The sequence below is a fragment of the Lynx canadensis genome, chromosome A2, assembly GCF_007474595.2.
Source record: "Lynx canadensis isolate LIC74 chromosome A2, mLynCan4.pri.v2, whole genome shotgun sequence".
Lineage (NCBI taxonomy): Eukaryota > Metazoa > Chordata > Mammalia > Carnivora > Felidae > Lynx > Lynx canadensis.
The window spans coordinates 151,447,723-151,591,901 of record NC_044304.2 but is presented as its reverse complement, the minus strand read 5'-3'; the positions used below and the strand labels follow the sequence as shown (position 1 = coordinate 151,591,901).

The 144,179-nt window shown below is 39.9% G+C and overlaps 1 pseudogene; it reads left to right on the top strand.

Annotated features, from left to right (window-relative positions):
* Positions 1 to 27,380: 27,380 nt before the first annotated feature.
* LOC115501949 lies at positions 27,381 to 128,993 on the top strand (annotated as a pseudogene).
* The last annotated feature ends 15,186 nt before the right edge of the window (positions 128,994 to 144,179 follow it).

Genomic DNA, 144,179 nt, shown 5'->3' with positions numbered 1-144,179 from the left:
TCTCAAAATAAATAAATAAACTTAAAAAATTTCTTTAAAAAAGGAAAAAGATAAATATATGCAGGTACATATTGAAGGATATTAACTGTCACTCTTCTCCGATGAACATTTAATTTATATTTTGTGTAATTGTATTATGCATAACTCGCTGGTAACAAACATCCTTGTCTTATCTGTAACTCTCCTGAGAATGCTTCTAATGATGGAGATTTAAGTAGTATGTCACATCTGGTAACTTAATAAAATGTTAATTAATTATCACTATGGCATTTTATCAAATAAGAGTTGGGTGTCTGGTAAGTATCTTTAAATGCATGGTAGTGTATATAAATGGGTCTCCTAACATTAAACTATCCTTGCACTCCCAGAATAAACCCTACTTGTACATGTTATATTTTTGTTGCATAGAACATTTGAATAGCCTTATTTTTACTGGGTATTTGTATCTCTCTTCGAAAGTGGCAATTTCATCATTTTAGGAGCTAAGTTTCCTGGATATTATTACTAAAATGTATGTAACATAATAAAATACATAAGAATATTACTTATTCCTTCCATAGAAGACTCTAAAAGAGAATTATTTTTTCACTGACAGTTTTAAACAATCATCTAGCAACTATCCCAGAGCATTTCTAAGTTATAATTTTATAGAATGTTCCTACTATAGTTCCTGTCCTTTTCAAACATTTCTATTTAATCTAGTATTGATAACATCTGATATCTGAGCTATCTATTTATCAGAGTTTTAACTTCTGCTTAGGGTTTTATAACTTTAAAAAATCATCTGAATCATTTGGGATCCCTAAATCCCAACATTTATATATTTTTGTACTTAGACTTTTTTGGGTCACAGTTGCAGAATTTTTTATTTTATTAACTTTGTCAGAGCACTAACGTTGGTTTAAATTTTAGTGCTTTTTTTCCACTGTTCTAATTCATTCATTTTCACTTATATTACAATAAAATGAAAACATGGGGCATATTTGGAAAAATATTTGAAAAATATGTATCTGATAAAAGATGTATGTCTAGATTACAGATAACTTCTATAATTTAAAAATAAGAAAAAACCAACCCACTCATTTAAAAAATAAAGCAAAAGATTTACCCAGAAAACTTTAGCCAGAAACTTCACCCAAAAAAAAAAAAAAAAAAAAAGAAATAGCATATAAGTACATGGGAAAACTTTCAATATCAATACCCACTAGGGAAATACAAATTAAAACTACAATGAAACACCACTGGAAACCAGTAGAATATTTCAAATCCCAAAGACTGGCAATACCAAATACTGGAGAAGGTCCAAGGTGTGAATAAACTGGAACTCGAATACAATGCTGGTAGGGATACAAAGTGGGACGAACACTTTGTATTCTGGCCTCTGAGTCATTCTAACTTTTCCATAATAGATGGTGCACACCTGCAACTGAATAACTTTTTCAGTCTTCCTCCTGCCTTTGACATTCTTAAAAAAAAAAACTTTTATACAGTTCAAAGTGTCTACCAGGCATGTCCGTAAGATTCCTAGAAGCAATCTGATCCTGCAGAAAGGTCTAAGTGATGAATTCATTAATATTAGTTTTATACCATTCATAATATGATCTATCTTGGTGAGTGTTTCATGTGCACCTGAAAAGAATATGTATACTGTGGTTCACTGGGTTGTTCTGTAAACATCAATTCGATTGACAGCTGGTAGTATTATTCAGGCCATCTATATGCGTACTTATTTTCTGCTTCCTTGTTCTGTCCGTCACTGAGGAGTCTGGAGTCTAAAACTGTCATTGCGGATTTGTCCATTTCTACTTCCAGAACCATCTGGTTTTGCTTCATGTATTTGAAGCCCTGTTGATGAACAAACGCTTAGGATTGTTTTATGCTCTTGGAGAACTGACACTTTATCATTATGTGGTGTCCCTTTGTATCATAACTTGACAACATTCCTGGTGCTTAAGTCTACTTTGAAATCAATATAGCTACTTCAGCTTTCTTTTGGTTGGTGTTTGTGTGATACCTTTCTCAATATTTTTTAAAACATATTTGTTGTATTTAAAGTGTGTTCTTGTAGATAGCACATTGAGGTGTCTTGCTTTTTTTTATCCAAATGAACATATGACATGAGATACCCAGTTGTGTTTGATGTAAATATCTATATAATACTAAAAAGAGTAAGGACTGGTAAAGAGTACAGCCTCTTTACCCATTTTGTAAAATTAACTTGCAGATTTCATGGGTCTTTCAAGACTGAATTTATTTCCAGGAAATGAACTACCAAGGAAGCGATTACCTCAACCTGTACCCCTCCTGCTACATCCAAAAGGCCTAGAGAGTCCGTGTTTCCTTTTCCATTTTCTCGATCTGGCATCCATCCTCCATGTTCTTCCACCACTTTCTGTCTGCCCTTAACCACCTTAACCAAAAACCAACAGTTCTCATTTCTTACTAATCTCCTGACAGGATTCCTAAAAGTAGCCCGCATTAGCTGCTGCCTCCCAAAACTATGTTTTTGCTCATACCAGTCCTTCTGGCCGGAACATACTTCTTTCTCTATTGACAACTGACTCCTCCATCTTTCATGTCATATTTCTTGTACGTCATCTTTTAAAAAGTGGGTTTTTTTTTCTTAGTAAACATGATATTTCCTTCCTTTAAAACATTAATGATCTGTTTACACCCTCTCATTTGCTCTCCTGTGTCTGATAATACATTCCCTATTTCCTTTCTTTTATAAACCCTTTGCTAAATAACACATTACAGAAAAGCTGCCCATTGGATGACCCCTCCTTCTTCTGTTTTGTCTCTTTAGGCACTAACGAACTGCTTGCTCAATACTTAGTGATGTTCATTGGCTCTGTTATCCTTTTAGGCCTCTACTGTCCGACAATTATTATTGAAAAGAAAATCTAAACGACATGAACTTGGGGCGCCTGGGTGGCTCAGGTGGTTAACCATCCAACTTCAGCCAGGTCAGGAGCTCACGATTTGTGAGTTCGAGTCCTGTGTCAGGCTCTGTGCTGACACCTGACAGCCTGGAGCCTGCTTCAGCTTCTGTGTCTCCCTCTCTCTCTGCCCCTCCCACACTCATGCTGTCTCTCTCTGTCTCTCTGTCTCTCTCTCTGTCTCTCTCAAAAAAGGAATAAACATTGAAAAAAATTAAAGAAATAAATAAAATAAATAAATTAAATAGATAAATAAACGACATGAACTCAACTCAGGACTATGGCCTGTCATGATGTCCCATTGTATTAAGAGTTAAAATATTCCAAACTTGTAATTTTACATGGTGGTGGGACTACCCCTACATTTTATGGAAAAGTAGAACACAATATATCATAAGAAACAATATATCTAAGAGTTTACATTTTATAATCAAGATAATGCAGGTTTGTTTCTCACTTGTATTTGAGAAAATTTCATTTGCTATCGTTCATTTACATGATATGCCGTATGTCATATGTTCACTTGTTGTCATGCATACTGCAAATGCTTTCTTATTTCAGTACCTTTCTGTAGATCTGCATCTTTTCTCACTTGAAGATACATCTGAGATCTATCAGTTTCATATCCATATAAACATATTTTATTCATTTAATGGCTACATAGCTGTGCCTCATATGGCTTTACCGCAATTTACTTATCCATAGATATTTATGTTTTGTCCATTATTACCCAGTTAAAAACAGTTCTTCAGCTTAGAATGTATAAGAGATATATATATATATATATATATATGATAAAATATTGAAGCCATTTCCCTCTTAATGTTTCTGTTTAATGTTGAAAGTATGAAACAGGAGACAGTTTCAAATCCTTTCCCTCACACCCACACTTCCCAGACCGGCAGTTCAGGCTATTGTCCAAGCTATGCTGTAAATTCAAGCTGACTTGGGAGCCTTTGGACCATTGCAATGCTCTTGCTATCCAATTTGCAGAAACATTCATGCCTAAGGCCCTTAGCCTGCAAAAGCTAATTTGGGATTGATGTGACAGGAATTCTAAGCTTTTGCTGGAAATGTAAGATATAAAACATGCAATGGAAGCAAAGAATGGAAAAGATGAAAGCAGTATTTACTGACTTTCTCTATACCACCTCCATACAAAATCTAGCTTCCATTTTTCTTATATTCTGCTTTAGGTTTAGTTTAATCACATAAATTTTGATTTTATACATAAATTTTCTTTAAATATTTATTCTTAACAGTGGCAATCAACTGAAAAAAATATAAATATTGGAATGACAACATATCACAGTACTTAACATTGGCTATTGAGTAAGAAACATAAATTCAAGGCAGTATAGTCTGAGTTCCACTGACTGTGCGACCATGAGCAAATTATCTAAATGATCCTAGGCTCAAATTCTCCATCTGGGAAATGGGAACTAAAGTAATACCTAAGTCATAACGTTGTATAAATGTACGCTTAGAATTCTCTGCCTTATTTCCCCTTCCTTACTCACAGAACAACTTTCTTGGTTCTGCTCTGTACCCCCAGAGGATTGATCCCTAGGGATTCAATTACATGGGATTCCCTTGTCTTCTATCCTTTAATTGGATTCAGTTAAGGAGAGACACAGCAGGACATCTAAGAATGGGGAAAAAAAAAAAGAAAAAGAAAAAGAAAAAACAAATCAGGGTACTTCCCCTTGTACTATAGACTGAATGTTTCTGTCCCTGGCAAATTTATATGCTGAAATTCTAATCCCCTACTGTGATAGTATTTGAAAGTGGGGCTTTGGGGAAGTGATTAGGTCATGAGGGTGGAAGCTTCATGAATGGATTAGTGACCTCGTAAAAGAGACTTCTGATAGCTCGCTTGCCTCTTCCATTACATGACAGCACAGTAAGAAGGTGGCTTTCTATGAACCAGGAGGTAGGGTCTCACCAGAGACCGACTCTACCAGCCACTTGATCTTAGATTTCTCAGGCTCAAAAACTATCATAAATAAATTTCTGTTATTTTATTTTTTATGTTTATTTATTTCTGAGAGACAGCAAGAGACAGAGTGTGGGCAGGGGAGGGACAGAGAGAGAGGGAGACACAGAATCTGAAGCAGGCTCCAGGCTCTGAGCTGTCAGCACAGAGTCCAACGTGGGGCTCGAACCCACGAACTGCGAGATGACCTGAGCTGAAGTCGGACGCTTAACCGCCCGAGCCACTCAGGCGCCCCTAAATTTCTGTTATTTATAAGCCACTCATTCTCTGGTATTCTGCTACAGAAGCCCACACTGACCAAAATAGCCTCTCCAGCTCTAATTTAACACTGTGGTTCCAGCAGGGATTGTGTCCCACGACTTCTCCAGCTCTTGTTAGAAGCTCTCGCCTCAGTAATAGATCTTCTTGGATTCCAGTACCATCACTTTCTTTCCTGGTTCCTTTAGGTTTGGGGGTAGTAATGGTGTCCTCCTATTGCTAGACTCCACATCATTCTGTGTTCCCTAACCCTGCCCATATTTCTGGAAATAATTTTTTCATCCCCCAAAGAGCACTTGTAAAAGCAAGACCCAACTAATTTTGGTATTTGGGGTTTTAATTGATATGAAGTTCATAATTTTATGAATAACAAGCACATTTCCCCTAAACCTTAATCTATCTATTCAATATTTAATTTTTACTCAAGATTCTTCTATCACTCAGATTAACTATATTCCCTCTTTATGAATATTTGTTTTAATTTTTTCTACTGAGAAGGAGTAAACAGAACTGCCAATAGACCTCTAGGTACAGAAATAACAGGGGGTTGAAGAAGAAAGGGTTAATGTATTTTTATTATTATTTTTAGCACCTTATCTAACTCAAAGATTTAATTATTCTTTTTGAGTCTGGAAAATGCTTTGAGAAACACTTTTCAGGGGACAGACTATGATCACATAGACACATAGTCACACATGCCTTGGGTCACGATTTATAAAAATAGTCCTAATGATTTTTCCTAAGTGATCTCAACATTGAAGATCATTCTCACTTCACAATAAGGCCAATTTATCCTATCAATGTTTTTCACAGTCTTTTTCGCTTTCCATTTCGAGACACAGGGTAGACAGCTGTAGCGGCTACAGGTGCCCTTGGCTCCTGTGAGACCATCCAACGTCTCCTCCAATTCTCTTGGTTCTACAGAGGCAGAATAAATTATTTTCCTAGAACTTTCAGAACTGTGAACTTTTCCTCCTCCTATATTCTCATGACTAAAAATAAAGGCAAGAGAAAAGAAGATTTGGAACTGTCATTTGAACTACAGGCTTTCAGAGCAACATTGTAGTTTTAACAGATGCCAATGCCTTGTATTAACTGTGACAGAAGTTGCATGTCCTGAGCCAAATGAGAAAATAAATGTTTACTATCCAGCTGGAAAGCTGAAAACCAAAGGCAGGGGTGGGAGGCAAGTAGACAGAAAATCATGGATGAAGGCAATGCCATGGAGATCAGTTCAGTAAATCTGTGCACACGTACATTCGTATAAATCAAAGTAACTCAACCCGGCAGACGTTCTGGATTTGTTCCTATTGGCTGTCAGCATTTTTTTTTTTTTTGAGGAAGCAGACAGAAACTAACCTAAGATTTATCAAAGTTACTAATTCTCCAAATGTACACCCTGTGGTCCCTCAATACTTCCTGTCTGAAATTCTTCTCTCTCTCAGAAGAGACTAGAATCACTCTGGAAACACTGATATGGTAAACAAATATGGTAAATAAAGGAATCCTCAAACTACTAAGCACACATCATATAGGGTGCACATTGAAAAAAACTGGTAAGTCTCTTCCATGCTTCTAGATCCTTCTGGAACAGTATAAGAAGGGGTCACTGTAGTCCTAAATTGACAACTAAGTCAGATCCAAGGTGTTCCTAGAATTATGCAAAGAAAAGCACAGTGTTGGAACTCCTTCAATGGAATCAACAGAATTGCTCTAGAGAATATCTAAAACAACCAGACTTCCTCTGGTTTTAAACAGCTCTTAAGAAACTTGAAGCTCCCAGAAACTTCAAGCCAACTCACCTTCTAGGCTGAATGTGAACATGTACCCAAATATGTGTCACCCATGGGCAGACAGAATCTCTAAAAATAACTTTTGAAACTATGAAGAAGCATGGAGCACACACCCATTAAATAACTATATAAATTAAGGTGCCCGGGGCACCTGGGTGGCTTAGTCAATTAAGCGGCCGACTCTTGATTTCAGCTCAGGTCATGATCTCACAGTTCATGAGATCTCCCTCTCTCGAAATAAATAAATCAACTTAAAAAAAATTAAGGTAACTACACGCTTGATTGAACCAATACACTTATAAAAGTGAAAAGTGGAGTTACTAATAATTATTTCACAACAATAGGTATAAACCATGTCCATTCTGAGCCAATCAGGAAGTATGATCATCCAAGCATAATTCAAAATGGCTTAAAATGGAATACAGAGGAGGAAGTCATAGAATTGACACTAGTGATGTAGGCAATGACAAATTATCAAGGATCTTGAGTGCCAAATATATTTGGACTTTCTCTCTAGGTGCTGGGAAACCATTCTACAGTTCTATTAATTTGACATATTAAGCGTCTTATCATTGTTTTCCTTTTTATAAATCTAAAAACCAAGGGAAAATATATTCTTTAGTTCTAATATTTAGTCTCCTAAGTGTCTTATGTTCCAGGAATGTATTGAACCTCCTGCACACAAGGCATGGTACTTGGGTGAGGAGAGAAATGGAAACAATCATGACATAGTCCTTTGCCTCCAGGGAAAAAAAATAATAATCTACTTAAACGAGCTATGTTTACTACAATGCAGAATAGAAGTTAGGTAAGACAGTACAAGCAGGGTCTGTTTTCTATCTTTGTTTTCTACACAGTAGAAACTACACAGAGTCCACAGTAGAGGACTCTCTAAGGACTCACTAAAACGTTTAGTTGAACTATTTGAACTCTCCTTCTTGTCATAAGCACAGGTATTCCTAATAAGATGGATATAGAGTCAAATGCCAAGTTTATTTGTAATCCAATTGTTCACAATGTATGGCACCCAGCAAAAACCAGCATGCAGGCAGCTGATTGAGGAACTGTATCAGCCCAGTCAGCTTTATCAAAATGTATTTTCTTTTTGGTTTTTATTTTCCCATGAAATCCAGCCTACAGGATCAACTGTTTCCTAGTGCACAGCCATAATCCATTTCCTAGCACACAGCAATTTAATGTGGGGGAGTTCCTTACCCAAGCAGTTTTCTGAAAAATATAATAGGCTACAAAGAAAGTGGAGTTGATTGTTCCCAAGCAGTATGAACAAGGCATGAGATTGTTGTACCTTTGGGAACAACAAGATAAACATAGCTGTCGTCTGAAATTATACCTGTCAAAATACAATGAAACAGTACACATGGATTTTTTCCCCCAGACTACGATACTTAGCTTTTTTACTTCTTCATAAATACTACTCTAATCTATTGATTTAAAATATGAACTTCCAAACTTCAGAGCTTAGTCATGTTCCTACTTGCTGAAAAACAATACAAATGGAAGGAAAGTCATCATTACAAATTATGTAAATACGGAATGTCCCAAATACAATCCAGTTATTTACAGAAATTTGGATACATAAGAGCTTGAAGTATTAACTAAGAAATAATACAGTTTCAACCTATCTATTCAAGGTAGGTGTTACTCTTGTCCTTCCAAGATATGGATATTCACAAAGCATTTTACGATGCTTATAATATAATATATTGAATTTGGTATCTTCTTCAATTCAGCTGAACATAGCACAGATACGTACCAAATGAATAAGAATTTTCAAGTTCTCAGCTGGAAGTGGGCATCCTTTAAAACTTCATGAATTTATTCATCCTGATTTAATGCAATAAGTGATAACACAGTAGAAGGAAAGGTTAACAAAGTTGTAAAGTTCACACCTTTAAAAATTTGTAGGACCTAGAACAATTTGGTTATTTTTAATTTGATAAGTGAGATTTTCAAGAGTCATACATATTCCTCAGAAGATTCATACATTTAATATAACAATATTATTATATATGGACTTTTCCCACTACTGCATTCCATAGAAAGTAACATAAACTAAGAAACTGAGATTAAGAGAGACTGCCCAGCAAATTAATCTCTGACAAAAATCAAGATTAATCTAGAGGTCTTCTGAATCCTGATTCAGGATGGCAACAATTAAGGATGCGAGTGGGGTGTGTGTGTGAGAGAGAGACAAAGACAGAGAGAAAGATGTCATACTGAATATTAAAGATCAAATGCTACTTAAAGTCTCAAGAACATAATAATAAATTATTATTTATGGATTACAATTTTACTTCCATTATTACATCTAATTAGCTATGTTTGGTTTTTTTAAGTTGTCAAGAATGAGCTAATAAAACTATTATAAGTGCATGACACCTATAATATGACCCCAATATGAAATCCTGTAACAGTTTCCACTTACTTAACACTAATGGCTATAACCAAGGTGATGTTTATCATTTAAAATCATCTCCAAAAATCAATATACAGAAATCCATTTCATTTCTATACAATAATAATGATGTAACAGAAAGAGAAATTAATAAGATAGTCCCATTTACAATTGTACCAAAAATAATAAGACACCTAGGAATAAATTTAATCGAGCATGTGAAAGGCTTGTACTATGAAAACTATAAGACAGTGAAAAAAGAAATTGAAGATGACACAAACAAATGGAAAGATTCTCCATGCTCATGGATTAGGAGAATATTATCAAAATGCCTATAGTACCCTAACAATCTATAAATTTAATACAATCCCTATCAAAATACTAACAGCATTTTTCATGGAACTGGAACGAATAATCCTAAAATTTGTATGGAATCACAAAAGACCCTGAATGGCCAAAGCAATCTTGAAAAAGAAGAACAAAACTGGACGTATCCCAATCCCAGATTTCGAGATATAATATAAAGGTGTAGTAACCAAAACAGTATGGTACTGGTACAAAAATAGACACAAAGATCAATGGAACAGAATAGAGAACCCAGAAATAAACCCACAATTATATGGTCAATTATCTTCAACAGAGGAGACAAAAACATGCAATGGAAAAATGACAGCCTCTTCAACAAATGCTTTTGGAAAAAGTGGACAGCTACATGCAAAAGAATAAAACTGGACCGCTTTCTTATACCACACACAAAAACAAACCCAAAATGGATTAAAGACCTAAATGTGAGACCTGAAATCATTAATATCCCAGAAGAGAGCACAGGCAGTGACTTCTCTGACATCAGCCAAAACAACATTTTTCTAGATATGCCTCCTGAGGCAAGAAAAACAACAAAAAAAATAAACTATTGGGAGTGCATCAAAATAAAAATCTTCTACACAATAAAGGAAACAGACAAAACTAAAAGACAACTTACTGAATGCAAGAAGATTATTTGCAAATGACATACCTGATAAAGGGTTACTATTCAAAATATAGAGAGAATTTATACAACTCAACACTAAGAAAGCAAGTAATCCAATTAAAAAAATGGCAGAACACATGAACTGACATTTCTCCAAACAAGACATGCAGAGGGCCAACAGACACATGAAAAGATCCTCAGTGTCACTTATCATCAGGGAAATGGAAATCAAAACCACAATGAGAGATCACCTCTCACCTGTCAGAATGACTAAAATAAAAAACACAAGTGTTGGTGAGGATGTAAACAAAAAGGACCCCTCATGCACTGTTTGTGGGAATGAAAACTGGTCAAGTATTTATTTACTGTTACATTTTAATCAAGCTGATAGAAATGAGTTAATGGTTTAATACAGGTAATGTCAAAACTTCATGAATCCCCCCTACATACTAGCAAGAACAAGGCAACTCAACACCAACTGTCTAAATAGTAGATTAATGAATTAATTAAACAATATATTAACTAACGATCTCAGTGGACTTCTTCCCCCAAACTCATAAGCCAAGCCAGTATTTGCCCAATAGTTAGGATTTTAGTACACTCCTGCACCAGCTGAATCTACCCTGGTGAGCTTGGCCTGAATTCCTCACCTCCTTCAGGGGGGCAGGTGTCTACCACAGATGGCCTTCTACTAGTTCTGGTGAAGAAAAGGCCAATTCTGTATAAGATTTATAAAGCCGTTTAAACATAGTTTATTAAACCCTTTGGGGTGAAAGGTACTATATCAATGTAAGACATGAAAGTGCTTAATCCAAAGCACCTTTTTATATCCTCCGTCAAGCTGAATAAACAAAAATGCAAAAGAACATAATATGTCACTGCTGGAATATCCATCAAAAATAGCCACAACTCTTCCATTTTTGGTTGATTCTATTTGTACAGCCTCAAGTTCCAAAGATTTCCAAACGTTTGTTGAAATGTAATGCCACCCTTTCCCTTCCCCCCAACCTTTGCCACTGACTTCATCACTTTCTACATGCTAACACAAAAAAGCTACATCCTTGCTCAATAAGGTTAATACCAAAATCTTCAGCTGATAATACCACAAATACCCTCTCTGGATATCAACCTTACAAATGTAAAAATTAAATTTTTAAAGATCTCAGAAAAGTGGGGTGGGCTGTGTATATATTACTCAAAAGGAATTAACTTTGTAGTTTGCTCAGGGCGGGCTAGAACGTGGTAATGTTCCCGTCTCTCATATAGAATTGATGGTCCAACCTGAATGGATTAAGAGCCAACCTAAGACCACTGTTAAGAGCTCTTCTCTCCTGTAGAACAAGTAACATACCTTTAGTTAGTTCAGAAATGCCTTGGCACTCCCTGGGCATAAGATAGGGTTATTTTAGTTTGAGGAATATGAAACATAGTCCAGTATACTATCGAGAGGGACATGAGACAGATTTAGTGTGACTGGAGGTTACTGGTAATACCTGGCTGAAAACAAATAGGTCAATGGTATCGTAACGGTCATCATTATCACAGCCTACACACATTCAGTATTTAGTATGGGCTAGCCACTGTGCTAAGCATTTTACACTCATTCTTTAATTATCACAATACCCATACAAAGGAGATAGTAATATTATAGATCCCATTTTAGAGATTAAGTGATTAGAGGTTATATTTCTAAGACAAAGATGAATCTGAAGGTTTTGAAAGACCACAGAACTAATCTAGGGTTGATTCCTATAATACACTGCTTGGGAGACCCTATCAATGTCCAGACTCAGGCCAGAGGTGATACCGACAAATGCATGCACAGCTTTTTGGTTGAATTTCTGAGGCCAGTGGTGGGGTTAGCATTTCTACTGGGGGTAATATTAGGGTAAGGAATCTTACTGAGATAGGAAGAGGCTTCGGCTAGAGAGATTTGCATAGCAAATAACATAGGATGCAGAAAATGTCAGTTGTCTGTATGTGAGGAGGACGGAGAGAGAGAGAAGAAATGTTCATGGATATCACAGAGGAGAAGCAAAAGCTTCCACAGCCACCTACTGGTACCACCAATGTCTGAGGCACTATCAAAGCTGTATAGGAAAGGCCTAACCCTCAACCACACCTTGGCCTGTGAACGAACTATGCTGATGTTACAGTATACTGAACCCTTATGCATTTCCCCTAGCTCTAATAAATGTGTTGATCTCCAACTTTCTTAGGTCCCTCCCATTTTTCCATCCTGTGACTCTGCTGGAGTTGGGGGATCAAATCCAAAAATCCCACCCATCAGCCAACTTCAGAATGAATCCCAGCTTGACACCTGACAACTGTGTTGAGTGCACAGAGAACTCGGTCCTGTGGTTTACCAAGATTGGTCCTGAAGGCTGGGCTGGTTTTAGCTTTTTTTCTAGAAAGGAAAGGGCAATGTGGTATGGATTGGCAGAGAGAAATACCTTCAGAGGGCTGTTCTGCTCATGGGATTTTTAATTAATTTTATTACATTCTCAAAAGCATCAAATTGAGAATAGCATACAAGGCTCCTGGTTGTCTCAGTCCATTAAGTGTCCAACTTTGGTTCAGGGCATGATCTCGCAGTTCATGAGTTCGAGCCCCACGTTGGGCTCTCTGCTGTCAGCACAGAGCCTGTTTCAGATCCTCTGTTCCCCCTCCCCCACCTCTGCCCCTCTCACCTTCCCCTCTCTCAATAATAAGCAAAGATTTAAAAAAGGAATAGCACACAAACAACTATTTTACAATTTTGAATAAGAAAATTTGCCATGAAAGGGGAACAAAGTGCTATGTGAGTTTCCAAGGGGAAGAATTAATATGGACAACAGGAAAGGCTCCTTGGTGGCTACGACAGTAAAGAAGATCCTTCAAAATTGGACACCCCTTTGTTTGAAGGCTATTACTGGGGAAGGCTTGAAAATAGATTAAACAGCAAAACTATACAATGTTGGGCTGAAAGTTAAACATATCTAGGATCTCAGAACTTAGGAATAGCCCTATGGAAAAATAAATAAACAAAAGGATTGTATAGAAGCGTTCTATACTGTGGAACAGATGCGGAGGGAACTTAATCTCCCAGGCAAACATGGCTCCTCACATATTTTCCCTCGGCTGTTCCACACCATTGGCCACAGAGGACATAGTTCCTCAACATCTGCCTGTAAGCCCCTTCCCTGTAGAGCGGGACTAAGTATTTATTCTTCTCACTATGTTGAACATTCTTCAAGGTTATGGGTATGCTTCTCACTACTGCAGTCCTGGCACAAAAATAGAGCTGGGTACAGAACTGGCATTCAAAACACTTTGGATGAATAAATGAAGCACTGTGCAGAAAACAAGTGGTGGATTGGCTAGAGGAATCAGGAATCACTGGGAAAAAAGTAGAGCAGTGAATTAAGGATCTACGGTTACTCTGAATTTAAGACTTGCTCTTCTCTGGCCCTAGACTTGGTACTGTTGGACCTCCAGGATCAAGCTCATCCTCCGTGTCAGGGCAAACTCCAGTGTCTCCAGGACTGGGAATGACAAGGGGGCAAGAAGTGGGCAAGTGGCCTTTGGCTGGAGGCATAAATAGCTCACAATCTCAGTATGATGGTCTCAACCCTCTTCAGACTCTTTTCAGGTCTTCCCTGAAAAGCCTGGTTGGAGAACACCAAAGCTAAGTTACAAGTTACAGGAGGCCACTGGAGAGAATAATTCAAGCACAAAATGCGCTGTAGACTTGAAAGAAAAAAATAAGTCAAGGGACAAGGTGTTCATACCAGTGAGAGAAAACAGATCTTAATGATTCCGATTTATGTTCTTCATCTTCAGGATCAGGAAGAGTAACTGTTTGCCCGAGAGGGTACACATAGTGACATAACTGAGGTAGAGGACAACTATTTGTCTCAGGTGGTAGCTTTGCACATTAGACCAAGAGCTTTCGTAGGTTTAAAACCTTTTTTTAATCAGTGTTTCTGGTAGATGTTTGTTTTCATCATTTCCAGGTATGTGGACAAAAAAACATTTGGATGACATATTTCTGAAAATCTACCCTTAGTCATACCCATTTACAGACACTTGGTATTCTTGAGGTCCTGACAAAGCCATCTCTCTCACATGCTTTGTAAAGTTAGGTCAGATTGAGTTTAAGGTCTACTTCTTAGTACTGCAGACATTTGTTATCTCTTTGTCATGCAGAATGTTAACTTGGACCAATCCTCCTCCTGGGCAAGTAGTTGGGATATTTTTTTTTCTGTATTCCATTGGTCTATTATTAGGATTATTCATACTTTTAGAAAAATTGTACTAACAGTTATTTTTAAAAGCCAGAAAAGATAGATGTGAAGTATAAATTGAAACGTAAGAAAACAAGTACTTTAGTTCATTGGACAAAGTCAGACGAAACGATTAGCAGGCCCACAGCAACAAATATATTTCCAGAACACTGTATATGGTGTGGCCTCTCTGACCCAGCCATCAGGAGGGAATTCTATTTTGAGTTGGTTTTCTAAGAGGAAAATGTTTAGTTCTGAACCATTCCTCTTTATTCACCCTTCTCCTCATATCCAATGGCATGATTTGCAAACAGGTAGCCACGGTTAGAAATTAAAAGGACCCATGTCCATGGAAAAGTTCCTACTATAAATATACTGTATCAGCCACCATTTGATAAGACTTAAAGTGACTAGTCACCCCTTTTGAACTGAGATTGTTCTTACTTTTACTCATTAACACTGAGTGGATGCTTTCTATACAACCGGCACTCCTCAGTTGGATTTCTGCCACAAAAAAAAAAAAAGAAAAGAAAAGAAAAGAAAAGAAAAGAAAAGAAAAGAAAAGAAAAGAAAAAAAAAGAAAAAGGACAAAGGCACAGAGCAGGTGGGAAGGATATCTCTTCCATGGGAAGCAAGGAAAAGAATTCCCAGGCTCTGACTACAACACACATATTTTTATTAAAATAGCAGCATACATACAAAAAAAGAAGATCTTATTAGAGGCGAAGATTACATAAACCAGACACACTGAATTCCTGTATCTAATTAATATAACTTACCTAGAGTTGCACACATCAACTCAGTTTCTGAATTGTGTCTATTTTCAACTTTCTCAGGGCTATTGCCTTCCATACTCTTTCACCATTCCTAAAACTGCATCAGACAACCCCTATCCAACACTGGCCCTCTGGAGCCTCTTCACACTGATCTAGCCATTTTTTTCCATTATCTTCCAAGATAGTATTTATTGTGTTATTTATCTTCTGCCTCCCTCTTCTAAAATCAAGCTTCACAGGTAAAGAGATTCCTGTTTTATTCATTGATGTATTCTAAATGCCTAAAGCAATGCCTGAAAAACAGTGAGATTTGATAAATGTTTGTTAAATCAGTGAGTAAACAAGTAAGTGAGAAAATAAAAATAGGGTCCATGAAGTTTTCCTCTTGATATTTCTATACCTAGCACAGTGCCTGGCACATACACAGTGGCTACACAATTACTGTTGATAGGATAAATATATGAATGAATGAATGAATGAATGAGCGAATGAATAAATATGCCCATGATGAACTGGCTATAGATGGGAGGTTCCAACAACCCCTTCCTTGGACTTCAGATGGCAGTCACAAGTCCAGGGTGACCTGTATTTCTGACCTACTGGCTGTAAGTCAGAGTTTCCCAGGACTCCCATCTTGGGTACAATTAGTTTGTTAAAGCAGCTCACAGATCTCAGAGAAATGTTTTACTTACTAGATCACTGGTTTACTATAAAGTATATAACTCAGGAACGGCCAGATAGAAAAGATGCATAAGACAAGGTATGGGGAAAGGTCTTGGAGCATCTGTGCCCTCCCTGCTTCTCCACAGTGTCACAATATGAAAGCTCTCCAAACCCTATCTTTCGGAGTTTTTATGGGGACTTCCTTTCATAGGCATGACTGATCATTGGTCATTGGCGACCGATTCCACCTCCAACTCCTCTGCTCTCCCTACACACCCCTAGAAGCTGGGGTAGGGGGTAGTGTAAGCTCCAAGTTTCAATCATCTAATTATGTGGCTGATTCCCTGAAAACCAGTTCCCATCCCTAGGTTACCACTGAGCTTTCCAAAAGTTACCTCATTAACATAAGAAAAGACACCTTATCATTCTTACTGCAGAAAATTCCAAGTGTTTGAGGAGCACTGGCCAGGAATGTGGTCCAAGACCAAATATATATTTCTTATTACAAATCACAATATCACACCCCCAAACAAAGAAGATACAGCTATAGCCTTAGAGGAGATAGTTATTCTTCCTTCAGAAAAGAGCCATTTGAATATTTTGCTTTTGATCAACGTTCATTCACAGTTCATGTTTGGGTTGTTGGAGATGATTTTGTTAGTTTCAGAATACTATTTTCAGCATGCACATTTCGGAGTAAGGGTAGAAAAGATAATCTACACATGACTTTTTTTTTACTTCTGTTAATTTAAAAATTTATTTAACTTATGTAAGATGCTCAGGAGGGGAAGAATTCGCATAAATATGAGAGAAAAGGATACGGGAAGATCAGCAAGGAGACACTGAGATTAACAAAGGAACTCTATCCAAATAGAATACAGGTTTTAAAATGTGTAAAACTTCTGAATTCTTTCACATACGAAAACAGAAACTTTTTGCATCTTGCTCCGAGCGGTTACTCTTCCATTCTAAGCATGAAAAGAGGGAAATGCTAAAGCCAGTTTCTAAAGCAGATACTCATTCTTGTCCAAGACAGCGGAGTTTGTTATTTACTAAGCTGTGATGAGAAATAGTTTTTATTGGTGTCAGATGCTGTACTTTCTACAGCACTGGTCCCTTGGATAATCAAATTCAACTAACATATTAAATGAACCCAGCATTAATCACCAGAAAAAGTCCAGAGGTGAATTTCTGAAGAGGGCATTTAAATGAAGGGGGAGACTTGAAGACTAGAGTGGGCAGGGCATATAAATAAAGGAAGGATAATTACATTCTATTTTAAGCAAAGATCATGGAAATCTCTATTTGTTTGAGTTCTGGCAAAAATCAATTAGTCTATAATTGGATTTTTTTTTTCTGTCAGACAATACCAAGCCAAGGGGAAATCATTACATTTGACATCACTAATAAAACAGATAGGTTTTCAATTAATATTTAGTTTTCTCTAAAGAAAATAACCTCAGAAAATCATCCATCAATAGATAAGCTTGCACTTCTCCCATATACAGATTTCTGTGTGGTGTCACAGAAGAGAAAATTTCAAGTGAGATAATTAAAAAGTGAGACAATAGGTATGTGTATTAATGGAGAAATGGTTAGTATTACTGGGAAAAGAGTGATTTGAGAGCTACGTGGCCCAGGTTTGAACTCTAGCACGTACTGTGAGACCTCGGACAAATTATTTAAACTCTTTGGATCTCAGCTGTCTCAAGTTTAAAATCTGACAAATTGATTTCACAGTGTCCACTTCCTAGGACATTTGTGATTAGTTCATAATAAAAAGTTTTTGTAAATTCCAGTTATAATCCATGGCAGGGAATAAGTCCTCGATATTTCATAGTTGAGTATGGCGATGAGGGTGGCAAAGAGTTGTGTTTAATATAGTACCATAAGAGTAATTTTTATTCACTAGATTGCCATTTAATATACCCACACATATGCACCTGCACTCCCCACTTACCCTCCACTCCCCCACACCACTCTGGCAGGAGCAAAATGCAGTCCCAATCTCGGTGTGGCTTCTGACAAGATGTCTACCCCTCTCTTCCCAGCAACCCAGTCTTGACTGCCTTGAGACTAACACCACCAAGATCACCGTGCCTTTTGTACCTGTTTGTACTCAGTCACCAAAGGGAACCCACAGCTTCCAGGTTACCCCTCTACTTCCATCTCTAATTCCCTAGGCATTCTTTATGCCTCATCTCTCATTTCCACCCAGCTCCAAAACCCAGCCACACCTCCCTCTGAAATTCATAGCCAGCCATCGGCAAAATTCCCTATATCCTCTATCTTTTTTCTGTATTTCTCTTCCAACATCCTTCTCTACTGAAACCTGACTTTCCTGACAGCCCTACCAGGATCTGTTTTGTCTTTCACTCCCTTCCTATCACTGGGACTGTGCACTCCTTGCTGCTTCTAGAACATAATCTTTCTTTCCTCTCTAAAAACGAAAGCAAAACAAAACAAACTTTGACTCTCCTGTCGTCAAACTATACCACCACCATTTCTCCTTGTTATAACCATTTATCATCACCCAACTGTCACTCATGCTTACTCCTTGAAGATTTTAGCTCCCGGCTGACTGTCACTTTCTGCAACAACATACCTGGGACGATTCTTAGTGGTTTAAATTTTCACGTAGATGATTATTCTAAAACCCACACTCTTAATTCCTTAATTCTCTAAAAGGAGTTTATTTCCCACCCTACCAGAGCCATAATTCATGCTCATATCCCAGACTTGGTCACCACCCACACCTACAACCTCCTCAGACCTCATTTTCAAGTGTCTCACTCTTCATCCACTACCTATCTTTCTAGCTCCTTCCATCTAGTGCCACAACTCCCACAATTTTTCGACCCCAATAAATCCATTCATCCTGCCTATTTTTCACTGCCCTTTATTTTCTTCAGTGTTTTACTTCCTTCTCTAATTAGTTGAAATATCATAATCCAAATTATAGCAATCCCTTGCATCTGCTTCGAATATTTTGTCCCTCTCTTGCCTCAACCTACTTTGTTAAATCCAGTGCTCTTGCCTTTCTGCAGGTGAAAAATGGCTAGATAAAAATATAGACATGCTGGCTTGTCTCACTTCCAACTGGCATCCACTAATCTTATACGGACCACTCACTGATGGCAACCCTTCGACATTTCTCACACATAACTGTTTTGTAAGTTAACTTCTTCTAAAACCCCGAACCCCTTCTCCCCAGTATTTAGGTTCAGCTGATGACCTTGCTTTTCTTTCAGAAAGAGAACAGAATAAACCAAGGGGGATTTTTCCAATTTCCACAACACATCTATTCACTCACCTTTATCTTTGCCTTGCTTTCCTCCATGTTCAATGGCTACAGTGTCTCAAGCCCCAGCTAAGGCCACATTCCACCTGTCCCTTGGCTCCCATCCTCTCTTACCTACTCAAGGATATCATTCTAGCAATTCTCCTCTTTCTCTCCTGTATCATCAGTTTCCCTTCGCTACAGCAACATTCCAGTAAGCACACAAACCTATTGCAATCTCTACTATCTAAAACAAATAATTAAAAAAAAAAAAACCTTTCTTTACTACAAACCATCTTTCGTTTACCATATCGTTTCTAGGCTACTTTTAAAAGAAGAAATTTCCCAAGAGTTGTCTCTATTCACTATCTCCATTCTGTAGGTCTCTGGTCTCTTTCAAAAAAGAAAAAAAAAAGGCTGACTGAATGAGGGGTTTGTCCTCCCCCTCAAAACACCACTAAAACTTTCAAAGTCAGCAATAATCTCTTCCTGATAAACTCAAAGGTCACTTTTCAATATTCCTCACACTTGACTGATCACCGGATGCCCTATTTCAGCAAAGAGTAACTCCCTCTTCTAACTACTCAGAGAAAAAAAAAAAAAATAGAACTATCCAGGTCTTTGTATCCCTCATACGCACATCCAATCCATCATTAAATCCTGCCATCAGTTCTTTCAAAAGCTAAGTAGAACCAAACTCACCACATCCACAGCAATCATGGAATCTGTGCTGTCACCATCATCCATGGCTGGAGAGCTGGCACGACTTGCTGACCGCCTCCCTGCTTCGGTCTTTGTCTTCTACGGTCTTTTCTAGAAAGCCAAGAAATTGACCGTCATAAAATGTAACCGATCTCCACGTGCCCCCCCTTAAATTCATGTCTACCAGCAGTGGTCAAACTCCTGTTTGCAGGTTAAATCCAGACAGAAGACTCCAACACGCAAGTCAAATGTGATGTTCCCACTTTTAAGGGGGAAGCAGAAGGAGAAGCAGGAGCTTAAGTGGAGGAAGAGGATGAAGAAAAGGGAGAAGGAGGAGGAAGAGGAGGAGAATTGGGGAAAAGCAGAAGGAACAGAAGGGGGAGCGTATGTGACAGAGATTTCATGCATCCTGCAAAGCCTAAAATACTTACTGTCTGGTTCTTTAACTGCTATCCCCTGACCTGCACAAGCTGTCTCTCTCTAATCTCTAACTCTTCAACTTCCTCTACTTTAATCACATTAATATTCTTGTTCTTTTTTTTAATCAATATTCCAAACATGCTTCTGCTTCAAGGCTTCTGCACTATTCCCAATTCTATGCCTTCCCTGACTCTCCATACATGGGCATGCCCACCTACTTCTGGTCTTTGTTCAAACGCCATGTTCTCAATGAGACGTTTATTGACTGCACCCCCCTTTTAAAATATCTATTTATTTTGAGAGGGGTGGAGGGGTCAGAGAGAGAAGGAGAGAGAATCCCAGGGGGACTCCATGTTGAGATCATGACCTGACACTTAACCAACTGAGCCACCCATGCTTTTAAAACAGCAACGCTTCGCCTCTATGGCACTTCCTATATTCCTTCCTTGCTTCATTTTTCTCTAGAGCCCTTACTGTTGGAGGGCATGGAGAGACTCAGGAAACAGGCCAACCACCCCAGACCTGTAGGTCGCAGGTTTAACAAGAAAGATAACTCATGTACAGAGTGTGCCTTGGGAGGCCACAAGACAGGAAGATCTCAGCACCCCCTTGCCAGATTCTTAAAAGTTTAGACAGAAGCCTTAACAACGTCCAGTCAGGTATTCAGTTGGTCTCAACTGATGGTCTCAACGACACCTTGCTGTCTGAAGGCTACACCTGTCCTTGAAAACAGTCCCCACAGTGGGCAGAACACACATCTGAGCACATGGTAAGGGGATGAGGAGATTCTGATGGCCCAGGTCCTGCTCTCAGGTCGACTGGTGGTCACGTCTTCTTGAAGACCTCCTCCACTGATCACTATTTATCCTATCATATATTTAACTCAAGTTTTATTGACTGTCTACCCCAACTTTAAGGTGAGACCCATGAGAATAGGAATGTGTGCTCACCTTATTCACAGCAACGTAGCCAGCATACATGACTGTGCCTGGTACACAGTAAGCACTCAAAAAATATTTGTTGACCCAAAGAAATAACCTCATGTGAACTCTGCTAGGTTTTGGTCATATAAATATGCATCTTCTCTGCAGTCTTGTGGCTGCTTTTAAAATGTTAAAATGCCAAAGTTTTCTTTTGACTTGCAATATATTTTGGTTGCTTATTGTTACCATCACAAACCTTATTCTACTATTTACCTAAGCTGAACCCAGTGTAAGAGGCAAGCATTCTCAGCAGGGATATACAAGAGTAGAATATTTTATTACGTCTTTCAGCAACTGCTTCACTTTGCTAATCTTCTCACAGGAAAGTGCCCCTCTTCTAGTCACACACGTCTGCCCTTCTCTCCCCTGTCCACTTCCCCTATTTTTCTTCATATCAAAAATATTTATGAGACACACAGAGAGAGAGACAGAGAGATAGAATGAAAGGTTCAAGTAGAAAAAAAGGATAAGGCACGTTATATTCTGAATTAAAGATCCATTCAATCAATCAATAAGATTTATTTATGAATTAGGAAATAAGAGTAAATTAATGAAAGAATGGGTAAAAGATCAGAAAAGTGAGTCAGAAGGCCACTCCCATTTAAAGATGGAATGGCCATTACTAATCACCCCGTGCAAGGGGCTGGCATGGATCTTAATGCTGGGATATGGATGGGGCTTGAAAAGGATGTTAGTGAGGCCATCATGGAAAGCTTGATTCTCATATTTACCAAAGAAAAACTGTCATTTTCATTCATGACTGTCAATTCTATAACTATAGATATAAACAAAAAATAGACTATAACTCAACCTTAATTTATCCTTACTTCTGTAAGCACATCAAAGCACATACTCTACTAGCAATGAATTTATAGAAACATCCTTGCCCATGAATTTCAGGACAATGAGCCCATCAACTGATCTCAGACATCTGAGACTCCTTTCCATTGAAATTCTCACCAATTAATTCTACTACTTTCCATTCCTGGGAAGCAACAGTCCCCTGGAATTCTCGGGCTACATTCTCTTCTTTTTTCTCTGGATGATTCTGACTTTTGTCCAGTCACGTCAGAAGCTGTAACTGTCGGTAACAGTCATCAGGAAACAGATGAAAAGCCAACATTAGACAATTTGAGGTGAATTTAATAAAGGCCATTTTCAATGACATGGGCAGGGTGCAGGGGGAAAATGCAATGATGTAGTACCCCAGGGTTGTTGAGATCAGGAAGCTACTCCTAGGCATGAAAAAGACAAGAGACAGGAGCGATAATAGAACTTAGAGTCCTCTACAGAGAGGGCCACCTAGGAGGAACTGTAGCCTTCAACAGAGGGCAGAGTTTACCCACAGATAACCTGCAGGAACTTCCTCTCCATCTCCTAATCTCTTATTGGTGTCTCCTATTGACAAAATCCAACTAGAAGTCACAGGACAAGGAAGACTGCCGACAGAGTCTATACGGGTCACTTTGCCAGGACAGAGAACAGGAAAGAGAAGCGTGGAGATGAATCTAGAACATTAAATGGCATCACTGGTTAACTGTAATCTCTATGCCAATTAAGTACTTTTCACAGACAGTTCCCAGATCAGTTAAATGCTGCGGGTCACAGAGAAAGAACAAGTATGTTCAAGAGACAGCATACAACTTTCAGCACATATTGGGAAAGACATTGAATAAATGGAACCAGATTCTCGTTCCAGGTAAATTCCTAGGAGGATTCCTGTAATTTTTTCAGGTTAAAAGTTAATCAGGACTACGTTCGTAAATGTGTCAGACAGCATGACTAACCGGGTAGAAGAGTCTTTATGAAATAGACCTCATTCTTTGCATCTAAAACACAAACTCAGTGGGTTTCTGAACTGGAATGACAACTCCCTCTGTTCCTTTGCTCCTTTCAACCTTGCTCTGTCCCTGTTCCCATTCCAGGTCACTGTTCAGCGTACTAATGCCAAGCCTGCTTTTACCCAAAGTGCCTGTTTCGTATGCTGTCATATATACGCTGCCGGTTGGATCTCAGCCAGTGGAATTAAATGAAATGGTTTTCTGTCAGACTGAATACTAATTATGTCTTCATGCCAAAGCTAGGTCTGCATAATGACATCATTCGCAAGTAGGCTGGAGATCGAGGCTCAGAGAAAGTTTGCTCTGATATTTATGGATTCAAGCAAAGCGGTGCTATGCTGTTTGGTCTACCTGTTTTGCATTGGTTTCTTTGCTTGATAGACTTGGCTTTGAAAATGCAAGGGCTTCTCTGGGCAGCACCATGGATTAAGTGAAAGCTTCGTCGCCTAAGTCAGCTGTTCTCCCATTTAAAGGCTACAAACCCACAATTCCATTCCCCAGGGATGCCTTAGGGACACTAATTTTTTTGGAGCCTCACATCCTCTCCACGTCACTGACACGTGCCTAGCATGATTAAGTCTCTGATTTGCTGAGGCAGGGTGGTTTACATCTGTTGGTGATTCTCAAATTTCCCCATCTTGTGCATGTCTGAACCTTGATCTCACCAGCCTATCAAAAGTAATATCCTTCATCCTTCAAAAGTACATATCTTGTTGCATTCGCTGTGTTCAATTAGCTAAATTACTGATAATTCCATGCTACGATTACAATGAGAAGAACCTTTCCAAAGCCCTCGGTTTTCTCTCAGTTGGCATTTTAACAGATTTTCTAGAGCAGTAACTTTACCAATGGGAGCAAAAAGACAAGGAGCGAACTAACGTTAAGGGAGGCCCACTGGGAACAGAAGTTTAGGTCAAGGGAAAACATATGTTATCTATTCAATTCAACATACCTATAACACTGTCTTTGAGTTTAAAGTATCTTGCTAGGTACATAAAGCATAGACGAACATATGAGAGTCCTATATCCCAACATCTCATAATTATACGGAGCTGTGGAAAGAGAATCAGGCAGGTTATCAAAAGATGCCACTTTGAGGTCAATCTGTAGGTGGGTAGCCTTGGAAAACCATTTAATTCTTCTGGCCACTGAGTGTTGAGAATTTAATAAATGATCACAGGTTTATACAGGCTTTAAAATTACCCTCTCCTCTCAGGCTATAATATATTGGAATTGAAATAATTCTTTTAAATTCTAAAAAATTTACTGTTATACAAACCTAATTGCTTTCTATTGCTGTCAGACAGTAGCCATTATCTCTGAACATTATAACAAGTTCCACTGATTTTTAGAGTGCCAGGCACAAGTTAGAAACTCAAGACACTGGTGATTTTTTTAACTTAAATATTTGGCCTACAATTAGGAAATTCTTTTTTCCAAATGAGGGATCCATACTGCTTATCCTCCCACAAAAGTCCCTTATGTAGCTTATATCTGTATGTAACTGAAAGGACACTTATATTCCCCATTTCCTTTATTATGTTGAAGCAGGCAAAAAGCATAGTAAACAAGCAAATGTCAACAAAGTTCAAGGCTGTGAAATATAAAGTCTGAAAACACTGAGGTCAAATCTCCAGACCAGTGCCCAGGGCAACTCAGTGGCAATCCACCACTGAGTCTTTTGTCAAAAAATTTCTTTCTTTCATTTGCTTGTACCACTAGAGCTACAAGGCATGACTCCAGCTGACTGTCCTGGAGTTGAAAAGTCTCAAACTGTTTAAAATTCATGTTCTGATCCACGCAGGGGGGAAAGATCATCATCATCTGTCCAAGACTTTTGTAGATGTGTTGGATAATAATCCATCATGAGAGTGATCATTAGAAGATTTTTTGTTATACCAGTCAGTATATAATGTATACTTGATTTGGTATAAGCAAAGTTTTCTTGTACTTCAGAGTTTTAACCCCTTAATTCAAGATTTTTTGAAAGAGGGGCCAAGATGTTGACCAGAGCTAATAAGCTTCTTAGACTTTGTGTGACGATGGTATATACAATTATGTTTTACTTTGGTGTCTGTGCCACTAAAGGAATTTTTTAAAAACTAAAATATTTTAAAGAGAGAAGTTGGCCAATGAATAAGTGAGGTCAAATGAGCAATGGTTCATTATCAAAGGCAACCTGAAGACATGACCACCACCTTCAAATACTTCAAGATCCAACGAATAGAAATATAAAGGTCAATGTAAGAAAAGTCCTCCTGATCCTTTGTGCTTATGATGGCATGAACTTTTTGAGGAAACATATTTCCCCGCCACCTTGCTCCAAAAAGAATGTAAGGTGGTATTCAAGGATAAATAAAACTTTGGAAACTTCTATGAATTAATTGCAGGCAAGAATATGTAAGAGATAGTAGGCTCCTACTGGCTTTAAGATCACATCCCAGGGCATTCTAGAAGGGACCTCCATGTAGGAGGTTGAACTAAATAATTCAGAAGAGTCACTGAATCTCAGAGCTAAAACTGTGTTAACCTCTGGACCAGCTACCTTATTCAAATGCAGAAAATCTTTCTTCAATAACTTTGATCGAGATAATCACTAGATTTTATGTTTGCTGTTACCTTTCTGAGCAATACCTCCTGCGGTGGTCTGTTCTCCTGAGGGATAATCAATTGTGATAGAGTTCTTTGAGGCAAAATCCACCATTTAACTTCTCTTCACTATTCCAAGCTTTAGAGCCTCTGGAATGGCCCAGGTGAAACGTATCCGTTTTGAAAATCAGTCCTTCAGGGACTGCAGACAGCTATCATGCCCCAGTTAATCTTCTCCTGCGCAGTGGTTAAGAGTTTAGGCTTTGAACTCAAATGGAATTGGGTCTGAATCCAGTATTCATAACAAGATAGCTTTTCCACCCAGACAAGTTACTTAAATGCTCTGAGCTTCCTCAGTTGTAAATGGGAAAAGAATATCTACCTAAACATTTTATTGTAAACATTTTTTTTAAATGATATATAAAAAAGGACAATGGGGGCACCTAGGTGCCTCAGTCGGTTAAGCATCCAACTCTTGATCTTGGCTCAGGTGGTGATCTCATGGTTCAGTCCTGGAGTTCATCCCCACTGGGTCTCTGCGTTAACAGCAGGGGTCCTGCTTGGGATTCTCTCTTTCACTCTCTCTGCTCCTTACCCCCTCAAAATAAATAAATAAACAAGCATAATACTTGGTGCATATTATGTGTTCAATAAAGTTCCTCTCACATCGTCTCTATCCCCAGATATCTGACATTTTCCTTAAATGGCCTATATTCTAAATTCTTTATTAGCATGTCACAAACTGTCACTCTAATTCTAAATTATAAAGGACATCAAAATTTTTTATAGATGAGATATAGACATTTATAGCAGTGGCTTTCAAACCTATGTGATTCAACACCTCTTTGTATTAATAAATATTTTGTAAAACTCTCTTCACAATCCTTGAAATGTATTAGTAGAAAATTAATCTACCTGTAAAAAAAAATTTTTAAATAATTAATATTTGAATACATCTGGATTCAGCGCCCTCAAGCCCTGAACCACAGACCTGACCATTGTAGCTGCTACAGCCGCAACATGGCCAAGTGGCCCATGGCTGAGTGTGGCTAAGTGCCGAGCGGCAGCAAGGTTTGAACTTGGAGTTGGCCTGAAACCTGTGAAGCCCTGAGGATGGCTGTGGCCACACCAGAGGCGATGAGATGGGTGTGCACATCTGAACCCTGTAGACACTGTCACCTCTGACTCCTTTAGCCCAAAGCACCTCATCTCTGACCCCCAGCACAGGAAAGTAGCGTAGACAGGAGGAACAAAGCTTTGCTGAGGCCAAGGTGCAGTGAACCTGCAGGCTGACCTCGCTCTTGGCATTCACACCAAATCTGGGGAGAACCAACCCAATGCCAGCATGATGCTAAACATCTCAAGGCACAACTGGCAATCCTTGACCCCAAAGCCACCATTTCAGCTCTTCTACAACTAAGACCGTGCTTCTGTGAGGCAGGGCCCTGACGGTGCTACTCCCAGAAGAGCATGGAGAGCCTGGAACCCAATGGGGGGGTACCCCCCCCATCCTTCTCTTTCCCCTGGCAAGTCCAGCAGCAGCACTGACCAACTCAGACACCTCTGTAACAACAGGGGCTTGGCTTATAGCTCCTCCTTCTCCCAGTTCTACAGTTCTGCAGGTGGCCTAAAAACTCCCTTCATAGAGGAATATTTGCTTACTGCGCTAGAGAAGAGTCCAGAAAATAGCCCTCTGGTATAGCCCAAGCAGAATTACACCCAGAAGGCCCAACCTTTCCAACCTCTGCCGCTGACTCGCATCCACCTGGTACCCTCCCTGGAGGCACACTTTGCCCAGGTGCCCCAGCCTCCCACGAGTAGTAACAGCAGCACACTCCACCTTGCACTGGCCAAGCAAAGTGGACATCCAGTTCCTCGGGAAGCTTGTGACAAGATGGCCGCCCTTGATGAGAACGGAAACCAAAATGCATCTAGAAGGCCTGAGTTTGCCTTCGATGAGCCCCTAGAATACGACTCAATGTCCTCAGTAGAGAGGAAACCTGAAACTTTAGCCAAATGTATCTCCCACAAAGTCTATTTCTCTTCCCTACCTGAAAACGAAGACAATACCTCTCTAACGAGACATCCCACACCTCTCCAAGGCAACAGCTCAGATTTCAGTGAGAGAAAGGGCACCCAGGGCAAGACATCATATAGCAATTCCCACAGCCTCAAACCCCCTCAAGCAAGTGGGTGAAGAGAAGGGATCTTCCAGGATCTCAGGGCCTTGGGAGGACGATCTCCACAAAGGCCACAATGAAGGCTAGAGAGAGAAGGCCTAGTCCAGAGCCTGTCGAGCAACTGTGGCGGGACCAAGGCAGCCTTTTCCTCTCTCCACAACATTCCTGGAAGTCTAAGGAGCAAAACAGACTGGGGCTAGGAGGGGGAGCCCAGGAGGGCTACCCTGGAGGGCCTGCCCACCTGTCCAGCCAACGCCCAGGCAGAGGACGCTGGAAGGAAAGCTGTGACTGATCACAGGAGCCCGGTGGACAGACCAGTTTCCTATCCAAGGTTTGAGGGGAGAACCCACACCTTGGTCACTTTCCTACCATCCAGACCCCAGGTAGAGGAGCCACCCTGCCTGCCACACCAGCACACATCCACTCTGGGCGGGAGCAGCCTCTGCGGGGCTATCCGTGCAGGAGACACCATGCTGGGGGCTGGAGGTTTCCAAGATGGAGCAGCAGAAGCAAGGAAGCCCGGACCCCCGAGTGTCGGCAGCTTCCGTTACGGCCACAACCACAGGCCCAGCAGGGCCCTCCCAACTCCCAATACCTTGGGAGGTGACTTCGAGGACACAAATACCAATATCTGGTGTTCTGAATTCCCTGAAGCCCTAGACAGTGGGGAGCAGCAATTTAAAAGGCGGGAGCCAAGGGGCACCCGGGTGGCTCAGTCGGGTCCTGAGCTCGTGGTTCCTGAGCTCGAGCCCCGCAGCGGGGTCGGTGAAAACAGCTGGGAGCCTGAAGCTTGCTTCGGATTCTGTGACTCCCTCTCTCTCTCTCTGCCCCTTCCCCTGCTCACGCTCTGTCTCTCAAAAATAAATAAACATTGAAAAATAAACTTTTAATAAAAAAAAAACAAAGAGGGCGGGAGCCAAAGCTGGAAGAGGGTTCCTGACAGCCACAGGATGAACAGCTGAGGAGGGGTGAGGACAGGGGCCTGGCCTGCCACCCGCCACCCCCCACCCGGGGCCCGAGGACACTCACCAGCTCCGCAGCCTGGGCACCTTCGGGCTCTGAAGCCAGGACGAGGAGGCCCCGTGGCAGGACGACAGGCCCTCCACCCAAGTCGCCCACGCTGACGAGAACAGCCCAGGGGTGGGGGTGGGGGTGGGGTGGCACACAATCCTGTGTTCTCAAGGCCACCTACTTTGGAAAGGCGACCTCGAGCAGGGGAGCTGGTGTCTGTCTCCCTGCAGACCCTGCGGGAGCCGCACCACGTGACCCCAGGGGAGGGTGACCCCGCCCCTCCTCACCACCCCCCCCCCCCCCCCCCCCCCCCCTAGGGTCCTCGCTGAGCCTGTCCTCGGTCCCCCTGCCTGACCCCCAGCAGCTCCTACTGGAAGCCTGAGAACGTGACGGGGGGGGGGGGGGGGGGGGCTCAGGGAAGGCTGAGCCGGAGCCCCTGGGCGCGCAGAGGAAGGGGCTGTGTTTCCCAGGGAGCGCCACGACCCTCCAGGACCCGTGGGAATGCCTGGTGTTCCACATCCTGGCCAAGTACCTTCCTTTCTCTTTCTTTCTTTCTTTTTCTTTTTTTTTTCCTTTTAACGTTTATTCATTTTTGAGAGACAGAGTGTGAGTAGGCGAGGGGCAGAGAGAGCGGGAGACGCAGAATCCGAAGCAGGCTCCAGGCTCTGAGCTGTCAGCACAGAGCCCAGGGTGCTCGAACTCACAAACCGTGAGATCATGACCTGAGCTTAACCGACTGAGCCACGCACCCAGGCGCCCCTGACCAACTGCCTTTCTGAAGAGCAACTCTGATGACCAGCGTTTTGTGAAAACAAGTCAACCCTCCTCCCTAAGCAGCAAAAGCTGGACAGCAAGATCACAGGAGGCCCGGAGCAAGGCACGGGTCCGCTGGAGGTTCTTGCCTTGGATTTTCATTCCTCAGGCCTGGACTCTGGCTCTGTCCCCCAACTTTGCCAGTGAAATGACTCCTGGTGTGTGTTGGGGGGGGGGGTGTACTTTCAGTGACACTTTCCCAACATTAACTTCCTCTCCACTTTAACCTCTTCTGAAATACCCAACCAAAAGATTGCCCTTGATTTCAATACAATTTTAGCCGAAAAAGGATTCAATGTAAACCGCAGTTTAAACTGTATTAGTGGGGTTCCTCTGGATAAAAGGAAACAACTGTATCCTGTAAAAAGCCAATGTTTTCCTTCTCACTCTTCATGACTGATCTTTGAGAGCTTGAATGCTGTCGGGAAAGTACCCCTTCCTATTATTACTTTGTACTAGAAAGGGAATTCATGAAATCGTGAGAACTGATTGGAGGGTGTTTGATGTGTTTCAGTTTTTGTTTAATTAATTAATTAATTTATTTTTCATTTTTAAAAAGCTGAAGCAACATAAATCAGTGTGTGTCACCTTCAGGAATGTAGGCATAATGGTGTTCCTTACTTGTGGGCAGTGCCCCCTGAGGACAAGTACAAATAGTCCTCATGAAGGGTCTGCAAAGCCTTAAAGACTTAAAAAGTAACATACATATAAAAGAAAACTGTAAAGCTTTGAACATTGTTGTTATTTAAATTTTTAAAAATGAAAAAGATCATTATGTCTGTATGCTAACCACGTATCTTACTCTCTTTTGTGATGGACATAGACAATGATCTCTGAGTTTTGTATTTTGGGAAAACATTAATGAGATGAAGCACGCTAAAGATAGTAAAAAAAAAATAATGTAATATCCTAAGTGTAATATAAAGGAGACATTTTTAAAGAGTCGCATATAACAAAATAATGTGTATTTCAATATGCAAAAGGCTAACAAAAAATGGGAGACATAACGAAGAAAAGAGATGATTGCACCTGTACATAAATAAAATCTGCATTGATGCACCAACCTCAAATGCTAGCTGATACAGGAGTGAATAGTATGGCTACTAGGGACATAATTTTGTGAACTTGTAAATAGCTCCTAGTAAAGTTCCGATCAAAAACCAAAGTATAAGCTTCCCTTTTTACACCTAGTAATTATACACCTGGAAAATTAATACTCTGTAGTAATATATTAAGATTTTATGTTACATGTAGTTAGGTTTTAAGCTTAGGTGATTATAAGCAATGTTTGCCTATAATAATACCCTGTAGGACGTTTGAAGGTCAAAAATGACAAAGGAAAATTCTTTGAACATGACCTGGTTCATGTACTGTAGGATGTGTAGCATTGCTGGATAGTAATGCTCACTATTGCCAAAAGGTCTGGAATGATTAAAAACAATTACATCTGCAAATTTCCAAAACACCTCTACTGCAAATTCCTGTTTTAAGGGTTCTAGATCTATCTGTGCTCCTAATCTTTATCTGAGCCATTTTTTAGGGGCAACTATAGTATCATTTTGGTGACATATCTGGCAGGTTGTGGATTCTCAACTACTTCTTTGAGAACTGTCCTCAATTTTTTACCCTTTAAACTAAGCCCTATCTGTCATATTGAGGTAAGTGACACTAAAACTAAATTCTGTATCTTACATTTGTTTTTGCTGAATTTCATTTTCTTTATTTCAGTCCATCTTTTCAGTCTATCATTTTGAATCTTGGTTCTGACATATCGTATTATCTCATCTTGGTTTTCATCACCTGCAAATTAGATAAGCATTTCTCATCTGCCTCCATCCAAGCTGCTACTAAAAATGAAGAAAGAGAAACAATGACAGAGCTGTTAGAACTTGGCTAGAAACTTTCACATCTTGACATAGCTCCTTATACATTACCTTTGTATTCGTAAGGATACAGCCAAAAGGGACCCATGAGAAATGTGGTCAATAGCCTTACTACAACTAGGATAAACTACATCCATGGTATTTCTCTTATGTGTGAAGTTAATATTACCATCCACATCTAATTTTAGGGCAAAATGCTCAATAGACTTATTTTGGTCTTTAGTGGCCCCAATTTCCTTTTCTAAATTATTTCACAGGCTTAATTTTAATAACTTTAAGAACTCTGACATAAATATACACAGTCTTAAAATATTACTGTATGAGTTTGGCTACTATAGACTCTGTTATCTCCGTGGTCTAATGCAGTAGAAGCCTATATCTTTCTCAAGATTTAACCTGCAGGGCAGGTAGAGGGCTCTGTTTCACTAAATGATTCATATAACCAAGACCAATTAGGTCATCTTTGGTCCATAGTTCCCAAGCTTACCCTGAATTTTTACCTATATCCAATAAAACAAAGGAAAAGCGAGCAGAATGTCATGTAGGAAGAGTATATAATAAGTTAAGTCAGAGAGTGGAATACACCATTTCTTTCCATACATTTACACACAACTCACTAGCTAGAACTCACATGGTCATACCTAACTCTAAGGAAATCTAGAAAATATCATCTTGCTGCCTGCCTAGAAGAAAAGCAAATGGATTTTTGGTAAACTAATAGTAGTCTGTGCCAATACCATTCTGAGACCTGTGCGAGAGGTGCTCCTGCTCTGTGCCCCCACGCTTCAGGCATCCCCGTGTTTCAGAATGCCTTCCCACAATGTTCTAAGTCATCACCAGCCTATGCCTGGAACTCATCAGGGCCAGCACTGTTCTCTGGGCAGTGTACCTAGAGTCTAGACCTGGTCCCATATGAGTTTCTATCACTGGAAGCATCAAACTCAAAATTTTCTAACTCCCAGTAGCTCAAACCTGCCATGGCTAGTAATACTCTCCAGCTGGGGTGCCCTGAGTCAATACCAGGGGCTATGTGGGCCACAGTCTCTGCTTTTCCACTTCAGATATTTGACCCTCTAAACAGACAGTGGGGTTGGCTAGACACTCCAATGAGACGGGGCCACTATGCACAATGTGCATAGTGCTGGCACATTGGTTTGGGATGACTTTTATCCAAGACTGAACATAGGACAAGCTTAGAACTCTGAGTTAGCAATGGTCCGCTGTCAGCCGTTGGGAATGAGTCTCATGGGTAGGACCCTGCATGGACCCCTTACCCTTCTGTATTGGACCATGGTTGTGCCTCAGGTGTGTAGCACCCAAGGGTAACGGGGATCGCAGCAGCCAATATTTATTCTTAGGATTCCCACCATCAGTCCCCAGGGAGGTCACCCACTTTCTTCACAAGTTCTGCATCATGTTCCAGGCAGTCCCTCAGGAATGGCTGCACCTAATTCCTCTGAAGGTGCTGAGACGGTACCTCCATAATGCCCAAGGGACCTTCTGATTAATGTCCTCTGGACTCCAACCAATGTGGCATGGTTGTGCTTTCCTCGGCCAAGCTTATACCATCCTCAATGAGGGATGGATCTTCCTTACATGAATGGATCCATGCTTGTTCTGAACACTGGGTCCTTGCCTCTCTTCTCTACCGGTGGCAGTATGTAGAAGGTATGGACAACATGACACGAGATCACATTCTAAGAATGTAGTGATTGCGGCCTAAAGAGTTCAAGAGATGGAGTTGGAAATGTGTTGTTTTATGTTCTCAAATCATAACGTTAGTATGACCAGATAAAGAATTACTGTTTATACTTTCCTTTGTTCTCTAGATAATGTTGGCCTTTGTGGTTATCATCAGTGAAGCAAAGTAACAACTTTTGAGTCATTGGGAACCAGTATTCATGGAGCGCACAATGAAGATGCTGTATCGTGGATAATAATGTGACCAGCATTAAACAAATGGTTATGAGGAAACTGCAGAAGCAAAAAGATCCATACTGTTTTTCATATGAATAGAATTCTAAGAGCCATGGTATTTGAGTATTAACAGCATTACAGCCTTTTACTCGGTAGGAGACAGGAAATAGCCAGGAATGTTGCATTTGACCCATCGATCAATTTGGGGAGTATTTTCATTTGAACAGTTTTAATTCTTCAGATCCAGGACTATGGGATGTTTTTCTTTCTGTGTCAATCTTCTATAATTTCTTTCAATGACATTTTGTAGTTTCCCGTGCATGCCTTGTGTTTAAGTAGTTTCCGAAGTATTTTATTTTTGGATGCCCTTTAAAGTAATTGCTTTCCCAATTTCATTTTCCTATTGTTCAGTGCTCGTGTACAGAAATGCCACTGATACTTGTGTATTGATTTTGTGTTCTGTGCCCTTGCTGAACTTGATTATTGCATGTTTAATACATGTTGAGATTTGTTTTCAGTGCTCCAAGAGGCAGTTTATAACTCTGCATTAGCCTTTACTTCCTGCTTGTACAGAGTCTCAAGGTCAGCCAGAGGTGAGAGCTTGGGGCCTTCTCAGGTCTTTCCTGGACATGTGCATAGCTTTGCACATGCTCTCAGTTCTGCATATGTGTGTGGCCTTTTAGATTCCCAGGAATATATTAGAGCTTCTCAAAGCTGCTGAGGGATGTCTGATTCCCCAGGTTGCTTTTCCTTTTAAGGTTTTCTGTCTGGTCAGGCTTTTCTTAACCCCAACTGGCAATGCCACCTCAAGCAGCTGCAAGTTAAACATTTGCTAATGATTTGTTTGTTTTTTGTTTGTTTGTTTTTGTAAAAGGCCCTGTAGGTAGTTCACTTTGAGTGAGCTCCAAGTCAGGTGAAATAAAACATACTCTGAGAATGAAGCTTTTCCAGAAGGGTCAAATGTGGCAAATCAGTGGGAATGGGCTTTTGGGGTGCTCCAAACTCATTCTTCCCTATCCTGTGGGTGCCAGTCTGTCTGCTTTCCCAGATGATTTTTTTAAAGCTACTATGGAGCTGGGGAGAAGGGATGGGATTAGAACAAATTAAAAAGCCACAAGACTGTCTGTTCTTACCAAGATTCCACTGTTTGTCTTGAGTAAAAACATTACTCATTTTGTTGCACGTTGTTCGAGAATTCTGAAACTGCTGATTTTAACAGATTTTGCCAATGTTCTTGTTCTTATAGGGAGGAGCAGATTTTCAGAATACCATACTCCACCATTCTGGAAGTGAGATATCCACACCTACAATGCTTAGAAAAAAGTGAGATGCGCACAAAAATGCAGACAGTGTGAATTCACTTATATAATGTTCAAAATCAGGCACAACTAATTATGATATTAGAAGTCAGAATAATGATTATCCTTTGGGGAGAAGCACGAGGAAAAGAACCCAAGGAGGACTTCTAATGTTCAGTTTGATGATCTGGGTGCTGGTTATGTCCGTTTATAACATCCATTACCTGTATATGTGTGATTTGGGCATTTTTCTGTATGTATGTCACCCTTCAATAATTCTATAAACACAATCAAGAAATTAGGGATATGTTTTTGTATACTAGTTGTATAAGTAAGAGTCCTGTTGATAGCTCCAGTGATATTTGAGAATGTTCTAGTGCTTAGCTTGTTAGGTGGTTCGTGCATGTTCTTTCAATCATGCCTCAGATTGTACATGCATATTATGAATATTCTTTCATGTGGATCTAATATTCCATAATAAAATGTATTTAAAATATTTTCAGTGTTGTCCAAATCCTTCAATAGACTTTGACGTTTAGGGACGTAACTGCTTTCTATCCTTATTTGAATATTTAGAGTACTTCCGATATTTCCTTTCATGATGTTGTAATTAGAATGCACACAAATAAATCCTTGAGTATACATCTGATTTCCTTAGGATATATGCCAAAAATGGATTCAAGGGGTCAGAGTATGTGAACATTATACACACGTTTAGTATATGAAACTCTTTACTCTCCTCAGAAACAGAAGAGAAATTTCATTTTCCTGCCTCTTTTCAAACACGGAGATGAATACATACACACATATATATCAATATACTTATACACTAATATTTAGATATTTATTAGGTAGAATTTAATTGCAAGTTTGCCGTATGTTAAGGGAAGGGTGTTATCTCATTTTATCGTATATTTTCTTGAATAACAGCTATATTGAATATTTTTCCCTAAGCTTTTTTGTTTTATTTTTTTATTGGCTGTTTTGGTTTCTGACCCTTATTTATTATTTTATGTACATTTGGGCGTTTCCTATTTTTCTTATTGGTTTCTAAGATCACTGAGCATTTTTAATTGTTTTCTAAAGTCTATGAACCATATTTGATTAAGCCTGATCTTTAATTTTCTTTGGTACATTAACCTCAAATATTGCTTGAGCATATTTGCTAAGGTTTCAACCACTTCCATTTCACCAAGGATCTTTTCACCGATGTTCGGAATGCTGTACAGAAGAGTTTTCTCATTTTCTTTCCTTTCTCAAAATAAAATTTTCAGCTTCGATGCCGTCAGAGGTAATGGAGCTCTCACAGTGTTCTGTATGTTGTGGCCCCTTTTAGGTTCTCAGAATGCCTTGCAAGAAGGTGCCAAGGAATGAAAACATCACTTCATGTGTTCCTGCAGCTCCCCCCACCCTACCCCCCACCTTTCTCCAACAGTTGTAGTCTCAACATCTAAATCTGTCTTGGAGACCATCAGAGACAATCCCGTCAAGCCTTCTGTCTCTGTTTGTATCAGTCACCACGGAAAATATGGGCCCCCCGGATTCTCTCACCTAAACATCGTCCTGCCTATATGGCTTACTAAATCTTGAATTGACCCAATCTCATATGCCACCCGAAACCTCAAAGTGAGACACTGTGTCTTCTAGACCACACGATCAGTCACCCGAAAAATCCACTGTGTCCCTATCTTCATCTGTGAAAATTTCCCAAAGCATGACTTCTCCTGGGGATAATTCTTTTCACGTAGTTCTTTCAAGAGTTGTACATAGATCACTGTCCCTCATTTCTCCCTAAAACCCATGGGTGTAGGGATTAGCTTCCTAATTCATTTTATTAAAGGGATACCCGTTTGCCCTGTCAATCGGTTATGTTTTCTCTCAGTTTCTTCTCACATGTAATCAGTGACCAAATGCTATAGACTCTGCATCCTTAAGACTTTGATTTTTCTTTTCTTAATTATCCAGTTCAGTAACTTTTCACTTCTTTCCTGGGACATTGTAATATAGATCAACATGGTTCCAATTTTTTCACTTGAAAAATGTGATCCACTTCTTGTCAGTTATTGTTTTAAAACATAGATTCTATCAAGCCACTGACATAAAACTCAAATATAATAATTGTGTACCTAAGTACACTTAATATGTACTTGATGCCTTATGCTCTTTTTTTATGTTTTATTTATTTATTCTCATAGGGAGACAGAGTGTGAATGGAGGAGGGACAGAGAAAGAGAGAGAAAGAGAGAGAGAGAGAGAGAGAGAGAGAGAGAGACAGAATCTGATGCAGGCTCCAGGCTCTGAGCCATCAGCATAGAGCCTGATGCAGGGCTCAAACCCAAAGACTGTGAGATCATGACCTGAGCCGAAGTCGGACGCTCAACCAACTGAGCCACCCAGGTGCCCCTCGATGCCATATACTCTTATATATACTCTATGCCAGTATTAGATAAACACCTCAGACGTGATATCTAAGGTATCCTTGAACAAATCTTTGAGGAAATAGTATTATCATCAAGAGAGACATTAATGAACTTGCCTCCAATATAGTTTGTGAATGACAGAAGTGACAGGTGCAATTTAAACTCTGATCTGCATCCAGAGATCAACAAAGATTACTGGACATACTTTTCAAAAAAATGTTTTAATGTTTATCTATTTTTGAGAGAGAGAGACAGGGCATGAACAGGGGAGGGGCAGAGAGAGAGAGGAAGGCACAGAATCCAAAGCAAACTCCGGGCTCTGAGCTGTCAGCACAGATCATAACCTGAGTCAAGGTTGGACACTCAACCAACTGAGCCACCTAGGCGCCCCTACTGAACACACTTAAAAAAAAAAAAAAAAAAAAAAAAGCCTTTCATTGACTCTCTGCCGAAATCTAAATTCCTAAATCGGGCATTCAATTTCAATCGTCAGATGAATACCACTTATCCTTTTCAAGCTCATGTTTCTCTTTGCAACCTTCATCCTTTCTGTAATAAGAGCTCATATAAGTACAACAGGTGCATAATATTTCTTTAGGGTTTCGCTTCTCTATCAGTGGCGTTTATGTAGAGCAAATAATCTCTGTGAACACAATCAAATCTAACATTATGCGATTCTATAGTACTTTCCATCTCAAACTAGAAACAGCAAACAAGCCTGGCCATTCTTTCCTTTGGTTCATATTTTACCCTCCACCCAGAAATTGTATCTTGCTAACCCTACTTGTCCACATCTTTCACATGCTGTAAGGGCATGCCCAAGTGCCACTTTCTCCATAAAGTGCTGTCTTACCCCACAAAAATAATTATAATAAACCTATCTCTCTGCTCCTGTTATTCAGTTTGTGCTTGCATTGTAGGGCAATACGCACCACCTCACATTTTAGTTAGCTTTGTGCTTTCCCATCTCATTCACTTGACAAAAAGCTCCCCTAATTAAGCAGTCTGATTTTATCTAGCTTACTCTCCAGTCTACAATGCTACGGTTATTATGTTGCAAACAGTAGTCACTCAGTAAATTTTTAATAAATGATGTGATTATCAACTCACTAGCTGAGTTCACTTTCATACGCGCTTGGCTAAATGGAAAAATAGTTTAGCACGGTGGTTAAGGGCTCGGATGGTGTGTATTTAAATCCTGACTCTGGGGCGCCTGGGTGGCGCAGTCGGTTAAGCGTCCGACTTCAGCCAGGTCACGATCTCGCGGTCCGGGAGTTCCAGCCCCGCGTCAGGCTCTGGGCTGATGGCTCGGAGCCTGGAGCCTGTTTCCGATTCTGTGTCTCCCTCTCTCTCTCTGCCCCTCCCCCGTTCATGCTCTGTCTCTCTCTGTCCCAAAAATAAATAAACGTTGAAAAAAAAAATAAAAAAAAAAAATAAAAAAAAATAAATAAATCCTGACTCTGCTATCTACTTAACTTTCTGAGCCTTCTTTTTTTCATCCATAAAATGGTGATACGAACAGTATATAACTCCTAGGGTTTTTGTGAGAACTATTTGAATCAATTCATATAAAGAACTGGGAGAGTATCTATCATGCTTTAAGCAGTCAATGACTATATTATTACATATTATAAAACAAAAATAAGGATTTTAAAAAGAGATCTAAAATAATTTTCAACAAATGCATTTCTATATGCTTTGTATGGGACTTCCTGGCAGGTGAAAAATAACAATAAACTTAATTAAGGGGTGACTTTTCTGGTCAGGATAAAGGACAGAGCAGTTTTAGTCCTGGCAAGAAGCAGGATCTGGAAGCTTTTCATATTCAATCATTTTCTTTAACATGAATAAGTCGAGTGCTCCATTAGTTCTGGAGCAGAGAGTATAATAAAATCAGTTCTATAATAGGGGCATTAAGCCCTCTTACATTATAGGAAATTATTGAAAAAGGCTGCCAGGCTCTGATTTCCTTGCCAAAATATGGCTATGGATATTCAACAGTAGCATTAAGCCTAATAAAAACTTTTACTTTAAATAGCTAGAAACCCAAATGGCAGCGTAGAATGTGGACGTCAGTCTTCAGCAAGAATAGGAATGAAAGGAAATAGACACAGGTCTGTCTTAAAGCAAGTGGATATCACTTTCTTCAGATGCTTTCGTCAGGATAAAATGGAATTTCCATCACTTGTTTTTAATTTACGTTGGAACCATACGTTTTCAAGCCAACATCAGCCGTCTATGTAAAATACTGATATTTGTATCTTTTGAATGTTGACATGAGAGAGGGTCAACTCCATCATAGTAAATTGAGGAAAATTTAGCTTCATCATTCTTTCTGTTACCTGTCTTGAGAATTAGCTTATTTTCCTTCCATTACATTCTTTATTACCACTACATTTTTTAGAGGCACTAATTTGTCTGCCCATTATACGCTGTTTTCCAATTTGAGAGGGGCAATTTTGAGTCAATCTAACACCACTAGGAAAATTCTCATGGTGGCATTTACCAGTCTTGCCTCAATTCCTTGTTAGTAGCAGTATTCTGTTTAGGGCTTATGCCACAGAGTAAAGGAAAAGGCAGATCCCTGTCCAGAGGCGGAGAAGTCTTTGTGTAATAGGGTCAGAAATCCAGAGGCACGGAACATGCATGCATTAGGGTGATTTTTTTTCTATGCTTCAAACTGAGGGGGAAAAAACATAACTCATTGACAGGACACGTGGGCATTCTTTAATAAAATATGAGTTGATGAAGCTGACCCTTCAACCATCCTTTCTTTATCACACCTGTTTTGATTACTTGGTGGTCACAATTCTCACACACACACTGTTCATATTCCCATCCCCACCATGGGAGGCCCAGACACAATCATTCCTCAGCTGGATTTCCTTCCTGCTTCTCATGCAGCACTCCATGAATCCAAATGGATTCATATCACCAATGCATCCAGATAACTAACATCAGCCCTCTCTTCCACATCACATACGAGTTTTTTTCCTTTCCCTTTGGCCTCAGTGCACTCTTATCAGCCCAAACATCTCATCATTCACAGAGACATTTTTAAATATAAAATTCAAAAGTAAAAGTAAAATTATTCAACACCACTACAAATGCTTATCTTCCCAATGGCTTAAATGCAACAGTTTCCTTATGTCACCTTGCATTTCATTTAATAATCTAACAAAGCTTTTGATAACAATGTCCCATGTTCCCTTTTTGTATCTTTTAAACGAGAACCATCAGTGCCTTTTAGGATTTGTTCTTCACTCAGCATTATCAGATTTTAATAATTCAAAAAGAGAGAACAATAAAAAAATCAATAAAAGAGGTGCTTACAGATATGATTAAACTAAGATAAATGTAAAGAAGTTTAATCCCCACTTTTTTTTCCAAGACGTATCTTCCCAGTAAAGAATCTAGGAGGCAATTCTTAACAGTATCAATCCACACAAAAGGAGACCATTTCTCTGCCACCCAACCCCCACCCCCAAATCCATGGTCGTGGTTAAAAAAAAGAAAAGTCTTCTTTCCTTATAAATAAAGTAAATACAACTTGAACCCCACCCACCAAGACCCAGATTATATCATGTTTTATAATATGCCAAGGATGTGTTTATATTAAGTGGTGAAATATACAAAATAGAATACAGAATAAAAGTGCTTTAAATTTATTTTATATTTGTTCAAGTATATGTGTTATTATACCCTTAAAAGGCAGAGACTAGAGAATAACTGGAGGAAATGATACTATAGAATACTACAGAATTAGGGGTCGGGGAAAGAAATGCCATGGAGTTAAAAAAAGTGTTATCTTTTTATGTGAAAGCCTGGTCCACTAAACTTGGAAATAGATAGACATCCTTCACTTAGGAAAAGTGACCTAAACTAGTTCAAGCTGGATCCCCAAGACTTTTTCCATAATGGCCTCTAGCTTCCCTGAGATAGGAGTGAACAGAAAGAAAATACAGCAAGAAGGAATCTCAGTCCACACACTGTCTTCCCGTTGTTTCTATTTAGGACCTTCATCCAGCTAGAGTTGTATTTAGGCCAAAATTGGTCCATGACATGAAGATATCAGATATGAGCTTACTGTGTATATTTCTTGGTTTGCAAACTCAAGATTTCCCCTGGTGAAATCTGAAACTGGCCCCTGTACACAGAGGACATGGAAAGGCTGAAGAGACAGACCGCACCCAAATTGGTAGGTGACAGGTTTAAGAAGCAAGGAAACTTATACATATAAGGCTTGTCTTGTATGCTGTGAGATGCATAGATCTCTGCATCAGCCCTCCAGAAGATTAAAAGTTTATACAGAGGTCTTAATGGGATTCGATCACATATTCAGTCCAGATGGTCTCAAGAACACCTTGCTTTCTCGAGGATACATTCTTGGAAATGGCTCCCACAATGGGAAGAACATAAAATCCAAGGACAGGCAAGGGGATTAAGAGCCTACAATTGCCTGGGGTCCAGCTCCTGGGTCAACCAGTGGTCACATCCTCTCAATGACCTCCTCTGATATTATTGGGGGTTAAGTTGTGGAAGTCACACCAGATGGCCAATACAGTTTGACCATACATAAATCCACTAAGGCACCTGTCATCACTCCTGGTCCTTGGAGAGCTGACTGCTACAAAATGCATTTCTATTCACCTGGCCCCTTTGGGCCGATGGTGCTTTCTACTATGTCTTTCCATCTCAGGTACAAAGCAACCATTGTGCTACTTTGACAGTGTGCTAGGGTTGAGGAGATGTGAGTTTACCTGAGACCACTTCTCCCCAGAGGTATCAGCCAGCCATTTCTTCTCCCAGGTCCAGATATTTCCCCTTGCTTTCAGCAGAAAATGACTTCAGTCTTGTTCTCATATCCCGGACACCTAATGAGGAGTTCTTTCCTCATTTCAGGGTTTATCCAGGGGAAAGCCAGTCTGGAGAAATTGATGATTTGGCTTCAATTGATTCTACTTCACTTTGCCAAGTCTCTTACCTGTGTTGAGTGTGCTTTTGGTTTTCCTCAGGACCTAAGCTTTTAAAACACAGCTTGGAGAGAAAATCCTTTCTTATTTTGAGTTACATTGTTTTATGTATCTCAGGACAACAAAGAACATAGAGTGACTGAACTATTTCAATAGTGGAAGGGCAGTAAGTTAATAAAGAAGAAAATAACTAGTTTAAAATGAGGCTGAAGATAGTTAAATTAAGACAAGCCTGTATAGCAACTTGAAGTTTCACTATCTTTCCTACAAAGAATAGTTTACTCTTCAGTTATGTCTCTCGGTTAAGTTCTTTTTATGGCTCCCTGTAATGGATGCTTCCTTCAGCACTTGCCATCTAAATCCAACTGCTCCAACCTTTGCATGTGCTGAACATTAATACAAGAGAGCAAGGGATCCAGGGACATGAAGGAAGCTTGCCTTGTCAAGGTCACCTACTTGATCCTGTGACCCATCTAGACTGTGATGAAATACTAAGACAAAACCTCCATGAAGTTAGGAACTTGGTCTTTTTTGCTCATTACTGATCACCTCCATTTAAAAGAGCCTTGCTCAGGGCGCCTGGGTGGCGCAGTCGGTTAAACGTCCGACTTCAGCCAGGTCACGATCTCGCGGTCCGTGAGTTCGAGCCCCGCGTCAGGCTCTGGGCTGATGGCTCAGAGCCTGGAGCCTGTTTCCGATTCTGTGTCTCCCTCTCTCTCTGCCCCTTCCCCGTTCATGCTCTGTCTCTCTCTGTCCCAAAAATAAATAAACGTTGAAAAAAAAATTTAAAAAAAAAAAAAATAAAAGAGCCTTGCTCATAGTAGCCGCTCAGCAAATATTTAGGTTATAAATACACCTTATAAGATCCCCCTTTTGAATGTATATACATCAAGATATATTTTGGTAGTTGCTCCTGAACATTACCCATTATTCTGAGGCTCTCTGAGGCACCAGGCAAAAAAGCTAATAAACCAACAATAGCAAAAAAAAAAAAAATGGTAGAAAACTATATGAGGAGTGTAAGTTGAGAGTTGGGAAGAGGACAGAGATAAAATTTCCCCTAACAGCCTAGGGAACTGGCCTCCCCATGACAGCCTAGAGATCTGTAGATTTCCCCCCAATTTTCAGTGAACAATGAGGATGCCCTAATCATATAACAGTTGTGTTGGAGGGAAAAACCCTTTTCAGAGATGTTAACCTACCCAAATAAAAGCAATAGAAGCCACAGCCCCTCATCTCCCTCCAACATATTCTGAACCACAAAGACAAATAGGCTTTCCATGAGGAGGGTTCGCTGTGCTGGTCATGCATCGTTGTCTTCTAAACCTGCTCCATTAGTACCTCCCCATATTATACTCTAGAAAGAGAGCATAGAAACAAAGTTGGGATCCCAATGTGTTCTGGACAAATTCCTGATACGAATCTGAGCCCCAGGAGTTTTCTCGTGTAGCTGATAAATCTTCTTTGTGACATTATAACTAAACCCTCGATCACTAGTTTCTGGTACCAATCCTGGCTTCTCTCCTCCCCTAACTTTTCTTCAGAGGTGTACCTGGCCTGACTCAGTGAAATATCCCTTTAGTCGCCAAGTAAAATGCACCTCAGTAAACTTAAATTTTTATGCCAGAGGTGTGAGTGTTTTATTTTTCCACTAGAGACTGTAAATGGGATATTTTATTAAAAATATCTCTTGAGCTATTGCTCCGAGTATTATGACTGGAATGCCTTTTCCACTGGAGAATGAAATGTACATCCATTATTAGTTCCATAATAATGCTAATAATATGAGCCAAACTCAATAAGCCTAACTAAATATGGATCTACAGAGTAATCTCCCGGATATGGAATAAGTGCTACACACAATGATTCATTTTAACATGCAACAATGCAGAACAATCTCCTGTGATGAGGTAGTTGCATTCCTAGAATACTGCAGCTTTCATTAAAATGCTTTGTATAAAATGAACACAGGCAAAATACGGAGCTACATCTTTCATAACTGGAGATGATCCAAAGCTATATGATGTTGGAAAATAGATAAAAGATTGAACCCATTAGAGATCCCTGAATTAATCAGGGCACTCTTGAGAAGCTCTGTTACAGAATGCACTTCCTGAAAGCAGCCCCCTCTCTTGCCACCTCAAGGCCCTGCCGATTTTGCTGTTTTTGCTTCGAATAGCCTTCTGGTCATTCCTCAAGGGGATGGCTCCTTCCTCTGTTAGAACTCAGCTGATAAATCAACTTTCACAGGAAGATTTATCTAAGCCTCTGTCCCCTGGCTATGCTAGATGCTTCTCCTCTAAGCTCCAAATCATTACTGAGAGTGTACAACTCTTCTGGGATTTATCACAATACTGTACTGTGTATTCATTTTTTGTGACGCCTCACTATGTCGTAAGCAGTTTCAAGATAACAACCACGTCCTTTATTTCTCTGGCTCCCGACTTGTTGTTGGCCTGGTATATAGCCATGGCTCAATGATTATGTGTTGATATCTCAATTATGTGTTGATATCTCTTTCCTTGGTCAACTGTTTCTCATAGCTGAGTTCTCAATTTAAATATGACTTTCACCAAAAGGCATTCCTTGATTCAGAATAAAAAGATAAAGAGATCACAATAACTAGACAGAAAACAATTCTCAGAAGAAAAGGCAATGTATCCAACTTATGGATAATTGGTCTTGGAAAGACAAACTAGAACACCCAGGAGTAAAACTTTTTTCCCCCAAGTATAAAGTATAGGGAAAATCTCCTGAAATAAAAGAATTTCCTGAAATAAATAGGGCATTCCTAAAGAGTCAGATTCAAAAGCAAGATGATTGAAAGCAATGTGAACTAGAGCATATCCTGGTACATTTACAGAAGTCTGAAAATAAAGAATTTCCTAATTATCCCGGAAGTGCCTGCATGTAATTCAGAAGAAAAATTGAATATAGGTGACCTCTGACTTTTCTCCTAAGCAAAATTAGATTCCAGTATATTGATTTATCTACAGTGTGTCGGGGACAAAATTATGTAATTCGAAAATTCTACACAAATTTAAGTTTTTATTCCAGTTGGAAGACATTTTTCATAAACTGGAAAACATTTTCCTAAGCAAACAAAAAAAAATTAGAAAACATAGGAGTAATACTTCCTTCATTTCACTCCTACTTGAAGTTGGAAAATCCTAGGAACCAAAGCTGCATTAGAATATAGAAATTCTAGGGGTGCCTGGGTGGCTCAGTTGGTTAAGCGTCTGACTTCAGCTCAGATCATGATCTCGTGGTCCATGGGTTCAAACCCTGCATCGGGCTCTGTGCTGACAGCTCAGAGCCTAGAGCCTGCTTCAGATTCTGTGTCGCCCTCTCTCCCTGCCCCTCCCCCACTCGCACTCCGTCTCTCTCAAAAATAAATATTAAAAAAATTTTTAAATAAAAAGAATATATAAATTCTAACTGGTTAAATGATTAAATTATGGAAAGAAACGTCTGGCAGAGACCGTTAAATCTGAATAAATGTATATAAGAAGGTCAATAACAATACTCTTAATAAGGACAGAAGGATATTTTATAAATCTTGAAAGAAATCTACATATTTAATAACAATAAATTGTTGATAATGGACTAGAATTAAGGCCACAGACACGCCTATAGGAAAGACAGGAGAAAGGAGGTGATACAAATGAAGTAACTTTATTATGTGCTGCAAAGGGAGTCAATATATTTGCTTTTATATTTGACATTACACATACATATGCATACATATATGTAAGCACATTTATATGTGACATATAGCTTTAAACACATCATTTTCTTAAGTTACCTATTAGTAGTATTGCATAGCTTCCAAGTAAAAAGATAACATAAAAACAAAGATCAAATAACAAAGACAGAAAAATTAAAAGAAGCAGTAAAGAGAAAGAAAAATAATCACCTATTAATTCAAACTATTGAAAGCCTACTATGAATTTGGGAGTATATAATAGAGAGTAAAAAAGACATCTTCCTCATCTCTAGGAAATTTAATAGTCCAAGAGCTTACACATAGACACACCACACACACACACACACACACACACACACAGACAAAGAGACTCCAGACTGCAATCTTTATTGCTTTGAAGGCTGCCTTTCTAACCTCTAGTGCACCTTCAGGGAAGTCTTCCTGTCAACATGGTATTCATAGGGAGCACTACCTTTCCCAGGGGACATGCCCATCACCTGTACTAAACCAAATCCTTCTTTCAAAAATATGGATTAAAAACAAAGGTTCATTGAATATTTAAGAAAAACTACTTCTATAACACAATAAGCAACAAACTAAGAAAACTGATCCTAGGGGAAATAGATAATTTAGAGCCAAAGTGGAAATTCAAAAAATTGTTTTAAAAATCTATTAAGTTTCTCAGGATCCACATAAGAGTGAAAACATATGGTATCTGTCTTTCTCTGTATGGCTTATTTCACTTAGCATAACACTCTCCAGTTCCAACCACGTTGCTACAAAAGGCCACATTTCATTTCTTCCCATTGCCAAGTAGTATTCCATTGTATATATAAATACATCTTCTTTATCCATTCGTCAGTTGATGAACATATAGGCCCTTTCCACAATTTGGCTATTGTTGAAAGTGCTGCGATAAACATTGGGGTACAAGTGCCCCTATGCATCAACACTCCTGTATCCCTTGGGTAAATTCCTAGCAGTACTATTGCTGGGTCATAGGGTAGATCTATTTTCAATTTTTTGAGGAACCTCCACACTGTTTTCCAGAGCAGCTGCACCAGTTTGCATTCCCACCAACAGAGCAAGAAGGTTCCCATTTCTCCACATCCTCTCCAGCATCTACAGTCCCCTGAAGAGGGCACCTGTTGGGATGACCACTGGGTGTTGTATGGAAACCAATTTGACAATAAATTTCATATTAAAAAAAAAGTAAAAAAAAATCTAATTATTACCCTCAGATAGATTTAAGACAATAGTGCATCACGGGGTGCCTGGGTGGCTCAGTCGATTAAGCGTCTGACTTAGGCTCAAGTCATGATCTCCTGGTTTGTGAGTTTAAGCCCCGCATCAGTCTCTGTGCTGACAGCTCAGAGCCTGGAGCCTGCTTTGGATTCTGTGTCTCCCTCTGCCCCTCCCCTCCTCCTGCTCTGTCTCAGTCTCTCAAAAAGTGAATAAATGTCAAGAAAAAAATTGAAAAACAAAAAGACAATAGTGCATCCACCTACTAGGTATTTATCCAAAGGATACAAAATGGTGATTCAAAGTGGTACATGCACCTTAATGTTTATAGCAGCCCTGTCAACAATAGCCAAAGTATGGAAAGAGCCCAAACATCCAAATATCCATTGACTGATGAATGGATAAAGAAGATGCGTGTGTGTGTGTCCACACACACACACACGCACACACACACACACACACACACACATACATATATAGAATAATATACTTGATCAAAAAGAATGAAACCTTACTATTTGAAACAATGTGGATGGAACTAGAGTGTATTATGCTAAGCGAAGCAAGTCAGAGAAAGACAAATATCATATGATTTCACTCATATGCGGACTTTAAGAAATACAACAGATGAACGTAGGGGAAGGGAAGCAAAAGTAAAATAAACACGGGGAGACAAACCATAAGAGACTCTTAAATACAGAGAACTAACTGACGATTATTGGTGGGGTGTTGGGTGGGGGGATGACTAAATAGGTGATGGACATTAAGGAGGGCACTGGTTGGGGTGAGCACCGGGTGTTATATTTAAATGACTAATCACAAAATTCTACTCCTGAAATCATTATTACATTACATGTTAACTAACTTGGATTTAAATTTTTTTAAAAGACAATCGTGCATCCGCCAACTAGGCAGGATGCTATGAGATGATATTTGGCAAATAAATGTATAAAACAGAGAAACAGAAAGAGGGGAGGTTTGGAGGAGGGGGAAAAGGAAGACATATCAGTGAATATACTAAACAATAAGATGGATAGTACTAAAATCCAAGCTGGTAATTTGAAAATTGAAATTTGTAATCTTACAGATGATAGAGCTAAAAGAAATGGAACGTATCCTGAAAAAGGGAGGGAAAAGGAGAAGTCCAAACAGGCCAACATCTACTTGTTAGCATGACAGGACCCATTACACTGGCCACACAGGGCTATTGAACTCTTTAAATGTGGTTAGTTTGAATGGACACATATCCTAAGTATAAAGTACACAAAAGATTCCAAAGGCTTAATATTAAAAAAAGAAGAACGGATAATGTCTCATTAATAATTTTAATATCGTTTGAATATTAAAAGGATTATGTTTGTTATATGAGGCTAAGTACAATATGTAAGTCTCTTCACTTGTTTCATTTTAGTTGTTTAGAATAGGGCTACTAGAAAATATACTACTAGAAAACTCAAAACAGCAGACATGGCTTGCATTATAGTTCTACTGGACATTACTAAAGCAGTTTCAGAAACAAAGGGGAAAAAAGAGACCAGAGATTATCAAGAAAATCAGAGCATATTTCCCAGAGCTCATAAAAGATAATATTCAAAGAGGCTTCCTAGTGCTAAGAAAAATAAAGACTCACAGCAAGACATATACTGTAGAAATTTCAAAACTCCAAGAATGAAAACAAACTATTAAAAGCTTATTAAAATTCTATATAATAGAATCTACATAAATAAAAAAGCAGCCTGACATCAGACTTCTCATCATCATTATTAGATGTTAAATATAATTTCTCTGAATGTGTTTCAGCTGTAGAAATATATACGGAGCTAAGCTGTCAATCCAATGTAAGATTACAATCAGACATTTTTAAATAAGCAAGGACTCAGAAATTTACAAAGAAAATTATGAAAAACCTACTTGAAGAAAATTCAGGGAAATTTTTTTAAAGAAGAAATATTTAACAGGGAACAACATGGGATAGAAAACATAGTAACACATAAATCGTGATCGAGATCAAAGGAGTAACACTTGGAAGATTTTAAATGCCTGTAGCCAAACTGCCCATCCCAAACCCTGGCCAAAAAAAGAAAAAGAAAAAAAAATTCAATGTTTACGGGTGAGATTAGGTATCAGTATTTTCCAAAATTCCCAAGGCAACTGAAAAGCGTAATTAAGTTGGAGAATCTAAATAAATTCAAAAGGAATGTCAAGATAATCCATGGGAAAAATGAGACTTAAGATTCACATTCAAGCACTCGGCTGTACCTAGTGATTTAATATTACAACCACATTACATTGGCTGTGCTGTGTATAATATTCTTATCATCATAAAAATGGAAATGCAGTTTTACTGCAGATTAAATCTTCAGGTGCAACCCTTAGAGAAAGCTCAGTAGACTTCATTGCAGTTACACAAAAAATGTTGTTGTCATAATCCTTGACAAGGTAAAGATAATAATCAATAAAAACCAGGGGTCAGAAACGGAAAAGCAATGAAAAGAAACTTGCATCAAATTCTTTATCTTTTCTAATGGGCAGTCAAAAGATACCATACAAACTTGATAAAAAAGAAAAGGGACCAAGATAAACAAGGGGGGAAATGTCCCAGAGAATAATTATGAACTGGGGGGAAATTATAATTTTTTAAAAGGCTCCACTCAGTTTTTTTCAAATGGTTTTGAAAACCTGGGTCATCTTCAAAATCAAGAAGCAATGAAAAATGGTCAGAGAACTACAGGAAATTCTTGAAAATTTAAAATACCAGTGGTGGGGGGCCCTGGGTGGCTCAGTGGGTTAAGCATCCACCTCTCGATTTTGGCTCAGGTCATTATCTCATGGGTCATGAGATCAAGCCCCGCCTTGAGATCTGCACTGACAGTGCAGAGCCTGCTTGGGATTCTCTCTCTCTCTCTCTCTCTCTCTCTCTCTCTCTCTTTCTCCGTCCCTCCCATGTGCATGCTCTCTCTCTCTCTCAAAATAAATAAAAACTTTAAAAGAAAATAAAACATGAATGGTAAAAAAAAAAAAATAGAGACATTTCAGAATACTGAGAAAAATCATCCATAATGCAAAAACAGAAACACAGAAAGGATAAATAAAAAAAACAAAAAACAAAGAATCAATCCAGGAGAACATCTGCCTAATAGAGAAAAGAGAGAAATGCCAGGAAATTACAGAACAAATAACTGACATTTTCTCAGAGTTTCCAGATTGAAAAGGCCACCCAAGCAAATAAAGGAAGATCTATCTCTAGGAATATTACTGCAATATTTCATAACATTCCAGATAAAGAAAGATCCTAAAAATGTCCACAGGCAGAAAAGTTGAAACAATAATCCAAAAAGAAACAATAATCAAACTGACGGCCTACTTTCCATCCTTCAGACTGAATCCTAGAAAACAATACAGCGATACCTTCAAAGTTCTTTAGGTACGTGAAAAGTAATTTTCACCAAAAATTCCATATTCTACCTTGTTGTAGACTCTGGGTCTAAAGTTCTCTCTTGTCTGGCAAGAGAGCAGGATGCAGGATGAAAAACGAGAGATGGCTAACGTCCAGGAAAAGACAAGAGCCCCGAAAGGGATCCTTGCCCCTTATTTATTAGGATCAGAAGGCTTACAAACATGGTGATGGATGGGCACAGAGAGACAATGAAACTGTGAACATTAACTCATGGATGTGAGGGAAAGGGGGTCTTGAAGATATTCGGGGTTTGGAGTTTGGGTTAATATAAAACAAAATCCGGGCACCAGGCAGTCGGGCGGAAGGTTGTTTACAGCGGACGTGAGGCAGCACCTCTGTTTATCTTAGGGAGCCTAGGAGGTGAGACAGGTAGGACACATGATCTCAGAGGTAACAAGGCACCTTTTCTTTTGTCAATCATCTCCCATCTGGGCTGCTTCACCTGCAGCACAGCGGTCTCTAGCCCAATTTACCTGCTTACCTAACTTGGTCCTTCCTTCCTGTGAAAGCAGCTTTTTGCTATAAGGCTAAATTGGGGGTGCTTCCACCCTGAAGATCTAGTCTCGGTTATTTTATATACCTATGTTCTATATTGGGGCCTCTGCCCCTCCCTCTCTATTCTGGGGCCTCTGCACCCCCTCTCTATTCTGGGGGTCTAAACCCCCTTTCTCTAATCCTTATTCACCTAATCTTATTTACCCAAACTCAGGTGTGAGAATCCTATGGCTTTGTCCTTCTTTATCCCTGGTAACCCATTGGGGTAAGCCCTGGGGATTCCTAAGCTTATTCCCCATGCTACCTAATTAGCAATCAAGTGCCATGGATGGCTAAAAGCAATTTCAGATACATAAGAACTTGGAAAATTTTCTCCCACACACTCTGCCTTATGAAGTTGGTTAGCAAACACATGAGCAATCTAAGAATTATGAAATATGAAGGAAAGGAAGTAAGAAATCAACCTAGAGCAGTGCCTGGGTGGCTCGGTTGGTTGAGCATCCGACTTTGGCTCAGGTCATGATCTCACGGCTTGTGAATTCGAGCCCCGTGTCGGGCCCTGTGCTGACAGCTCAGAGCCTGGAGCCTGCTTCAGACTCTGTGTCTCCCTCTCTCTCTGCCCTAACCCACTCGTATTCTGTCTCTGTCTCTCTCAAAAATAAACATTGAAAAAAAATTAAAAAAAAAAAAAAGAAATCAACCTAGAAAAGCAGAGAAGGAATATCAAGGTGAGAGCTCTTTGGATAGTCTAAAGGACAATATTTGCATGAGGGGAAGGAATGCCAAGGGCCCTACCAGGGAGGTCTCTGGGCCAAGCGGACCCCAGAGAAGGTGGAATTGGATGCAGGGCAGAGAGGGGGAAATGAGACTATGATAAAGGCCAACATAAAAAGAAAAATTGAACGTGAATGAAAAGACATGAGAAATTATAGGTGGGATAGTAAAGACAAAAAATATAAATGTTGTGCTAGTACAATGCTTGGCTATGCAGTGAATAGTATTTCCACAGGTGCTATAATGTAAATACTGTTCAATATAGATTTTAGAAATTCTGGAATCAATCCACAGACAAATCACATACTCAAAAAGGACTTCATGGTTGTCTAACGCAATGTCGTAGAACATCAACCTTAGTAATGTTAAAATGAAAGTGTAGATGGCTGAAGTTATGAGGTAGAGCTGCAGGAGAAGGAAAAGAAAAGGTAGAGGCACTCACTTCCTCATCTTCTAAAGTGAAATATTAAAAGAAGTGCTATTCATTTCCCAACAAAGTTATAACTATTTCCCAATCGCCTTTAACAATCTCCTTAGTTTTTCCCAAATAAGACAAAAGCAAAGGATGTCTTGTAACAGGGAGGGGTGGAGAAGGACAAATGGAAAAAGAAAAAAATCCCTTCAAGTGCCATTAATATTTGAAGCAAACCGGTGACATCAACTACATGGATTAGGCATCTCATACCGCCATGCCCAAATTTACCTTTGATATTGATGGTACACCAGCATTTGGTGATTTATTTTTTAAAACGTTAACGCCAGGGGTTCCTGGGTGGCTCAGCTGGGTAAGCATCCAACTCTTGATATCGGCTCGGGTCATGATCTCACGGTTCATGAGCTTGAGTCCTGCATCAGGCTCTGTGCTGGCCGTGTGGAGCATGTTTGGGATTCTCCCTCTGCCCCTCCCCGGGTCTCTCTCTCTCTCTCTTTCAAAAAAAGAAAACCTAAAAATGTTAATTCCATCAGTTCATTTTTATCTGTAAAATTTCCCCCCATCTTCTAAATTAAAACAAGTTTCCAAACTGAAGACATTATCCACCTAAAACTATTCATGCAACTCAGGGTCCGAATTGTATTCTACGAGGAGAGATGTGTGTGTTTTCTGAGCTGCCTTTATCAAATCCAAATCAGTGGTAAGCCTTGTTGATCTGTACTAGACAATAGGAATGGAAGTCTTCCACAAAGAGATCCCTCCTCAAAACATATTGTCCCAAACATAACTAATAGTGTTTGCACCATATATGTTGAACGGTAACACAGTAGAAATTAAATCTATTTTATTATGCTTTTATTGACAGTGACTCTCTTTGCCTCATTTTTTTACTTCTACATTGTCTGATAAATAATATGGACACATATTTTCGTGTTTGTATTACTCACCTTTCCTTTAAATCTTTTTTTTTTTAAATGTTTATTTATTTTTGACAGAGAGAGAGAGAGAGACAGAGCATGAGCAGGGGAGGGGCAGAGAGAGAGGGAGACACAGAATCCGAAGCAGGCCCCAGGCTCTGCGCTGTCAGCACAGAGCCCGATGCGGGGCTCAAACTCACGGACTGCGAGATCATGACCTGAGCCAAGTCGGACGCTCAACCGACTGAGCCACCCAGGCACCCCCTTTTAAATTTTTTTCTATATTTGTGTTATGTATCTTGAAACTGTCAGATGGTATTGATGCTAACACAATTCCAAACACTGCTTTTATAATAAAGTAGCTTCTCCCATTTAAATATTTTGTCATAATAGCTATACTTGCTCAAATTTATACTTAAAATTTCTACACTCTGTTAATTTTTCCTTTGTCATCTATCTTGTGTTATAGTGTAGGTTTTATATACTCTTATTCTTCAGTGATTAGAAATGTTGATACTGTTTTTTAGAATACCAAATTTAGGGGTGCCTGGGTGGCTCGTTTGGCTACGCCTCTGACTTAGGCTCAAGTCATGATCTCACGGTTTGTGGGTTCAAGCCCCACGTTGGGCTCACTGCTGTCAGTGCAGAGCCCGCTTTGGATCCTTTGTCCCCCTCTCTCTCTGCCACCCTCACTCTTATGTGCTCTATCACTCTCTCAAAAATAAATAGCGCCTAGGAGGCACAGGAGACTATGGAGCAAGACAAGCCAGCCTGCCCATGCCACCCTGGAAGGGCTGCCTGAACAGTTCAGCCTGGTTTGAGACACCCGGTCCAGGAAGGAGAGATTGGGGTGTTGCCATTTTTCTCCTCATCACCAACATGGTGGGGCTTCAGGGACTAGCACAGCAACCCCCCCCCCCCGGAGACGGGGCCCACTTACACCAAACCCCGCCCTTCCAAACGGGGTAACTGCTTACCTCCCAGAGACTGACACCGACCAAACCAGAGGGCCTCTCCTCCAGACCAGCACAGCCACCAGTCTCACCAACAGACAAGTGCCCTGCGTTTTTACACCCTCACAGTTTCTGATTTGATTTTTGGTCAACTCCTTTTCTTTCTTTCTTTCTTTCTTTCTTTCTTTCTTTCTTTCTTTCTTTCTTTCTTTCTTTCTCTGTTATGGTGGTTTGTTTAATCAGGCATTTTTACTCTATTCTTTTGACACCTTTCTGCACCTCCTTCTTCTTTATTTTCCTCTCTCTCTCTCTCTGGATTAAGCCTTATAGTTTCTTTGATTCTCTGCCTGGCTTTTTTTTTTTCCCATGCCTGTCATTTATCTCTTTGTATGCGATAAGGCTTCTTCCACCCACCCCCCTTTTTTCTTTTTTTCTAGGGTTACTTCAGTGAACAAACCAAAGTACACTTGGTGGAAGGTCGAAACCACCACTACAAGCAGTGAGACAAAGCCACCAAAGAGGCAACAGTGGAGTGCGAGCCACACACTCCAAGAACATTTCCTAAAGTGCCAGGCCCTGGACAGTGTATGACCCCTTTTTAATATAGTCGTACTCACAGGTGCGGTACACATAACAAGCTATTAAAACACATAAAAGACAGAAAACTAGCCAAAACGATGAAATGGAAGAATTGTCCTCAAAAGAAATTCCAGGAAGAAATGACATCCAGAGAATTGCTCAAAACAGATATATATATATATATATATATATATATATATATATATAGCAACTATATATATACATATATAGCAAGAATTTAGAATAATAGCCATAAGACTAATAGCTGGGCTTGAAAAAAGCATAGAAGACAGTGGAGAATCTATTGCTGCAGAGATCAAGGACCTAAGATAAAGTCATGGTGAATTAAGAAATGTTGTAAATGAAATGCAAAATAAACCAGTTGCAGTGACAGCAAGGATGGAAGAGGCAGAGGGGAGAATAAGTGAAATAGAAAATAAAATTGGAAAATGATGAAGCTGAGAAAAAGAGGGATAAATTACTAGACCCTGAGAGGAGACTTAGAGACCTAAGTGATTCAATAAAATGTAATTAATATCCTTATCATAGGAGTTCCAGAAGAAGAAGACAGAGGAAGGGGCAGAAGGTTTATTTGAACACATTATAGCTGAGAACCTCCCTAATGTGGGGAAGGAAGCAGACATCCAAGTCCAGAAGGCACAGAGAACTCCCTTCAAAATCAATAAAAACAGGTCAACACCATGACATATCATAGTGAAAATGGAAAAATACAAAGATAAAAAGAGGATTCTGAAAATAGCTAGGGACAACAGGCCTTAACCTACAAGGGTAGACACATAAGGGCAATAGCAGATCTGTCCACTGAAACTTGCAGGCCAGAATGGAGTGTCAAGAAATATTCAATGTGCTGAATAGAAAAATATGCAGCCAAGAATCCGTTATCTGGCAAGGCGGTCATTCAGAATAGAAGGAGAGATAAAGGCTTTCCCAGAAAAACAAAAACTAAAGAAGTTCATGACCACTAACCAGCCCTGCAGGGGATCCTAAGGGGGACTCTGTGATGAAAAGCAGCAAAGACTACAGTGGACCAGAGACATCACCAAAGCACGAAACCTACAGATAACACAATGACACTGAACCCATATCTTTCAATAAACACTCTGAATGTAAAAGGACTAAATGCCCCAATCAAGAGACATAGGGTGTCAGAATGAATGAAAAACCAAGATCCATCTATATGCTGCCTACAAGAGACTCATTTGGATCTGAGGACACTTGCAGATTGAAAGTGAGGGGATGGAGAACCATCTATCATGCTACTGGAAGTCAAAAGAAAGTTGGAGTAGCTATACTTATATCAGACAAACTAGATTTTAAACCAAACATTGTAACAAGAGATTAAGAAGGGCATTATATCATAATTAAGGGTTCTATCCATCAAGAGCTAACAATTATGAATGTTTATACCCCCAACATGATTGCACCCAAATATATAAATCAATTAATCACAAAAATAAGCAAACTTATTGATAATAATACTGTAATTGTAGGTGACTTTAATACTGCACTTACAACAATGGACAGATGATCTAGGCAGAAAATCAATAAGAAAACAATGGCCTTGAGTGATACACTGGACCAGATGGACTTAACATATATTCAGAACTTTTCATCCAAAATCAGCAGAATACACATTCTTCTCAAGTGCACATAGAACATTCTCCAAAATAGATAATATACTGGGTCACAAAAGAGCCTTCGACAAATATAAAAGGATTAAGATAATACCATGTATACTTTTGGATCACAACACTATGGAACTTGAAATCAATCACAAGAAAAAAATTTGGAAAGCCTCAAATATCACATGTTTTAACTCATATGTAGAATTTGAGAAAGTTAACCAAAGACCACAGGGGAAGGAAAGGAAAAATAAGTTACAAAATAGAGAGGGAGGCAAACCATAAGAGACTCTTAAATACAGAGAGTAAACTGAGGGTTGATGGAGGGTGGGGAGTTGGATTGCAGGGAAAATGGGAAATGGGCATTGAGGAGGGCACTTACTGGGATGAGCACTGGGTATCGTATGTAAGTGATGAATCATGGGAATCTACTCCTGTAGTCAAAACTACACTGTATGTTATACGCTGTATAAACTGTATGTTAGCTAACTTGACAATAAGTTATTTAAAAAGTAATAAAAATAAAATAAAATTGAAAAAATAGACATTTAAAAAAAGAAATATATTTTAAAAAGTAAAATAATAAAATAAAATAAAAAATTTAAAAATTATCAATTACCAACTTAAGGACTTTCAAATGTATGTTTGAGCTTCCTGAAATTTTATAGGATTACAAAGACGACACATTATAATTTTTTTTTGTTTCTTGATTTATGGAAGTATATTTCAAATAAGTATGACTTTCCCAAATATTCAAGTGACTGTTCCATGTTAGCTGCAAAAATTCTTACCACAATCCCTACACCATGTATCCATTCATCTGTCTTTAAATCTCATGGTTATCCAACTATGCTAAGGATTTTTATTTGAAAGACATTTAATTAATTATAGTTCTTCTTGATCATATATTATGTATTCCCGAAACAAGTCCTTTTTTTCAGGTCTCTCCCATTCTCTGATAGCTCCTTCATCAGCATAAGGTTTCTAGGGAGAGTCTACATCATTGTGTATGGTTCCCAACTGCTTATTTACCCCCACTCATGCCCTATTTTATACCAGGAATTGTATTTTCTAAGTACAGAAATAGCATTTCCAATGAGGTATAAATAGTATACAGGGTATAAACAGAAAACATGACCTGAATGAGCTTAGAAGACAATTACTAAATTTCTACCAAGAGGCTGCTTGGTGTTGGGTTTCACTTTTTAAGCCAGGTATATACAATCTTTTGTTGGCTAAACTGATAATTAGATTAACCTAATCAACTAATTGTAATTTTTGCATATAAGCTGATCCATGTAACCAACAGTAGAACTTCTTCCCTACAGTAAAGTTGTTGGTTGTTGTCCATAATTTCCAAATATAATTGAATATCCTTTTATTTGTCATTATTATTTTAATGAGAAGTTAAAAGAGAATATAGTGGACACTGTTAATCTAATTCCATCATATCTCAGGATGGGCTGAGGTTCTTCTTTATCTAAGTAAAGCTTGATTAGCATACAATGTTTACTTTACACAGAACTTGGAGTGGGAAACTAGCTCTGTGAAATCCACAGTAGCATATACAGAGAGCTAGAGCAAAGAGAAAATATTCACTTAAAACTGGAAAGAGGACAGCAAAGCAGAGACTTAGAAAAAATATATGTAAATTAATCAGAGAAATGGCAAGTTCCTAAAAACTGTCGCTGAAGGGTAGAGGCTTACTTTTCTCTCAACAGTCCTTGATGGACCTTGAGGGTGCTCTAGACCTGAAATGCATCATCATTGTAAGTGTCAGTGGTTGGAAAAGTAAAGGATACTGGATAACTCATTGACCTCATTAATCAATTAACAAGTGCCAACAATTAGCCAAAAACTAGATATACTCTAAGGCTCTACAGTGTTGGAGTTGCTGAAATTACCAGCATTCAAATAAGAGAAACTAATGTCAAATACGTTACTAAAGGCAGCCATAAAAGCAAGTACTTGTAATTAGGACACCTTAGCAGATTCTAAAGCTTACAGTTTATTTACATTTGAAGATGAAAGCTGTATGAAAGGGCTTTGTAGGCAGAGGCCATTAAGATTTGGATACTTAGAGGTAGCATGTCAATATTAGATCTTTCAGTTAAGGTCAATAGTCTCATCTGTTTAATGGAAAATTCTTTGATCAGGAATTCTTTTTGAAAAGAAGATCTGGAAAGCAAAGTTTTCCTTATCACCTGTGTAGTGAGGGTAACAGAATAACAAGAAGGAGAACTGACCCTGCCTTGTCCAGCTTAGTGATGCTAAGAAATGGAGATGCTAGCAACTGGCCAATGGTCTTGGAATTTAGAATTACTTCTGGTAATTTTTCAGAAATAAATGATACCCTACTTACTCAAAAAAATCATTGATGGTCAGAACAATAGCATCTGGTAGTGTGGTAAGGCAGGAAGAGAAGTACAGCCCCTTTAATGAAATGAGCCACATCAGCCATGGCTACCAAGACAGTGAGAGACGCTTTCAGATTCCTAAATCCTAGCAGAAGTTGGTTCTAGACCTTCTACATTGTTCTGTTCCTTTTTTGAAAAAGGTGTCAAACAAGTGTTTCTTTGTGTATTAATTTTTTATAGAAAATAAGTCACATTGATGCAAATGTACTGTGAGAACACTGTAATCACCTCTCTTATGGAATAGTGACAAATATCAGCATAACTGTAGTTGAGATCAACAATGAGCTCTTGTTTTATGCTAAGGAGTACTCTTCTAAGCACTTGGGGCACCCCTAACGCCACTAAACTGGACCTCCTCATGAGTGGGGACTCTGTCACAATCATCTTCTCGACACAGCACACCATGTAGTGCTAGATGCCTCACACATAGCCTGCATCTCATTCCATAATTATCTCTTGACCAAGCCATGAAATCACAATCTTGTGGTAGAGACAAAGAACACAACTATTGTAACCATAACAGAAAATAAGGCAGTGATCAGTCCCATAGTAAAGGTGAAGCTAACTACAAATTGCTCTTTAGTTTCTTCAAGCCCAGAAGTCTACCTCTTGGCAAATAGATTTCAGAAAGACATTCCCGTAATTTCCAGACATGTCACTGAAATGGTTGGAGATATTCAATACTCTGACTTCTTAAAGAATATGAAAATATATATATTTTAAGTGAGATAAATGAAATATAAGGGAGGAAAACATTTAATCCTATTAAAGCAATAGGTGAAGTCACCATGTTGACCTCTATCGTGTGATAAAAATCCTTGGTGTATCCAACTGGGTTCCTAAGTATGAACATTATAAAAATCATATATACTGAGAGGGAAATTTGTTACTCTATTTTTATAACCCTAACTAACTTCATGTTTTTCCATACTGTAACATCAAAACTACCAGAATGAAGTCAGAAGGTTTTGGTCTACTATTTCACATATTTTGCCACAGAGAAACAACATCCCTTAGATTTCCCCAGAAAGTAACAACCTACTAGTATAATCCTTGAGTTAATTCTTCCCCTTAAACATCTGTTATAAAGACTTCAATCAAACGGAGACAATGTATGTTAAAGCACTGTAAGAAGTTTGAAACATTATACAAATGTGAGATGGTATTTTGATCATAATTGATGTATATACTTGCCTCTGTGATTTCATGATTTGGGCACTATTATGGACATTGAACCTAGGGTCCCTGAAAACAGAAACAAACGTCTAATCTTAAAGTGTTATTTTGGGGTCATGTGGGTTGATCAGTTGGTTAAGCATCCAGATAAAGTCTATCAGGGCAACTCCATGCTTCATCTTTGAATATGAAACCAAGTATTAAACCATAGTTACCTTTTTTTTTAATTTTACTTTTTTTCAGAGAGAGAGAGAGAGAGAGAGAGAATCCCAAGCAGGCTCCACACTGTCAGCGCAGAGCCCAATGAGGGGCTTGAACTCACAAACTGATCATGACCTGAGCCTAAGTTGGACGCTTAACTGACTGAGCCACCCAGGTACCCCATCTTTCTTGGTTTTAATTAAACTCTTTATTTGCTTTAGAAAGCAAACTCTAGACTCACTTGGCCATGAAAGTGCCTCCTCTTGTTCTTTCAATAAAGATACTCTGATCATTGGACCCATCGGAGATATTGGTCTCTGTTTACAACTCCTTCAACATTCTGGATAAAAACATGGCCCCGGGAGAGCAGAAAGTAATGATATTACCAGAGACCAATAGAGTCCTTTGAAAAAGAGTAAGAATCTAAACTAAATGCCTACAGGTCAAAAAAGGGACAATTTAAAGACCAATAAAGGCAATAAGTATAATAAATGGAAACACATTCAATACATTTAAGACCACGAGGGCATACAGATACTAAACACAACACACAAATTCCACTGGTCACTTCTGGGAGATGCTAGAGAACTGCTTCATTATCTCATATATATAAAGTGAGGTGACTATTTACCCTGATTTTATTATGAAATCTGCACAACATGGTAACATAATTGTTGAAGAAGGAATGTTTCCTTTAATATAAATTATGGCTAATAAATGCAAATGAATGACAGACATCATACAACCTCTAGTGGGCTAATGGGTTTATGCAATGGTTTTCAAGGGCTACTAGTGTTCCAGAAAGAGAGGCAACCAAACATCGTATGCCTCCTAATGGAAGAACACAGAACAATACCACCTATGAAGTAGTCTCGCAAAAGTAAACAAGTCAATAGGAACGTGAATTTAATTGCGTTTATAGATCTAACTAATGAATTACAGAAAATTCAAAGAACAAAGAAACACACAAAACATATTAAGTGATACCACGTAGATTCAGTCAAAAATTCACACTGTGGTAAAATCTATAGGATGGAGATATATATATATAATGAAAAAAGTCTTGACAGACAAGAAACCAACAAACCAGTTGTGATATATATACTGATTCAAACAAAATTGGGGAAAAGGGAAAGAAAGAAAGAAAGAAAGAAAGAAAGAAAGAAAGAAAGAAAGAAAGAAAGAAAGAAAGAAAGAAAAGCAATGCAAAGAAAAAACATGTGAAAGATAATTCTGGAAATATCAACACTGCCTTAATATCTAAGGATACTAAGGAATTATTGGTAATGCTTTTTCAGTTATGACATTGATATGGTGGTTTTGTTAGAACAAAGAGACCTTACCATTTAAAATATATAATAAAATATTTAGAAATAAAATATGATTTCTGAGATTGACTCAAAAATAATACAGACAGAATAAGTAGAGGTACAGATTAAACAAGATATTGGCCAGGTATTGGTAATAGTTGAATTCAAATGAATTTTCAAAGAGGGGTATGTTGAATTTATTGTATTATTCTCTTTGCTTTTGTATATATGTAAAACTGTTCACAGTAAAATGTCTTGTCTTTTTTGTTTTTTTTTTCATTTTTCTGAGAGAGAGAAAGAGAGAGAGAGAACGAGCATGGGAAGGGCAGAGGAAGAGAGAGAGAGAAAGAATCTTAAGCAGCCTCCACACTCAGCGCCGAGAATGACTTGGGGCTTGATCTCACAACCGTGAGATCCTGGACACCCTGAGGACACGGTCCTCAGACCGTGGACACCCTGATGAAAACCAGCAGAAATCCACATCGTCTCCGCAAATGGCCACAAGAAACCAGATCGTCAAGATGTCCATGGCCAAGTATTCCCTCCTGTCCCCTGAGAGCATCCGATATTTTCATTTTTCAATCCAAATATATCTTTAATAAAATGGAATGATTGATAAAATCTATCAAAATGGAAATTAATAGAAATCTATGTAAGAAAAGTCACTTCGATACAATTCTAAGTCAACATAATAGATTTTGGAAACAACACAGGAATATGAGATAGTAGAATAGACAGTAAGCTTACAGGAAGTCAATCATGTGAGTCTACCAAAAAGAAAGTGAATATTGCTGTGAATTCATAGCTGTGTACCAACCAGGACAAGGTAACGTGTCAGTCCCAGTCCACTCTCTGTCAGACCACACTTACTATATCTTCTCCACTAAAGGTAGTTGACCATATTGGAAAGGTTCTAGAATTAACTATATGACTAGGAAGTCTAAGAGACCTGCCACATCAGAAAAGTATGAAGTAAAATCATGCTTATCTTAGAGCAGAGAGGCATGGGTGGGGCGGGGGCCTGATAGGTCTATGCAGAGGATAGAAGTGTTGTCATATAAAATGAGTAGTTCCTCCCCTTTAAGCCCAATGGAAAAGGATTACAGGCAGTCCAAAGCCAGAAACCACAGAAAACTTTCAACTTTCAGGTTTGTTTACCAAAAGTATCAGAGGTCATCTCTCCCTGGAAATGTGCACACACACACTGGACAGCTTTGTGATGTGATGTCATAAAAGGAATGATATTGATTCCTTATAAAGACCTGGATTTTATCATAACCACCCTGCTTGTTTGGCTTTTTTCCCGTCTCATTCTAAATGGCAGGTACTTCAGGGATTATTACTATTTCCTATTTGTGTCCAAATCACAGCTTCCATTCTTTAAAATTAGCCACCTTTCCCTCCTCCTGCCTGACGCGTTCACTGTTGTCATGATGTGTGGTTTGGGGTGTAACATTTGATCACAGACAGGCGGTTGTTACCTAGTTTGAGCTCAGCCAGAAGCAGATGGGTGATGAGAAAGGAGAAAGCTTCTATATATACACACCTAAGCATAAATGATGGGGAAGGGAAGAATCAAGATAAAGAACATGGCAAGTAAATTGTAGGCATTACTTTTAAAGTTTTTGAGTGGAAATAAAAGGTTTACATTGCAGTAGGTGTAAGTGGAAACTCTACTCTGTAGATTTAGGTTTCTAATTTACAGAAGAACATCCGGAACTTGTAGCCCACGGGTATACTTTGTCTATGTCTGTTCCAGCATCCTGCATTATTCTCTTGTCACTCCTTGACCTAAAGATGATGAGTGACTACTGTCAGAACTCTAAAAACAATGAAATACAATTAATGATACTGACTAACATTGATGTTATTCTGAGAGGATTGATTTCTTGCCCTCGAAATCCCTTTGGATTTTGTTTTGAAATGTGTAGCATCACAATAGAGGATTCTTTTTCCTTTTTTGCCCCCAGTACAATAAACTAAGCAATTTGTTGAAATGATAGATACTAAGACCTTTCTTCCCAAGCAGGATACATTTCGACTTTATATTCCTCTAGATATTTGGCCAGATTTTATGAATGTATGACATGACTAAAGCTAATAAAATCTAATGTGCACTGGAGACAAAATATTAGACTTCTATTTATGTAAAGTTATTTCTTTAATTATGTCATGCCACCACTAAAGCTAAAATAACCCAAAATGAATAATATAAACAATAACTGAGTTTTTAAAATGTGTTTCAATTTTAGAGCAGAATTTGGTTTTATATGGAGACATCAAAGTCCAAGCTCTGGCTCTCTGCTTTATTAGGTGTGTAACATTTGTGTAGTCTCAGTTTCTCAGTAAGTAAATGAGACATTCAGAATGGGATCGCCTTGCCGGTTCCTTGTAGTTTCAAGTCTTTGAATGTGAATTGAAAAAGTGGACCTAAAATACATGAATAGCCAAAGTATTGTTGAAAAAGAAAGCCAAAGCTGGAGGCATCATACTTCCAGACTTCAAGCTGTATTACAAAGCTGTAGCCATCAAGACATTAATGATACAAAAAAAAAAAAAAAGACACATAGATCAATGGAATAGATAGAATAGAGAATAGAGAATAGAACAGAGATAGGGAATAGAACAGAGAACCCAGAACTGGACCCATTAATGTATGGCCAGCTAATCTTCAACAAAGCTGGAGAGAGTATCAAATGGAAAAATGACAGTCTCTTCAGCAAATGGTGCTGGGAAAACTAGACAGCGACATGCAGAAGAATGAAACTGGACCACGTTCTCACACCATACATAAACATAAATTCAAAATAGATGGAAGACCTAAATGGGAGACAGGAAACCATCGAAATCCTACAGGAGAAAACAGGCAGCAACCTCTTTACCTTGGCCACAGCAACTTCTTACTTGACATGTCTCTGAAGGCAAGGGGAAATAAAAACAAAAATGAACTATTGGGATCTCTCCAAGATAAAAAGCTGCTGCACAGAAAAGGAAACAATCAACAAAATTAAAAGGCAACAGACAGAATAGGAGAAGATATTTGTGAAAGACATATCAGATAAATGGTTAGTTTCCAAAATCTATAAAGAAATTACCAAACTCAACACTTGAAAAATAATCCAGTGAAGAAATGGGCAGATGACATGGATAGACAGTTTTCCAAAGAAGACATCTAGATGGCTAGCAGACACATGAGAAGATGCTCAACATCACTCATCATCAGGGAAATACAAATTAAAACCACAATGAGAGGGGCGCCTGGGTGGCTTAGTCGGTTAAGCATCCGACTTTGGCTCAGGTCATGATCTCACAGTCCGTGAGTTCGAGCCTCATGTCGGGCTCTGTGCTGACAGCTCAGAGCCTGGAGCCTGCTTCAGATTCTGTGTCTCCCTCTCTCTCTGCCCCTCCCCTGCTCATACTCTGTCTCTGTCTCAAAAAGAAATAAAAACATTAAAAAAATTAAAAAAAAATAAAACCACAATGAGATACCACCTCACAGTTGTCAGAATGGCTAAAATTAACAACTCAGGAAATAACAGATGTTGGTGAGGATGCAGAGAAAAGGGGAACCCTTTTGCACAGTTGATGGGAATGCAAACTGGGGCAGCCACTCTGGAAAATAGGATGGACGTTCCTCAAAAAATTAAAAATAGAACTACCCTATGACCCAGCAATTGCACTACTAGGTATTTATTCAAAGAATACAAAAATGCTGAGTCAAAGGGGCATATGTACCCCAATGTTTATAGCAGTGCTATCAACAATAGCCAAAATATGGGAAGAGCCCAAAAGTCCATTGACTGATGAATGGACAAAGAAGATATGATATATGTATATGTATATGTGTATATATATATATATATATATATGTGTGTGTGTATATATATATATAACAGAATATTACTCAGCAATAAAAAAAATGAAATCTTGCCATTTGCAACAATGTGGAATGAACTAGGGTGTATTATGTTAAGCGAAATAAGTCAGAGAAAGATATACACCATATTTCGCTCTTATGTGGAATTTAAGAAACACAACAGATGAACATAGGGGAAGAGAAGGAAAAATAAGATAAAAACACAAAGGGAGGCAAATCATAAGAGCCTCTTAAATACAGGGTTGCTCAAGGGGAGGTGGTGGGGAGACGGGTTGAATGGGTGATGGGCATTGAGGGCACTTTTAGTGATGAGCACTGGGTGTCATATGTAAGAGATCAATCACTGGTTTCTATCCCTGAAACCAAGACTACACTGTATGTTAACTAACTTGAATTTAAATTTAAAAAATAAAATAAAATACATGAATATCTTGTATTTTAAAAAAAGAAGCACAATGTGTAGAATAATGTCATAGAAGCACAATACGTAGAAAGGTATTAGATGAAATTTTATCCAAAAGATAAGACCCTGCTTTGGGGGAAGGGGATGGGAAATAACTCATAGGTAATTTATATTTCTTCTGCTTATTTTTACTTGTATTTTCTTAAGAGTTTACAAATCATATGTGATAGATGTATAAGAGGGGAAAGCAGACAACTTTCCCAACATTTAAGCAGCAATAGTTGTCTCAGGCCACTACTGTGTCTCAGTGTGAGACATCAGATATTGTCAGCACAGGAAATAAGATTTGCCTCCCATGTGCTCCTTGTTTAGGATAAGGTTCCAAGCAGAACACTGCAGCGATGTGGTGTCAGTGAATAAAGCTGATGATATTAGTAGTGTCATTGGGCTCATTATGAAGAGAGGAATAAGGGACTCGAGTGAAACAAACATGCAATTTAAATATCACAGTATTTTATGCTGTAGCTTAAGGATGTAACACTTAAGTTCCAGTTCAAGATATTTTGCTAGATTAGAAACAATAAACCAGTAAGTTTGGCCTATAATGTAGCTGTCTATATCCCACATACCACTGAAATTCATCATGGGGCTTGGTTCATGATTCTGTTCATTTCAGGCATTTGGTTGGAGTCTGAAAATTTATTTCTATGCCTATACCCGAGGTCTAGAACTTGGTTCCAAATTTGCCATTAAATAATGCACAATTCCCTCTAGATGAGTGAAGAGGCTCGTCATAAGTCCTGTATTCCCAGTGCTTTAGCAGAAAGGAAAAGATGGTCAATTCTTCCCGCAGAGAAGATGGTCATAAAAGAAGTAATACAGGATGTGAGGTTTTTACTGAATCCTTCCAGATGAGTCCATACTCCTTCCTATATTAGAAAATAGACAGGAAGGCAAGGGAGAAGCAGAGAGGACATTCCAAACAGAGCAAGATAAAATAATACAAGTTAGATTATGAAGAGTTTGTATCGACCACTATAGAGTGTGAACCTTGACCTTTAGGCAATGAGCCAGAGAAGGACTATTTCAAGGCAATGGCAGATTCAGATTTAAATGTTACAAAGATTACTATGACGAGCAGTGTCGAAAGAGGATTGACGGGTTGGAAGAAGAATGAAAGGGGGGTGGGGGAGCTAGTAGAAAATAAAACATGAAATATTTAAAAATGAACCTGAGGCTAGTTTTATAGTCTTATATTCTTCCCATGGTATTCATTTCTAAACTGAAAGATCATATTAATTGGAAAGTATATAATGAAATTTTCTCATATTTTTTCCAACTTCCAAGATCTATCCAACAGACACCATCATTTCATGCTAGACTGGATCTCTTTAAGTATGAGCTCCCAAAGTATAATATCAAAAAACTCATTGAGAAAAGATTTCCTGTTCTTCTCTTTCCTTAAAACCCAGCAATGACTATAACCTATAGGTAAATGGAATATTTTGTTGTAATCAAGATGATTCTGAAGATGAAGTCCAGGCAAACTTTCTCTTTTACCCTGTGTGGTTGAGATAGAACATTCAATGTCGAAATGTGGAGATAGGGAAGGTTCTGGACTATTTGAAGAAATGTAGGTTGTGAAAGGGGTAATCATGGAATCAATCAGAAGAAGAAAAGTAGTGGGGGAAAAACATAAAATCCATGAAACCTGTGTGCTTCCAGAGAACACAAATGAAGGCCAAGAATGGGGGAAAAAAAAAAAGACAAGAAAGAACAGTGATGGAAAGTAAGACCAGAGAAATCAATGCTAAATTGTGAGGTGAGTCTGGTCAAGCTGAAGAATGGCAGTAAATATAGGGTTCTGAGGGCTCAGATTTGTGGCATGATGGCAAATTTGAATGCATCTGGGACCCCCTGCAGAAGCAGTTTAATAATGAAAAGCACTGGAATTGGTATAAACAACAGAAAGTGGGGTCACATCAGGAGAAAAGATCCAGAAAGCTGCTGGAGAAGCTGGTGCATACAAACTGAAAAGACATTAACGAGACGTGGAACAGGGAGGAGGGTAGGTGGAATTAGGGAATGAGATGGAAAATTGTGATCTTAACAAGGTCTGATCACATTTGCATATTTTACAGAAAAAAAAGTAGCACCATATGCTTTGTTTTGGGGATAATTGAGGACTCCCTGCATGAACTTGGACAAATTCTTTTACCTTGTTTGCGTCTGCACAAAAGAATGAACATAATTATATCTTCTAGAGCAGGGCTGTTGTATTACCTCAGTTAGAACCGGGAAAGGCATTGAGACCATAGATGAAAAGCTCTATAGCAACACAGCTTATAAAATCAGGAAGAGGATGTGTGGTCCCCCAGCTGCGACCATTAAACAAACCCTGTTCCCAGTGCAGAGCTGAGGTCACGGGATGAAGCTGGTACACAGAGGAGGACTTTGGCAGTGGCCAAGAGCTGCATGAATCAAAGCCGTGAAACAAAACGGCCATCAGCTGCATTCAAGCCCCATTGTGGAAGAGAATCAATATTTGACAAACATTTTGTAGAGGACACAAATTAGAAAAGGAAAAACACTTAAAAATATTTCACAGGAGCCAAACAGCAGGAAATAAACATGCCAGGAAATGGGCTTAAACATCTGTGACGGCATTTCTGGGCACAAACGCCGGAAAACTCACACTCCGTAAGTGAGAATCTAAACCTGGCTCTGAGAAGGCTCTGATATTTATGGCAGATTCTGGATCATCTAAATCAAATACTCCACCACAGAGAGAAGCTAACTATGTCCGATGAGCAGGCCAAGCGAATCCCCATGCTTATTCAATAAACAGATGCTCAGTCAATAAATGGTAAGCGATTCTCATCAGTATGAAGCAACCACATGTAGGTCTTCCATGATTCTGTGATGGACTGAATGTACAGGAGGAAGAAATATGTCTAGGTAATTCACCAAAGAATAAAAATAAATGCCACTTCGGTACGTTCTTCAGATGCTTAGTACACTCTACTCCACGACACCTTTTAGTTTTAAATCAGGGATCCACCAACTTGTTCTGTAAAGGACCAGAGAGTCAGTATTTTAGGCCCACAGACCATACGATCTCTGTCTCATCTGCTCAACCCTGTAGGTGCCATACAAAAACAACCACAGATAATATGTTGACAAATGGGTGTGACTGTGTCCCAATTACACCTTATTTGCACAAACGCATGGCAGGTCTGATTCGGCTGTATTTGGCTGACCCCAGTACTACTGTGTGAGCCTAACTATCCCCAGGGCCTCACCCTGTCAAGTGAATGTCAACACCGAACAGCTTTAATAGCTCTGTCCTCTCTTTCATTGCCTGCCCCACCCGCTCCAGATTCATCATCCAGTCACTGATAGATCCCCTGTGTTAACTCTGCACAGTTCCCATGCTATGAACTTGTTATTTTCCTATTCATTTGCTGTTTCCTGTCGCTTGTCCCTACTCTCCAAGAAGAGGACAAACGTAATGAAAGCAAAGACCTTGTCTGTGATCCTCGGTACCTGAAACAGCATCTGGCACTTAGTAGAACTACTAAATGATATTGGTTTATATCATAGTAGGATGCTGAGGGACTTTTTCTGTTATCTCAGATTTTTAGCTAAAGCTCTGGACAATAGGCAATTAATATGGCCACATTCTAAAAAAAAAAAAAATAGTAGATATAGCCTCACAGCATATGTTGTAATGTGGATTAACCTCCTCCACCTACTATTCTCAGCCTATAGAGAGAAAAGACTAGATATTCAATGTGAGGCCAAAGAATCAGGAACAATAGGCTTGGGGGAGAGTGCTTTTACTATGTTTCTGTTCCTCCTTCTCAAACCAAGTGAGAGTGGCTCCAAGAGACTCATTCTTTGAGTTAATGGGGGGTCTGTTTCAGATTCTGTGTCTCCCTACCTCTCTTTGCCCCACCCCTGCTCATGCTTGCTCGTTCTCTGTCTTTGTCTCTCTCTCAAAAATAAACATTTTAAAAAAGAAAATGGGGGCGGGGGGTCTGCAAGAAAAGAGGACTGAGGCCTCATTCCCCAACTAGATGATGACTGGGCTTCAGAAACTCACAGGCCTCAGCCCACACAGCATGAGAACTGTATGTTGGATAATGAAACTCAGGGACAAAGAATGTCATAGAGACTAATGCCTATGTCCAGCCAGGAGCATTCTGGGGGAAGGAGGTTCTTAACCAGCCCAAAGGCAAAGCAAGAAAAGAGGGCATTTGATGTGCGCTTCTGCTATTTAGAAAAACAAAATGCATGAAGCCAAGCTCAGCACATCTTAAACACACCTCATAAAGAAGTTGGTTGGCAAGAGTGAACTACGAGGGGACAAAGGCTTGTCCTTTGTTTGATATTCGTCCAACTTAGATTTGCTTGGACAGGACTGGAGTGGGATAGACAATGGTAGCCAGTCACAAAGCATATACTCCATGCAATAAAACTGTTAAAAGGAGAGACCTCTAAAAAATGGCTGGCCACCAAATCCCCGCCACTCTTGGGGTGCCAGCTGTATAGATAACTACAAAAAACACCAGCCAGGTAAAACATTAGCTCCTTTTTCTATCACCTGTCTGTCCTCCTAGCCCAACATTGATTATGGTCTTGAGGGCTCAGCAGTTAGAGAAAAGGGGAAAGATCAGAAATTGTAAAGGGACAGATTGCACCCTTTCCCATGCATCTTAGGGGTCACAAAGGGGTGAGAATTAGAATGTGTGATCAGAATTTAAGACTCTACTTTTAAATCACATAGGATTGGATTTTCGTTCCTGGGAGTTTTAAAATTACCAAAAGGAGACTCTTCTAATAATCAAAACCATTAGGAAGCCGAGGAATCTATAATAAAATATCATCAAAGGACATGGAAATCAGATCCAGAGAATATTTAAATATAGTGATGGTGAAAAAAAAATGAAACCAAAACAAAACCATTTCTGTTTGTATAAGAGTTGAGGCCCATTAGGCAAACTCCTTAAAAGCACTGGTCTTTTCTTTCTCAGTCTTATGAGTCATTCAAAAGTCAAATGTATGTGTATGCACCCAGCAACATGCTTAGCTTGAAGAATGCAGAATGAAACTTGCCTTCCAAGTAGAACCTCCTTCCACACAGCCTCAGTCAGGCACTTGGCTTGTTCACTTGTGGATTGCTACTATCTCTTCAATAACGTTAAAAACCACACTTTTCTCTCTCCCAAATCAAATATCTTTTCCAATTCAGTTACCGTCTTTTATTGTCCCTACAGCACAAAGTTTAGAAATTTTGTCATTTTCTTGAGGCTTCTCTCCCTTGCGCCCTACAGCCAGTCATTGTCTTTCACTTGTTACTCTTCCACATGTTCCTTGCTTTCAACCATCACAGTTGCCATCCTCATTCAGGTAGACTGGACTGTGGTGATGAAAGATTGCTAGCCAACCAATGCCCATCGCTACTGAGTAATCATCCTAAGTGACTGAATACTATCAACCTTCACCGACACGATTTCCTGCTGTTAAAACCTCAGCCTCACAATGACAGCTGTCTACAGCCTGATAAACTGGTATATTTCCTATGTGATCACCTCTCACGACTTTATGTTGTGGGCACCAAGGGCAGGCCCCCACAAAATGTGCCCTTTACTTAAGAAACAGCAAGTGCAACAACACGCTGACCCTACTTTTTCTCCAAAAAGTAGAAAAGAAATCTCCCATGTGAAAAGTACCATCTCTGTACCAGGAGGTAAAGAGACATCCTTACCACCAGAGATGGGGAATTCAGGGCCGAGAAATTATATAAACAAACTTTGTTGCTTGTATTAATTTACTGGCCTAGCCCAAATTCTGTTTATAATTCCTTACTAATTTTAACTCTCAAACATAAATTTTCTTTGTCCTGTCAATTCCTCATGGATTTATTGTTTCTTTGTCTAAAAAGTATGAAACCTGCCTGCCTTGGTCATTTCTTTGGTCCCGATTTTATTACTGGGCCTCCGTGAGCACGTAATTAAAAATTTCCCCCCTGTTAGTCTGTCTTGTATTGATTCAGTTCTTAGACCAGCTAGAAGAATCTTGAAGGATAGAAAAAACATTTTCCTCCCCAACAATAGAAACCAACCTGAGTCACCTATTCGCCTTTCCCTAAATGTGCCTTTCCTTCCCACGTTCTAACTTCACCCACTGCATTCCCTTCTGCCTCTGAAGAGTCTTTTGAAAAAAAGGAGGTATAGTCATAAGAACAAGAGACAATATTCCAGACCTAACCAATTATCATCTGGAATAAGAGTCCCCTATAAAGCGGTAACATTAGATCATGCATTCCTTGGGATTATCATCTAAAGTTTAGAATCATAGAAAAAGGAAGCTAAATCCTAAAAATAATTCCTCAAGAACAGTATTTCCCAAGCATGCTGTGATTCTGATTTTGTAGCTCCAGGGTGGAACCTATAAATCTCTAGGTTAAGAAAATTACTAATTGATTCTGTTGATCGGAAAGGTATGGGAACCTTTGTCACCTGCGCTTTGTCACTGCTCTTAGCTTGGGAGCCTAAGAGTCAGTGATCAAAGAACCCAATAGTAGTTCACCACTACTGGTATTGTCCCTAATTATTGTCATAACACGGGGAAGATCACATTGTCTTCCCCCAGCTATATACTACATCTCCTAAGAACCACATAGCACCCTGTACCTTACACTGCAGGCTTTTTTTTTTTAAAGAGTATATCACTTGTCCTTGGTTCTATCAACTACATAACATAAGCATCTAATCCAAAGGAATTTAGTCCATTAGCATGGCCACAAAGTCCTAATCTGAGTAAATTACCTCCCTTCTGAAAAGAAAAAGCAGCATTCTTCAATCCCCCCCCAATCCCCCCTCACACACGCAATAACTTCTTCGCATAAAATCCAAACCTAAAAGAAGGCCCAGTGAGAAGAATTTTAGGATCCATGGCCAAGTGGAAGGGGAAGGGCATTGAAGGGCCTAATCAGAACCAAAGTTTCATCCAGCTGGGAGAATGGTCCTTGGTTACAGAATTTCCACCCTTCGTCAAGTGAAGTCAGTCAACACAGTGTCATTGAGTCATGGGCTGTTTGGGCAACAGCATCTGTGAAGGGGCATCTCCAGAGCTAACAGGTGTCTCAGCACTACAGCAACATACTGATGATATGGAACAGAATAGCATGCTGAACCTGCCCTCTACCTCCCCATCCTCTCATCTGCTAGGTAGAACAGAAAGTTCAGAACCAGCTCAACCACAAGCTTCTCTGCTTTCCTCTCCAGAGAGTGCTCTGTATTTTAGCTGGGCTATATTGTATTAGCGATGTCATAATATTGTGATAATTGCCATAGCACTTGGTAATTAAAAAAAAAAATCAGTTTGGCAATGTTGTTGGTGGCTATGAACCAGGTGAGACTAACTAGGGCTTAAGAAAACCAGACTCTTCTCACTGTCCTTGGTGAGTTTGTGCCAAGAGCCATTCATCTGCTTCCCTATGGAGACAGAAGGGTGAGTTTTAGTCCTTTGGGGAAGCAAAGGCCATTCTCTAAAACAAACCTGGAAAATAAGTGGCCTGTGCTTTTGCTATTTAACAAAGACCTAATATACCTTTCATTAGTGACCAGTTAGAATTTATTAAAATTCAATTACTTAAAAAACAAACAAACAAGAGCGGCCTAAGTAAAAGTTATTTTCTTGTATTTTAAGTTTATTTATTTTGGGAGAGAGAGAGAGAGAGAGAATGCATGCGTGCAAGAGCAAGAGTGGAGGAGGGGCAGAGACAGAGGGAGAGAGAATCCTAAGCAGTCTCCACACTGTTAGCACTGAGCTGATCTCAGAACCATGAGATCACAACCTGAGCTAGTATCAAGAGTTGGGAGCTTAGCCGACTGAGCCACAAGGCACCCCTAAAAGTTATTCTCTTAAATAAATAGAAGTCCAAAGTTAGGTAGTTCCCCCAGATGATTCAGTGGTCAGTCATGTCAGGGCTTTGAGGGAGCATCTCTGAAATGACCTCACCTTTCCCTCGTGGTCACAAGATGGCTGCAGCGTTTCCAAGCAATATATCTTCACAGAGGAGTATCCAAAGTAGAAACAAAGAGAGTGGAGAGAAAAGCTGTATTTGTACCTTCTCTCTGAGGGAAGAAAATTATCCCCAAAAGAGCTAAGATTCCCTTATGTCACTAGTGAGAATTAGCCACATGTCCTCCCGTAGTCAAATTACTGGCAAATAAGAATTTGATTACCACAAATGGCTTAAATCAATCATATTCCATATCCTGTGGCTTATAATCTTGCTGCTAGCACAAGGACTAATTGGGTAATGGTCCCTTCCATAGGAAAATGATGATATCTATACAATTAGCAAGGCAGAGTCCTTCACCTGATATGGGTTCAAAAGGGATAAGGGCTGCTATCTACACACACCCCCTCTAGTTTTCATTGATAGTTGTTAAGTGTGAGGTAAGGTTTCATGGTATTTGAACTAATAAGGGATGTACCACTGGAATGTCGAGGTAGAGTCGCCAGGAACAGTTTTAAGGATACAGCTCTATCAGGAACGCTAATAGGAGAGTGCCTGAAATTGCATTCGGAAGGGGTCACTAATGAAACTTCTCCCCCATTAGCTGCAAAACCCCTCAGAGACTGTAGGATATCAGAGTTTCAAGTGGAGAAGTTGTTTTCTGGAAGATATCATCAAGAGACTAAAAGATAATAGAAACCTATGGGGCCATGCTAGCTCATTTCAACCCAGAAGGAGCCAGAGAGCCTTAGTATTGATAGCTGTGGAAGATATCGGGACAGAGAGAGAGGAAGCCCAAGTCCCCAGCCTGTATATGAAAATAAGAACAGGTGATGAGAAGTTACGTCCATATCCCACTTTTCTACCAGTGGTTAGGAAAATTCTGAGCTACTATGAAAGGGAAAAGAGTGAAGTATTCCATTAAAAGATAAGTGGAGGTGCGCCTGGATGGTTCAGTGGGTTAACTATGTGACTCTCGATTGCAGCTCAGGTCGTGATCTCATGGCCCGTGGGATCGAGTCCCATGTCAGATGAGTGGAAAGGTATGTGGTGTTGCAATACTTTCTATATAGCAACAACTGTAATTAGAAAATTTTAGCAAATGCATTCTTCACCAGGTATGACCTATGTTCTTGTTAAGACCACACCCCTATAAAATTAAAAATAATAATAAAATTAAGTATACTGGAATGAAAATAAGAAATGAAAACACCAGGCCCCTACAATTGTCACTCTCTAAACCAACTGTCTCCAAATGTGGTCTGCAGAGCAGCTACATGAACATTACCTGGGAACTTGTCAGAAATGCAGATTCTCAGGCCTCACCTCAGCTGTCCTAAATCAAACTCTGGTGATGGGGCCTGGCAATCTGAGTTTTAACAGCACTCCAAATGACTCTTCCAATTCTAATTGCCAATGTTTGAAAGCCATCCCCAAATACAAGTATTTAAATCTAATTTTAATACTAGCCAGAATCAGAGAATTGAACTGACCTGTTTGACTCTAGTTGTTGGTTTGTTTTTTGATTCTCATTTCTGGCGTTGGTTTGTTTTTTGATTCTCATTTCTGGCGACATAACCCATCCCCCAGCTGATATTTCCATGCACTAAGCTGCTTTTGCATGTGACCTACCACTATATTTGCGGACTGAATCTAGAGATGAACTTGTCTAAAAAGTAGTGCTTTTACATTAAAATGAACTTACTGTTCTGCTCTGAGAAATCATCGAGGTGTCAAACTTAGAAGTGGTCAATGCAAATTAAATAACACACAGATCCCTAAAAGACATCTAAAAGTGGCTCTCCCTGTTCAGCAGAAACAAATGAACTTGTCTTTCCTGCATTTTCTTGACAAGATTGTTTAAGAAACTTATGTCCAGCTATCCTGTCTCTTTAAGAATTCCTATGTGAGTTCTTGGCTGTGCTATAGAAAGGGGGATACTGTGCTTATCTCCTTTCCCCAGGAGGGCATAAACCAAGGCTATCATCAGAGCCAGATTTATGCTATTCTCCAAAAAAAATCATAGTTAGGAAAACCTATTTTCTTCTCTCCCAATAATAATGCCTAAAGATAAGGATAGTTAGCTAAAGAAAGCACTTAGGTGTTACAGAGCTTAATTTTCCCTCCTCAAAACTAGGATTTTTGAAAGCAATGAAGACTTCCCTACAACTCAAATACAAAATGCACCCCTAAATGTGAGAAATTTTCAGCACTGTTTCTCTTTGCCTTTGGCCCAACTGCTCCTTTTAACTTTGTTTTTTTAGAGATAGCTTTGGGTGTTGGTGCGGCCAATACAGATGGGATTTAGAAACAGCTCTTCAGAGGATTCTGATGCCCTGCTTTCTATCACTTCTTATTTTCCTATCTTTCCTTCCCTCATGAACTTACTATCCTCTGTCTAGTAGATAACCATCCCTGGGTGAACACATGGAATTTTGAGAAACATAGGTCCCAGTTGCAACGCAAAGGGTCCTAGAAAAGCAGTGCAAATGAGAGATAATGAATCCCATCCAAACATGAGATTCCAGAATCAGAGATCACATTTCTTCCCGTCTAAGCAATTTAAAGACAATGTCTTGTGTACAAAACCTTGATCTTTTGGTACACCCACAATAATCTATCTTAGCCTTGCACAGTCCTAAATTTCTGGCAGGCAACAGATGAGAGCTAAAGGAGCTAATGTTTGAAGGGTGGGCAGAGGGGTGGGGAGAGAACTAAGACTCAGGGGCTCCTGCTGAAAACAAGTTGACTGAATGTAAGGACCGACTGAAGGGGGGAAGGGAAGGGGATAGGATGCCAGGAGACAAGAAGTTATCATTGTAGCCAAAATGTGAATTGTTGAAGCTATTGTGCAGTTACAGATGGACTGCCTTATAGTCCCGGACTGTTGTGATCTGTTATGGCTTCTCTTCCGGTTTTAAGAAGCCTTAGGCAAACATGGAAACCAAACAGCAACTGACCACATACATCAGGTTTGCAGGATAGTGGTAAAACTATTTCAAACAGATTCCTTCAGTCTTCTGTACCATAATGTTGTAAAGAAAGCGGCAATCATTATGGTTCCAACTCCAAAAGCCAATAGCAACTACAGGGCTTCAGAATGAATTGTTCCAAGATGTGCTACCTTGGCATGCAGATTATTTCAAGCTGAAAACAAACAAAGCCCAAGAGACCCAGGAAGAAATTCTGACCTTCTGTCTAACTGCCTAAAATAATTTAGATACAGGACCTGCTCCAGGAAGACAGTTACCGCCATAGATAGCTATGACATAAAATGGCCTAGGTATGACAGACAGGGAGGAACCTAGTAAGGTCTGTTTGGTCAAAGTTCAATTTATGGGGGCGCCTGGGTGGCGCAGTCGGTTAAGCGTCCGACTTCAGCCAGGTCACGATCTCGCGGTCCGTGAGTTCGAGCCCCGCGTCGGGCTCTGGGCTGATGGCTCAGAGCCTGGAGCCTGTTTCCGATTCTGTGTCTCCCTCTCTCTCTGCCCCTCCCCCGTTCATGCTCTGTCTCTCTCTGTCCCAAAAATAAATAAACGTTGAAAAAAAAATTTAAAAAGTTCAATTTATGTCCCATTTTTTTCTGAAAAGTCCAAAAACCATTTGCTTAACAAACAGTCCTCTTTTTCATTTTCCTGTCAATTGCTTTCCTTTCCTTTGAAGTCCCAGACTCCTACCCACCTCTCCTTAGTTCAGGATGACCTATATACCTCACTCTGCCTGATTGTCCTTGGAATCGCATGTTTATGTGTATTCTCTATATGTACATATTTAAATTTGATTTTCTCCTGTTTATCTGTTTCATGTCAATGTAACTCCTTTTTTCAATGTTTAATTTTGAGAGGAAGAGATAGTGTAAGCAGGGAAGGGGCAGAGAGAGAGAGAGGGACAGAGGATCCAAAGTAAGCTCTGTGCTGATGCAGGGCCTAAACTCACGAACTTTGAGGTCCTCACCTGAGCCAAAGTTGGACTGAGCCACCAGGCACCTCTCTATTTTATTTTATGTTATTTTATTTATTTGTTTGTTTTAATGTTCATTTATTTTTGAGTCATGTCAATTTAATTCTTTTTTTTAATTTTTTTTTAACGTTTATTTATTTTTGAGACAGAGAGAGACAGAGCATGAACGGGCGAGGGTCAGAGAGAGGGAGACACAGAATCTGAAACAGGCTCCAGGCTCTGAGCTGTCAGCACAGAGCCCGACGCGGGGCTCGAACTCACAGACCGTGAGATGGTGACCTGAACCGAAGTCGGCCACTTAACCGACTGAGCCACCCAGGCGCCCCAAATTCTTAAACCAACCAGAAGAATCTTGAAGGATAAAGGAAAAACTTTCCTCCCCATCACAATACAATTTCTCATTCACCTTTCTCCCAAAGGCTTCAGGCCAGTTTTGGGGAGGGATGGGACTTCTTACAAGTTCAAGTCTCATAACAGCTACAAATGTCAATGCTACTTTCTAGAGGACGCCAATCTGGAAGAGGACAGCAAAAGGATTAGAACCTTAATGCAATAAACCTTAATGTACTTCCAGCAGATGAACAGTCAACTCTGACAATAATCATCTGGAAAGTTCACCAAAGTGATAGGAAAGTATAGTAACAAAAATGGAACCTGGGAATGACATTAGTCACTTAACTGGTTATTTTATATTTTGTGAAGTCAAATTCCTAAAGCAAGCAGTGTCTATATGAAAGGCTTAAGAAAAAGCTTTAATAGCTTTGTATTATTAGATTCAAATTATAGTTCCTTAAAGAAAGAAATAGACTAGGTTTATACCAAATGACTATGCCAAGGGAAGAAAAGAAAGAAAAGAAAGAAAGAAAGAAAGAAAGAAAGAAAGAAAGAAAGAAAGACATGGAATAGAGGGGAGAAAAAAATTTAATGTGAAAAATTTCTTCTTTCTTTCCTAAGAGAAAAAAAAAAGTCATTATGATACTTGTATGAACACAGAGCTAAATTTATCCCAAAAGGTAAAAAGGCCAATGTTAAAGAGGACTTAGAAATATTCTATGTGTTACTTTGGACCTGAAGTTCCTCTGAGCTAAACTAAAACTCTAGATGTACTGTATAGCAAACATAAGGCAACCATTTGATTATGGGGCTCAGTATCTAATGAGGAGGACAGCAAATGAAGTTCAAACTAGAAATTCAGAGTCTTAGACCTGAATAAGCTGTGATAGGAAGAGAAATTTCTAAAATAAGAAAGCATATATGAGATTCTACTCGTATTCATTGCTCTTCTCCCATTACAGCTAACTGTAGCCTTTTACTGGGTTGGTGATCTTTTTTCACCAAGAAAGCAACTTTTTTGAAGTGATTACTAAAGCCTAAACTTTGAGGGCTAAAGAAACAAAGGCTTTTGATGCCTTTTAACTAGCTTATACTAAGATTAAACTGGAGCTGTCCAAGTTACAGATGTCATTTGTACTATAACAAATTTATTTATTGCAAAGGTATAGCAACTAGCTTTGATTTTTATTTCAAAGCTTAGAATTATTGGACAAAAGTATATCAATTTTGCCTTTCCTTAAACTACTTGTTAATAGTATTTATTCTAGGGGCACCTGTGTGGCTCAGGTCATGATCTCACAGTTTGGAAGTTTGAGCCCTGCGTAGGGCTCTGTGCTGACAGCTCAGAGTCTGGAGCCTTCTTTGGATTCTGTGTCTCCCTCTCTCTCTGCCCCTCCCCCTCTTATACTCTGTCTCTGTCTCTCTTGCTCTCAAAAATAAATAAAACATTAAAAATTTTTAATAAAAAAATTAAAATATAGTATTTCTTCTAGACCAGAATTTCCCAACCTTAGATGCATGTTGGAGTCACCTGGGAAGTTTCAGAATTATTGATATCTAGGTTCTACACTATAAAGTTCATGATTTAGTTGTTCCGGGTTAGTGTCTGGATAATCATACTTCTAAGAGCTTCCTAGGTGGTCACCTTTCTAGGTGATCCTAGGAGGAAAGAATATGGCTTAAGAGACATGGACATTGATGGAAAACCAACTTTTCCAGTTGTCTTAGTTATTATTAACAGCTACAAATTATACTTAAAAAAAAGACCTCATAAAAAATTGTAATGTAAAATGCTTAGTTCCTTGACACATAGGTCAAACATCTAATGATGGTTAATATAAATTGTGGCCACAAATTATAGCTTTATTCTTCCCAGCCTGTTCTAACACCTGAGAAACTTATTTTATACAACCTCAAAGGGCTACTTCTCTCTTCTTAACAACTTTCTGTACTTTTATTGAATTTGCCTCTATTGTGACATAGGAGTTTATACCTAAAGTTGTCTAGTGCCATTGGCATTCAAATGCTCCAATGGTTATACTCATACATTGCTTGATCTATTGAAAGAACAAGTCTTGTTTAAAGAATCTGGCTCTGGAAAACCGTGTGGAGGTTCCTCAAAAAATTAAAAATAGACCTACCCTATGACCCAGCAGTAGCACTGCTAGGAATTTACCCAAGGGATACAGGAGTACTGATGCATAGGGGCACTTGTACCCCAATGTTTATAGCAGCTCTCTCAACAATAGCCAAATTGTGGAAAGAGCCTAAATGTCCATCAACTGATGAATGGATAAAGAAATTGTGGTTTATATACACAATGGAGTAGTACGTGGCAATGAGAAAGAATGAAATATGGCCTTTTGTAGCAACGTGGATGGAACTGGAGAGCGTTATGCTAAGTGAAATAGGCCATACAGAGAAAGACAGATACCGTATGTTTTCACTCTTATGTGGATCCTGAGAAACTTAATAGAAACCCATGGGGGAGGGGAAGGAAAAAAAAAGAAAAAAAAAAGAGGTTAGAGTGGGAGAGAGCCAAAGCATAAGAGACTCCTAAAAACTGAGAACAGGGGCGCCTGGGTGGCTCAGTCGGCTAAGCGTCCGACTTCAGCTCAAGTCACGATCTCGCAGTTCGTGAGTTCAAGCCCCATGTCGGGCTCTGTGCTGACAGCTCAGAGCCTGGAGCCTGTTTCAGATTCTGTGTCTCCCTCTCTCTCTGACCCTCCCCCATTCATGCTCTATCTCTCTCTGTCTCAAAAATAAAAAAATAAACGTTAAAAAAATTAAAAAAAAAACTGAGAACAAACTGAGAACAAACTGAGGGTTGATGGTGGGTGGGAGGGAGGAGAGGGTAGGTGATGGGCACTGAAGAGGGCATCTTTTGGGATGAGCACTGGGTGTTGTATGGAAACTAATTTGACAATAAATTTCATATAAAAAAATTAAATTAAAAAAATAAAAAAATAAAAAAAAATAAAGAATCTGGCTCATTTGATGCTTCAGTGGCCTTCAAATGGCGCATAATATAGATCTAGGGAATAATCCATCGCCAAAACTTAGATTGGACTCAGATATTTAGGATTTTAATGCTAGATAACCATAGAGAAGCAAGAAAAGTAACTCACCACATTGTGAGTGACACCAGAAGACCTAAAAGCATCAATTCTGAACTGAAGATTATCTGCCTTGAGCCTTGGTGACATGAAGGTAGAAACAGCATCTGACTGAATATCCACCAGGCAACTAGATGTTTAAAGAGCCCTGGTTCATGAATTACTTTGTAGTTGGGAACTGACAAGGGAGCTTCATGTAATTTACCTTTTGAAATCAATAAAGACATGTCAAAGAGTCGGTTCTATGTTTCAAATTAGTGCACCTACACGTGAATCAATAAAGAGCCTTCAAGCAATGTGACTCCCCATGGGGACATCCGCTTGAACAGAAATAATATCTTAGAGTTGGAAGCCAGCATAGATCCTCTCAGCATCCCAAGTATCTGCATTAAGAGATCTATCACCTGTATAGCAACTAGTGGTGAAGAGTAGCCTCTAATTTATTCATGCCTCCATCTACCAGTCTTCAGTCTCATGGGAACTTCAGTCTCTGCTGAGACGACACAATAGAACTAAATGGAATCCAGCTAGGTTGGATGGTTTTGCTTCTCACATTGCCCCCGCAAATGAGACATTAATAGTAAACCAATTGAGGGAGGTGAAGTGGGGAATCAAGGTAGGGCAGGAGCAGCTATGAAACACCTCACTTGAGATAAGAACATTTTGCTGGTAGGATAGTCAGATTAATTCTCATGATACTAGACTTGTTGGCAGACAACAGAATGTAGTGCAGAACTGTGGCATACATCAGTGTATCAGAATTCATCTAGAAGCAATCAGACAAATATTTGTCACTTTAGTGGGATGATTTCTTGAGGGAGAGCTAGTATGTTGTATATATATATATAATATATAGTGGCATTTTCCACTATCTCTTAAACTCAAGAAGCTTTACATAGAGCCAGCTGGTATCTATATGTGAACACCATATGAAACTTACATTCCACACTAGTTTTTCCAGAGACTCATAAGAAAAAAAAACAACTGTGCATAAATCCAAGGTTCAGGATATAAATTAGACAAATCTGGGGTTTAGTCCTAACACTGCTAGTCATTACCTTTGTGGTCTCAAATTACTCAAACTCCCTAAACCTCAGGTTTGATGAAAAGTAGGATTTGCCTCAAAGGGCTGAGGAAAAGTAATAGTTCTCACATTGCATCGGACACAATTCTATGGGCAATTTGTCCTCAGACTTACATTATTAAGCTTATAGAAACTACTACTTCTCATAGCTTGATCTATTTTGATGAGATAGTCAACTCTTTTTTCAAGAGCAGAAAACATAAAGTGAAGCAACGTTAATGTTATTCTCAACATTCTCCACCAATGAATTAAAAGCATAGGAGCCGAAAGTTACCCAGACCCCCTAAAATGATGCTGACAGAGGCAGAACAAGAGTTCAGGTCTTCTGCTTTGGTTCAAACATTGTCATTATAGGTCAAAACAACATGACTTGCGTTTTCACACAAATAGGCCTTGTTATTCTTGGCTGTCTCAATTCTCAAGTAAAGTCTGTGGGCTCCCTCATGGCAAGAGAGGGTCCCTAAACTCTATGAAGTCACTTGTTACAATAGCATAAGCTCCCTCACCTCAAAGCACACCAAGAATGAGAGTGTTGGTGCATGTAAGCCATGCATTTCACATTATCTTTTGCACACAGAAAAAGCAGTTGATTTGGTAGGCCAAGAGAGTAAGGTAGTTAGGTAGTTTGACCAACCTCTCAAAATGACTCTTAGAAGCAACTAGTTGAAGTCACGTCGTTTAAACGGAAGTACTCTATGTACTTTTTTATCCCTCTTGTTAGATTCTTAGTCAAACTATGGCATCTTAACAAATACCCAGTGAGGAGTCTTACCTGAATTGTACTGCCATGTTCATGAAGCCCACCTTCAAAGACAGCAGCACCGCTTATTGAGTCTTAATAGTTCTACCAGCAGCCAGCTGGGCCGAGACTCGAATGGGATGAGCTCGCCAGCTACCCTTTTCTAAACAACTCTCTCTAGTTACCACCCCCTTCTCTTCCTGACACCGCTCTTTAAAATAGGGAGTCATAAGGAGGAAGCCCTAGGAAGAGGAGTCTCCTGAGGAGCCCGAGAAGAGACAGGAGAAGACTCTTATGCAGTCTTCCTATCTCTAAGCTGGAACTGGGTGGGAACAGGACCCCAAAATAGGAAAACCCCAAAGAGCAATGGACCCTGAAGGATTCACTGCCCATCAGGCTAATAGAAACCCAACCAGGTGCTGCTGGCCCATCTCATCTGCTGGCTACCACTAGCTACCTTCACAATCTAGAGGATATGACCTTTATATCCATCCCAAATAAACCAGCAGGCCCTGAAGTTAGGTTGGAAATAATGCAGGCAAGAATAACAGTCTACATCTGGAATTCAGCCAGCCTCTCCATGATTTAAGAAAGAGTCGCAAAGAGGAAGGAGTCAAATGTTGACAAATTTTCAGTTTTCCTTAAGAAGGCACATGTGGTATTCCTTTTGGGAAGGTTGATGAGGCCCTGAAGGGGGTCACAACCTGCAAAGGTTCAAGGTATACTTTCCTGTAACCAACAGCTGCCTTAAGTTGGTGAATTATGGCAGTAAACGGAGTTTTAAATCAAAGACATGAGTTTAATTAGAAACTATTCTTGTCCTACTGACGCTAACAGGCAGCTGTGCTGATTTTTTTTTCCCCTGCTAGGATTTTCAAGAATTCACAGTGGAGGGACTTTGAGAGGAGGTGGTTCAGATGGTTAACTGTCCAACTTGGGGGCAGGTCATGAGCACCACGTCGGGCTCTGTGTCTCCCTCTCTCTGCCCCTGTCCTGCTTGCTCTCTCTCTCTCTCTCTCTCTCTCTCTCAATCTCTCCCAAAAATAAATAAATATTTAAAATATTTTAATAAATAAATATCTTATAACTTAAAAAAAAAAGAAAAAGAAAGCAGCATCGAGCTAACCATGTGAAGGGAAACACAGTTACCCTTGCAATCAGCCACTGGTTGTTTTCTACACCAGCCACAAGCACTGACTGGGGCACAAGGGTCCAGCAGAGGAAAGTACGGGCCCTGGCGGGTGATAAAAATTGCCCCAAAGAAGCAGAACCAGGCGATACCCCTTTCATGTTTTGCTTGCACCATTTTTAGTACTTTATTTATTTCTCCCTTTAGGTACTTTTTCCCTGCTTCCCCACATTTTAATTCCCTGACCCCTGAGCTTCTAATCTGACAACTCTCAAATATCGATGTGAAGCAGATACATTTTGCCAATTTATTCAGAATGCAGACTGTCCCCACTCCTGGCCCCCGACGTTGCTCGACAGGTCTGGTTTGAACTCCACGATATCCACTTTAGTAAATTCCCCAGGTGATTTGATGCAATTGAGATGCTTCCTGGTCCCCTCCTTTCTGCTCTCCATCCTCCATCCTCTGTCATCACTATTTCCTATGTCCTGTACACGTCAATCCATCTATTTCCTGCTTTTCTAATCCCCCTGCTTCGGGGACTATCTGATAAACGAGGAATCTTTGATCCAAAAAACTCTGGGGCATATTAATATGCAGAAAGCAGAGTAAAACCCACGGAGCAGTAGCATTCCCTAAAAGGATGTTTACATTTTTACCAAGGAGGGTCAGATCCACATCACTCCAGGTCCTGGGAAGCCACCCAATTCTGGAGACTCTTGGAATTTTCTCTAGGGAGTCTTTAGGGTCTTAGAAAATTTAAAACAGAGGTGACTATGCCAGCCAGAATAAACCTTTGATCACGAAACTAGAAGGGGACTTTGAGATAATTTAGGGCTCATGGGGCAGCAAAAGCAAAACACAGAGAGACGAATAGAATTGATAGAATCATGATAAATTCATTAGTTAGTGGTTAGTGACATTTCTGAGGATAAAATCTGGGTGGCTGCTCTCATTCCAGGAGTGGTGTACGTTGGGGGAGGGGAAGGATGCCTGGAGGGTGGAAACAGAAGAACATTGTTGATGATCCTTGAGCGAATCTGGCTTTCCTGGGGTTAAGGCCAATTTGCCTTCTGTCTCTTCCACTCCTACCCACCACATAAGCCCACAGAGATCCACACAGGCTATCCAAGACTGGGGAAAGACAAACAAAGGAGTCTGAAGAACATCGTGCCTATAAAACTTTATAAGAATGAAGATTTTAAATTTTCATGTTAAAAATAATAATAAATTTTAATCTTCAAAATAATAAGAAAACTGTATGCATTAGCTGTGAGATCCCATTTTCACTTCTGCTCTCTTGGCTCTTCACGTTGCACCTTTGAAAGCAGTCCCCTAGCTCCAATCTCCTCCCCTATGGGGCGATTTTCTTGTAAAAAGATTGTGTATGGTCATACGCACCATGCCAAATGTAAGCAGTAATCCTGTGTGACTTTGTCTTGTATATCTGTGGTGTATGGATATGTCTCTGAGTGTGTGTGTGTGTGTGTGTGAGACAGAGAGAGATTGAGTCAGCCTTGATTTGAGTGTCTTTTTAAAGCTGAGCCTCTTTAAAAGGGGAAAATAACCATTACTGATAACATTATAATTAATAAAATACATGAAAATAATCTCAGAACCAAGGATGTTTGGGTGGAACACTTTCCCCTGCTCTCAGTTTCCGCAGGCAGAAATTTTCTGTAGCCCCACTCTTGGTCTCTTTATTTCCTCCTTGGGGAGCTGGAGAGACTTATCAGATCGCTCAACTTGAGAATGAAAGCAGACCAACCTTGGACTACCACACCCCTCATCAGTTGGGAGAGTCTGTCTTGAGAGTTCTCACTTCTCCTACATGGTAGAAGGCTCCCTGGGCATTGGCAGAAAATTCTGTTGAATTCTGGAGTCTAGTATTAGCAGATCTCAAGACTTGTTATTTTTCATTTGGACCATTTTTTGTTACCAGTTACACCGGACTTTTCCAAGATATATTTCACATGGAATATAGAAAACCTCCTGAAAGCCCGCGGGAGAGAAGGGCATGTTGACACACGACTCCTGGCTCATCCAAGTGGGAAAGTCTGACACTTGGTTTAGTGGAAGCTGCTCTAAGCCTTTCTCTAACTTTGTTCTGGAGCCACCTGGCTTAGCAATTCCTGTGTGCTTCTTTTAACTCGAATTCTTGAGCCTCACCTAGGATCTACTGAATCAACATTGGTGGTAGGGCCCCAGGGATTTATTTATTTTTTTCAATGGAAACATAGTTGTGATGAGCACCGGGTGTTGTATGTAAGTGTTGAAATCACTAAATTGTACCCCTGAAACTAAATTGTACCCCTGAAACTAATATTACACTATCTGTCAACTAACTGGAATTTAAATAAAAACTCAAAGAAGGAAAGAAATAGAATTCACATACAATATTATATTAATGTCATGGGCACACGGATTTGACTTTTATATACATTCAAAAATGCTCACTATGTCTAGTTGCCATCTGCCAGTATACAAAGTTACAAAAATATTACTGACTGTATTTCCTATGCTGTACTTTGGAACATACACATTTAACAAGTTTCTCAGGTTATGCCCTTTTATTCAAAAGTTTGAGAACTATTACAACAGAAGTACCTCCTTTATTCCATAATATTCCACAACACTGTCCTCATGTAAGAGCACTTGAGATCTCTCAAGGAAGTTTCAAAAGCCTTCCTCGTAAGCATATACTTCTTCCCGTAAATATGTCCTTATTAGTACATTTAAATAAATAAAATAATTATAAATTATACATAAAGATACATAAGTTAATAAATATATACATAAATTAGTAATTTATAATATTATATATAATTTATAATATATATGAATTAGTGATATAAATACATAAACTTTAAAATAAATTAATTAAATAAATTTCCATGTTCCATCCCAGCACTGTTTCTTAGTTGGACATCCATGTATAAACTAATAAGGGTCTGTGAATTCTCTACAATGTATTAAATTTTGCACGTATGTTAATATGTGCATTTTCCTAGAAAGAGTGTAGATTTCAATATTTCCCCGGGCTTCTACAATCCAAATTATTCTTGGAGTCACAAAATTAGAGTCTGTCCATCCAGAAAGACTGATTTTTCCTCAACAACTTTTTTCGTGGCCAAAGCATAACACAGTACAAGGCTTAGCAGTTAAACTTTTGTTAAAGGGCTTTATGTGTCTACATGTTAGTTCTCTGTAATTAAGCATACTTTGACTAATTTGAATTAAATATGCCTATACTCTAGACTCCCCAATGCTATTTGCCTTATACAAAGAACAAAAGAACAGGAAAGTCTGAGCTCCATTTTCACTGTTAGTTAGCTGTGGAGCATAGGTGTCTTGGCTTTTCTGAGGAATAAATTAACTCTAACATTTTCTCTGATGAGAGTCACAGATTCATCTGATTCCAGGTGCAAAAAGGAACCTTTGAAACTCCAGACGGATTAAGAATAAAGGAGGACCCCAGGGCACAAAGCAGATGCTGTAAGTAATCATACAGGCAGAGATTTTAATCAGTTCTTCTGTTTTTCAGAGACAATTCTGTTTCCTGGATCAATAGGAAGCTGTTACGATGTTGAATTGCACAGGTGTGGCAGTATACTGTCCTACCTACCCTCTTCACCTTGGGAAGTTTAGAGCCCGGCATCTACATCTTTTCTATCATTTAGAGTCATCTAGAAAAAACTACTCGTTTGTTTTTAAAAATAACAATCTTATTAACATAATTTGTTAGGCTTTGGCTATAAACAGAGGGGTTTTAGAGGGAGTTTTTAGGGGGATGGGGAAGATTACGTTACTTCTTCCAAATCTTCAATATGATAAAAATATTTAATACATGGGGTTGGTGAGTATTATATGCAAACACATGTAAAACAATTTCTATCTTGTACCTACTTGATGTTACTTCCTTCCCCTTACCAAGTCAAATGGAAGAGTAAACATTTTTAAGGATCTGAATTTCATTCCAGTGGTGTGGGAGGCAGTTTCCAAGATGGCCCCCAATGATCCCCGACTCCTAGTATCTATGATCTTGTGCAATCCCCACCTTTGAGTGGGCTGAATGGAGTGACTTCCTTTTAAATGACATAATATGGTAAAAGTGATAGGATGTCACTTCTAAGATTAGGTAACAGACAATGGTGACTTCCATCTTTCTCTCTCTCTCTCTCTCTCTCTCCCCCTCCCTCCCTCTCCCTCTGCTTCTCCCTCTCCTTCTCTGTCCCTGCACTGGAGAAAGCAAACTGCCATATTGTGAGTAACCCTACAGAGATGCCCACATGTCAAGGAATGGATCTCTGGCCAACAATCAGTAATTATCTGAGGCCCGCCAACAGCCATACTAGTAAGCTTGGACAGAGGATTCGCCCTAATGGAGTGTGGAAATGACTGTTGCCCCAGCTGATACTTGTTGATTAGAGTGTTAAGACAGACTCAAAGCTGCAGGACCCAGCTAAACTGCACCGTCACTCTTGGCCAACACAAACTGTAAGGTACAATTGTTGCTTGCTTTAAAACACTTAGGTTTGGGGCATTTTGTTATATAGCAGTAGTTAGCTAAGATAAATGGAAAGAAAGCATAATTCACCATCATGAGGAAGGAAGAGTTGTTTCTCTGGACAGCGATAACCCATTCAAACTCATTCTATAAACCTATGGATTTTACAACAAAAACTATTACAGACGCACTGAAGTCGAAAGGATGAGACGGACATACAAAATCAGCTAGGCAACTTTCTCAGACATCATTTGCGTTACTACCCCAGTTTCTGGGACATAAATAATGATAACTTACTATTTGTGAAACTGTTAGTATGTACCTGAGTCTATGTAAAGTGCCTTATAGGGATCATTCCACTGAAACTTCACACTCCAAGTGTTACTACTACGGACATTTGACAGCTGAGAAAACGGAAATAAAGACAGGTTAAATATCTTTCCCAGTCTACACAGCAAGGATCTGAATCCAGGTCCTTTGGAAACTAAGCTCCTGTTTTGAAGCATAGCACCGTAAAGTGACCTAGTAAGGGCTGGCATCAAGTGCATACATGGCTTTCTTTGCCAAGTCCATTCAATGACAATGGGAAAAATCCTCTCCCGAAGTGCGGAAAATCCTAATTAACTCCATTAAGCTAACCTGTGATCGCTCCAATGCATTCATAAAAAATGCACAGACTGTCAGAAGGAAATGTATTCCATTTACATGTACCATCTTTGTGTACTATAACGGTAGTTACACACAACCAAGAGATTTCAGAATTAGGTAGACTGACACGTAGGGCATATAGAACAATGACATTTAAATGTTTTCCTTTGCACTTTTCCTTCTCTTGCTCAGAAGAGCATTTCTGACCAGAATCATAGAATTATAATAGAAAGAGAAGGGGTCTTTTCAACCAGTCCAATAATTTCATTTGACAGGTAAGAAAATGGAGGCCTTTATTCGCTGACAGCCACATCACTAGTTAATGGTAACAAAAATCAGAACCAGATCTGCTGAATCAATTAATCAATTATGAATTAATCAATTATTAATCAATTAATAACCCAGTGCTGTGTATGCTCCAGTAAATTCTATGTAGTGCTGAAAATTCATCAGTTTCACTTTTTTTTTCCAATCAAAAAGTAGAATCACATTAACCAAGAATGAATTATTAAGCTCTCTTCGGAGGCCAAAATAAAATATAAAATTTATATTGAAAGACCAACAAGAAGGCTAACAGCTAATTCTTCAAGAGAAATAATAGAATCTGATGGTAATGGGATGTTATCTTTAAAGTGCTTAAAGAAAATACTTCCCAACCTAGACTTCTACACTTGGTAAAAAATCCTTCAAAAATGAAGGTTAAGATTAAATTCTTATTTTCAGGAAGCTAATAATTTATCATTAGCAGGAATTATGGAGGGAGATCTTTAGGCAATAAAGAAATATAGTTCTAAGCAGAAGCACAATCATGTAAGAAAGAATAAAGCCAGAAAAGACTAAATAAACTGGTAAAAAAAAAAATGAGTCTTGACTACATAGATAATCATAATAACGATTTCAAGGCTGTAAAGTATAGTTAGAATAAAAAAGCATGACAGCAATAGTACAAAGAGATGATATTTAAAGTTGTCCTAAAGCTTTTCACATTTTTTCTGGTAGTTGGTAATAAGTATATTTAAAGTCGATCTAATAAGTCAAAAATACATGTATGTCATCCCTAGGCTAACTGCTAAAAGAATGATAACACAAAGTATAATCATGTGCTAAAGAGAAGAGAAAAATGAAAATTTTCAAATGTTTGAATACTCCAATATATATTAAGATTTTAATTTTTTTAGTGTTTATTTATTTTGAGAGGGAGAGAGAGAGCGTGCGTGCTCATGCAAGTGGGGGCAGGGCAGAAGACAGAGGGACAGAGAATCCCAACTAGTCTCCATGCTGTCAATACAGAGATGCCAGGTTCAAACTCAAGAACGGTGAGATGATGACTTAAGCCGAAAACAAGAGTTGGACACTTAACCAAGTGAGCCACCCGGGTGTCCCTAATTTTTGTTTATATTTTATGAATTTATTTTGAGAGAGAGAGAGAACAAGTGGGCAGGGGCAGAGAGAGGGGGAGAGAGAGAATCCCAAGCAGGCTCCATGCTGCCAGTGCAGAGCCCAATATGGGGCTTGAACCCATCAACCATGAGATCATGACTTGGACGAAAACAAGAGTTGGACACTTAACCAGCTGAGCCACCCTAATTTGTTTCTTAAAAGCCTTTTCATCATTAAATAAGCCCAGATGGCTTCACTGAATTCTTTAAAAACATGTAAGGAATTAGTAATTTCAAGAAGGTAAGTTTGTTTTAACATTTAGGACTCAATCAATATAATTAACCATATTAATAAAAATAAGAAGAAAAATTATGTAATCATCTCAAAAGATGCAGAAAAAGTATTCATTAAAATTCAATGAGTACTCATGATACTTGTAGCTGACTATGAATAGAAAGCTATCTTTAAAAGCAACTTAGAGGACATAGAATACTTAATGTTGAAATTTTGAAAGTTTAATCTTTTAGACCCAAAGTGAGATAAGGATGCTCCATTATAACTTCCATTTAACCTTTTGTTGGATGTCTTAGGTAGTGCAATAAGGCAAGAAAAAGAAATAAAAGTACATGGACTGGAAAGAAATAAATAAAAATGTGATTATTTGCAGACAACATGATTTTGTACATAGAAAATCCCCAATAACCTATAAGTTGGTAGAATTAATAAATGAATTCAGCGAAGTTCCTAGATCACACAAATACAAGGCCACAATTAAAAAGTTTCTATACTAATACCAAATGGAAGATTAAAAAGTTTAAAATCTAAAATAAGTATATCAAATAACATCAAATCCCTATGAATAAATCTAATAAGAGATATGCTAACGCATCTTCAGAGAAAACTACAAAATATCAAGGAAATTTAAAAAGACCTAAAAAAATAAAAGACTATATTATGCCACAGATTGGAAAACCAGTATTATAAAAATGTCAGATATCCTCATATATATTTATAGATTCAATGCAAAACCCAACCACAATCCCAATAATACTTTTGCTGTTAAAATCAACAAGTCACTTATAACTTTTAAATGGAAATTCAGAGTCAAGAATATTGAGGACAATTTGGAAAAAGAACCACAAAAAGAGTACTTATTAACAGCTATCAAGACTTATGTGATGGGGCGCCTGGGTGGCTCAGTCGGTTAAGCGTCCTACTTCGGCTCAGGTCATGATCTCGCGGTTCGTGAGTTCAAGCCCCACGTCGGGCTCTGTGCTGACAGCTCAGAACCTGGAGCCTGTTTCAGATTCTGTGTCTCCCTCTCTCTCTCTGACCCTCCCCCGTTCATGCTCTGTCTCTCTCTGTCTCAAAAATAAATAAACGTTAAAAAAAATTTTAAAGACTTATGTTAATAAGCATGGAGACTTATGTTAGAGCTATTATAATTAAGACAGTGTGCTATTGATACAATATAGGAAGTAGATCTGTGCAGAGTCCTAAAACACATCTCCACAAATGTAACAAAGGTGTGACTACAGTTCAGTGGGGGAAAATTTATCTTTCCAATAAATAGTGCTGGAAAAATGTGTTATTCTTATGGAAAACACAAACACCATACCCAAAAATAAATTACACATAATACACTTAAATGTGAAAGGTAAAACAATACACGTTCCTGAATGTTGGAAGATACGTAAGTAGGGCACTATAAACACTAACCATGAAAAAATAACTAGCTATAAAAAAGTACTAACTATAATAGAGCCTAATTAATCAGTATTCATAATCAGATGATTACTAAATTAAAATCATGGCATCTATTCATTGAGACACCAACTGAAAGGGAAAGGGTAAGTCAGAGTGAGAGAACATCATTATAATACACATAGATGAAAAAGGACTCACATCTAGACTGTATTAAAAATGCATCAATAAGAAATTGATTGGCAAAAGACTTGAGCAAATACTTCTCAATAGAAGATATACACTTGGTCAATAAGCAGATGAAAAGATGCTTAATGTCATTAGTCAGGGAAATGCAAATTGAATCCATACTCACTGGAATGGCTAAAATGAAAAGTGATCCTGAGACTATCAAATATTGGCAAATACATGAAGCGATTTAAACTCACTCACCGCTAGTGTATATTGATAAACCCACCTTAGAAATAATTTGACATTACCTACTAAAGTTCAGTATGTGCATATCCCATGCATATTAGTTTTTCACTGCCACAAACTTAGCAGCTCAAAACAACACACATTTACTATTTTACACTTTTAAGGTGGGGCAGCTGAAAACAACTTTGTTGCATTTTCGGTTCAGGGTCTCACAAGGTTGTAATCAAAGTAAACATTTGGACTGTCTTCTCATCTGGAAGTTCAACTGGGGAAGAATCCACTTCAAAGATCATTCAGACTGCTGGAAGAATTTGTTTGCAACCTCATGATTAAGGACCCCAAGTTTTGCTGTGGGGGTGGGGAGGGGATGTTGGCTGGAGGCCAGCTGTCTTAGAGGCCACCCATAATTCCTTGCTAAAGGGTATTTTCTTAACATAGTTGCTCATTGCATCAAGCCAAAAACAAAATGTTTGCTCCACTCTGCTCACCTGTACCATGACACAATCATAGGAGTTACATATCACCTTGGCCACATAATGTAACCTAATCAATGGAGAGACATCTCATGACTTTCGCCATATTGTATTGGTTGGAAGCAAGCTACAGGTCCTATCCTCATTGTGGGAGTGCTGGAGATAACACAAAGACACGGATACCAGAAGGTAGAAATCACTGGGGGTGACCACAGGGTCCACCTGCCACACCGTGCCCAAACAATTGGACTACTGGACTTGTTATCAGAATATTCACAACAGCATGATTTTATATGTCAAAAACTATAAATGACCCAATGTCCATCAACCATACAATGTATACATATGTCAGGGTGTATTCTAATAGTAGAAACTATATACCAATAAAAAAAAAAAACTATTTTTCACTCAAAAATAGGGCCAAGCCTCTTAGGTAAAATGATTAACCAAAGACACAAGACACAAAAGTACTTGTGGTATAATTTCACGTACATACAACTCAAAAAGTGGCAAAAGTGGTTATAGAAATAAAATCAGTGGTGTTTTTAGGGAGAATGACTGGTAATGGCTATAAAAGAGGCTTTGGAGGTAAAAGAATGTTTATGTCTTTTCCTAAAAAAAATTTTTTTTTAATGTTTATTTATTTTTGAGAGAGACAGAGACAGAATGCGAGTGGGTTAGGGGCAGAGAGAGAGGGAGACACAGAATCCGAAGCGGGCTCCAGGCTCCGAGATGACAGCACGGGGCCCGACGTGGGGCTCGAACTCCCAGACCGTGAGATCATGACCTGAGCCAAAGTCAGACGCTCAACCGACTGAGCCACCCAGGCGCCCCAAGAAATGTTTATATCGTGGTCTGAGCGTTGGTTCCATGGAGGCATACATCTTGCAAAAATGTACAAGCTCTACACCATATATATATAGATATATATATATATATGCACATTCCATAGAAAACTTCTCCCAAGGTCTGAGTTATTTTCATTCCCTACACAAAAACATCCACTATTTCTGATTCTTCATCTCTTTAGGACTTTCCCTTCTTACATTTTTTGAGAAGAAATAATAGTACAATTTGTGAATGGCCAATATTAACGTTTGAGAGACACAAAAGAAAGATGCAACTGACTACCAGCTTCTCTTCCGTGTGGCGCTGGCTTCCTTGTTTCAGGCATCAGGTGTTCTCTTGCTTCGTAATCATGATGCTCCGGTTCCAGAAATCCCAGGATCCAGCGGTTAGAGTCTGCCACTTGGTCATTCAGCAAAGTGGCCATGCAACCAAAAGTGCTGTGGCTAGGCTTCGGGAAGAGCAGTATCATCAAAGAATAATAAAAAAAAAAAATCTCTCTTTAGAGGTTTAGGGATGAATGGAAAGAACCCCTAAGTGTTATAAAACATGAATTAAATACTATAAGAGATCAAGGAAGGAAACACTTTATGTAGAGAATACAGGACTGTCTCCTCAAAGGAAGTGTTATGCAAACTGGTATTCAAAGCTGAGTGGGAGATTCTCTGAAAGAGATGGTCCCACAGCAGCTAACCTTTAAGTGTATACGACTTGCTGGGCACCTTTCCAAATGTGCTCTCTCTCTCTCTCTCTCTCACACACACACACATATATAAAATGTGTGTGTATAATTAATGTACTTAATTTCCATATCATTCTAGAGGTAGGCACGATGTTGTCAACTGTTACAGAAGAAGAAAGCAACAAAGAGGTAAAAATAAGTTGCCCAAGGACACAAGCTGAAAGTGGATCCGTAGAAGTTTGAATAGGAATTCTGCAAAGTCTGTGCTTTGCAACAGCAAATGATAAAGGCACTGCCTTCTGGGAGAGTCTGGCCTCCTTTGAAGGCAAGCCTCAGAGCGTGGTTCAATGGTGGGAGAAGAGGCTGGCACGGTAGCAGGGATGATGGGGTCATTCCACAAAGGACATTGAGACTTGATTAAGTGGGAAGCCGTTAAAACGCTTTAAGGCATGAGTTCTGATATGATTCTGACTTAGAAAGATTACTTTAGGGGCCCCTGGGTGACTCGGTTGGTTGAGCATCTGACTTCGGCTCAGGTCACGATCTTGAAGTTCGTGAGTTCGAGCCTCGCATTGGGTTTCTGCTCTCAGCACTTAGCCCACTTTGGATCTTCTGTCTCCCTCTCTCTCTCTCTCTCTCTCTGTCCCTCCCCTGTCTGCGCTCGCTCTCTCTCTCTCAAAAATAATAAATAAAACACTTTTAAAAATTAAAAAAAAAAGAAAGATTACTTTAGCAACAATTGGGGTAGAAGGTAGTAGCAAAAGATGGGAACCTAAGGTAATAGTCTGGGCTGGAAATAAATTAAGACCTCTTGCAAGGAAGCCGTGGGAACAGGGATGAGGAAGAACTTTCAGAAGTGGTTCACAAAGTGTGGACAGCTTTACCTGGAACCTGTTACACATAGGTATCTTCAAGCCCTACTTCAGACAAATGAATCCGAAGCCTTAGCAGCAAGGCCCAGAAATCTGAGGGTCAGGTCATCCTGAGTCACACAACAGTTGCAGGACCACAGGCCTAGATCATTAGTTTTGAATCGAAGAGTCCGCGATAGATTCACTGGGAAGGTTTTCAAGATTCATTACCCCTCCACCCACCCATTCTAATTTAGTAGATCCGGTGTGGTGCTCCAGCATGTACATTTTCTTGGAAGCTCCTTGGGGAAGGCTGAGACATCCCCTGATTCAGACCAACCGGTACGAGAATGGAATCTGATCTGGTTCTGGACTCCCCCACGAGCGAATACACGCCCTCCTTTCAGAGAGTATTCCCTGCTTCAGAAAACTGAGAGCACCTCGCTAATATCTCCACCTGAGACTGTCTCTAAGTCTCAACCTTTACCCAGGGTCGTGCTTTTGTGTCTGCCTGTGCACACAGGGACGATCCTATCCCTTGATTCATATGCCATATGCCCTTCTGAGGTAGGTGGTCCATCCAGAAAATCCAAACAGGAAGAGTGGCGCATCTTCTAAACGCTCATTTCTAAAATGTATCAGAGAATGGTTTCAGAGTGAATGACTCAGTCTCTAATAATAACACCGTATTAGCCAGTGAATCCAATTTAATCTGAATTCGTGGGAATCTTCACAAACAGCTTCATACTTGTCAGTCCTGAAATTTAACCAGCGAACAAACCAGCAACAGAGGCGAGGCAGGCAGCTGTGCAAAGCTTAGCTCCAGTGTGGCCTCATTTCCTACCTGTCTCCCTCCATCACCGGGTTCATCTTTCAGGGCCTCCTTCGGCCACGTGAGTCTCTTTCTTCTAGGCGTTCACCATTGCCTGCTCCGGACACATGCGTAGGTAACTACCCACGCAGACATCCCCTTGGATTGGCGAAAATTTCAGAAATCATACTAACTCTGGGGCGTATTCTCCCTCAGAGGCTCCCCAGAAGTTCTGGTATGAAGTCCAAACTCCTCAATGGCTTATAACAGGGTGACCATGTAATTTCGCCTCCAATTCAAATGATTTGAGAATGAACAAGGGGTGCTAATAATACTTAGAGTGGGAGAGGGGCGCCTGGGTGGTTCAGTCGGGTAAAGGACCAACTCTCGGTTTTGGCTCAGGTCATGATCTCACAGTTCGTGGGATCAAGCCCCGCATGGGGCTCTGCGCTGACAGTGTGGAGCCGGCTTGGGATTCTCTCTCTCTCTCCCTCTCTCTCCGCCCCTCTCCCACTCAAGCACCTGCACGCTCTCGCTCTCTTCCTCTCTCTCTAAATAAACATTTTTAAAACATTTTAAATCTGTTAACGTTTATTTATTATTACTGAGAGACAGACAGAGACAGAGCATGAGCAGGGGAGGGGCAGAGAGAGAGGGAGACACAGAATCCGAAGCAGACTCCAGGCTCTGAGCTGTCAGCACAGCGCCCCACACGGGGCTCGAACTCACAAACGGCGAGCTCATGACCTGAGCCGAAGTCAGACGCTTAACCGACTGAGCCACCCAGGTGCCCCTAAATAAACATTTTTTTTAGAAGTTAGAGTGGGACAGTTGGTAAACCAGGACAGGCCCCCATCAACAGGAGTATCCATCAGCCTTGGGGATCTGGCCCCCAGTCACACAGCCAGTACTTTATTAACATCTACCTTGTAACAGACATGACCATATATCCTTTCCAGTCAGTACAAAAGCTCTGCAGTGTTTTATTACCATTATTTCATATACGAGGAAACGCGAAGGTGTCCAATATTCTGCAGAACTCTTGCAAACAGAAAGAGGCAGAATCAGAAGTCAGACACTGATCTGTTTGGTGTCTGTGCCTGAACTTTTCCTCAGATGGGTGTTTTCCTGAACACCTAATAGCTTTCTAAAATAGAATAAAAGAGGATTATTCCAATCCCCACGTATACCAAAGCCTGTTTTTCAAAAGTGTCTATATAGCTCTCTTCCTGAAGAACAAATTTTTTACGACGTAACTCAAAGCATATAAAGTAAAACGTGAGTCCCCCTCTGCTGCTGCTACCTGCTGACCCAGTCACCTTCTCAGAGGTAAATGCTGTTGGCAAAATCCCATTTATACTTCTGAAACATTTTAAAATGAAAACAAATGTGGTCTTCTTTTTCCCCACTTAACCTGAGACGAGGTGTAAGAAGACCTTTCTTAACGCTTCATTAAGAAACCTGGACACGTTTAAAGCCAAAGATACAATGTGCTTCTGCCTATAAATCCGCTGACAAACAAACAAAAAGTCCACATTAATTTTTTTAATCAAGATTGAAAGACACTTAGTAATAAATGCACGAGAGCGGAAGGAACAACGTACGTTTCGTGGTTAGTAAATTTTGTTCCTGGGATTGGCAGCTTCAAAGAGCTCAAACTATAATCGTCAAAGACTTCACCTGCTATGTGGAAGGTGAAGAATTTTTTTTTTTGACTCCTGGATGTGGGTGACCATGAAGCCCCAACTCTTCCATGAATAACCTGGGTCATGACACTATTACTCACCTGTCTGAATGTCAGCTTTCTAAGTACAAAATCAAAGATTCTAAAACCCTGTGTATCTACATGACACGAAGGCCTCGGCGACACCAGGCTGGGGTGGAGAGCGCCTTCTGTCTACCTCTTTCTCCGCAGGAGTGCATCAGACAACCATCACCACACTCTCTCCCTCTTTTATCTACCAACTGGGCCATTTTCTCTGAGGCAGAAAGAAAACAAACTTCCAAAAGGAAAACGCGCTGCAGAATTACTGAACTCTGGAGAGGAGATCAGCGTTCCCTTCCGCCACCCGCCGACTCCTGGACATGCTCCCACAGAGATTCACATCGAGAAGAAGAGAAATACAATTTAAAAAAATGGATGCATCCTTTCCCCTCCTGAAGTGTCCTTCTTGTCTTCTTAGATGTCAAAATAATGTAACCCTTGGGCACCCTCGACCTGTGTACTCATTAAGAAGGTCCTTATATGATTGGTAAGTCTTATAAGAATAAACGGTATGTTTATTAGTCGGCTCCGGCTGCTATAACAAAATACCGTAGACTGGGTGACTTACACAACAGACGTCCCTTTCTCACAATTCTGGAGGATGGAAAGGTCAAGATTAAGGCGACAGCCCATTTTGTTCCTGGAGCGACAGGTTAATAAATTAGGGAACATTTTTATCGCAAATAGTAAGTTAGAGGGGACAGCTCCAAGACTGATTTATTCAAGCAGTTCATTTCAATATCTGGATCTCTTTTGACTTTAAACTCAACGGTGTGTCACTTACTCACGGGAGCCTCTCTCATGGTCACTAAGTGGTTGCCACTGCTCCGAGCATCTCATCCATCCAGATGTGACCAGATGCAGTGGAAATCAGGACTCAACCAGCAAGGAAGGATGAAAGCCTGTTGGGTTGGTAACCGGTAGTGTCTGTCACATTTCCCAGCCGGAAGTGATGGATAATGTAAGAATATGTTCATCTTGGCAGAATGTGGGCTCAGTTCTCATACCTGTCCTCCTCCACCCCTACTGCCCTCATGTGTGCCTCAAGTCCAAACTCCTCAATGGCTTATAACAGGGTGACCATGTAATTTAGGGGACTTCAAGGTAGGTTGGAGACAAGGACTAAAAAACATTTGGGATGTTATCAACTGCATCAGCATATTGAGATAGGAAGGCAGTGATCACATTTAATTATATTATGTAAATCCTTTCCCAAATGGCTGGTGCTCTTGTTTCCTTTCATAAATGGATAAAATGAACAAATAAATTATAGAACTACTCAGATTCCTTTCCTTGGGAGCTGTCACATGGTCCTTGCCAACGAACACAGAGAGGCAGATATAGAGCATTGAGTCTAATAGAATTTTCAGCAAGACAGTAGCCCGGCCAGCCTGGACTGAGGTTGAAATTAGATGTGCTTCTAGCAACACAAGAGAGAATCATTTAGCTGTTCTGACAGCTCCTTTCTGCAACCATTTATGTAGAATATACACAATTATTCAAGAAATGTTGGCAGTGATGTTATTCATATTAATTAGATAAGAGCCATCTGAGAATGCTAAAATATATCCTATTTTCAGCTAATAATTAAAGACTATTGCATAATAATCAAGCTTGGGAAACACTTTCTTAAACATTTCAATTTCCATTGACCATATTAATTACATTGAAGTTATAATAAAAATATCTGATGTTCCTGCCTTTTTTTTTTTAGCTATGACGTTAAGAGCCAACTTGTGGATAGCCTAAACAGATCAAAGTGACAGGTTTCTAGCTAGCACTCATGGTAGATGGAAGGCACAGCGATATGGCATAAAGATACGATTTCAGGAGAGAAGACTGACTTTGGATTTCATCTCTGCTACTTAACTCTTTCTCACAGAGGCCAATCAATTACTTCCAAACTGCACATCTATGAAGTGGGAATAATCTATCGTGTAGGTTGCTTGTATTAAACACTCAGTGCAGTGCCTGGCATGTAATAGGTACTCAGGGCTAACAGATATTAGTATTTATAATGGATCTGAAATCATTTACATATACTTGTGCTGTTAGGCTAAGTAATCCAAACCTAGAAATACAAGTAGCATTGATGTTATTTTTACAACCATGTGAACTAAATTTTCTAAACTGGTAAGAATTCAGACTACACATTCAAAAGATCAAGCTTACAATCTCCTGTGATGGTTAATTTTATATGTCGACTTGGCTAGACCACAGTGCCTAGATATGTGCTCAAACATTACCCTGGATATTTCTGTAAGGATGTTTTTAGATGAGATTGACATTTAAATCAGCGGACTTTCAGGAAAGCACATCCCTCCCCTCCTCCCTGCCAAAATGTGGGTGGGCCTCATCTAATCAGTTGAAGGCCTAAATAGAAGAAAAGACTGAACTCCCTCTTGAGCAAGAGGGAATTCTGCCAATGCATAACCTTCAGACTTGAACTGAAGCATCAGCTTTTCTTGGGTCTGCAGCCTGCCAACTCACCCTGCAGATTTTGAACTTGTCAGCCTCTGTAATCACCTGAGCCAATTCCTTAAAATCAATCTCTTCTACATATAAAGACATCTTACTCCTATACCTCCCCAGGCAAACACCCACCCACCCCCTCACACACACAAACCAAAAAGCCTATCATGTGTTAGGCCATGACAGCAGTTGCCTATCATATGTTAGACCACGACAGCAGTTGACAATATGATGTTAGTTAGCATCATGGTCCTTCCTACTATCTCTGATAGGCTCTACTCCCACCAGCCATGCCCCCTGACTTTGGATAAAAGGCAAAGTAAATTCTGTGTCCCTTCCTTGGGAACCAGAGTCATAATCTACTACTCTCGTTAATTTCCTTAAAAAGGAAGTTTGGTCTTTGCAATACCAGAGGTTTAAAGGTCTATTTACTGATTCCTCCGAAACATGTATCTACCTTAACAATATCCACTCATCTTATCTCCATTTCAGAATTCATTCAGGCTTCCTTGTCAAAATGTATTGTCTAACCTCTCAGATTCTCCACTGTCTCCTGCCATTTATCTATCTATATCTATCTATCTATCTACTAATCTATCTAATCTACCCATCCGTCACATCTATCTATCTATCTATCTATCTATCATCTGGTATGTTTCCAGTTGTTGTCTCTATTTAGGTTTTTTGTTGTTGTTGTTGTTGTTGTTGTTTTCTGCTAAGGAAGAGAGCAACTCGCTAGAGGAATATATCTATACTTTCTAATGGCAAAATTGGGTCCACTTTTTAGCTAATTTATGGGAATATGCCTATCCCTTAAGGACAGTAATACTCTTTTGGAAGTGGTCTATGGCAGGTCAGGATAAAGTTTATAAAGTTAAACTGGGTTATTTCATTAAAAACAAGGACAGGGGCGGGGGGTGGGGAAGAGGTCTAGGGGACTGGATGTTTATCCAGTTGTCAAAGTTTATCTCTTTGAACTCAGTTTATGTTCATGGCAACCAAATTCATGGTAAAACTGTATATCCTGGCCAGAGTACTGGTGATGAATACTGTTTAGATGAACACCAATGTCTACAAAGTGAGTCAACAGTCAGCTATGCTGTGAACTGATACCCAAACTGTGGAACTGTAAGCTTATGTGATAACCAGGTCACTTGGGTACTAACGAGGTCTTTTCACGTTGGTATTTACCCCTGAACCCTGCAGAGGCTCGACTCTCAATGAAATCATGGATTGCTTGGGAATAATACATTTGTGTTCCACTTTCCCAGCAAGGATGAACATACACACTCATGTGAGACTTCAGAAACCCTGTTCTGAAACATCTACAGACAAAACTCCTCAAGGTGTGGATTTGGGGGAACCATCTCTCTGAATATCTGAAATGTATCAAATGTTTAGGCATAGCTTTGGAGGTTATCAAAACCATATTAACCTTTTGAAAATAGTGTGAGTACTCGTATCTCCAGGTTTTGAAGGGAAAAAAATATTTGCAACCGGCAAAATTTTAAAGATGTTCCCCCAAGATTCCATCTCCTGGTTATTCAAACACTGTCTAGGTAGGGCTGTGACGGGGCTTGCAGATATAATTGAGGTTATGGATTAAATTAGGGAGGGTAGTCTGTTTTATCCAGGGGAGCCCAATCTAATTACTTGACTCCTTAAAAGCAGAGTTTCTCTAGCTAACGACAGAGAAGAGCTGGGGCAGCAGAGATGAGTCAGAGACACTCAGGAAGACTCACAGGAAACTGCAGTGGCTCTCTCCATGCTGAAAATGATCCCAGCCAACAGCCAGCAAGGCAACGGGACCTCACTCCTACAACCACACATAAGTCATTTCTGCCAACAAACTGAATGAATCTGGAACCAGACCTTCTCCCAAAGCCTCTGATAAAAGCCTACAGCATCCAGAACCGTGATTTCAGTCCTTTGGGACCTGGAATAGAGCTCTTTGAGCCCCTGGATTCCTGACCTACAGAACTATGAGACAATAAATCCGTGTGGTTTTAAGCTGCTAAGTTTGTGTCTCCACTCCCTTGTTTCATTCTCTCCCCTCTAGAGTAGCAAATGAGGTTTCCAGAGGATCCACTAGAGAGACGACCTTTGCCTTGCAAATGCATCCTATAAATTTAAATTAGCCAAGAACAAATTATTCAAATTAGTATTTCTCCCTAAAATCAGATTGGTTAAAAACACACACACACATCTATATTGAGAAGGCATGTTCCAAATTCTCACTCTGCAATTTACTAGTCTCTAAGACTTTGTTCACAACTTGAATCCCTCATAACATAGTTATCACATTGATAAATGAGGGAGAATACACCTACATCACAGTGTCACTGTGAGCACTAAAAATGATTTTTTAAAAACGTATCCCCTGGGCGGTTTAGTCCGTTAAATGTCCAACGCTTGATTTCGGCTCAGATCATGATCTCACAGTTCATTCTCCCTCTCTCTCTCTGCTCCTACCCCACTCACATGCACATGCTCTCTCTCTCTCTCTCTCTCTCTCTCTCTCTCTCTCTCTCACACACACACACACACACACACACAATCAATAAAGAAGCATTAAAATAATGTGTCCCTTGGGGCACCTGAGTAGCTCAGTAAAGCATCCGACTCTTGATTTGGGCTCAGGTCATGATCTCACCGTGAGTTCAAGCCCCACATCAGGCTCTGTGCTGACAGTGCAGAGCCTGCTTGGGATTCTCTCTTTCTCTATACTCTTCCCCTGTTCACACTCCCTCTCTCTCAAAATAAATAAACTTAAATATTTTTTAATGTATCCCTTATTTATGAAAGATTTTAAAATGGCTTTTAAAGATATAGAAGGACAAGGCTCTATTACCAAAAATTCATCATTTTGTTATTACAGACCGCAATCTATATTTATTATAAAATGAAAAATGAGAAAAACTAGAGGACACAGATCTTTAAAAAAAAAAAAGGAAGAAGATAATAGCATAATTGGACATTTTAGAATAATTCCTGTCAATGTTTTGGTTATATATCCTTCTAGACATTCAACCTTTACATCATACAATGCATACATAATAAATTATATGCATTATAGACTGGCAGGGAAACTTATTCATGGTTTTTCTTTATTTTTTGTCACTATAAAAAGATCAGAAAGGAGGAGAATGGCTTCACTTTTCCATTTTTAGGGAAGTCAGAAATTGAGTTTCACAGACTCAATCTACCAACCTGAGACTCCTCCTTCAGTCCCCCGGGGAGAGAAGTTTCCCTTCACTGGGAAGAGAGGGTCACCCAGGTCCTTTGGGATGGGGATCCTCCTGGACAGTAGAGAATGAGACAGAGCACCCAGGGCCACAGTGACCTCTCAGAAGGACTACACCAGACTCTGCAAAGGTCTCGTGCTAATACAAATCCCTGGCAACAATGTCAGATTACCTGCCCCCTAACTATATACGGTAGTGAAATTTGAAAATGTGGCATTTCTTATATCCAAAATGTGGAGGAAAAACTGTCTTATTCTTGTAATAGTTTTACAAAAATTCTATAACCTGCTGTTCCCCTGGATATCAACCTTTTTTCAACTCTGTAAATGTAGAGCAACAAAATCATTTTAATAGCTACATATTCTTTTGGATAGATGGTCCATAATCTTTACTCATAGTTTGGGACATTTCAGTTAAATCCAAATTTTCATCGCTGTAAACAATTGTGCTTTCAAGTTCCATTGTCTTTCATATAATGAAAGGGTACATCAAGGTCCTTTTGCAAGGACCAAAGCCAGAAAACTGGGAGGCGCAACTGACGGAGGTCATAGCTAACCTACTTACCTGCATGGAAGAAAGGAAAGTCTCCATGTTAGGTCCATACAGCTTTGAACGTGGTCTCATACAGCTTTGTCATACCTTGTTACCTGTTACTTATTTTTCGGAGCCTTTTAGTTCAGTTTTCTCAAAGAGAGGTCGCATCTTGAGAGCAAGGCAACAAATGTATTGCTTTTCATCATCTCAGACTTCCTCCAGTGTTCATCAAAGAGGATGTGTATAAAACGTATAGAATGATTACTAGAATCATACAGGCTCCCCCCCACTTTCCGGAAGCACAGTGCTTCTATGAAAATTTTTGTAAACTTAAATGGCATAAAGCAAAGAAGGTATTACCATTAATGTATATGGAAAAAACTGTGAATGTTCCTAGACTCAAAAAATCACCTCTCTTAGGCTTTTCAGATACCTTAGGATACATCTTGGTAGCGGCTGCACAAAATAAACTGAGAGAGAGCACAGACTCCCACAGACACAGTTTAAGGCTCTGGCGACTTGATGCTGAGATGCTGAGTGTAGTTTCTGGGGAAGGAGCTGGGTGGGACCACTCTCACTGCTCAGGGTGGTTGCTGCCTCTGTAAGGGCTGACTGAAGCTATTTTTTACTTTTTTTTCCTTTTTTTTCCTAAAAGAGAAAGTCCTCTGGGGTGCCTGGGGGGCTCAGTCAGTTGAGCGTTGGATTCGACTTCAGCTCAGGTCATGATCCCACGTTGTGGGATCAAGCCTTGCATCAGGCTCCACACTGAGTGTGGAGACTCCCTGGGATTCTTTCTCTTTCTCTCTCTCTCCCTCTTTCTCAAATAAAAAAAAAAGAGAAAATCCTCTTCAGATTTCTTTTAATTAGCGAAAACAGGTGCTAATGTAGGTCCTTCATAAAAGCAAAGTGGTATAATGCCAACATTCCAAAAGCAAGGGTTACCTGTGCTTGTTTTGTTGGCGAAACACATCTTAAGGTGAAAGGATTGTTTTATTTTTTTAAATGGGAATTAGACTTCCCTTTAAAATTATATTATGACTTGGCTGTCCCAAGTCCACAAACCTGTGATGGTTCAGTGCCCTTTCTAATATCTAAGATATGATTCTGTGACGTACACTTGCCCAACTGCTGCTTATCAAGGTAGCTGGACCATAAATGCACCTTCTTGAACCAATACAGATGCCAGTCTTGCCAGGGAGGCTGGATGTCTGGGTTTCTGTGATACTTTCCCTTTGTGATTCGATAAATAAATGTGCTATAACTCAATAGGCTCATGTTTTACTAAATTTTATTATTCGAACATTTTCTTTTTATGTTATCGGTTCCCAGTGATTGATTTTGCTTAAATATATAAAATTATGTCTCCAAGCAGAAACTTCAAATAGATCTAAAGAAGTCTAAACATTGAGCAAGAACCCTTTTGAGGAGGGAAATTCCATGTATTGAATCTGGGCCGCAGTGTGTTGATAGAGTACCAAGACAAATCAATGAACTATCTCATCTCATTGTTCACTGGTTAGATGGGGTCCCTTTCTCCCCTGGCTGGGATGCTTTTTCATTCAGGTGGCTTGTTAGCTAGAAAACTTCAGATGGACAGCCTGTGGGTCCTGTTGCCTGGCTTCTGGCCTCCTTTCCCCCGAACTCCATAGCTGAGCAGCCACAGCGAGTTCTCAAGATTGGACAGTCATTAATTACCTCTCGGTAGTCAGGAATTAGCCCTGCGCATAGAATCTAACTCTATCATCAATAAAATGCATCACGTAAAAACATGGCCTTGCTAAAATGTCTTAAAAGTTCCATATAACTAGGAGAAGAGGGAAGTAGCTGGGAGAAAATCAATAGTCTCAGAGGGCTAGCCTTGCAAGCATAGTGCTGTGAAGTGATCCCCTGGCTCTCCAGCAAAAGCGACTATCCAAACTTCACCTATCTGTGTTCCTGCAGCGGGGTCTCAGACGTCCACCTTCACACAAATTCTTCAATGGGTGTAGAAGTCAGGGAAAAAATCACAGTGTTGTCTCTCTCCCTCTCAACATGTTACAGGTGCATTTTCTATCTTCAAACTAAAGAGCTTTGAAAGGGAGAAAACGTTATCAAAAGGAAACAAGCCAAAGTGATGTGTACTGCAGGGGAGAGAAGTTTGGCAATTGTGTCTCAGTTCTTGCTGGAATAAGGAAGAGAGAGAGGATTGTCGCCCTACACACACACACACACACGCACACGCACACGCACACGCACACACACACGGTTTTATTTTTTTAACTTCAAATTTTATAGAAGCCCCAGATGATGAAATGGCTCTTCCTGAGGACACATCCATGAATCACTGTGCAGCCACCAGTAGCTTAGGGCCCGGCAAATGTCATCATCCTGATTTGTCTGTCTCCTGAAGAAGCAAAGTGCAGTAAATTAATAAATATAAAGATCAGCCTTGAGGGTGACTGTAATTATGTGGGAGATGAAAAAATAATCAGTCATTATTTTATTTTTTATTTTTTTCACGTTTATTTATTTTTGAGAGACAGAGAGAAACAGAGTGTGAGTTGGGGAAGGGCAGAGAAAGGAGACACAGAATCCGAAGCAGGCTCCAGGCTCTGAGCTGTCAGCACAGAGCTCCACGCGGGGCTCAAACCCACAAACTGTTGAGATCATAACCTGAGCTGGTCAGACGCGTAACCGACTGAGCCACCCAGGTGCCCCAATCAGTCATTATTTTAAATTGACTTACAAGGAATAGTGGAGGGAGAGAGAAGATACTGCATATGTCCCTGGAATGCCATATGCATGTGCTGACTTTACTTTTGACCTCTTATGTCTTTCACATGTGTGTACTTGAATAGCACTGGAGATCCAGTGCATTTTGTCAGGTAATTAAAGAATTCTAGGTTGGGTCCTACAGCATGACCAACAGGTACCTATCGAGCAATTGTGAAATAAATGAATAACAAGAAAAACGCAGCTAAACTATTTGATTTTGATTTTCTGGTTTGTCTCAGCATCCATTTCCTTTCTAAAGAAAGAAGAGGGTAAACTAGCTGATGGCCAGAATGAATTTTATGTTAGTAACACATACAACAGGTGTATGGACTTGAATTAGCATTTTACTTAGAAAATAGTTCCAGTTTCCATAATAACTCATAAGAGTGAGATATCTTGCAGGCCTTCAGACAAAAAAAAAATTGATACATGACGTGCTAGATTCTGTTGCATGAATCATTCAGTACAATTGTAACTGAGCATGACAAACGGAAAGACACTGTCATTCTTCATATTTTTTTCTTTGTAGATGAAACCTTTGATTCAAATCAAAAGGAGAGACCTGCCCTTGAGATTCTGAAAAATGATCTTTGGAGTCACTGAAGTGCATCATACAAAGTAGATTCTCAAGTAGGAAATTATTCCTGTGCGGTTTTGGTGAAGTAACATATATGGAATTGTTTCTTCGGGATGCCAAGGCAGTATTGGCGTATTGACTCTGGTGTCCTGAAAGGGTTAATAACTGAAGCACTTCCTCCTTGTAGTCCTTTGGGGTAAGAAGAAAGCTCTAATTTCAAACAAATAAAACTATACAATGATTTAATTTCTAATGCTTAGACCATAATTAAGACCATCATTCGGAAACCAACAATACACTCAACCCATGCTCTGCAGTCAATTATTTGTGCAAAGGATTAAATCACTCAACACAATTTCATCAACTGAATTTCACAATTTCAATCTTGTAAACCCTAGATTTCCACTTCTTTTAAAGAAGATACATCATTTACTTTAAACAAAAAAAAAAGATAATGGAATAACCAAGTGTATTTCATTTCTGTTACTCAATGTGATTGGTCCAAAATGTTAGATGTGGTTTCTTTTTTTTTTTTTTTAACGTTTATTTATTTTTGAGAGAGACAGACAGAGCATGAGCAGGGGAGGGGCAGAGAGACAGAGAGGGAGACACAGACTCTGAAGCAGGCTCCAGGCTCTGAGCTGTCAGCACAGAGACCGACATATAGGGCTCAAACCCTCAAATCAAGAGATCATGACCTGAGCCCAAGTCAGACGCTTAACCAACTGTGCCACCCAGGCACTCCAAAAATGTTAGATGTGGTTTCTAAGAGTGTTGTCAGTTACACAATCCAAGCCCAGTTTTAAATGTAGCATTATTTACATATCTGATTTTGTAATCTAAAGATTAGATGTCAGGTCGATGGACATGAAGGAAAAATCCTTTGGTGGTTTTACATGCAAATGTGAGATTTATCTACATTACTCCCCAATTCAGGAATCATAGCTAGTGAGATATATATATATATATATATATATATATATATATATATACACACACATATACACGCACACACACATATATATAAAGATATATTTATACATATATCTATATCTATATAGATATAGATATATAAAGCTACCATTTTTAGAGTACTTAAGCATATCAGCTTTGTGCTATTTTCCATGAATTATTCATTAATTCTCACAGGAATTCTCTGAAATATCTATTACCGTCTAGATTTTGAGGATGAGTAAGCTTGGATGTAAAAAATAATAGTAAGTAATCTGTCCAAGTTCAGATGGTAAGTGGTGAATTTGTGGCTTCATTTTTTTTTTCTGACTTGAAAGCTCTCTTACTTGCTTTCAGTATTTTGCTGTGAAGTGATGTTATTTTGATTTCTTTCCTAATTTAAGTAAGTTTTTGAGAACCTAATGAGTAAACGCCAGGAGAGGCTGAGTTACACAACAACAGAGTAGAATTGGACCTCAAAACACCAAACTTGTTACAATGATCAAAAATGGAATACAACTGGGGAGCCTGGGGAGCTTAGTCGGTTAAGCGTCCAACTTCAGTTCAGGTCATGATCTCACCATTTGTGAATTCGAGCTCCGCATCGGGCTCTGTACTGACAGCTCAGAGCCTGGAACCTGCTTCGGATTCTGTGTCTCCCTCTCTCTCTCTGCCCCTCCCCCACTCACACTCTGTCTCTGTCTCTCAAGAATAAATTAAAAACATTAAAAAAATTTTTTAATGGGATACAACTTTTTTTAAAACAAAGATTTAATGTGTTCAAAGAAATGAAACAGGCAACCAAAAATATGAGCTGGTAACAAACCATAAAAATTTTCCAGTTTATTTTCTAGTCTACAGTGGTTTTATTCCTACCTCTGTTCAAATCCTAACCTCACCACGGAAAACTAGGTTCTCCTTTTAGCACCATTTTTTTTAAATCCAAATCTTCAAACATATACAAAAGTAGAGAGAATAATATAACAAATAATATAACAAATCTCCATTACCCATCAATAATGTGCAGCAGTGGTCTACTCATAGAAACTTTGTTTGATAACATGGCCCCTACTTTCCCTACTGAATTTTGAAGTAAATTCCAGACATTATTTTATTTAACCCATAAACATTTCTGTATTTATCTCTAAAAGATAATCTTTAAAAATATACAGGCACAATACCCTTATCACCCTTAAAAAAAGACTCCTGTTTTCCCCAATTATCTCATAATGTTGTATTTTATGATTTGTTTTCATCAGGATTCAAATGAGAGCTATACACTGTGATTGTTTTTATGTCCCTTAAGCTGTTTTAATCAACAGTTCATTCCACCGTCTTTTTTTCTCCTTTTCCTGAAATCTATTTGTTGAAGCAACTAGACATTTATCTTCTCTAGTTTATTACAAACTGAATTTTATCGATTGCCTCTCTGTGGTGTCATTTAACATGTTCCTCTATTTCTTATATGCTGTACATTGGTACTTAGATCTAAAGCTCTGATTCAAGTTTTTTTGTTTTGGCTTTGTTTTTTTCGCATGGTTTTTTTATGGTAGCATCGCATACTTCTATCAAGAGACACATAGTGTCTATTTGTCTCTCCTTTTTGATGTTAACGATTAATAATTACTGCTGAGATCCATTATTTCAGTCTGGGTTGCAAAAATGGCAATATTCAATTCCGTCATTCTTTCTTCAACCATTGGTTCAAATGCATCTACAAAGAGAACTTTCTCTTATCAACATTTGATTACCTTGAAGCCTAATACAAAAAGGAAAGACAGGATAAAAGCTTGATGCTATTCTTTTTTTTTAAGTTTACTTTTTTATTTTGAGAGAGGGAGACAGACAGAAAGGGTCAGAGAGAATCCCAAGCAGGCTCCACACCATCAGTGCAGAGCCCGATGTGGGACTTGAACTCACAGAACCATGAGATCATGACCTGAGCCAAAACCAACAGTGGGACACTTAACCGACTGAGCCACCCAGGTGCCCAAGCTTCATGCTATTCTTTTACCCATTTTCAAAACAATGCATTTGATCCACAGCCTTTTCCAAATGTCCAAATAACACTGTTTAAAATTGTTTTCTAATGTTTATTTATTTTTGCGAGAGAGGGACTGAGAGAAGGAGACGCAGAATCTGAAGCAGGCTCCAGGCTCTGGGCTGTCAGCACAGAGCCTGACATGGGGCTCGAACTCACTAGCCGTGAGATCATGACTCGGGCCCAAAGTTGGACGCTTAACCTACTGAGCCACGCAAGGGCTCAACACCATTATTTTGTAAATTAATATTATTATTAACTTATAAACATATTGGTGTATTTTTTCTTAAGGGTTATCAAAGTGGCCTGCTTTGATATTGACCACTGAGTCTTTTTGGCATGCCCAAATAATCTTTTAAATCTTCTCTGCTTTTCAGTAAAGAAAAAGAAAAAAAAATGGCTTTTCACTGTTTTTGTTTGTTTTTACTTCTTAAAGTAAAGCTTTCTTGCTTTTAGCCATGAAAAGGCTAAATAAGGCTCATACATGTGAGTGTAGCCATGCTGACAGTTGTCCATTGACATAATCACTCCTTCCAAGCAAAAAGATGGAAGAAATATCCAGCCAACCCACAGGAACATAAGAAAATGATAATTATTGTTTGAAGACACTCAGCCTTGTGGGGTTTTTAATGAAACAATATATAATCTTTAATATACTATACTCACATAACTCCATTATAGTTTGAATTGTTGTTGTTGCTGCTAGGGGCACCTGGGTGGCTCGGTCAGTTAAGCGTGCAACTCTTGGTGTTGGCTCAGGTCATGAGCTCACTGTCCGTGAGTTCCAGCCCCATGTCTGGCTCTGTGCGGACGGCAGGGAGCCTCCTTGGTATTCCCTCTCCCTCTCTCTCTGCCTCTGCCCAGTGTACTCTCTCTCTCTCTCTCTCTCAATCTCTCTCTCTCTGTCTCTAAATAAATATAAAAAAAATTTTTTCTAGTCTCTGAATACCACTTCAGAGCGACATATAGAGATAATATATAGCGATACTCAACATTCTTTCATAAAGCTGGGCAGTACTCTGCTGTATGGACATATCACACTAGGCAACCAGTCCTCTATTGATGGCGCTCAGTCTGTTCCATTGTTTTGCTATTACAGTAACGCTCCATTGAAAAACCTAGTGCACGTGTCTTTCATATTTTTTTTTGACAAGATTCTTTTGATGCAAAAATAAAATAGAACTTGTAGAAATTTTTAAAAAGCAACAATTACGATTGAAAACCAGTGTACAAGGTATAAAAGAGGTAAACATCTCTGAAGACAGAACTAGTGAATTGGGATATAAATCTGTAAAATGACATGAAATGCCATGAGGAGCCAAAGAAATGCAAAATATGAAAGGACGAAAAAGGACAAAAACCATACAGAATAGATGGGAAAGTTAATTGTGATGACATTTACAGAAGGAGACGACAGTAAGAGGCTGCTGAAAAGTAATACCTGAAGAGTTCATGGCCAAGAATATTCAAAACACATGGAAGACATGAATCATCAGAGTCAGTATAGTTTTTTTTTAACGTTTATTCATTTTTGAAAGACAGGATAAGCGGGGAGAGGCAGAGAGAGAGAGGGAGACACAGAATCAGAAACAGGCTCCAGGCTCTGAGCTGTCAGCACAGAGCCCGATGTGGGCATCAAACCCAGGAGCCACAAGATCATGACCTGAGCTGAGGTCAGATGATTAATCCACTGAGCCACCCAGGCACCCCGCCACATAGTTTAATTAAAAGTAGTCCTTGCTAGGGGCGCCTCGGTGGCACAGTCGGTTAAGCGTCCGACTTCAGCCAGGTCACGATCTCGCGGTCCGTGAGTTCGAGCCCCGTGTCAGGCTCTGGGCTGATGGCTCAGAGCCTGGAGCCTGTTTCCGATTCTGTGTCTCCCTCTCTGCCCCTCCCCCGTTCATGCTCTGTCTCTCTCTGTCTCAAAAATAAATAAACGTTGAAAAAAAAAATTAAAAAAAAAAAAAAGTAGTCCTTGCTAGATACACAGTAGTAAAATTGCAGACACCAAAGGCAGACTAAAAGGAGACTGGAAGAAAAAAAAATAAAGACCAACAAAAGAGCTACGTTTATCCTGAGAGCTGGTCTCGCACTAGTAACAAATGAAACTAGAAACAAAGTGTAATAACATATATTCAGAGAGTTGACAGAAAGGAACTGCCAACCTAAAATTGGATACACAGAAAAAGCAGTCTTTCCAAAATGAAGGCGAAATAAAAATATTTTGGGCTTTAAAAATAAATGATCCTGAGGAATTTTACCACCAACAGACCCTCGTCAAAGGAAAGCCTAAAAGGTGTACTTTGGGAAGAAAGAAAATGATCCCAGAAAAAAAAAAGGGCTACTATAAAAGGGACAATGACAAGCAAAAATAATTGTAAACACGTAGATAAGTGTGTCAACATAGATATGTATAAAAGTAATAATAATGTATAATTTGAAAGATTATCACCATTAAAATCATATTAAAACAGTAGATAATATGATGATATCTGAGAAATGGGTTATTTGAGTGACAGCCTTCTAGGATACTTGTTTTGATAGAAAGAAGGGTAAAGATATTGTTTATTTTAAAAATTAAGTGTAACTCAAGAGTTAACTATTAGTTACTATTAATTCAAGAGTAACTATTAGTAATTAAGTTACTAATAAGAGTAATTATTAATAAGCTAAAAAGACAGTATATAACATCCAATTAAGAAAAGAAAAATGAAAAACACAATTATTTAATATCAAAATAAATGCGAAAGAGAAAATATGAAAAAAGATGTACTGCACAAGGAGCACACAAGTAAAAATATATGGATATAAAATTAATAATCCAAATAATTTAAATGGATTGAGTTTATTTATTAAAAAAACATTTTCGGGGCGCCTGGGTGGCGCAGTCGGTTAAGCGTCCGACTTCAGCCAGGTCACGATCTCGCGGTCCGTGAGTTCGAGCCCCGCGTCAGGCTCTGGGCTGATGGCTCGGAGCCTGGGGCCTGTTTCCGATTCTGTGTCTCCCTCTCTCTCTGCCCCTCCCCCGTTCATGCTCTGTCTCTCTCTGTCCCAAAAATAAATAAAAACGTTGAAAAAAAAAATTAAAAAAAAAAAAAAACATTTTCGGGGCGCCTGGGTGGCGCAGTCGGTTAAGCGTCCGACTTCAGCCAGGTCACGATCTCACAGTCCGTGAGTTCAAGCCCCGCGTCAGGCTCTGGGCTGATGGCTCAGAGCCTGGAGCCTGTTTCCGATTCTGTGTCTCCCTTTCTCTCTGCCCCTCCCCCGTTCATGCTCTGTCTCTCTCTGTCCCAAAAATAAATAAACGTTGAAAAAAAAAATTTTTTTAAAAAAACATTTTCAAAAAAATTTTGATTTCTGACCTATATTGCTTACAAAGATACACATACATCATAAAAATAGAAAGAATGAGAAATTATATAACAGGCAAACACTCACCAAAATGAAACCACTATTGCTTTCAGATAAATAAAACCTAAGGCAAAAGTCTTTAACAAAGTGAAGAATCTCATTCACCAGAAAGATATGTCAATTTGAAATCTGAAGGCACCAAATAATACAGCCTCAAAAACAATAAAGTACAAGTTGAATGAAGTATAGGAGGAACTTGATAAATCCACCACCATGGTGGCTGAATCTCAGTTATTAGTAGATCAATCAAATAAAAATGAGATCATTTAAGATAGAGAACATTTGAACCACGCAATTAATAAGCTTGATCAATGGATTTGTATAGAACTACATATTCAACACTGCAGGCTGGATTCTTCAGCATAAAAAGATATTTATGGAAATTACCTATATATTAAGCCATGAAACAAATCAAACATACACACACACACACACACACACACACACACACACACACGAGTTAGAAAAAACACAGACCATGTTTTCTAAGTACAATGCAATTAATTTTAAATATAACCAAAAGAAAAACCCTCAGATCGCTTAAACTTAAAAAAAATTCAAGGAAAAAAATCATAATGGAAATTAGAAAATACTTACAAGTGAATAACAATAACAGTTCTGCATATTAAAAATGCATTAATGTAGTTAGTTACTCTCAAAGGAAAAATTTGATCTTTAATATTATATTTGAAAATGTTAAAAACCTGAAACATACTGAGCTATGCATCCAATCTGAAAAGTTAAAATAACAGAATAAACTCCAAATACAGTGGAAGGTAAAGGGATTGTTAAAATCTAAATGTTTGTGTCCCTCCCTCCCCAAAATTCATATGTACAAATAGTAACTACTAAAGTGGATAGTATTAGTAAGGGAGACCTTTGAGATGTGATTGGGTCATGAGGGTGAAACTCTCATGAATGGGATTAGTGCCTTTATAAAAGTGGCTGTAGAGAGATCTTCCTTCCTCCCATGATAAGAGGACATAGTAAGAAGGTACCAGTTGTGCACCAGGAAGAAGGCTTTCATCAGAAGGCTACCATGCTGGTGCCTTGATCTTGGACATTGAACCTCCTGAACTGTGAGAAATGAATTTCTGCTGTTTATTAGCCACCCAGCCCATTACAGCAGCCCAAACAGATTAAGACAGGGATTAAAAAAAATCCCCCCCAAAAATTAAGACAGGGATTAAAATTTATTTTTTAATTGAAAAAATAAACAAAAATACAAAGATACAAACTGCCAAATCAAACTAACACACTCAGAGAGTTTAGTGTTGCATACGCGGAACACCACGAAGGTAATGAAAAAGTATAATTTACTGATATTTAAAATAAGAGGCAAAAACAAATTGACAAAAGCTGAGCTTACATATTTTAATGAGTTTGAAGCCTAGTGAAAGAGGGACGAGTATTTGTCTCCTTACCCCTCAATCTGGAAATGTGGTAATTCAGACAAGTACCACGGAAAGGTGAACCCTGGGTGGGAATCACATTACTGCGGGAACATGAGGTACGCAGGGGAAATCATGACGAAAAAGGGTCATCAGGAGAGCTGTAGGGCTCCAGGTCGGGGGAGGAAAGCCCCTGAAGGGAGCATGGTAAGTACACACTTTCTGCAGCCTCTGGAAGGCATAAGTCATGGTACCATGTTACAGAGTGCACAGATTCCTGTCCTGTGGTCTGACAAGCTTATAGATGTAGAATGAACATCTTTTTCAAGTTTTATTTATTTTCGAGAGAAAGAAAGAGTGTGTGAAAAGGGGAGGGGCTGAGAGAGAGGGAGAGAGAGAGAATCCCAAGCAGGCTCCACACTGTCAGTGTAGAGCCCAATGGAGGGATTTAACTCATGAACCATGAGATCATGACCTGAGTAGAAGTCAGACACTTAACTGACTGAACCACGCAGCATCCCAGAGCTATATAACTCTTAACCGGTTAACCATTTTCTCATTATTCAACCTCCCTGTCTTTCTTCTATGTTTTCATATTTCAAATCTCTAGAAAAATAATTTTCAAGTTGTTCCCCATAGATGAGCTAGCTGGCAAAGCAGATCTCTAAGAAGGTGAAACTTTCTAATCTGATCACAGAAAATGTTGAATATGGCTTACTGTCAAGATGAGTTATAGCTTTCAGTCACTAAAAGAAGAAGTCATGAAGAGATGCTAAAAATCTTCTGTACCAAACATTGCATTTTATTAACGAGTTCAATGAAATCAGCCCAAGAAACCACAGGAGAGATTTTTTTTCTTAATTCAGCTTTATTGACTTCTTTGGATTCAAAACACTAATATTTATGTGGCAGAAATTTCCTATTGCTTCTTAAAAACTAGTTTATTTTGTTTTGTTTGAAAGATTAGACCATGAAAATAGTGCGGTGAATAAGCATTTTGCACACATTTCCATGGAGCAGTTCCTCCCTCCCTACAGTAAACATATTCACCCAGTAGAACCCCTGCCTTGGGCTTACTGTCAGGGAGAAAACTGGGAAGATTTTCATGCTCAGAAAAAGCAGATATATGCCATTCTAAGCCAAAGATAGGGATTGAAAGAAATAGGGAATAGCTACTTGGTGAACAAGAGAAAAAGGAAAGGGAGAACACTTCACAAAAGACATATGGACAGCAAAAACAAAACAAAACAAAACAAAACAAAACAAAACAAAGATACATCAGGAGATGTCCACCAACCTTAGTCATCGGGGGAATGCTAATAAAAACCACCACAAGGAGTTACTACTATGCCTCTGTAGAATGGCTGAAAGGGAGATCAAATGTAGGTGCGGATGTGGAGTGATTAGATCTCTCATACGCTGCTGGTAAGAACGTAAAATGGTACAGTCACTTGGAAAGATATTTTGGCAGTTTCTTATGAAATTAAACACATGACTTACGAATTCCACTCTCCACTCTGTACCCAGGAGAAATGAAAGCATACGTCCACAGAAAGACTTGTACAACAATGTTTATAGCAACTTTATTCATAATAGCTTAGAAGTGGGCACAACTCAAATGGCCAGGAGCAGGTGAATGAATAGACAAGTTCATTCAATGGAATGGTGCTCATTAAAAACAAACAAACAAACAAAGGAATTGCTGGTACAGACAACATCACGGATATATCTCAAACACATTCTGGCAGCCAGATACAAACGAGTGCATACTGCATGATTCCATCCCTAAAAAACTATAGAAAATGCAAATGAACCTATAGAAGCATAAAGGAGACCAGTGGTTGCCTGGCGGCACAGGTAGAGGGATAGGAAGTGCAAAAGAGCATTAGGAAACTTTTGCAGTGATGAAAATATTCTGCACCATGATTGGGGTAATGGCTACGTAAATGTTTATATTTATCAATACTCATCAAAGTTTATATTTAAAATGGGTGAATTGTGTTGAATGTGAATTATCCCTCAAAAAAATAAGAAAAAAAAAGTTTAAACACGTACACACAGAGAAAGGGAAGGACAAAGAACACTGTGAGGGAATTACAACAAGTGTTGTGTTTGAAAACTTCTATAGACGTGCTAATTGCTATCGAGTTTTAGGTGAGGTAGGAAGAAAAGGAGGGGGAGGAGCCAGCTCTTTGGCTCCGAGTCAAATGGACAGAACATAGGGTTTTATCCTTGGTTGTTCTGATCAACTATTTTATCCATGACTTAGGTTCTTTACACTCTAATATTTTATGATTCTGTGTTCTGCATTAATGTATTGAAATTTATTTAACACAACTACAAAAAGCTTACAGCCAGAAAGGATAGCCAGCTAATACTTCAGATGATAGATGCAGAATTCAAAATCATTTTGATGTACAGGAACTCTGGGCTAAAACCAACAAGATGAAATTGGAAAGGACAAACCTCTTGAAGTTAGGCTTAAAAATGTAATTTTGCAAACATAGTTTTGAAATAATTTGGCTTCTTTTAAGAAAAAACAAGTATATATTTGCCAAAGGAGAAAAATCCTTTGTGATAGATTATATAAGGGTATATGATTTCACTTATATAAAATTCTAGAAAATGCAAACTAACCTATAGTAGCATAAAGTAGATTGGAGGTTGCCCTGGGTCAGAGGTAGAGAGACTACACTGACTGAAAATGAGCATCAGGGAATTTTGGGGGTAGTGAATAAGTATATATATGTAATTTATTGCTAAGTGAGCAAGTCAGATTGTGAAATAATTACTAAAACCTCCATGCCAGGTTAGACTACATGAAGAAAAGTCAACATCCATAACTTTGCAAATCATAGCTTCATTGAGTTCTATACAAGTCAGACCACATTGAAAATATCACGCTCGGTTATGAATGGAAGGTTATAAGGAGGCTACCTATGAAAAAGAGACAAATCTGATGAGAGTTTCCACAAAACATGTCATGAATTAGAAGATTAAAGTGAAGAGATTCATAGCAGTTTCCAAATATTTAAAGCATTGTAACATGCAAGAGAAAGAGAAACAGAAAGCATGCTGTTTTAAAACTTAGGATCTATATAAGTTACACAGAGATAAGAATACCTTAAAAATAAGAAAGGAGTTGGATACAACAGCTAGTTCATGATGGCCTGAACTCTCTATCTTTTTTTTAACTACCTACAATCCAGTAATCACGCTCCTGGGCATTTACCCAAAGAATACAAAGACACTAATTCAAAGAGATACACGCACCCCTATGTTTATATTAGCATTATTTGCAATAGCCAAATTATGGAAGCAGCCCAAGTGTCCACTGACTGATGAATGGATAAAGAAAATGTGCTACACACACACACACACACACACACACACACACACACGGAATAGTACTCAGCCATAAAAAAGAATGAAATCTTGCCATTTGCAATGACATGGATGGAGCTAAAGAGTATAATGCTAAGCAAAATAAATCAGTCAGAGAAAGACAAATACCATATGATTTCATTCATATTTGGAATTTAAGAAACAAAACAAAGGAGCAAAGGGAGAGAGAGAGAGAGAGAGAGAGAGAGAGAGAGAGAGAGAGACACCATGGAACAGACTCTTAACTATAGAGAACAAACTGATGGTTACCAGAAGGGCGATGGGGGGGGGGGGGCAACATAGGTGATGCGGATGAAGGAGAGCACTTGCTGTGATGAGCACTAGATGTTTTACGGAAGTGTTGAATCACCATATTGTACACCTGAAACTAATATGACTCAGTATGTGAACTATACTGGAAGGGAAGGGAGGGGAGGGGAGGGGAGGGGAGGGGAGGTGATAGGGGACAGAAGGGAGGGGAGGGGAGGGGAGGGGAGGGAGGGGAGGTGATAGGGGACAGAAGGGAGGGGAGGGGAGGGGAGGGAGGGGAGGGGAGGGGAGGTGATAGGGGACAGAAGGGAAGGGAAGGGAGGGGAGGGGAGGGAGGGGAGGGGAGGGGAGGTGATAGGGGACAGAAGGGAAGGGAAGGGAGGGAAGGGGGACGGGAGGGGAGGGAAAGGAAGGAAAGGGAAGGAAAAGGAAAAGTAAGGACTATCTGTTGATGTACCATGTAACCTGTCATTGCAAGTAATTGTGCAAAGCATGTGTGACCAAATTATAGAGATATCACAACAGGAATCCCACCTCTGGGGAGACGTGGGAATGATGTCACTGGTTAGGAAATGGAGAAGTGGAAATCAACCTGGCCTTGAGGGTGGAAAATCTGGAGAGGCAAAGAAACAGGGCAGGGGGATGTGAGGGAAACTTGAAGGGGGACGGACGGCATATGTAATGATGTAGTCACGTGAAAGTTTAAAGAAAAAGAGTCATATATATGCAGCATACCATAATTCACCAACCGGCCTAAAAGGCAGTGTTCTAGTCAAGGACTAGCCCCCACACTGGTTCAGGTGAGTAAGAAAGCTTTAATACTAGGATGGGTAGTTTAATACTTCTGGACTAGACTGAGCCAAGAGCTGGAAGCTGCTGCTTTCAAGTACATTTTAGAGTCAAATGTCTCGGTTCCTTGCTCCCACCATTAATAAAGGGAGGTAAATTAAGGAAAGACAGCCACAGGATTTGCCCACGTGGTTAAGAGGGAAAACAGCTCTGTGAAGAACAAAAGAAGTAAAAGTGAGGAGGGTGTCGAGGGGGGTAGCAAGACTATAAAGATCAAGCAGATCTGGGGCGCCTGGGTGGCGCAGTCGGTTAAGCGTCCGACTTCAGCCAGGTCACGATCTCGCGGTCCGTGAGTTCGAGCCCCGCGTCGGGCTCTGGGCTGATGGCTCGGAGCCTGGAGCCTGTTTCCGATTCTGTGTCTCCCTCTCTCTCTGCCCCTCCCCCGTTCATGCTCTGTCTCTCTCTGTCCCAAAAATAAATAAACGTTGAAAAAAAAAAAAATTTAAAAAAAAAAAAAAAGATCAAGCAGATTTATTGTCAAACCCAAATCCTAACGAGTTGGATACATTTAATGCCCTGCTCTAATTTGTGTGTGTAAGGGAAAATTGAGAGGAGGTAACTGGCGGGTTAATAAAGAAGTTGTGGCAAAATAGAATAGCATTAACCATCATAGCAACAACTGTAAGAGAAAAAGAAACGACCTTCTAAGGAAGGGCTGATCTTTTGAACTGATGCCATGAATAGCGCCCAGGCACGTGCCAAGCTCCAAACTGATGCTCTCAGAGAGAGGCCCCTTCCGTCGTTGTATTTGTGTTTGTGTTTGTGTTTCTCTGTGTTTGTTAAGACGGACCCATTCTCTGCTTCACTGAGTACAATAGTCAAAGTAAGTGAAAATTAGATGTTGATTCGGTCTGATTAAAACATAAATCTGAATGCAGCCCTGAGAGAGAGAATCAGAGTGAGAAGAGAGATTCACTAAACACTTTACATACAGAGATTTGGCTCCTAACTATCCTTATAATGGGTTGAAAGTCATAAAGTCGTTGGCATGACAGTTTTACTTTAACTGCAAGTTGCACCCTAAGCATTTATAATTCCAGGAGCCTCAGGGTGCCTGGGTAGCTCAGTTGGTTGAGCGTCTGACTTTTGACTTTAGCTCAAGTCAAGATCCCAGGGTCATGGGTCAAGCCCCAGGTCAAACTCTGTGCTGAGTGTGGAGCTTGCTTAAGATTCTCTCCCTCTCTTGGGGCGCCTGGGTGGCTCAGTCAGTTGAACGTCTGACTTCAGCTCAGGTCATGATCTCGCAGTTTGTGAGTTTGAGCCCCGCGTGGGGCTCTGTGCTGACAGCTCAGAGTGTGGAGCTGCTTCGGATTCTGTGTCTCCTTCTCTCTCTGCCCCTTCCCCACTCATGCTCTGTCTCTCTCTGTCTCTCAAAAATGAATAAACGTTAAAAAAAATTTTTTTAAAGATTCTCTCTCTCTCTCTCTCTCTCTCTCATAGTAAATAAATAAGTCATAAAATTCCAGAAAGCTGAATTTACATACTAAAGCCAAAAGAAATTAAACCCTTAGAGCCTAAAGCAAAAGGCCAAAAAGTCCAAGCTCCTCCTGTTGTCTTTTTAAAAAGTATTTTATTTATTTTTGATAGACAGAGACAGAGCACAAGTGGGGGAGGGGCAGAGAGAGAGGAAGACACAGAATCTGAAGCAGGCTCCACGGTCTGATCTGTCAGCACAGAGCCCCACGCGGGGCTCGAACTCACAAACCGCGAGATCATGACCTGAGCTGAAGTCGGACGCTCAACCGACTGAGCCATCCAGGCGCCCCATGTTGTCTTTTATACAGAGGAAACTGTGGAGGTTGTAGTCACGCAGCTATATGTTCAAGTGGCTAATCAATGTGTAAAAATATGTAAAACTTCAGCATTAGTCAAATAAATGCACATTAAATATATGAGATGTTATCTATCTCATGGGTTGGTAAAAATGAATATTATTCAATATTCATTGGTATTGGGGAATGCTGACATGGGCACATCGTAGAATAAAGTTTGCAACTTTCCTAAGTACAACCTAACATATTGTACATATGTTTCGATCCAGTCATTTCACTTCTAGAATAATGTGCTAAGGAAATTGGGAAAGAGTACAGAAAAGCCAATACAAAACTATCTGAGTAAGCATAGACAGCTATAATAGTGCAGACAATTTCAATGCCTACTATGAGGGAATTGGTTTAAATTAACTATAGTTTATTTATAAATATTTTTTATGTTTATTCATTTTTGAAAGACAGAGACAGAGCACAAGCAGGGGTGGGGTGGAGAGCGGGGGAGAGGGTGGACACAGAATCCGAAGCAGACCCCAGGCTCCGAGCTGTCAGCACAGAGCCTGATGCGGGGCTCAAACTCACGAACCATGAGATCATGACCTGAGCCGAAGTCGGATGCTCAACCGACTGAGCCACCCAGGTGCCCCAACTATAGTTTATTTATAAAGTGAAATACTAGAAATCTGTTTAAAAGGGTGAATTTATCATTATGTATTAATAGGCATTAATTTGCCATTTTATATTATTAAATGAAAATTAGTTTTAAATATATTTTCAAGATGCTATGCTGTTCATTTCATATCTTTCAATTTGGGTAAATAATCTGTGCCAAATTATGTTTTTAACTGTTAGTTACATCTGGCTAGAATTACATACTTTTCACTTTCTGGTCTATAAATACAGGCTTTCCTTAATGAATTAGGAGCTTGCATTATTTTGTAATCAGCAAAATCAATTAAATGACTCAATGCGGTAGACTCCAGTATTCTCAGTGCAGTTGAAGCCAGACAGGCAGGTGCCTGAAGCAGCATGTAGGTGAAGGGTGTTGGAGTTGAGACATAAGTGGATAATCACACGCGTGATAATCGCAAAAGCCCAAGCGGAAGAAACAGAGTGAATTATATTATGACTTTAACAAACAACCCAGAAAGCGATGAATGGTAAGAAAGGCCATAGGGCAGAATTGAGGTGGCAGGAATCTCAAATGACTGAGGCTCTGGCATGAGGTGGAAAAAGTGACGGTCAGGAAGACACAATAGGGAGCTGGGAGAAAACCCACGCCCCTAAGTCCTGCTGCTTACTGGTCTGGTGGTCTCTACAGACAGGGCGACTGGGGAGGCCCTGCTCTCTGGGGAGCATGAGTCAGAAGGGCCCAGTAGGGACGTTTCGATTCAAATCAATGTTTATGGAGCCTTTACCACATACTGGTTACTGTACCAGTTTCTGAATAATAATTTAATGCTCACAGAAAGCGCTAGGGAAAAGGTCTGGAGGAGGTGAAAAAAGAAGGGGAGAAGCAGCAGATAGTATGAGGATAAAGGTTCATGATTAAGATGTCTTGTCTGGATCTTTTTTTCTGGGTGGTGACAAAAGATGGTGATGATCATAAGGGTCCTATCATAAAGGACACAGGGACAAGCGCAATAATGAATAACAGGTTTGAAAATGCCAAAGCGCTGAATATATACAGATGGAAATGTCAAGACATAAATATATCCTAAAAGCTAGAAGGCCATATTATGTATCTGGCTTTATCATTCTCCAGAGTCTTGCTACTCCCAAGTGTGGTCCATGGGCCATCAGCACTGGCATCCCCTGGGAACTTTCTAGAAATGCGCAATCTTCAACCTCATTCCTAATTTCCTGAATTAGAATGTGCATTTTAACAAGTTCCCTAGGTGACTCATAACCATGTTCAAGTTTGAGAACTGTTGCTCTAAAACATAGATTCCCAACTACTCGAACACAACAGGTGGAATTAGATTTGGAGTTACAACCAGGATTCACACATAAGCCTGTGTCCTGTTGTGTCTATGCAGCGGTCTGCTGAACAACTTATTACTGGGAGTCTATAGGGCTAGATAAACTCATTTCCTCTGTATCTCTTTAGAAAAACAGGGGGGTGGCCGTAAAAGAGGACTCCAGAACAATATAACTGCAAGGCTGTGGCTGGACACGCCAAGGCACATTTGTGCCTGAGTGCTGAAAGGTTGTTGAGAGAGCCGTGCGGACTTATGTCCTATTTAAGAGGGAATTCTGTTTTATAGAGAATCAGTAATGTGTACTTCGACCATATGCACGAGTTTAATTGGGCAGGCTGGTCTCTGCTGCAGCCAGAACCTTTAGGGACCAGCAGGTCTAGAGCCATAGGATGAGTGAATGTTTCTAACCAGGGATTAGGAGAGGACTGGAAAGGGAGGAATGTTGAACTGCCCTCCGGTGGACATTAGGACTCTGGCAGTAAAAGTCCACCCATTAGGACTCAGGCCAAGACACAATTTATAACTGTGTTACTTACTAAGTACATTATGAGCCTGGGCAACGAGATGGGTGGACAGTGGGAAAAGGGCGGGGGGCTACTCAAACTCACCTCAGTTTCCAAGACGTCCACAAGAGTTTGTCAAAGGCTCAACGCAGTCCACAGGAAGCTACCCTGAGCTCAGGGCAGGCAGCAGGGAGCTGAGAAACCTCCCCTGTCATGTTTAGTCGTTGATAGTCCCACAGCTGCAAGAGAGAAGCAGGGCTCCAACCATTCAAAAGCAAGCTCCCCTTCTTTGTACCATCTACTAAGGCATGCCCTTCTCAGATAAATGTTTGGGGGGGATCTACCTTTTGGGACAGTGAGCATTCTGAGCTGAGAGCCTCATAGCCTCCAGTGGGAGGCTCCGTGGGAGCCTCCATGGGACTGGTAAGGTTATTATTTTTCACTGTACCATTTATCTCTTTTTGGGCTCCTCCCCTCCAAGAGACGGGTCTATATGTGTGTGGCTGTATTACTTTAAATTGATTTATTGAACATACTGCTGAACAACCTCATTTGAGATGACTTCATGTTTCTCAAGTCAATATTTAGTACAAGAAAATACAATTTGAAATTAAAAGAGTAGAAAGGAAAAATACCCTTAGATTATCAGTGTCTCATTATATATTCAAAAGGGGAGGGGCGCCTGGATGGCTCAGTAGGTTAAGCATCCGACTTCGGCTCAGGTCATGATCTCGCAGTTCGTGAGTTTGAGCCCCACGTTGGGCTCTGTGCTGACAGATCAGAGCCTGGAGCCTGCTTCAAATTCTGTGTCTCCCTCTCTCTCTGTGCCTCCCCTGTTCACCGTCTGTCTCTCTCTGTCTCTTAATAATAAATAAATGTTAAAAAAAATTTTTTTTTAAAGGGGGAATGGTAATTTGACTATTCTGTATCAGCTGGCAATCCATTTGGGAAAAAACTGTCCTTGTGCAGCAACCAAAAGGGCTCCACAGGGGCAAGTTTGCAGGAGAGCTCTGAGGGCCCGAAGCCGTGAGTTGGGGACATGAAAGAGACAGCCTTGCAGAGACCTTTTCACTCTATTACACTTCCTTGGCACTCGCTTGGATTTCATCCTTCAAAAAAGACATCTTAACATTGTCTAAAATTCCCAGAATCCTTGGAAGAGCAACGTAAAAATCACTACCCTGTGTGTCACACGTCAAACGGGGGGCCAAGTGGCACTGGAATGATACAAAGGAATTGAACCTGCATGGGATCTTTTCCTAAATCTTCTACACTCTAAATCTTAATTATTCTCGTCTTTTCTTTGATTTCATGACAACCCATGGAAGGACCACTAAATTATGCCAGAATGAAAGGTACAGAGTGACAGACAGCCCTGAGTCGGAGTCTATTCATTTTCTCAACTGAAATAATCACTGATCCTTGCAACATCAATTGGATTGAAATACGGAAGATTTGATTTGTTCCTGGAGGTTACCAAAATAGCTAAACCATGACATATCTGAGAGAGTTATTCCCGTCACTATAAAAACAGATAAACTGGGCAGTGACCTGCTTCATTATGGGGCCAGTGTTTATCATGATAGCTGAAATAAAAATTAATGACAGAACAGGTGCTTTAGATGTGCTGTATAAACAAAGCCTTGACGTATCTGCCATGGAGATGTGGTATCTTTCCAACTTTTATAAATAATGGATCAATTTGCTGGCAAAAGTCTCTATAGGCCGACCACGTCACCAGCTTACAAACCATTCCACTATGGGAGAGAAAGAGAGAAAGAGAGAGTTTTCTCCCAAGCACTGTTGACATGCATATATGTAAATAAATCAACAAATAACTAAATAAATGTATGTTTTCATTTTGCAAGGCCCCACTGAAAAATATAAAGGGTGAACTATGCTTTTATGATGGAAAGAGGTGGCAAATGTCCAGCCACTGAAGTTCTTTTCCCCCACTTGCTTTTCAGGGCATTTTACATCTAGCTAACATTCTGGGCTGTATACATAAACTAGAACAGCAACAGTCAAAATACAACACGATGTCCCCCCAACAAATGAACCAACTGGCAATGGTAACCTGCAGTCATTCTTTTCATGCTTCCCTCCTGGAAAACAAGTGCGGTGAGGGTCACTTATGGGAAGAACCAATTGTTAGCCCCCAATGAGGGACCAAATCAGGATGTGCTGTCTCCTGTAAACATATATAATGGTATAAAACCCGTATGAAATCTATTTTATGGATGATACGATTTTAATTATTTAAGTGTTAATCCTTCAGATGTCAAGCACTTAAATTTCACAATTTTATTGTAAAAATTATCCGTAGTACAAAAGAACAGGAAGGTACAAATAGTGAAACAAAAGGAAGTCACTGAGAGGCATTTAAGGATTCAGTTAGTCATATTTATACCCTTTTCTTCCTTCTTTTTTGCTGAAAAAGTATTAGTAAAACCAATTGCATTTGTATAAGACTATAGCTTTGAAGCGCTTTAAGCACGTGACACTGCTAATATTTTCTGCCTAGAAGCAGACATCTATACAATGTCGTGTCTTAAGCAAAGAAATAAAACAAAACAGCTAGAAAGTTTTATAGCTCACACAGATCTAGCCTTAAGCGTCAGTGGTCAAGGAGGTGGAAGAAAGGGTAAGTGGTTCCCAACATCTAGAAAGGCAATGGAAATCTTGCCAGCCTGTTCATACACCAAATAACGAAATGCATGATTTACTGATATATAATAGATCAATAGATTGATAGATCAATGTATCAGTTGATTGATAGACCTAAGTGAGAATCAACATAAGGCATTTCATAACGCATTCAAGATTAATCTGATACTGGGTGCCATCATTATAAAATTGTCCTATGGCACGCATTTTTGGGCAGCTCTAAGACAAGGATCCAGCATAGGTACTCGGAATCTGTACGATTTTAAGACCGAAATGATATAAAGCACAAACACGTAAATAGGGCCAGTATTTCCCAAAAAGTACAGCGCGTGCTCTTGGAGGATCCCCAAATGACTTACGTAGCATGCAGATGTTAAATAACATCACCCCACACCTCCAAAGTTAGTTCCTCTCTGATCAGTATGATTAAGTCAAGGGAGGAAAATCTCATTCTAGTGCTGTTGTGTCATCCAAAACTCATAGCACAAAGTTTAGTAAACAAACAAAAAGCAAAACACAACAGCAGAAATAGATGGGGACTATATGGAGACTTGTGTTTAACGCACATCCGGACACACTTCTTTTTTTTTAAGCCATTTTTTAAAATGTTTATTTATTTTTGAGAGAGAGAGAGAAAGAAAGAGAGGGGGGAGGGACAAAGAGAGAGGGGGACCAAGGATCTGGCAGCAGACAGCCAAACGCAGGGCTCAAACTCAGGAACCGCGAGATCATGACCTGAGCCAAAGTCTGATGTTTAACAGACTGAGCCACCCAGGCACCTCCCTTTATTATTATTATTTTAATGTTTATTTATTTACTTTTGAGAAAGAGAAAGAGAGAGAGAGAGAGGCAGAGAGAGAAGGAAAGAGAGAATCCCAAGCAGGCTCCGCACTGTCAGCGTAGAGCCTGACGCGGGGCTCGAACTCACGAAACTGAGATCATGACCTGAGCTGAAATCAAGAGTCGGCTGCTTAACCGACTGAGCCACCCAGGCGCCCCTGGAAACACTTCTACCTCTCCCTGGGTTGCAAGCCACAAACTGAGGTTGACGTAGGTCTTGGTATCTCTCAAGGGTTCACAAATGTGTGTCTCTTGGACATAAAATAAACCACCTCTAAGGTGCTTCCACGCTGACACGCCTTTGGAATCGCCTGATATGAGGAATGTTCTTCACTTTCAGGACCTCATACTTCTGTGGCCAGGTTCCTTATCACACTAGAAACACCTTACTTTTGGTGCACCATCACCGCTGACGGGGAAGGTAAATTCAGGGGACATTCATGGTCCATGACGCTTTCTTTTCTTTCAGACTTCTACCTTCAGCCAGGCCTGGCGTCACCCAAGGCAGACATCCAGCATACCATTAAGGTAGGTTTCCTCTCGTTTCTGTCAACTGGAAATTGATCTGTCATACCATGGATGTGAATGATATATTACCTGACCAGAGAGAATGGTATCCCCTGTACTTTAGACTTATAATTTATAACTAAAATGAAATATAAGAATAGTCCAGTAACCAACTAAAGGGGGCTAATAAATATTTTTCAAAGGGCAAATGACAAAGGTGAATTTTGTATACCTGCCCGGTCACCGTCCTGAAACACATCAGCGGTTCCTGGCTCACCGGCCCCCCGAGAAACCACGGCCCACCGGCCCCCTGGACCTCAGTGAGTCCGTTGTGCTGTTGCACACGCCTGATGGAAAGCAACCCAACAGTCCCACCCGTGCTGCCCCTCTTCCTGGGTGACATCTCCAGCTTCCTTCACACGGGGGCCTCCTCCCGTCCTAGCCCCATCTTCTCCAAGAAGCCCGCCTCCCCTACCTTCTGAAGCTCTAGGCTTTCTCTTCACTCTAGTCCCTAGTCCTTTACATGTGTTTCTAAATCACAGCATATAACACACGATGTGCCTATTTGATTACACGTCAGTTTCCCTGAAGAACCCTCTCCCTTCGGTGGGAAGTGACAGAGGACAAGATGATACTCTCAACCATCTGCCCATCTCCAGCCTCCAATCCTGGCAAGGTACTGGCTTCCAGGAGCTGTGTAATAAATACGTGCGGAATGAATGCGTCACCGGATGACCCCCCCCCCCCCCCCCCCAATTTGCTTTGACTTCTGGCCCGATGGGAAAATCCGGAAAAATCCCCTCAACTTTTATACACGGTGGGAGGTGGGGGAGGGGTGTGTCCGGTGATAGGCTCAAAAATATAACTGAATGAATCTCCAGGTTGGATTCATGAGGAATCTGGGATGAAATGAAGCCTTCAAAACCCCTGTTATTGACTGTCTCCTATTTCAAATGTTTAGCTGAGAATGCGATACTACTTTCAGGGAGCTTGCTTGTATTAACTGCTTGCATTTGTCATTTCAATAGGACCTTCCATCATTTCCCCTTAGTCTGTTAGCACCTGTCACATATAAAATTACCACAAATAAAAGACAGAGGCGGAATATAAATGGCCAGAGGCGACACAGCAGGGCAAGCAGAGGAAAGAAAGGTGATACCCAACGCTTAGGTGGTTCCCCAGGGGACAAGGAATGTAGGGCAGATCACACCAGGAGCCTGATGACTGTTCGGCACAGGAATCTATGTATCTATGTATCTATGGATGTATCTAATTTTTTCTTGCAGTCTTTTAGAATCTTTTTGACTCACTAGGCGTTACAGGCCTCTGCGCTCATAACTTAAAATCCTGTACCTCTTTTTGCTGCGTGAAGCGAAGGCTGAGCTCGTTCCTGGGAAACCTTCCTCCGCTTCCAGTCTCTTCCGCAAGGTAAGGAGGACAGACCAGAGGGGGAGCTTCCCAGGTGGGAAAGCCAATGAGGGGAAGAGGGAAAGCACATATTCTGGCTCCACAGATCGAACTGTTCTTCTCTGAATTGCAGCTAAACAGCTGTCAGTACAGACAGTGGGGAGCTAATAAAGAATTTTAATCAGGGGAGGGAATGACCGTATTTGCTCTGGTGGAGGGCTCAGCGAACTGCCCCGGTACTGGGGGGGTGGGGGGTGAACTGGAAGGTGCTAAAAGCACAAGGGTGAAAAAGGCACAGGACAGAGACAGAGAGGGAAGAGTCCAAGGGGAATACTTTGGGGAGGTGTTGAGACAGTACTTAGAGAGAAATTAGAGAAAGGCTGGAAGAAAAAAGCGTCCCGGTGACTCTCAGCCTTCAGAAACCTCTTATATACTGTATATATAAGTCATTACTTATAATACTTGACTGCAAGTCTAATGAGGTGTCGATTGCCGTATATAATGCCTGTTCTGACATCTAATTTCAAGGCCTTGGATGAGTCACATGGCCCTTCTGTCCTCCTTGATCGTCAGATGAAAAAGGGCAGCAATCTTAAATTGTTCCCCGATCCCTGACCCCACTTCCCAAGCCATGCTCTCTCGCCCAACTAAAGCGAGGTGGGATTCCTTCGCTAACCAGAAGGATTAGATAATCTCATAACTGTGAGCTCTCTACCTCTGAAGATGAGAACGAGGAAGGATGCATCTTTGGGATGGTCTTAGGAGTGTAGGCATGAGATGAGACGCAGCCACGAGATAATGGGCCTAGGGATGCAAGGGTCCCTCTAGGTGTATCTAGCTGGGGATCAACCCCTTTGGCACAATTTCCTGGTGGAAACTGAAACGGATGCATACAACCTACGTTATCAAGACTCTCTCCTCAGGCTTTATTAACATCACGGAATCAGACCACAAAGAATTTGGTGATCAGGGTCACTCAGACACTTGTGCACGGGTTTGTGGATAGGATGAGACCGTGTGAACCTCGACCTGGTCTCTGGGTTCGCTTCCGGTTCAGGCTGGCCCGGTAATCAAAGGCAAGTCATTTCCCATGCTGAGACTTAGTTTTCTTATTTACAAAATAAGTCATTTGGACTCTAAAGTGTTTCCGGGCTGGATACTCTGTGCCTCAGGGAATTTCTATGGCTTTAATTTTCATCAACTCTGGCAAATGTGAGCCATTGTACTCATTCGAGATATAATAATTTACCTAAAATTTGTTAGGTCGACAGAAACAATGTGATTAAAAATATGGAACTTACATTTTCCCTTCTTCCTGTCAATCTCACACCAGAGACAAGGAAAAGCTTTGCTTAATAGTGAAACAGCATGTTCTAACAGATGCCATGATTTACCACATACATGATAGGGAAAGCATTGCCAAGCGGGGAAAAGTAAAAACGTTTATTATTTTTTTTCCACTTAGAATTAAGTGTTTTTCATTGCATTCTATGTCCACGGCTTTAGACTTTCAACCAGGTGTTATAAAGCTGATGAAAGCGAGCACAGAGTATTTGATGACTCTTTATCATCTCCCTGGGTACTACCGCAGAACGGCGATCTCAGAGTTGTGCCCTCTAGTGGAGAAACGCCCTGGTTGCAGGTTTCTATCACCAGGAAGGAAAGCCGGATCTAACAGCATTTGATACCATTTCTGTGTGTGAGAGAGGTATACCCTTTCAAATGATTTGCATCTTTCATACAGCACAATAAAGAGAGAAAAATAAAATGAGGGATAGTCTCATCCCGGATGATGGCTTTGTGATTTCTTGTCCGCGATAATGCATGAAGAGCACACGCCTTGAACAGCCTCATAGCTGAGTTCCAGCCCATCACATAGTTCTGTGAATTTAGGAATTGAACTCTCAGAGTCCCAGTATTTCCATCAATTACGTGGGGGTCACCTTCCACACCAGGTTGTGATGTTAATTAAGTGAATGAAGCCGTACATCCACCTGTACTTTGTAAAATGTCAAGTATCAATTTCTATTATTAGTAAAATTTTACAAAAATATATTTAGTCTCTTGAATGCCTACGTCAATATTAAAACAAAAATACGCCTCTGAATAATAGGTAAGTTTGCGTATATTTGAAGTTTAAAAAGCTGCTTCCACATTTCTCTACCTCATCAACCAAGTCTCACGCTTATCTGGCATCTTCTCTGAATTCACCACTGCACTATCAAGTAAAAAATCTTAGATGAGGAAGGAGAAGGAAAAAAAAAAAGAGGTCAGAGTGGAAGAGAGCCAAAGCATAAGAGACTCTTAAAAACTGAGAACAAACTGAGGGTTGATGGGGGGTGGGAGGGAGGGGAGGGTGGGTGATGGGTATTGAGGAGGGCACCTTTTGGGATGAGCGCTGGGTGTTGTATGGAAACCAATTTGACAATAAACTTCATATATTGAAAAAAGGAAAGAAAAAAAAAGAATCAAGTTAATAACTGAAAATGAGATATAGAATTGACGATAATAGCGAACACTATTTTAAGTCAAAAAATTAAAAATAACTTGTCGTTGATAAAAAAAAAATCTTAGATGAAGCGTTAATAGTTGACTGAAGCCACCTCAAATCAACTGAAGAGTTCATAAGAAATCTGCCAAGTTCCTGGACTTCAGTAAAAATACAAATTACAATAGTTAACACCATCAAATAACCTACAAAAAAAAATCACCTCTAAGAAACCCACTTGAAATCTATAGTAAATGTATAAAAATAAAGGAAATTAAAAGCATGGAAAAATATGCCATTTTAACATCAGTGCCTCTTTGGTAAAAGTCCCTAATGGATTAGTGGCTACTTATGGATGATTGGATTAGGTATCCTTTTCTTTTTGTCTTTTTATTATTCTGTATTAACAATATATCGCAAACTGATCCTTGTTAAGATAAAAGCATTATCTCAAATCAATTAAAAAGTGATGGGTAATTCTGTGAGACGTGAGGAAGTGGTGGAAACTGACAGCGATGTTTGTCATTTTAATAGCCTCACTTAAGGTAAAACCTTGCCCTCCGCTCTGCCAATATCCACGCCGAGCAGCACGGCACACGAGTACCCTGCCACACGCACACAGCAGCCGACTGTCTGCAAAGCATTCCTCTGTGTCGCCAGATGCACTTATACATCACCTCTGTCTACACACTACACCCACCTCTCTCTCCCCCTCACCTGGGTTTGAGATTAAGAACTTTTGAAATGAAAGGTAGAGACGGTGATTGCGTAATTGGATATTTTTCTGTCTGAAACTCATCAATTAACATTCCACTGTAACCAAACACGGGAATCGATCCCTCCGGGTCTGCCTCTATGGAAAGAATACAGAGTCGGAGAGAAAAGCCACCTTGCTAGATTAGCAAGGGAAAAAGGGTGAGAAGGGAGTGCCAGTCTCAGGGCAGTGACATTAAGGATGGGAGGTGGGGTTCCATACCTGGCGGGTTTCTAGAGTCTGAAACAAGAGAAATGCATTTGGGTGGGAGCCAGCGGAAACTGTGGTCAGCCCAGTCTCTCCAAGAGCCCGCCTTCCCACTTTCAGGTTCCGATGCCAACTTAACCCTCAGGAAATCTGAGAGGCCATGGAATGGTTTTACTCTGGGCCACAGGAAAGTTCTAGCTTCTCAGAGATACTGGGCTATCTTCTAAAAACGTCAACCTGCCAAATCAAGGCCCCTTCCTCGACTCTTCCACAGCACCCTGGAACTTTCCCTCACAGGACTTACTATAATTTAAGTATAAATTTATTTCGTTATTTAATATGTGTATCTTCTATGAGACAATAAACCCTCTCGGGGCAAGTTTTTTTGTGTGTGTTTGCAACTATATAACTGTGCTAAGTACTAAGTAAATGCTCCGTTGGTATTTGTTGAATGAATAAATGAATCATCCGGATGATAAGGCCATCCTTGTATTTCTCCAGGGGAAGGAACCCTTTTTGATAGCTTTGCTATTACTCTCCTGTGCTTCCGGCTTCTTATGTGAGTAGGGAACTGAGTAATAATCAAGGGCTTACTGTACCAAATTTGTACATAATCACACAAAATTCAGCAGCACTCTGTGGGCACACCCCCAAAACTGCTAGCCTGGTTAGCATTTCCAAACTTTTCCATAAAAGCCATCCCAGACCAGGCAAGCACGCACAAAACCTCACAAGTCTGAGTTATAAACATCAGGTTCAGAATTATCGTCCATTGTCTCATTTGACTGCTTAACTTTTTACAATAGATTCTATAATCAGTGTCCTGAATTTCGTGAACCACAAGAGACAAAACAGAGAAGAGAGAAAGCGTTTCTATTTCTCGTTGTTGGATACCTTTGATTGTGGATCTAAGGCAGCTCCATAAACAGAGAGACGAAATTACTTGTAGGAGTGAATTTGCACTGCTTTTTCCATGGGTTTGTTGGCTCCCTTAAAAGCACAATAGAACAGGTTTAAAAGCATACTCGGTGGATTTAATGCTAATTATGCAACTACAGAGGGGTCTTTAACCTTTATTCTTCACAGCACTAACCAACTAATCTGCTCGGCACACACAATGTCACTCACATTGAAAACCATAAAGCAACACGGCCCATAAAACTGGGTGCTCCTTCTTAATTTGTCGCCCCCCCCCACCCCCGCCCCACCACAAACATCTAAGCTTCTATCTAGGTGGTCCATCTGAATGCAGCTTCGGCAGTCAAGACAGTAGCAAACCTGGGGACAGAAGTCGCCCAACCGATGTACTTATGAGAAAAAGATAAAGAATATCTTTATGAGGAAATATCTATATGAGGAAAAGATACAGAAGAGAGAGATGGTTAGAAAAGATTCATTTAACCTCATCAAAGCCTAGAAAATGTGATTTCTCTCTAAAGACAATTAAAACGAATCTTTGGATTTTGCTAGTTCATCGCGAAGAGTGAACTTTGATGGGGTTCCTATCAAAGAACCGTGGCCATGAGCCATCGTGCCTCTGGTGGAGTTTGCTTTCATAGCCCTCTTCTGTTATTCGAGAACGTTTTTCCTTATCAAGTGTTTTCGCTCTTCTTCTTCTTTTAGAAGAAAATTTAACTCATGAATGTACCTTTTAAACAACCCAAGGAAGAGAGTTCCACTTTGGAAGAAAGTTTGGTGGTTTCTTACAAAACTAAACCTATTTTTACCATATGATCCAGCAATCCTGCTGAGCATTTACCCCAAGAAGTTGACAACTTCGGTCCACACAAAAGCCTGTGCATAGATATTTATATCAGCTTTACTCATCATTGCCAAAACTTGGAGGCAACGAAGATGTCCTTCAGTTAGCGAATGGATAAATACATGGGGGTACGTCCACACAATGGAACATTCTTCAGCACCAAAAAGAAACGAGCTACCAACCATGAGAAAACATGCAGGAACTTTAAATGCATGTTACTAAGTGAAAGAAACCATTATGAAAAGGCTCATGCATTGTGATTCTAACTATATGACATTCTAGAAATGGCAAAACTATGGAGATGGGAAGAAAAATCAGTGGTTGAAGAGACTGGGAATGCGTAGAAGAGGGATGAGTAGGTGCAAACACAGAGAATTTTTAGAGCAGTGAAACTACTCTGTATGATAGTATAATGATGGATGCATGTCCTTATTTATACACTTGTCCAAACCCATAGAAGGTACAACACCAAGAGTTAACTGTAACATAAACTATGGACCTTGGGTGATTATATGTGTCAAGGCAGGTTCATCAGAGGTATCACTTTGGTAGGAGAATGTGGTCAATGAGGGAGGCTATGCATGGGAAGGGACAGAGAGGATATGGAAAAATCTTTTTACCTTCCTCTCAATTTTGCTATACACCTAAAAATGCTCTAAAAAAAAAGGAAAATCTTCTAGTGTTAATTTAAAAAAGAAAAGGTTTTCCCTGAAGTAGTTTCCTTACCCAGAATGCCTATCATGGGGCATTGTTGTATTTTTCCCAATGTCATCATCCACGGAGCAATCTGCAGCAGGGAAAGTGAGCTTTAGGGTCTCTTCTGTAGGGGCCGAGGGGGGCTTTGTCCAGAGCTTCTTGTTGACTCTGCCCACTCCCTAAGGAAGCGCTGTCACCCCTGTTTCTTTGAAAGAGTCTCCCCACAGACATTTTATTTCCCCTCCCACTTCCCATCCTTATACCCACGGCTGAGCACTAAGTTGGTCAACACCATTAAGTAGCTCATGAGGTTGAAATCCTACAATGAAACGTTTCTTCACGAGGAGAAACCCCTTCTCACTAAACTCTTTACATCTTTGGGGGAAAATGACCCTTGCTTATTAGTGACAAGGAAAACTGAGACTGAAGGATGGGTGTACTGTCTACACTTTAGGCATCTGTCCACTCAGCATCAGAGCGCTGTGATGTGGCGAGAACGGACAGTGGTCAGCAGATATCAGAACCAAGGCGGACCAATTAAGTGTTCATCTTCAGAACTTTGGACTGGGTAATGAGAGACATCCGGTCAGGCTCTGGGTTGTGATGGATAATGGTGAGGGTGGAATTATTTTCCTGGTAATACATTATTTATTTTAAAAATATTTCCTATTTATTTATTTATTTATTTATTTTGAGAGAGAGAGTGTGTGTGTGTGTGAATGGGGGAGAGGAGTAGAGGAAGAGAGAAAGAGAATCTTAAGCAGGCTCCATGCTGAGCGTGGAACCCCATGTGAGGCAGGGCTCAGTCCCACAGCCCTGGGATCACTACCTGAGCTGAAATCAAGAGTCTGACGCTCAACCTACGGAGCCACTCAGGCTCCCCTACGGTAGCGCTGCAGGGGAGAGGAGCCCAAACTTGTGTGGAGGCCCATGGCACGCCCCTTGTCCCCACCTATCCTGAGGCACAGCTCTTCACCTCTTCCAGGAATCCGTGAGACACTGCCAATTCTCATTTTTCTACAGGCCACCTCACTTCATTCCTGGAATGAATGAGAATCATTTATTCTTGTCAGCGTGGCACAAGGTGAAGAAATTACCTAGTTGTCTTTCTGACACTACTAACCACCGTTTTGGGTGTTGTTGATGAGGGTAGGGATGTTCAGCCCTTCCCACACTTCACTGTAAAGGACACTGCCGGCCCTCTGTCCAGTCTCGTTCAGCTTTTCCCCAAGATAAAAAGGGTTCCTCATCTGATGGGTAGAATCTGAGACCATAATGGAGTCTTTTTCTTTTCTTTTTTTTTAAATAAATAGAGCACTGGAGTGCTACGCAGTAAAAGACAGGGAGGCCTGTGTGTTCTCTCTCTTCCTAGGCCCCTTAACCTTGGGTCTCTTGTGGCCTCTCTTGGTCTGTCCCCATGCTTGCCTTGGCCAGGCCCAGACATGGTCTCTTCTCTGATCCTGCATTTCTGTTCTTGTTTAGATTGGAAGGCAAGCAGTACAGATCGTGACCATAACAGTGGTATGGCAACTGGGTATGTGGCTTGACATTCCACTATTCAGCTCAGCTATTTTTAGATACGTAGGTGCTGTGACCACTACTAAGAGGAGCCCCCACTTGGTTTCCATACCTAACCCACCTAAAGAATGTTCATGTTCCAGCATCTTCTAACAGAGAACTGATGCATTGAATTGGGATATTGGGCATTTGGTAAAAAAAAAAAAGTGGTACTTTCCACCCTTTTTGTACCTATGTCAGAACTTCTTTTTTCTAATCTTTATTTATTTTTGAGAGAGAGAGGCAGAGTGTGAGCAGGGGAGGGGCAGAGAAAGAGGGAGATACAGAATTCAAAGCAGGCTCGAGGCTCTGAGCTGTCGGCACAGAGCCCAACGCGGGGCTCGGACCCAGGAACTGTGAGATTACGACCTCAGCCAAAGTCGGATGCTTAACTGACTGAGCCATCCAGGCACCCCTATGCCAGAACTTCTTAATTCCAAACTAGATACAAATTGTGGTAAGGAGTAGAATTTAGGCACTAAACCTCACCTTAAATTCCTTTGGGGCATAATTCATTCTTGGTGTGCTCTATGCAGGTTTTCAATTTGGGCTACTTATTAGCTCCTCCTGAGAAGTCTTTAAAAGTCCCAGTGTTCGGAAAGTACCTATGTCAAATTAAATCAGAATTTTTTTGATATATGAACCAGATAGCGGTGAACGTGCAGAGCAGGCTGAGAACCATTGCTGTCCCCTACTCTAACAATGACCTTTACGCCTTTCCTTTTCTTCTTGTTGACAACAGGGATCTCTTGATCAATTAATGGCACAGAGCCCAACGGGAGCAAGGAAGAGCAAGGGAATGGAGGGGAAAACGTTGGGGTGGTAGGAAGCAAACACAATGGCAGCAGTATGAGCAAAAGTCTTGTGCAAGACAATTTATTATAAAAGAGAAGAACAGACAGCTTTGATTGGAATTGTATTCATCTTTCAAGGCAAAACCTAGCAGGAAAAAAGGTGAAGTTCTGATTTAGGTTAAAAAGCTAACTTCCACATACAGGCCCAGGGAGAGTCGACTAATCGTGAATAATTAAAGTTGAGAAAATTTAGGTGTATGTTAGTGTGCTTGGGCTGTGGTACAATGCCATAGATTGGGCAGCTCGAACAACAGAAATTTATTTTCTTATGGTTCTACAGACTGGAAGTCCAAGATTGGGATTCCAACATGGTCAGTTTCTGGTAAAAGCTCTTGACATGTGCTCAGATGGCCTTGCCTCGGTGTGTGCTCAGAAAGAGAGAGAGAGAGAGAGAGAGAGCGCTCTGGTGTCTCTTCCTCTTCTTATCAGGAAGCCACCGGCCCTATGGGATTGGGGCGCCACCCTTACAACCTCACTTAATGTTCACCAACTCCTCACAGGCCCTATCTACAACATATGAATGGGGACAGGGGGGAGGGAGGACAAAATCTAGTCCATAACAAGGTGGCTTTGGTTGAGTCTACACAAACTGTAAGTCAATGATGATTTCTGAAATTTGACTATCTCAAGGTACATAAAAAGAATCGTGATTACTTATCCGAGTCTACCAGGGGGCAGCTGCAGCATACAGGACAGCACATTGACACAGCCCTTGACACAGCCCTTGACACAGGGCCTTTAATGTATATTGACCATGAAGTGAATGGATGGAGACAAACAGGCTTGTACACAGAGCAAGCCTTAGAAGTTCATGATGGCCGCGAGGGGGGTCTCCCATTCCCGGGAAGAGCCGATTGTGTCCAAATCAACTTACCACCATACCAGCATCCCACATCCCCCACATCCTGAACTCAGTTTCTCGGAAAGTGACCAGGTACCTGCGGCTGGATCTCCGACACCTCCCGGCAGCTGGTGTTAAACTCAGTTTATTCCAAACCGAAGCTCACATTTGCACTGTCAAGAAGGTGGCTGAGGAGGCAGGATGCCTCGCCTGGAAACACAAGCCCATCTATGTCCTGCACCTCCTCCCAGCTGCCCGTAGGCATCTCTATGATCTGGGCCAGTATGCCTCCTCCTGCTGAACTCTGGCTGGTCAGCGTCTCAAAAACAATCTTTCCCACAGAAAGCCGGTTTCTTTTCCAAGGCTTCTCAGATTTGTGTAAGCATATAAAACACCTGGAGGATTTTGTTAAAATGCAGATTCTGAGTCTGGGGTTTTGGGGGCAGGGGGACTTGAGTTTCTGCATTTCTATCCAGCTTCACGCGATACCCATGCTGCTGAAACAGGAACCACATTTTGAGCGACAAGTATGTTCGGAGCAATTTACATTGTGATGTGTTGGTACCTGCCATCTCCCACCTCCCCTCAGTCCAGTGATCTCACCACACTCTCCCTCCTGAAGTATTCCTGTGTATAATCGTAACCATTCATCATTTTGTGTATTAGAAAATTACAGCTCACGGAGGCCATGGAATCATAGAGAAAGATACTGAGGGTTCAGTTCATGTTCGGGTCGATTTTTTTTTTTTTCTTTTTGAAAAGCAACAATGTCTCTCTTCTCTCTCTTTACAAATTCATTGATTTTATTCTGAAGGATTACAACCCCGTGTGATCAAGCAAACTCTAAGAAAACGCAAAGAAGGATCCAGGATTTTGACATGAATCACAACTCATCAGTCAACTTCCTGTCTTTCCTAGACCCAAGGAGCTATAACTTAGGGGGTGGCAATCGGGACCGACTTCAGAAGCAGCTAGGAGGCCACCAGCCTGGAAGTGTTGTAACTTTTCTTCTTAGTTTCACAAGCCCTTTGCCGCCCAGTGAATGAAAGAATGGATAGAAAGAAATTAATAAATGTGCAGACAAGTAAATGAGATTTCCATGTTAAATCTAAAGGTTGAATAATGTTATCTTCCTCCAAGAAGACCAGGGGCTGGATGGATCGGATAGATAGGTAGGTAGGCAAGCACATAGGTAGGTAGGTAGGTAGACAGATAAACAGATAGACAGTACAAACATATATAGATACATGTATGTACATCTATATATAAAACCCATGCAAGTATGGTTTTTACTTTCCAGTATCATTTATATATTTAAATTTCAATCAACATAAAAGGTACGTGAAAATAGATACGTGTAGGTGCACCTGGGTGACTCAGTATGTTGAACATCCAACTCTTGATTTCAGATCAACTGTGATCTCACCCTCGGTAAGATCAGGCCCCCTGGCAAAGCCCCTGTCAATGCAGAGCCTGCTGAGATCCTCTCTCTCTCCCCCTCTCTCCCTGTTCCTCCCCTGCTCTCACTCTCTCTCAAAATAAGTAAACATTAAAAGAAGAGATATGTGTATATCATAGAAAATAAGCACAAAGACGCATTCTCTCCCTCACGCCTGTCCTTAGAATACACTAGTCAGGAGCACTTCAAAATGATAATAAAAATCACACAATTCAAAAAAGAGATAAGCTCGTGAGCTGGTCTGTATTCTGCCCACTTAAAATAATTTCACGTGGGTTTCCAAGTGATACTGTAAGCAGGTTCGCTTTGCTGAGTCCATTTGCATATTCATTTGAATGCAAAGCACAGGATTAAAGTGAATTGCTGTTTAGCTTTCTTTCCAGGGGTTCCCTGCAGGAGCCACCCCTCTCCCTGACCAGCACGCCTCAGCCCCCCGGGGCAGCATTTACACAATGGGTTTACAAATTTGTTTCTGCGTGGAACCCTCCTCACCCAAACAGTAGAAGTCACCACGACCATGCCACTGAAGCAACTCTCCATTTAATCTGCCTCTTCCCACTCATTTTCTCCTCTACTCTATTTGGTACAGTTTTAATTTAAACTGTATCATCATCCTAGTTAACATTTTAAAAGTTATTTCGGGGCGCCTGGGTGGCGCAGTCGGTTAAGCGTCCGACTTCAGCCAGGTCACGATCTCGCGGTCCGTGAGTTCGAGCCCCGCGTCAGGCTCTGGGCTGATGGCTCGGAGCCTGGAGCCTGTTTCCAATTCTGTGTCTCCCTCTCTCTCTGCCCCTCCCCCGTTCATGCTCTGTCTCTCTCTGTCCCAAAAATAAATAAACGTTGAAAAAAAAATTAAAAAAAAATAAAAAAATGAAAGTTATTTCACACGCATAGCAAGATATCAAATATTCATTAAGCACCTCTTATCCACTTAGCTCTATGTCAGGCACTGGATAGACACAGATAAAAGTTTCAACAATTTGCTTTATTATTACAAGAATAAAAATGCACGTATTAAAATTTCAAATCGTATGGAAGCACATTAAGTTGACTCAGTTCACCCCATTTTCAATATCTCTTCTGCATTTGCCACTTAAGAAAATTCTTTTAATGTTTATTTATTTTTGAGACAGAGAGAGAGAGAGAGACAGAGAGAGCACAAGCAAGCAGGGGCAGAGAGAGATAGGGAGACACAGAATCTGAAATGGGCTCCAGGCTCTGAGCTCTCAGCACAGAGCCTGACGTGGGGCTCCGACTCCGGAACGGCGAGATCATGACCTAGACTGAAGTCGGACGCTTAACCAACTGAGCCACCCAGGCGCCACTGCTTTAACCACTTCTAATTATTTCTTCTGTTTTCTTCCAGAAAGTATATGTTTTATGTGACAGCATATGTACGACACACTTAAGCTATATACACAGCTTTCTATATTTCCCGAGTAAATTTAATCCTTCCAAAATGAGAAACATAACTTCTCCTCTCTTGGTGTTATCCTCAAAATAGCATATCACATTGATTCTTGAGTGTAATAAGTGCCTGGTAATATACTTGGTAACTTGCCAGGCTTTGACATTCTATTCGTATTAATCCATTCTAGCTTGGAAAGGTAACGCTGTGTACGACCTTTCCCCTCAACGCCTACCACATCGCACGGCATTTGGTCGAGTTCCAATAAAAACATACTGAATCAACTTATTTCTGAAACATTAGGCCCCTCGTGAAAAGGATCCTTCTGTAATTTGTCTGTTTCATACTTCTGTGTTTTACTGAGTTTGTTTAAAGAAAAGGCAATTGATGGAACCAGAACAGGCCTAACCGATGATTTTAACATTGGATCAGAAATGTTGGAATATTTCTAAAATCCCATGTGCACCTCCTATGTTCCTTGATTCATTTATTTGAAAATAGCTGCAGAATACGCTCCAGACCCAGAGAGCCACGGTCATGGAAAGAGTGCTCTCTTTAAGAAAGACCACGGGAGAAGGGAGGGCCAGAGCTTGGAGAAGTGCACGAAGGGTAGGACTGGGCAGGAAGCAGTCACGCTTCCAAAGCATGGAAAGGTAAAGCTTGTGCACAAAAAACAAAGAGGGAGAAAACCCAGAGGCGGCCATCTGGGAACCAAGGGCAACCTAGTGTGCCTAGGAGAGAGGCGAGCTGTTTGAGATTCAGATGTTATAAAGATATAAGGCTGTTTGGAAGTTATTTCGTCTGCCTTAGAGAACGTGTATCTCATTTGCACGACATCAAAAATTATGGTTGCTGATATTAAAATTACTGCACACGTACATTATCCTCTAGTAGACGAAAAAGTCTTAAAATAATAATTCCAATTTTATTACTAACGGCCAGAGGACTGAATAAACCTGAAAATGTGTTTGCCACTCTATTTGTCCTTAGAATATATTACACTAAATATATGTGCTCAAGAGGCTGTTTCTAAAGCCACATGAAATAATTCATTCTCTCTGTGGGTAATACCACCATCCTGGTACATAGTTAAGTTCATTCATTTCACTCTTTTAATTTGTAGGGGTTACCTATTGTATGCTTTCAATTCAATTTAATTTTGAAAATGTAAATTATAAGTTTCAAAAGTCAACATTATTTAACCAGGTATTTTCAGAAAAATGTTGCTTTTATATCTGTTCCTGTTTTTGAGTATAATATTTTATTATATACATGCACATATGCATGCACAAATGGTTTTGTATTTAATATACTCTTTTGAACCTCGTTTTTTTCACTTAAGAACACACACTGGAGATCACTCCCTATCAACTGATAGAGAGGGTATTGTTCCTTTTTTATAGCTGCATAATATTCCATTGTGTGACTGACTGTTTTATATTCAGTCAGAACCCTATTAATCAATGTCTAAAATGTTTCTAAGCTTTTTGGTTAAATTGTCATTTTTAGTGGGTAAATTATATGGATGTAACATACATAATTTAGCTAATACTGTATGTTCAAACATTTATTTCCAATATTCTGTAATATATTTCCAATTACATAAAGAAACTCTGGCAATAATCTGTTGGCACAATCTATAAATAAGTCCTTAATTATTTTCTTCGAATGAACTTTTAGAAATGGAGTTTCTGGGTTAGAATCTTTGCACATATGTAATATCTTCATCAATTTGGGTCTATTTGACAGCCTATCACATCTTACAATAATCTGGATAACAATTCCCAATTTTACTATTCAGCAACATCATTCTGTCATGCTAACTATGGGGGTTTTTTTCAAATCTAATATTTATAGACATCAAAAAGCTGAGTTAAAAATAGAAATAAAAAACTATTCTAACATGTGAATATAGTTGCCACTATGGGAAAACAGCATTGGGTTCTATACCTGTAACGTGGAGATCCATTTGGTCTGTCAATGAGACTGAATAAATAAAAGCTCTGATTGAAGGTATCATACATATGAATTTTATCCACATAGATCACCTCTATTTTAGTTACTGGAGTGTAATTTGAATATTTACTTTGGGTTTTAAGGATACGTCCTTTTCTATTTTATATATGCCCTATTGCACAGGGTACAAAAGCAGA